The following is a 143453-nucleotide window of genomic DNA, read 5'->3' as shown; positions in this document are numbered from 1 at the left end:
CGATTCAAAAAGCACGTGGAGACCTAAAAGAAGCAAGCAGACGGACAACAAAAACCTGCCTCTTGGCGCAGCACGATGCCTCTGCAATTTATCGCTATTAAAAGCCAGCCTTGTTGCTTGTGCAGTACAGAGGGCGCTAAGAGCAAGTTAGAATATTAGTAGTAATAAAAGCTATTTTAGCTTTCTCGAGCGCGATAAACCTTATTTAAGACCACTAATAACAACATACAAAATTTAAAATACAATTCAGTATAATTTAAGTTAAAGTTATTTTATTTGTATATAGTTTGCCATAACGTCTCCTAGTCGCGCTTCAGACGCACCGTAACCACGTGACCCTCCTGGTTGATGTCGCTGGCAATTTGTTTTGTACCGTGTTTTGGCCCAAGTTTCGCTACCATCTGTACATATACCTTGTCAAACATGCTCTGGAGGCATGTCCGCAGACAGAGCGGTCGCCATGTCTACAGCGAAAACATCGTGACTTTCGTACGACACACGAGCAGTGCGACTTTAGACGACGCGACGTGCGCGAGTTACAGGGGGCGCTTCTCTAGCTATCATCATCATCATTTGTGACGTCATGGGTAGGACAGACTGGGACAGACTGCGAAGATCTTGGATCCCTCGGTTCGTCAGCTCGCTTCATACGCTGTTTTGGGTAACGCGCCGCAAAGCCTGTTTCACGCGTTGTGTTCATCTGGTGAAGTGACATTTGTAGTAGGGCATTTTTTTCACCAAAGCTTGAAACCGTGGCACGCGTAGTAGTGCTAGCAAACCCTTTTGACGCTGAGGTATCGAAGCGCTGGGATGGTAGTGTGCTCTTTTCTACCCCAGTAAAAAAAAGCTGGATGATGAAAATAGAATACCCAGCGCTTTACCGCAATACAACATCTACTACGGCGAATAGTTTCTTCTTTTTTTTTTTATCATTACTACGACTTGGATTAATTCAAGCTGAGAAGGGAATGACTGGTCTAATTAAAAATAAGAAAGCGAAATTCACCTCTCGCGTATGTATTAAATACTTCAGTGAAAGCGGCTCCGTCTGTCCTGTTGGTTCGAATGTGTTTTGTGAGCGCTGGTTCCTTACTAGTTTCATTAAGTTGATTCCTTTTCCTAAAAATAACAGGTAGGAAGAAGCGGTGGCTGGCTTATATAGGGAGTCGTTTGAATGAATTAAATCCCTGCTTATTCACCCGGTCGACTAGAAACATGCTAGACCTCCTCGCAATCAAAGTCTTGAATCTAGTAAGTCGGTAACACATCAGCGTCCCACAAAATGAGGTATACACTTGTGTGTTTAATTTTCCCGACCCAAATGCGCACAATGCGCGATGCACTTCTCAGCCGAGCGATTTTAAATCTGTAAACAATCCTTAGTAAAAACTAGATAGAACAAATTATCAGTCGCCTGAATTTGCCGGGCCATAACCGATAATTTAAGAATTTATGAAAAATTCTGCTTTTCTTTCGAGTAGAAGTCGCGATGTTACAAACCTCTTTGCCGCGTATTCGATGCGGCAGGGGCTAAGCGTCAGTTTCTGACGAGCCTTTGCACGTCAGCAATTGTGGAGTCACACTTGGATAAAAGCGTCCGTATCGGCCAGAACCATGTATACAGAAAGTTTGGTCAAAGGGAGGCACGGACAGAGCCAGGGCGTGCACCAGACGCTGAACGAGGGCTTAGTGTGCTCTCTTGGCCAACCAGAAGCCGGAAAGCATCCCCTACCGGTGGTAGCGAGAAACAGTTTTAATTATAGGTATATGAAACGAGGTTGGGTATATGTTATTAATAAGCGCGTAAGAGTTAAATGTAGAAACCCTTATTGGCTAAATATAGGGTGCACGTAATGTTTTGATTATGATCATGCAGAAGGATGTAAGAAACGAATGTGCCACTCGAACTCTGTTTGACTCGGACAGAGTGCGATCGCTCGGACGGCAGATTTTCGGCCCTCGCCGCCTGGCGTACGGATTATGTCGATCGTTCCGCTAGTCGCGCTCTTCCACCATGATTTTGAATGGCCGTGATTGACACATCACGTAACCATATTTTCAGTCACCAAGAGCTACTCCGACGCACTTATTAATTACGTTTCTAGCGACCACCGCCAGGGTATTATTTCCGGCTCCTGGTTGGCCACATTCGAATTTGTGAAGACATCTTGGAACACGCCCAGCCCGCTTTCGGCCAATGGCGGTTTCCCATTTCCGTCCTATACTTCCCAATGAATGGCCAAACTCTCTGTATATACCGCTCCGGTATCGGCAAGTTCAATGTATCTATAACAAGTATGCGGCGATTTGCAACACGACTATGCGCGCGTGCACAGCTAAGACAGCCCGTCATTTACTCTGGTGAATGCAAAAACTGTTTCTACAACAACATCCACAAATTCGAGAAGAAAAAAAAAACACAACTCGGAGAGGGTGTGGATAGTCCTGACACACGCCACGCAAGCTTTAATGGGAAGCTCCAGGCTTGTATTTAAACATTTAAAAGCTTTTGTTTTGTTTTTATATAAAAAATAAACATCGAGGGCGATGTTATTCGTTAGAAAGAACACTCACAAAAACGTCATACACGTTTCTTTAATATATGAACCTTTTTAACTGTCATAGATGTGGACTAACATCGCCACTCCATGCTTCGACATAGCGCACCGTCTGCTCCCATCCTACCAACTCCCTCACAGGAGGGCGCCTGCAAGGTGGCGCCACCGTCTGCTAGGAAATCGTGGGCGGAATCTGAAAAACTAGTTCTCGACGTATGCAGTGATAAACTAGGCATACATATTACCCCTGATACGATTGAAAGGGCCCATCGAATCGGCAGGTTTCGTCCCAATAAAAACCGACCTATTATCGTAAAATTTTCTTTTTTTTAAACACAAAGAAACTGTGCTGAGATCATGCTCCAAGCTAAAAGACACCAACGTGTCGGTTAGCGAAGATCACCCAAAGAATGTTCAATTCGCCAGGAAAATGCTTCTACAGTTCGCCCGAGCCCAGGGAGGCCTCTACAAACTTCGCGTTGACAGATTACATTTGGGGAATAAACTATTTATTTTCAATTACGAGACTAACCAAATCTGTGAGGGCAGCCCAAACGAATTGAACACTGCGTCAACAATTCTGCCACTTTGAAGTTAAAAAATGTCGCGATAAAGAAACCATTTCGTTCCCAATCTTTTTCAAAAAATATTTCCGTTTTGTTTACAAACATAAGAAGTATTGTCCGCAACCGCGATGACTTGTCCTCCGTCATTGACGCGGCGTCGGGTGACGTTGTTATTCTTACAGAAACTTGGCTTTCGAGTGTTATTCGCGATAACGAAATTTTTTATTGTGTTCAGAGTTATAGGTTTTATCGTTGTGACCGAACTGATAGGCGGGGGGGAAGGGGGGGGGGGGGGTCCTAATCGCAGTGATTATAAATCTTGAATGTTACCAAGTAAGCGTTAACACCCAGCTTGAACTGGTGTGCGTGCGTTTAATCTCTGCCCATAGAAATGTTATTTTGTGTGCCTGTTATCGTCCGCCTAATGCGTCCACAAATTTGTGTTCTTCCTTGCATGATGCGTTATGCACAATTACATCTAGGTTTCCTTTTGCACCTTTATTTTTACTTGGCGATTTCAATTTGCCCCTAATCGACTGGTCAGGAGCATTCCCAACTACCACTTGTAATTCTGCAATTTACTCTGAATTCCTCAATCTTGGCTTGGATTTTTCGTTAACACAACTTGTTGCTGAACCTACTCGAGTCACTGTGTCTTCGGCCACTGTACTAAATCTCATATTACCCTCTGACCCTAACCTTGCCTCTTCGATATCCTACTTACCGGGTATCAGCAATCACTCCATTTTACATTTCTCGTTACTTACACCAGTGTCTGATGCTAGTAAGTCAACAAAACATTTCTTTGACTATAGTAAAGCGAATTTTGGGGCTATAAATAACGAATTAGCTGGCTTCCTTGACGAATTCCTTCCTAATTTTTCTGAAAGCTCAGTTGAAAGCAATTGGTCAATATTTAAAAATAAATTAGTATCTCTAATTAACTTATTCATTCCATATAGGTCCATTAAAACAAATTCTTTGTCTCCATGTTTAATGTAACACTTAAGCGCCTTAACAACAAAAAGAAACGTTTGTTTCGTTCTGCAAAGCTTTCTTGTAGTGACGCACGTTGGGAAATCTATCATGCAGCTGAGGATGCTTATAAACTAGCCATCAAGGACGCTAAACTAACATTTTTTTTAATGTGACCTTACCCTCCATGTTACTGACCAGTCCTAAACAGTTTTGGCGTATTATGAATAGAAACAAAACGAACGATATATCGCTCACTAATAATGGTGTTGTTATTCCAAATGACCAGTGTGCCTCCATCTTAAATGACATCTTTGTAAAAGCGTTTTGTGTAGATGATGACTGCTCCCACCCTGTGTACCCTAATTATAACTTTTTGCCCATGGATCCTCTTGTGATTGACTATGGCGGAATTTTAAATTTGATTGATAACTTAAAAACATCTTCGTCTTTTGGAGTAGACAATGTCACCTCCACACTCCTTAAGAATACTAAAAATTATATCGGAATTTACCTTTTTAAGATTTTTGAGCAATCTCTTGCATCTGGTGTATTGCCTGAAGAGTGGAAAATAGGAAAGGTGATTCCCCTCCATAAACAGGGCGATAAACAGAGAGCTCTGAACTATCGCCCCATTTCCTTAATCAACACACCTTGTAAAATTTTAGAGCACATAATTTTCACTCATTTGGTTAACTACTTGGACTCTAATTCCTTCTTTTCTCCATGCCAACATGGTTTTCGTAAATCCCTTTCATGTGAGACCCAACTACTGACCTTCACTAATGATGTACTTTCCATACTTGACCGTGGATCCCAGATTGACTGTGTTTTTTAGATTTCTGCAAAGCTTTCGACAAAGTTCCTCGTTAACGTTTACTCTTTAAACTCAGTCAGCTCAATCTCGATCCTAACGTGCTGTCTTGGATTACATGTTTTTTAGCTAATCGTTCTCAGTTCGTTCATGCTAACAATGTAAATTCTTCTATCAAACCTGTTACTTCTGGTGTACCGCAAGGGTCTGTTTTGGGGCCCCTGTTGTTTTTAATTTACGTAAATGACTTACCACTGTGTGTATCATCATCGATTAGCCTCTCTGCTGATGATTGTGTAATTTATCGAGAAGTCACTAATACTACTGACATCGAACTTCTTCAAAATGACTTACAAGCTGTGGCTGATTGGTGTGATTTGTGGCAAATGTCCCTTAATACTAACAAATGTAAAGCGAGGACTATCTCCCTTCGAATTACTTTATCTCCTACTTACTCAATCGTTGAAATTCCTCTTGAAACTGTACCATGCTATAAGTACCTTGGGGTGCACATCACTTCTAACATGTCATGGAAAACTCATACTGACCACATTATCGCCAACGCTAACACCATGCTTGGTTACCTAAAGAAAAACTTTAGGTTAGCCCCAGTATCCCTAAAACTACTAATGTATAAAACCCTTGTCCGTTCCATACTAGACTATGCAGCAGCAATCTGGGATCCTGGTCTCTCAGCTCTCGTGACTGATCTTGAAGCCCTACAGAATCGCGGTGCCCGTTTTATATTTACTAACTATCATCGCACATCTAGTGTCTCAACTATGAAAACTAATTTATCACTTCCTGCTCTTTCATTACGCCGACAAATATCTCGTTTGTGTCTTTTTTATAAAATTTATCATTCCAATACTTCGCTAAAAAACAAACTAATGTTAAATCCTGTTTCCATCTCGCCGCGCGTAGATCATCAATTTAAAGTCGGAATTCCTCATTGCATTACCTCAGCCTATTATAACTCTTTTATTCCAAGGACATCTTCAGAGTGAAATCGCCTTCCCGCGCAATTACCAAACATACTATCCTTTCAAAAAAAGTCAAATTGGACGTTTAGTGTTTATACAGTGTAAGGTTGGTCTGCCAGGATGAGGCGACACTGGTTTACACTGTAGATGAGCAATTTTGCCAGTGCAGTACGACTGCTAACCTGGGGTCTTTAACGTGCTCACGCAGTAGTGATACACGACCGCACGCCGGTACGATGCTCATCCAGATCGAAACGGGCAGGGGTGGGGCTCGAACCCAGGATCCCTGGGTTCTGCAGCGCGAGCTTTCGCTCCACGCGCGTCGAGCTGGGTGTGCGCTTCAGCCCACTCGGCCACCGATCCCCCCTACTATCCTTTGACTTGTTTAAAAGTATGTTGACTACTTACCTATGTTAATATTTCTCTTTGTTTGTTTGCCTTGTTTTATACATTTCTTAATTTGTTTACACTTTTTTTTTACATTTTTCGTGCTTGGCTTTTAGTGTTTGTATATTGTTTGTGTTCCAAATTTGTCTTGTGCCACTCCCCTCTGTAATGCCCCAGGGCCTTGAAAGTACTTAAATAAATAAATAAATAAATCTCGTCGCCACTAGAGCAAGAAAGACCACATTACCATCTTACTTCCCTACAGGCTTAGCAATAGACGTCACTGCCGACCGCAAGGTGGCGTGCACTTTGCGTCACCTCAGGGCCCACCCACAGGTACCGGAAGTGGCGTGTGGAACATGTCGAGACTAATGTGTCATTCCAATAAACGCGTACGATCAAATAAGTTATAACTGATAAGAAGATTCTCATAACTTCTTATATAATCATGTATTGTTCTTCTAAGGTTCTTGCATGATCTTATGTTGTATCATTTTATCATGCGCGTTTATTGGACCAGAATGTTTCTTATACATAACGGCCCCGCCAGCAATGTAACCGCAAACAAACTCATCAAACATCTGGCGTCACGCCATTATGGTGGCGCTGCTGTCGGTATTGCGCATGCGCAGTGCCCACACCTGCTAATGCCGCACTCCGATTGGTCGCGGAGCGATAATGGAGACTCACCAAGCCATGGCGTTTCTCAAGTTGTCAATGATTATAGGCATTTCTAAAAAATCGTCTTCTGCGCGCTGCCATCTTTTTGTCAGCCGGGCCTTCTGAGCATGCGCTGTAGCCTTGCCCTCCGGCATACCAGACGCTTGCGCATGCGTCCACAGATCAGTGACTCAGCATTATTAACTCGGATTGTGAGCGATGGAAAGGTGTATAGTAAAACACAATTTTAGAGCGGCGTAACTAACCCCTCGTACGACTGTACTAGAGTCACTAAATGAGCTGCGCTTAGAGTATCGGCACTCCGTTCCCCGAACATTCTTGTGAGCGCCGCCATTTTGGTGCTTTTGGAGAGCAGACGCAACTGCTGATCGTCATGATTCCAAAGTGCGACTTCCTCGGCATTAGACTCGGTGTTAGGAAGCTGGGGTAATATTGCTTTGCTTTATCGCGAACTGTTTAAACATTTGTGGAGGACGGAAAAGCGTTTCCTATAATTTCAGATAAAGCTTCAGATAACTGGAAACCATGATTTTACGCCATAATAAGGCAAAGTGTCGTTATTCTGAAGCGTAGCTTATTTAGTGGCACTAGACTGCATTTGCCATTCTGTTCCAGTGCCACAAAAATCTTCTAATCAAGCCTCAGAATTATTTTTTTTTTCAAGCAAATTTCGAGTAATTATTACAAAACTTTATGAAATTACCACACGTCAGCTACACTGCAATATACACTTTCTTTCTATGACCAAACTAAAGTAGATACCTTCCTTTTAGGATGTTCCTTTCTTTCTTTTTTTTTTCAACTGATTATTAAAACAACTTGTTAGCGTTGTAAAGAGAGCGAACAAAATGAATAAAAAGTAAACAAATTTTGGATGGCATTAAACTGGTTAAAGCTACCGCGGATTTCTTTTCTTTTTGTTTATTATTATATTCTTCTATTGCTTTCTGAAGTCTGGATACAAAACTTTTCAATCCTCTCCTCAATTCGAAAGCAGACGAAGCAATAAATAAAAAATATGTCTCCGAGGTCTTAAACTAAACAGAAATGAATTCTTTATTCAAGATAGCACCGAGACGAAACAAACATATCATAGACGAATCGGGTAATACTGAACTAATATACAAAAAAAACGCAAAGGAAAAAAACAAGTAAATCTAGATATACGCAGAAGACAGCGGACCAAACCCAGTCCGCGGTTTCGAGTTAAGTCGATGGGGAAAAAAAATATTTTGGGTCCTTGCCTCTTTTTTTTTTCTCTCTTTTTTTCTCTATGGCTTCTTAGTCTCAAATCGGTTTTCCGCATGATCTGATACTAAGGCCTCTCAAAATACGTAACTTCGTTCATACTAAAGAACTACGATAAACTACTCAAGCTGTTATTTTTTTTGTGTGTATGTGTGTGTGTTTTTTATTTTAATGGCTGTACCGAATGTTGTTTCCCCTGCTGCGGTTCTTCTTTTTTTTTTTTTTTTTTGTCTGAGAAGAAAACGGGACATTCGTAGAATATTTCCCGAGTGAACTTCGTTCACTATATACAAAAAAAGTAAACAAGAACTGCGCGTTTATTTTTCAGCAGAACACGCGAGCAGCCAATCACTGCAAACGACAGAAGAAGAAAAAAACATCTTGACCAATGACGCTGGTGAAAGTACGATGAGACCTGAAAAATGCCATGCGAGCGGAAACAATGAACTTGCTTGCTTTCACTTGCTCACTTTCCCTGCTCGCATCGCATATTTCGGGTCCGGTATTCTGAGATATGTCGTTGGTCAGGATATCTAAGTTGTTCGCAGTGATTGGCTGTTTCCATGCTCTACGAAAAAACGCGTTTTTTTTTTTTTTTTTCTGCGTGTACATATTAGAGGATATGTCCGCGCGTATGTTTTTCTGCAAAGCAACCGAAGAGCCAATCATTGCAACCGACAGAGTCAGACTAAAGACAGACACCGGTGAAGAATGCACCTAGTAAAAACCGCCACGCGCCAAGTCACCGAATCGTGTCGCTCCGCGCGGGTCAAGCAGGTGAGGCACTAGCTCTGACGAGTTGCGTGGCATCAACGTGCGTCTCTATAGCGGACTATTTACGCATCGCGTAGGAACACTGGCCGGCGGTACTGAGGGTTAAAAAAAAACTTCTGGCCGCATAAAAGAAAAAAAGTTAACTTCTAATTTTTTTAATAAGTGCGCGCAGTAACAGCGCACATGATGGGACTGTGTGAAAAAGTTTGCTCAGTGTAATTTCGCAAATTTATCCGGCAAAAGAAATATGCCTCATCAATTACCGAGCTATCTGCGTACCTTGTGATGATGGACTCGCAGAGCGCTGTCAAAGTCGTTTACGTATTTTGTTTTACCTTACGTTCGGGCACAGTCAAAGTAAAGAATGATACATGATAAACCCTGAGTCACAGCATTCTCTCTGCGCCTGACAGGATAAGCGGCAGAAAACCGCGAAAGAAAGACGGTGAACGCATAACGTCGCGCTTTCAATTTATTTGTTCCTCGGCGCGTACTTCGGCTGCACTAAGACCTAAGGTAAAAAACGTTACGCAGTTGGAAAACTGGCGTAGGAGCCTGTTGTGAAAAAGTAGTTCCGATACCTACTCGAGAACCGAACTAGACGCGATCGCAACGCCGCCGTTTCTCCCGCAGCGGCCACTCCGGGAACTGCGCGGCTGCACGTACCGGTATAGTAGAGAGCGCAATTGGGTCGGTGGCGCTAGGGTTCCTGTATACATCTTGCGACTTGAGTGACCCCCATAAGCCAGAAATTTCTGCCACCCGCCTGAGCTGTGGTATTCCGGTTAGCGCGACTCCCCAACCGGTATTGTACATCGGCTAGCTTCTGCCTAGAAACAAAAGATAGGATGATCGTCGACAGCTGCAGCAGCGAGCGGCGATGCGTCGGCGTGACAGCTGGCTGTGAGTCGACAAAACCCGCTCGGTTCCTTATCTACCACACTCAGCATCTCGAGCACTCGAACTAGCATTTTCGTTAGTGAGCTAGGTCGAGACTGAGCAGGCAAGGTCATTATGACATCCTTATATTTTATACGTAAGAGTAGACTCGAATCTTCTAGAGGAACGGGGAAGCGTTCCTTCTGAATCCTGAATCATACACGCCTGGGGTCTTGCTTGAAACTGAAGAATCGGTAGGATTTTTTTTTTCAGTTTGATGATTACAAGGAAAGTACAAAACATACACTCGTATTGCGAGCCTACAAAACGAAGCTTGGGGTTTCCAACCGCTTATGTTAGAGTCAAAATAACATCTATTTCATTACAATGCACGTTAATTGCACAATCAGAAAGAGGGCCCGACGCTGCTTTGATGTCATGTTCTAAAATGATGCTTATCTCGCAGTACTTTGAGCAGATCTCTATGCGTGTGATGATTTTTGTCAGACAGTATCTCGTATCGCACGCAAACACAATTCGTTTTTTTTTTTTATAAACCTGATTAGTTTTCTAAGGCCTGCCATGTTCCAAAAAAACACACAAAATCGAAATCGTATTATTGTGCAAACAATTCAAACTGTTGCAGACGGCATACTTCACAGCCATTCCGTGCGCGTTCATCACGCCTTCGTCGTCTGCTACAGGCATCTTGAGACGTCTCGAGGACCGGAATTTGCCGTCGCAAATATTTCAGAAACAGACAATTCTCGGCAAACTCCTGTTGCGGTTAAGTATGAAATCTAGGCTTCCTTCATCTATTACTTTTAGACGTTTAAATTCCACGTCCGATTTTTGACCGATCATTCTTTCTGAGTCTAATTCAGTCCCGTGTATTCGTCCATAACAACGCCCCTAGCAACGGTTTGTTTGGAGCGGTCACGTCACACTAACGGTGTAAATGCGCAGTAATTTTTGAGCAAATACTAGAGATCAGACAAAAACCAGCGATGAGTAGAACCACAAGTGGCTTCGAACAAAACGACGAACTATTCGCAGGACCAATAATCATACAACATCACAACCTCTAAAGAAATTATAACAAATAACAAATAGACGTTAGCATCCCCAACAAAAAAAAATATTCTATTAATGATCCTCAGATTCGATAACGCGGAAATACTTGCGAAATCAACTAAAAGGAATCCCGTTCACAAAGAAAGAGCATTCCAAGAACTTCCAACAAAGGATCCCCTCGATACCTTCCGATAAAAAGAATTCGTTCCCATGAGACATTCAATGGAAAGTCGGCAACGAATACTGATAGATGGCGGGACAAAATAAAAAAGAAATGCCCTGAATACCTGGAAGATCTCGATTACCAGGCGCCAAACCAAACTACGCACTCTTGTGATACACAGACGTAGATGAAACAGCAAAATAGAAAGGGTCACCCATAAAGGACGGCAAGGAAAACGGCAAGAAAGACAACAACCAATACAGCAACGTAGTATAAATGGCTTCGCAGAAATCTTTCTTCACACACAGGGTCCCTCTATATCATTCTTAGCCAGCTATAGTTCGAACGACAGAGCAGCGGGCGGCGCAAAAGTCCACCAACCGATTCCTTCGAGAAGTCCCGCGAAAATTGGAAACGTTTTGAAAAGCTTTGGCAGATAGGAGTCCACATTCATTCTCGGTCAATATGTCGCGCCAGAGGATCGAGATAGACGGCTTAGGCTCTAGAAAGATGCCGAGGGCCAATATGAACGTCGAAGGTGAAAGCTTGAACGAAATGTTTTTGAAAAAAAAAACCGTTGTTGTCAACCTTATTCCAATATTTAAAAAAGAAATTCTAATTTGTTTTAGAGCCCCGCTTCCTCGGGCCACGGCGAATTTAATTTTATTTCAAAAGCACGACGGGAAAAGGCTTCCGCTATAGTGGTGGAAACACTTCTCAAAGTTATATGGATGGATTTTCAAAGCCTTCGATTATTCGCGTATTGAAAAGATCGCACCGGCGTGCCGTTCGCTTGAGCGTCGAAAATGCAATAGGGGGTATTGGGCGCCATATTTGAGGGCGCTGTTTGGAGCGCATGTTTAGAACGAGCTCAGATTAACAGGCTGCTAAGACCGCGGCAACCTTGATGGTGTGGTTAATGCACGTTGCTAGAGAACTGTGGGGGCTTGCCGTCAGCACGCCCTGAGGCCGCCAGTATACAGCGCAGGCCAACGTTTTTTCTACGTACATTACACCGTATATAAGCTGGTGCAGCATGCTTTGCTCTGGCATGCTGCAGGGTACGACCTACGGTAATCATCATGACCTGCCCACAGAAGAGCAGGCCAGCGCGCACCTTGTAGTACATGTCCGCGGCCGCAGCGTTTCGTCACGCTCTGACTTCGCGGCGCTGGACAAAGATTGTTGATGTGTGTGTATTTCCTAGGGTATCCGCATATTAATCAAAGGCGCAGAAGGCGCGGCGGTGTCAGAGCCATCTATACTGGGAGAGTTTGGCATTCTTTTGAAGATGCTGGCAGTCTAGCAACCACGGCCAGAGATCTGGCAACCAAATGTTTCCCCCGCAATTTTGTGTTACTAATTACTGACCCAGTCTGGATTAGCAACCCCGTGTTCGCAGTGACCCGTCATCGTTATGAAAGTGTTTCTCGTTACTGCAAGCGTCTTTGGCGCTACACGGGCAATCAGCAGCTCAAACTTACTTATCTGCTATCGGATCTCTTAAAATTATATGAACTCAAACTTGTTCTTTTTTGAAAAATGAATTTGGAATACTTTGAATATTATCTCTTAAAACGGACCACCGGTATTTATTATTATTATTAAATTTTGTTTGCTGTTTTAGCCCAGAAGTGTGCGAGAATGTTTGGACGAGACAGCCAACGCGCCAAAGCGCGGACGGCAGAGTTAAGCGGGAAAGAGAAAAATACACATCACGGGCGGGAGACGAAGAAAAGGCACCCTTTGTGGGATTTTTGAGTGACTTCGAGGGAAAGAATTCAACAAAAGCAACTGCTTCTTAAGCTTCCCTTTGTCCTTTTGTTGGGTTCCCGTCAACACGCGCGTTGCAGACTGGGAACCTGTGGGCCAGGGGTGGAGCGCGCGTGGAGTTTTCTTCCTACCGATTCCCACAATGCAATACCAGGCATTACACCGCGATGAGGAGCTTCGAGTTTTAGAATAACTGTATTCTCCAGTGTCCTTCCCCGTCGATGCACAGATGTTACAGAAACGTGACTGTATGCTCCAGAGTAAAAACATAAACGCCATCGGATGGATGCATGACGGATGCTAACGGCTATGCCCTTTATCACGGGCGGTGGCTTGCGCCACCTAGGCTAGATCTTGGTGTTTAAAATCAATGTTGCCAGTTACCCGAAGCTTTACCTGAAATCACAGGAAACGTTTTTTCGGCTTCAAAATATTTAGAGGTCGGCATTTTAGGTCGCCCTCACTCACCCTCACCCTCACAGCCACACTCACCTAAGCCCCTCACCCTCAGCCCCTCACTCACCCTCATCCTCAGTCACACTCTCCTTCAGGCCTTCGCTCACGCTCACTGAACCTCACGGTACTCACGCACTCACGATCCTCAAAGCCCTCACGGCCCTCACACCCCTCGCCGCCCTCACGGGTGGTTCTCATTTGAACCCGTTCGCATTTCTACCTTCTCGTTTTTACCTTCTCATTTCAACCCAGCGCAAAACAACTTTCGCGTTTCTCCCTTTCTCATTTAAACCGTTCTCAAAACAAACTTTCGGGTTTTGACCCTTCTCAAAACGACTTTTCTCATTTTAACCTTCCTCATTTCAAATTTTCTCAAAACATACTTTCTGGTTTTGACCATTGTCAGAAAGACTTTTCTCATTTTAACCTCCCTCATTTCGAACCCAAATTAATCCAATATCATGATCTCGCAATCCTTCTGCGGTATTTATGGCGAATTCGGGTAATTAATTGCCTTCGAGCCCTTGCCTGTGGCACCGGCGACCAAAAACGCGCCAGCGGCGCATCACGTGACCCTCTCCACCCGAATGCAAAGCACAATGAACAGGCGTTTTTATTTGACTGGGTCGCGAGTGAGCTCTGTTAACTACTTCTTCGATCATTCTATGGTACCATGAGCACGCTGCATACGCCAACAACATAAATTACGACTCTTTGAGATGTGTGTAAACAGAAGCGGCTTCACAAAACTTTTCAAAATATTGGCATTACCACAGTCCGTACAGCTGACAGAATATTAAAATATAAAATTAATGAAAGGGCAGATGTATAAATCAGTGCGGTGCAGCCCGCACGCGCGTCAAATTTCAATAAACTTCGTTTGGATTTTCGATTAACTGTTGCCACGGAGGCTTGCCAGCGTCGCTTTCCATATTCTGTTTACTGTTAGTACCTTTTTTGGAACCCTCAGTCTTCTCATTGCACCACCCTCCTTGAAATTGTAATGCGTGTTCAAGTTTCAAACTGCATCACTATGCATACTTTTTTTTCAGCGGTGTAATAACTTTTTATTACAGAGTTGTAAAATAAAGTGATGTATGATGCAGCCCGTGTCTCAGAGCAAACATACCTTGCTCATTCTGGATAAATTCTTCCAAAAATGTTGACTTTCTTTGAAACATAAATTATCTTTCTCTTCGTTGTTTTTGCTATCTTGTCTCAGAGCACAAAAGGGTGCCTGTCTCGATGGCTTCATTTGCCACTCGAACCCGCTATTTGCCGCCTCAGCGAGCATTGTTTCGTTTGGTTCCCTATCCCGATTCGGATGTGACGATACCGGATACAGTCTGGCAGGCAAGCTGCCCGACCTCTTGGAGCTCGGGAAAACTTCTGCTGGTAAATTGCCGGTACACGCCTGAGAAGCGCAACCCGAAAAGCTTGCACCCGCCAGCCTTTGACCACGCGAACGCCCTTGCCGAAGATATGGGAAAACTTTTTTTCAGGGAAAATGACCACCCGAATTGGCCATTACAAGCAATAACACACGACTAGCACAATGATCCATCCGCTCCACACGACGACATCTTAACGACATACAGCGACAGAAGAGAAATGAAGTACCGAATCTGCGCTAGCATTTTTGAAACACGTCACCATGTGACCACGTAGCTACGTCAACAGACGCGGGGTGGCACGCAGGCATAAGGAAAATTGTTTCATGTGCTATGCAACAGATGGTGCCGCTTCGCTTCTTCTTCAACCTTCATCCTTCAACTGTTTTTCCTTCTTTCTATACCTCACTACGGTGTTCAAATGATAACGGGTTCAAATGAGAAAGGGTCGAAACGCGAAAGGTTAAAACGCGAAGGGCGTTTTGCGAATGGGTTCAGACGAGAAGGGTTCAAATGAGAACGGGTTCAAATGAGGCGGGTATAAATAAGAAAGGGTCGAAACGCGAAAGGTTAGAACGAGAAGGGCGTTTTGCGAATGGGTTCAAACGAGAGGGGTTCAAATAAGAATGGGTTGTTTCGAGATACACCCGCCCTCATGCACTCAGGGTCCTCGCAACCCTCATGCCCCTCACCACCCTCACGGCCCTCACTCACTCATACCCCTCACGCACTCCACGGTCCTCACAGCCTTCACGTTCCCTACCGCCCTCACGCACTCATACCCCTCACGCACTCACGATCCTCAAAGCCCTCACGGCCCTCACACCCCTCACCGCCCTCACGGTCCTCGCAACCCTCACGCCCCTCACCGCCCTCACGGCCCTCACGCACTCATACCCCTCACGCACTCGCGATCCTCATAGCCCTCACGCCCCTCACGGTCCTTACAGCCCTTACAGCCCTCACGGCCCTCACACCCCTCACGACCTCACGGCCTTCACTCACCCTCACACTCATTAATTTTCCTAATTCAGAAATTCACTCATCCTCACCTCACTTATGAAGATGAGTGTGAGTAAGGGGGAGTGAGGGCCCTCACAGGAGAGTATGCAAATATTAGGACGGACCGCGACAGATGAAAACGATACCGCCCGAGCTTTGTCATATAGCATCTATAGCTCAGGAACTCGCATTTACTAATTGTAACGATCGCCGAAGGCGACCGCTCTGCAGTAAGCACCAAAACGGTGGCGCCTAAAAGAAAATCGGCGATGGGAGTGCCGATATTCTAGGCATATATGTTGTTCAAGGGCTCTAGAATGGGCCGACGAATCCGGGTGAAGCCGTTAAAATGACCGCATAAATCGGCTTGGTAGCGTCTCGCGCTACGATTTACCACAAAGGTGATCGAAGGTGGTGGAAGCATCGCATCAAGGTTCCAAAAAACACACGAATAAAAAAAAAAAAAAAAAAAAACATGACTATTTTTTTTTTTGTTTTTTTTTTTTATATATATATATAACTTACGGCGCTTGTTTCCTATCTACGCACCCTTTGACTGCCGGAACAACCGACAGATGGCGGCAACGGCCCCGGCGCAAGCTTACCGCCCGGCCCGGTCACGCCAAGAACAGACGATGTTTTTTTTAATCAAAAACGGCGCGCGTTCAATAAATCCCATTAAATGGAAACAAAAAAATATATATATATAACCGATGGTGCGCGTTGAGTAATTTCAGGTACATGTCGTCTGCTTTTGGCGCGACCGGTCAGTAAGCTATCACCGGGGCCGCTGCCGCCATCTGTTGGTTGTTGCGCCAGCCAAAGGGTGCGCGCAGACAGGCGCCGTAAGAAGAGAACATCAGTAATCTTTTCTTTTTTGTTTTATTTTTACTATTTACTAAAGTAAGTTTGTTCTTTTAATTTTTTATGCGATACTTCCACTACCTTCGGGCGCCTCTTTGGTGAATCGTGGCGCGATACATTACCAAGCCAATTTATCCGATCACTTTAAAGGCTTCACCCGAATTCGAGGGCACGCCGTAGTTCAGCCGACGGAGGCAGCTGAACAAGACGAGACAGCCGACTGAAGATCTTGGCCCATAGATGCCAAGAATGCCGCGCGGGGAAAGCGAACAAACATGCTTTTTTGTATACATACTGAATGCTTTGTCTACGAGGAAGGAATTACTCGGTGCTCACTCGAGAACCAGGATGCGTCTCCTTCGCATGCGTCTGTGAGAGCAGCGTCGCACAGCGATCACCACCGTCACGTTGATGATGAGAAAGCCCACAATGCCCGTCAGGGCGCCCAGCAGGACGTTGAAAGAAGGTACGGCCCGGCTGCTGTCTTCGTCGCGGAGGATGGTCTGCTTGTAGACCGAGTGGTACGAGCCCTTGTACGGGTCCTGCTGCTGCCACGAAGACTGGCCGCCACCGCCGCTGCTCTGCCCGGATGCACCGCTGCCGCCTCCAGGACTCCCGCTCCGAGTCGCTATGCAAAAGATGTTGAATCGGTGAAGGTTGGACGTCGGAGAGGTCTTTTGTAGCGGAGACAAGTACGCGGAAACATCTACGCTCAAATCTACTCTCTATAAAAATGACTCTGTTTGACATTTCTTCAAGGCGTTCTAGATGCGTAGCATTTAGAACTCTTCGCGCTTTTCCTCTTGCGGGCACAGTAAGGAGGGCGCTCAAGGGCACGGGGCGGGGGTTTAATTATTATATAACGCCGTCCCAGCGTCACCTTGCATTGTAATGTCACGGTGCGACATGACGTCAAAGTGATGTCAAAGCACGTGACGTCATGATGACACGTGACTCGTGGAATCACGTGACGCCAAAGCATCGGGTGGCGTCATAGTTTCACCTGATGTCACGATGTATCGATTACACTGTGACCTCATAGAGGCTGCACACCCACGGCCACGGAAACCCCGAGGCTAGCCCTATAAACGCTAGGCATTTAAAGAAAAAGCCTGTGAATCCACATTCCTGCGGAGATTACGGATCCTGAGCTCAATCCCGTCCCTGCCCGCTTCGATCTGGATGAGCATCGTATACCGGCGTGCGGTCGTTGTAGCACTGCCACGTGACGAACGGCTTATAGGGGGCGCACTGGTGCCTATCAAAATGGCTGTCATCTCCATGATCGTCGCAGAACAGCGGTACGAGGCTGGGTATGCGAAGCGTAAGTAATTCTACAGGGTGATTCAAGGAGACGCCAGGCTCTTTAAATCGACCGCAAAATTCGGTTTCTTAACCTATCACGCTACGACTTTGTGCAGCGTTGCCCACAGATGGTGCTTTTTTTTTTTTTTTTGTAAAATTTGCAAAGAGCAAACTAAAAGTAAAGTAAAGAAAGAAAAAGGCTTAGCTCCTATGGTAACGCAGCGAAGCCACCGGTCTTCAAACAACACGGCGCCGTTTCGCACGGGAGACAAGAGATGGCGCAAGCGGTCGCGACGCCAACTGCCGCCAACGGACGAGCATACGACGCCGAGAGCCGGCGTCTTTAGCAGACAAGGAACTGCACTTCCTTGTTGTTACCGCGCCTGTTTTTGTTTCTGCGACTGTCGCCGCCTGCGGAACGCGCGCCGCTTTTGAGTTGAAAAGATTGTCTGCTAAAAACGCCGGCTCTCGGCGCCGTATGCTCGTTCGTTGGTGGCGTTTGTTGGGCCATCTCTTGTCTCCCGTGCGAAACGGCGCCGTGTTGTTTGAAGACCGGTGGCGTCGCTGCATTTCCATAGAAGCTAAGCCTTTTTCTTTTTTTACTTTTTCCTCAAGTAAATTCGCTCTTTGCAAATTTTACAAAAAAAAAATACACCATCTGTGGGCAACGCTGCACAAAGTCGTAGCGTGATAGCTTAAGAAACCGAATTTTGCGGTCGATTTAAAGAGCCTGCAGCGTCTTCTTGAATCACCCTGGAGTTTTGCTATATACGAGGTATTAGAACCTCACGCTATTTTTTCTCGCCAGGAAGGTGTAGGCAAGGCAATTTATTATGAGGCCGATCATCCAGGAGCTAGGGAGCGCGATTCTCACACCGCGGTACCACCACCGCTGAAAGTTGCGAATAGCAGTTGTGCTGCACTGGCTAAATTTCTTATCTACAGCGTAAACTAGTGTCGACGTACCTCGAAGGCATACATTAGGGTGAGGAAGATAAATCAATTTAAGATATTATACCGCATCTCGAAGGCAGATTGACCTTACGCTGTATAAACACGAACGTCAAACTTGGTTTGCTTTGGGCTAATTTCTTTTATCATCTACACTGGAGACACCAGGCGCCCGCTGGGGCTGATTAACTTCCAGCTGTCTACACATAATACACGCAACACAATTAATTTTAATCCCGGCGAACGACGGGAGCATCTAAGCTAATGCCGAAGTTCAGACTACGATTAGACCTGAAACATGCGATGAGCTGCAGGTACAACCACCAAGTGAAGCCTACTCCTATAGTCTTCACGCACATCGCATCTTTTAGGTATAATTGTATTTCGAGCTTCGTTACTCGCAGAGATCCATCCGTTGTTTGCAGTGGTTTACTGTCTCCGAGCCCTACAAAAAAGTAAACTATTTTTTTTATATATAATAGAGTTGTAATGCCAGCTTATGTCTGGATGGATTGATGGATGGATGGATGCGGTTGAATTCTTTAAATCGGGCGGCAACTTGCTCCACCTAGCCAGTGTTCTTTTTTTCTTACATTTATTTAACATAGAGATATATCTAGAGATATATTCTTAAAAGCTATCGTACCACGAAGGCGCCTCTATGCAACCGGGTGACCACACCTTCCGCCCTACGGGTCGCCCGGAAGGGAATAAGAAAATATTCATCCATCCTTCGACCTATGCCACCACTTAGATAATCTCTTCGTTGTTATCTCCACCTTCCCCGTGTCTATTTTTCTCTCACTATCCCTAAATCCCAGTGCGTATGTTAAATTAGTCGCATCCTCAGCTACTACAGGGTGAAACCCCCTACAGTAAAATATCAAGTGCTCAAGTGCTCAACCGCCTCCTCCTCCTCCTCTCCACAAGCTCCACACACCGTATTTGCTTCCTGATATCTAGCTTTATATGTCTTAGTCCGCAACACCCCCGTCCTCGCCTCGAACATCAAGGAGCTCCCTCTAGAATCGTTCAAGATGGGTTCCTCAGTAATACCCTTCCTAAAAGATCTCTACATTTCCAAGACCGATTTTGTCTGCATGCCTGCTTCCCATATTTCCCTCTGTTTCTTTAACTATCTTCTGAACCTCTATTTTCTCATCCGCCTCTCTGCTATTGGCCATATATTTAGATCCAAGCTTTCTAGTCCGCTTTTTCCATTTTGTATCGAAGCTCCTCGTGTATAAGTAGCTAAGAACTCTTCGTGCCCATCGTTCTGCATCTATTTCTCTTAGCGTATCCTCAAATTCTATCTTACTGGTAGCTTCCTGCCCTCGAATGAGGTCCCTTCCCATATCACCCTGCATACCTTGGTTCGGTCTTTTACCATGTGCTCCCACGGCCCCCAACCTACCTACTCCTCGCTGCTTTATTTCTAGCCTTGTCTGGACGTCCAGTTTTTTTGCTCAAAAATGCATTTGCAAAAGTAGGGCTCGAAACCATAACTCCTTTCCAGGTTTCCCTAAAACACCTCATACCTGTTATAGTTCCACAGTGTTCTATTTTTCATTACAGCTGCATATCTCTGTTGCCCTTACCAGTTACATATTTTGCATGTTCATTGTGGTATTCTGTACCCCCCTTATTTTATACTCCTAAATACTAGTATTTATTGACTCGCTCAGCCTGTAATCCTTGAATCTTTAGCTCTGCAATTCCGTCATTACTGAACATCATGTCCGCTGATTTGTCACTACTGAATTCTAAGCTTAACGTGTGGCCCTCTGCGCCACATAGATTCATTAAGGGCTGAAGCTCTAAGTTGCTATGTCATCAGCATACATCAGACCTGGTAATGAGGGTTTGATCTTTTGACCTTGCCTGTCGTATGAAAGGTCCAACCCCCAAGATTGTTTTTTTCCAACTTTTCCTCGAATCCTTAGAGATACAAGATGAACTTATTTTTAAATACATCTGACCGCTTTTTCCGCCATTACAATAGCCTTTTATTTTAATTTCAACGGCGGGTTAATCATTGAAGTCCATACCTCTTCTAAAACATCTGCTTGATTCCTTTTAAATAACTACTTGGGTAAATTATTATTTAGATAAGAAAGAAAAACACGCACACGCTACTGGCCGCGCATTCTAGAATGAAAACAACCTCTCTTGTCTTATTGCCCGCACAAACTTGGCCACCGAACCGACCCGCCACCTTCCCCTGCTAGAATGGCGAGTGCACCGGCTCCTCGCGGATTGCATGATATATGTTGGGTATTCCGGCCATCGCCTCAAAAACGACGAAGGAAGGGGCACACGCGCAGATACAGTCGGTCGCCGACGCAGCGAGTAACAGCCGCCCAAGTCTCGCTCTCGCCAAACCCACCCCCACCACCGCATTAGAGTGTTCTCAAAGAACGGGAACATACACGACTCGGACAGGCTCTCACCCGTCGTGAACTTGAGTACGTTGGACGCCAGCTTCGTGCCCGCGGACTCGGGGGTGGTGCCGTTCCCGCCGACTCCGCCGTCGAGGCAGCAGTAGCACACCATGTGGAAGTGGTACGTGGCGTTGTGCCGAAGACCGCCCACCGTGAACGTGGGACCCCTCGGCATGAAGTTGGACATCACCTCGACCTGGCGGCCAGAGAGGCTCGTTACTGTCTTCCACTCCAAAGCCGCAGTTACACTGCTGATACTAATACATCGTACAGACAACGGTCTCTGCAGACACTAGGGAGTTTTAGGGAACTGTTTTTTGCACACGCAATACGGTACGATGGGCCCTCCGGTACGAACTCCGCATGCGCTACCGCAGAAGACTCGCAAATGTGCAGTGCGTACCGGACGGCTTATCGTACCGTATCGGGTGTGCAAACACGGTTCACTAAAACTCTCGAATAGAGAGTTTTAGGGAACCGTTTTGGCACACGCAATACGGTACGATGGGCCCTCCGGTACGAACTCCGCATGCGCTACCGCACAAGACTCGCAAATGTGCAGTGCGTACCGGACGGCTTATCGTACCGTATCGGGTGTGCAAACACGGTTCACTAAAACTCTCGAATAGAGAGTTTTAGGGAACCGTTTTGGCACACGCAATACGGTACGATGGGCCCTCCGGTACGAACTCCGCATGCGCTAGCGCACAAGACTCGCAAATGTGCAGTGCGTACCGGACGGCTTATCGTACCGTATCGGGTGTGCAAACACGGTTCACTAAAACTCTCGAATAGAGAGTTTTAGGGAACCGTTTTGGCACACGCAATACGGTACGATGGGCCCTCCGGTACGAACTCCGCATGCGCTACCGCAGAAGACTCGCAAATGTGCAGTGCGTACCGGACGGCTTATCGTACCGTATCGGGTGTGCAAACACGGTTCACTAAAACTCTCGAATAGAGAGTTTTAGGGAACCGTTTTTGCACACGCAATACGGTACGATGGGCCCTCCGGTACGAACTCCGCATGCGCTACCGCACAAGACTCGCAAATGTGCAGTGCGTACCGGACGGCTTATCGTACCGTATCGGGTGTGCAAACACGGTTCACTAAAACTCTCGAATAGAGAGTTTTAGGGAACCGTTTTGGCACACGCAATACGGTACGATGGGCCCTCCGGTACGAACTCCGCATGCGCTACCGCACAAGACTCGCAAATGTGCAGTGCGTACCGGACGGCTTATCGTACCGTATCGGGTGTGCAAACACGGTTCACTAAAACTCTCGAATAGAGAGTTTTAGGGAACCGTTTTGGCACACGCAATACGGTACGATGGGCCCTCCGGTACGAACTCCGCATGCGCTACCGCACAAGACTCGCAAATGTGCAGTGCGTACCGGACGGCTTATCGTACCGTATCGGGTGTGCAAACACGGTTCACTAAAACTCTCGAATAGAGAGTTTTAGGGAACCGTTTTGGCACACGCAATACGGTACGATGGGCCCTCCGGTACGAACTCCGCATGCGCTACCGCACAAGACTCGCAAATGTGCAGTGCGTACCGGACGGCTTATCGTACCGTATCGGGTGTGCAAACACGGTTCACTAAAACTCTCGAATAGAGAGTTTTAGGGAACCGTTTTGGCACACGCAATACGGTACGATGGGCCCTCCGGTACGAACTCCGCATGCGCTACCGCACAAGACTCGCAAATGTGCAGTGCGTACCGGACGGCTTATCGTACCGTATCGGGTGTGCAAACACGGTTCACTAAAACTCTCGAATAGAGAGTTTTAGGGAACCGTTTTTGCACACGCAATACGGTACGATGGGCCCTCCGGTACGAACTCCGCATGCGCTACCGCACAAGACTCGCAAATGTGCAGTGCGTACCGGACGGCTTATCGTACCGTATCGGGTGTGCAAACACGGTTCACTAAAACTCTCGAATAGAGAGTTTTAGGGAACCGTTTTGGCACACGCAATACGGTACGATGGGCCCTCCGGTACGAACTCCGCATGCGCTACCGCACAAGACTCGCAAATGTGCAGTGCGTACCGGACGGCTTATCGTACCGTATCGGGTGTGCAAACACGGTTCACTAAAACTCTCGAATAGAGAGTTTTAGGGAACCGTTTTGGCACACGCAATACGGTACGATGGGCCCTCCGGTACGAACTCCGCATGCGCTACCGCACAAGACTCGCAAATGTGCAGTGCGTACCGGACGGCTTATCGTACCGTATCGGGTGTGCAAACACGGTTCACTAAAACTCTCGAATAGAGAGTTTTAGGGAACCGTTTTGGCACACGCAATACGGTACGATGGGCCCTCCGGTACGAACTCCGCATGCGCTACCGCACAAGACTCGCAAATGTGCAGTGCGTACCGGACGGCTTATCGTACCGTATCGGGTGTGCAAACACGGTTCACTAAAACTCTCGAATAGAGAGTTTTAGGGAACCGTTTTGGCACACGCAATACGGTACGATGGGCCCTCCGGTACGAACTCCGCATGCGCTACCGCAGAAGACTCGCAAATGTGCAGTGCGTACCGGACGGCTTATCGTACCGTATCGGGTGTGCAAACACGGTTCACTAAAACTCTCGAATAGAGAGTTTTAGGGAACCGTTTTGGCACACGCAATACGGTACGATGGGCCCTCCGGTACGAACTCCGCATGCGCTACCGCACAAGACTCGCAAATGTGCAGTGCGTACCGGACGGCTTATCGTACCGTATCGGGTGTGCAAACACGGTTCACTAAAACTCTCGAATAGAGAGTTTTAGGGAACCGTTTTGGCACACGCAATACGGTACGATGGGCCCTCCGGTACGAACTCCGCATGCGCTACCGCACAAGACTCGCAAATGTGCAGTGCGTACCGGACGGCTTATCGTACCGTATCGGGTGTGCAAACACGGTTCACTAAAACTCTCGAATAGAGAGTTTTAGGGAACCGTTTTGGCACACGCAATACGGTACGATGGGCCCTCCGGTACGAACTCCGCATGCGCTACCGCACAAGACTCGCAAATGTGCAGTGCGTACCGGACGGCTTATCGTACCGTATCGGGTGTGCAAACACGGTTCACTAAAACTCTCGAATAGAGAGTTTTAGGGAACCGTTTTGGCACACGCAATACGGTACGATGGGCCCTCCGGTACGAACTCCGCATGCGCTACCGCACAAGACTCGCAAATGTGCAGTGCGTACCGGACGGCTTATCGTACCGTATCGGGTGTGCAAACACGGTTCACTAAAACTCTCGAATAGAGAGTTTTAGGGAACCGTTTTTGCACACGCAATACGGTACGATGGGCCCTCCGGTATGAACTCCGCATGCGCTACCGCACAAGACTCGCAAATGTGCAGTGCGTACCGGACGGCTTATCGTACCGTATCGGGTGTGCAAACACGGTTCACTAAAACTCTCGAATAGAGAGTTTTAGGGAACCGTTTTGGCACACGCAATACGGTACGATGGGCCCTCCGGTACGAACTCCGCATGCGCTGCCGCACAAGACTCGCAAATGTGCAGTGCGTACCGGACGGCTTATCGTACCGTATCGGGTGTGCAAACACGGTTCACTAAAACTCTCGAATAGAGAGTTTTAGGGAACCGTTTTGGCACACGCAATACGGTACGATGGGCCCTCCGGTACGAACTCCGCATGCGCTACCGCACAAGACTCGCAAATGTGCAGTGCGTACCGGACGGCTTATCGTACCGTATCGGGTGTGCAAACACGGTTCACTAAAACTCTCGAATAGAGAGTTTTAGGGAACCGTTTTGGCACACGCAATACGGTACGATGGGCCCTCCGGTACGAACTCCGCATGCGCTACCGCACAAGACTCGCAAATGTGCAGTGCGTACCGGACGGCTTATCGTACCGTATCGGGTGTGCAAACACGGTTCACTAAAACTCTCGAATAGAGAGTTTTAGGGAACCGTTTTGGCACACGCAATACGGTACGATGGGCCCTCCGGTACGAACTCCGCATGCGCTACCGCACAAGACTCGCAAATGTGCAGTGCGTACCGGACGGCTTATCGTACCGTATCGGGTGTGCAAACACGGTTCACTAAAACTCTCGAATAGAGAGTTTTAGGGAACCGTTTTGGCACACGCAATACGGTACGATGGGCCCTCCGGTACGAACTCCGCATGCGCTACCGCACAAGACTCGCAAATGTGCAGTGCGTACCGGACGGCTTATCGTACCGTATCGGGTGTGCAAACACGGTTCACTAAAACTCTCGAATAGAGAGTTTTAGGGAACCGTTTTGGCACACGCAATACGGTACGATGGGCCCTCCGGTACGAACTCCGCATGCGCTACCGCAGAAGACTCGCAAATGTGCAGTGCGTACCGGACGGCTTATCGTACCGTATCGGGTGTGCAAACACGGTTCACTAAAACTCTCGAATAGAGAGTTTTAGGGAACCGTTTTCGCACACGCAATACGGTACGATGGGCCCTCCGGTACGAACTCCGCATGCGCTACCGCACAAGACTCGCAAATGTGCAGTGCGTACCGGACGGCTTATCGTACCGTATCGGGTGTGCAAACACGGTTCACTAAAACTCTCGAATAGGGAGTTTTAGGGAACCGTTTTGGCACACGCAATACGGTACGATGGGCCCTCCGGTACGAACTCCGCATGCGCTACCGCACAAGACTCGCAAATGTGCAGTGCGTACCGGACGGCTTATCGTACCGTATCGGGTGTGCAAACACGGTTCACTAAAACTCTCGAATAGAGAGTTTTAGGGAACCGTTTTGGCACACGCAATACGGTACGATGGGCCCTCCGGTACGAACTCCGCATGCGCTACCGCACAAGACTCGCAAATGTGCAGTGCGTACCGGACGGCTTATCGTACCGTATCGGGTGTGCAAACACGGTTCACTAAAACTCTCGAATAGAGAGTTTTAGGGAACCGTTTTGGCACACGCAATACGGTACGATGGGCCCTCCGGTACGAACTCCGCATGCGCTACCGCACAAGACTCGCAAATGTGCAGTGCGTACCGGACGGCTTATCGTACCGTATCGGGTGTGCAAACACGGTTCACTAAAACTCTCGAATAGAGAGTTTTAGGGAACCGTTTTTGCACACGCAATACGGTACGATGGGCCCTCCGGTATGAACTCCGCATGCGCTACCGCACAAGACTCGCAAATGTGCAGTGCGTACCGGACGGCTTATCGTACCGTATCGGGTGTGCAAACACGGTTCACTAAAACTCTCGAATAGAGAGTTTTAGGGAACCGTTTTGGCACACGCAATACGGTACGATGGGCCCTCCGGTACGAACTCCGCATGCGCTGCCGCACAAGACTCGCAAATGTGCAGTGCGTACCGGACGGCTTATCGTACCGTATCGGGTGTGCAAACACGGTTCACTAAAACTCTCGAATAGAGAGTTTTAGGGAACCGTTTTGGCACACGCAATACGGTACGATGGGCCCTCCGGTACGAACTCCGCATGCGCTACCGCACAAGACTCGCAAATGTGCAGTGCGTACCGGACGGCTTATCGTACCGTATCGGGTGTGCAAACACGGTTCACTAAAACTCTCGAATAGAGAGTTTTAGGGAACCGTTTTGGCACACGCAATACGGTACGATGGGCCCTCCGGTACGAACTCCGCATGCGCTACCGCAGAAGACACGCAAATGTGCAGTGCGTACCGGACGGCTTATCGTACCGTATCGGGTGTGCAAACACGGTTCACTAAAACTCTCGAATGGAGAGTTTTAGGGAACCGTTTTTGCACACGCAATACGGTACGATGGGCCCTCCGGTACGAACTCCGCATGCGCTACCGCACAAGACTCGCAAATGTGCAGTGCGTACCGGACGGCTTATCGTACCGTATCGGGTGTGCAAACACGGTTCACTAAAACTCTCGAATAGAGAGTTTTAGGGAACCGTTTTGGCACACGCAATACGGTACGATGGGCCCTCCGGTACGAACTCCGCATGCGCTACCGCACAAGACTCGCAAATGTGCAGTGCGTACCGGACGGCTTATCGTACCGTATCGGGTGTGCAAACACGGTTCACTAAAACTCTCGAATAGAGAGTTTTAGGGAACCGTTTTGGCACACGCAATACGGTACGATGGGCCCTCCGGTACGAACTCCGCATGCGCTACCGCACAAGACTCGCAAATGTGCAGTGCGTACCGGACGGCTTATCGTACCGTATCGGGTGTGCAAACACGGTTCACTAAAACTCTCGAATAGAGAGTTTTAGGGAACCGTTTTGGCACACGCAATACGGTACGATGGGCCCTCCGGTACGAACTCCGCATGCGCTACCGCACAAGACTCGCAAATGTGCAGTGCGTACCGGACGGCTTATCGTACCGTATCGGGTGTGCAAACACGGTTCACTAAAACTTTCGAATAGAGAGTTTTAGGGAACCGTTTTTGCACACGCAATACGGTACGATGGGCCCTCCGGTACGAACTCCGCATGCGCTACCGCAGAAGACTCGCAAATGTGCAGTGCGTACCGGACGGCTTATCGTACCGTATCGGGTGTGCAAACACGGTTCACTAAAACTCTCGAATAGAGGGTTTTAGGGAACCGTTTTTACACACGCAATACGGTACGATGGGCCCTCCGGTACGAACTCCGCATGCGCTACCGCAGAAGACTCGCAAATGTGCAGTGCGTACCGGACGGCTTATCGTACCGTATCGGGCTTGCAAACACGGTTCACTAAAACTCTCGAATAGAGGGTTTTAGGGAACCGTTTTTGCACACGCAATACGGTACGATGGGCCCTCCGGTACGAACTCCGCATGCGCTACCGCAGAAGACTCGCAAATGTGCAGTGCGTACCGGACGGCTTATCGTACCGTATCGGGTGTGCAAACACGGTTCACTAAAACTCTCGAATAGAGAGTTTTAGGGAACCGTTTTTGCACACGCAATACGGTACGATGGGCCCTCCGGTACGAACTCCGCATGCGCTACCGCAGAAGACTCGCAAATGTGCAGTGCGTACCGGACGGCTTATCGTACCGTATCGGGTGTGCAAACACGGTTCACTAAAACTCTCGAATAGAGAGTTTTAGGGAACCGTTTTTGCACACGCAATACGGTACGATGGGCCCTCCGGTACGAACTCCGCATGCGCTACCGCACAAGACTCGCAAATGTGCAGTGCGTACCGGACGGCTTATCGTACCGTATCGGGCTTGCAAACACGGTTCACTAAAACTCTCGAATAGAGGGTTTTAGGGAACCGTTTTGGCACACGCAATACGGTACGATGGGCCCTCCGGTACGAACTCCGCATGCGCTACCGCACAAGACTCGCAAATGTGCAGTGCGTACCGGACGGCTTATCGTACCGTATCGGGTGTGCAAACACGGTTCACTAAAACTCTCGAATAGAGAGTTTTAGGGAACCGTTTTTGCACACGCAATACGGTACGATGGGCCCTCCGGTACGAACTCCGCATGCGCTACCGCACAAGACTCGCAAATGTGCAGTGCGTACCGGACGGCTTATCGTACCGTATCGGGTGTGCAAACACGGTTCACTAAAACTCTCGAATAGAGAGTTTTAGGGAACCGTTTTTGCACACGCAATACGGTACGATGGGCCCTCCGGTACGAACTCCGCATGCGCTACCGCACAAGACTCGCAAATGTGCAGTGCGTACCGGACGGCTTATCGTACCGTATCGGGTGTGCAAACACGGTTCACTAAAACTCTCGAATAGAGAGTTTTAGGGAACCGTTTTGGCACACGCAATACGGTACGATGGGCCCTCCGGTACGAACTCCGCATGCGCTACCGCAGAAGACTCGCAAATGTGCAGTGCGTACCGGACGGCTTATCGTACTGTATCGGGTGTGCAAACACGGTTCACTAAAACTCTCGAATAGAGAGTTTTAGGGAACCGTTTTGTGCACACGCAATACGGTACGATGGGCCCTCCGGTACGAACTCCGCATGCGCTACCGCAGAAGACTCGCAAATGTGCAGTGCGTACCGGACGGCTTATCGTACCGTATCGGGTGTGCAAACACGGTTCACTAAAACTCTCGAATAGAGAGTTTTAGGGAACCGTTTTTGCACACGCAATACGGTACGATGGGCCCTCCGGTACGAACTCCGCATGCGCTACCGCAGAAGACTCGCAAATGTGCAGTGCGTACCGGACGGCTTATCGTACCGTATCGGGTGTGCAAACACGGTTCACTAAAACTCTCGAATAGAGGGTTTTAGGGAACCGTTTTTACACACGCAATACGGTACGATGGGCCCTCCGGTACGAACTCCGCATGCGCTACCGCAGAAGACTCGCAAATGTGCAGTGCGTACCGGACGGCTTATCGTACCGTATCGGGCTTGCAAACACGGTTCACTAAAACTCTCGAATAGAGGGTTTTAGGGAACCGTTTTTGCACACGCAATACGGTACGATGGGCCCTCCGGTACGAACTCCGCATGCGCTACCGCAGAAGACTCGCAAATGTGCAGTGCGTACCGGACGGCTTATCGTACCGTATCGGGCTTGCAAACACGGTTCACTAAAACTCTCGAATAGAGAGTTTTAGGGAACCGTTTTTGCACACGCAATACGGTACGATGGGCCCTCCGGTACGAACTGCGCATGCGCTACCGCAGAAGACTCGCAAATGTGCAGTGCGTACCGGACGGCTTATCGTACCGTATCGGGTGTGCAAACACGGTTCACTAAACCTCTCGAATAGGGAGTTTTAGGGAACCGTTTTTGCACACGCAATACGGTACGATGGGCCCTCCGGTACGAACTGCGCATGCGCAACCGCAGAAGACTCGCACATGCGCAGTTCGTACCGGACGACCCATCGTACCGTATTGGACGTGCAGATAACGGTTCCCTAAAACTCTCTGCTGTCTGAGGCACATGTCTCTTTGTGCGACGGTCCTGAAAATATTGGTAACACAAAAAACTGCCGGCAGACATCTTCGGACGTGTCCGAAGAGAATTCTGGCATCATGTATGAAGCGATCACCATGTATATATATATATTTTTTTTTTGTATATGGTGTATAAGCAGTCCCAAAACTGTCTGCATTGTGAACCCGACGTAAGCACCTGACGCGTGACGTCACACTCAATGTCATAACGCAGAACTGTTTTCTTTTTTCTTAAGTCTCGATATATTTTTAGCCTCGTAACTCGCCAAACGCCCTCCGTAATAGTTTTCTTTTTCTTTTTTTTTTTTCTTTTTTTATGGCGTGGAACAGATTTTTCTCTAAATATAGATTGCATGAATCGATGAATGGACCGAATGACGCAACTTCAGAAACGAAACGTATATTTGAAACGTTGCAAAACCTTATTCGAATGATTGCAGACCTTGCATATGACTTTACTCTCAGACACTATCACCATAACGCTATATGCGGTACATTTATCGGGTAAAGATTTCACAAACGGGGGGTGGGGGAGCTATCTGCGACGAAAATGTTACTCCGCAGCAGTTTCGGTGATCCTGCTGACCGAATTCATCTCGGACAGTGCAGGAAAGCGATCACGACGACGCCCGTCAAAATATTGACTCGTTTCATTCGATAACGTTTGATTTCATTCGTCCTGCCGAATAAAAGTCTACTTGACGTCCATCAGACGTCTCGGCAACACGCGCAAGACGACCCATAGATAACACGCTGAACACAAAGACGTCGTCTATTTAGTGTCTATATGAGACATCCTGGCGAAATGCGCAAGTCGTTCACTGGACATTTATGTAGCACATCCCTACACTCCGTAGTCACTGACAGGTGAAAGGGCGTGACTTCTTACTACGTTCGTACTTCTCGCTCCATGATTGGTTCGTAGGCGTTCGTATCGGCTAATGCCGTAATCTGATTGGCCACGGAGCGATAATGAAATGTGTCGGACCCCCCATGCCCTGCGCTGGACCATAGCCAAAGACACGTCGGGGGGACCTCGTACCTGGTAAGGGTCTTCCAAGGGACCGTAGGCAAGGTCGCAGCCGGACAGCGTCGACGTGGGGTCGTCGGACGTCGAGGACTGCCACGAGGACGCCGGCTCGCGACGCCACGCGATCTCGGCATAGTTGTCGCTCACGCGGGAAACGCTGACCACCAGGGAACCGGACGACAGCGACGTGGCCGACGGCTGCTGCTGCACGAACTGCTGCTGCGGTTCGCTGCCGTTGGATTTCACTGCGCAGAAGCAGCGGATGCACGACGTGGGATGGGAACTGTGTCAGAGGTACCTGGTTACACTGGCGTCGTGTGCCAGGTAGCTCTGACACAGTTCCTATCTGCGTGTAACTGAACGGAAGGATTTGCAGTATTTGTGAGATGACATCTACGCGCTATCCATGATAAATGGTTGCTCATAACATTGCCCGAACTATTTCGAGCTCGCGTTAAAAAAATGACGCGCAACAACAACAACAAAAAGTTACGAAATGCGTACGCAGATCGGAGGTGCATGGCAACCCTGATACGTGGCACCAGAGTGTTAATTCTGACGTCATTTTGTTCACGGGATAACAAAATGCAGTCCGTCACACTTAAACGCAAATGTATGCACCAGCCCCGAGAGATTCGGGACAGGACACAATAGACTTCCGTGGATGTGGCAGTGACCCTGTCCGTGGAGGTACATCTCATCAATACCTTGTAAGTTCTTCCAAAAACCCGGATCATGCCTTGCTAACCCGCTCACTGTGCGACATTTAAAACAAACGAGGCAGCATACTTATACACGGTACGATGCTCATCGAGGTCCAAACGGGCAGGATTGAGGGCTAAACTCAGGATCCCTGGGTGGGTTAGGGTGGCTACCTAGGGTTCTGCAGCGCAAGCTTTCGATCCAGACGCCCCAAGCTGCGGTACGCTAAAACACACTCGGCCACCGAAAAATAAATTCGCAAGATTCAGACTTTCGTGATTTAAATCGATCTATTCTTAAATAACTCACATTAAAGGGGCCCTCCGGAGCTTTCTGCGATCGTCTGTTTATGTTGTTATATTGCGTAATAGGTGCAAGTTAATATGTATACAAAGTTTTAGATTACAAAACCGTTCATTAAGCAGATGCCAGAAGAAATATATCGGGACTATTTTCTCTTGGAAGACAATCCCCCATTCCCTGCCCATCGCTAAAACTTGACCAATGGAAATGCTGCATCTCGCGGTGAATGCGAACGTTATTACTGCAACACTTTTCAAGCTTGTTGTAAATTAGAGTTTGAGAAAAACGTAAACTGACTGTGGTGCGGGAAACATGGTCCGCAATTATCGCTCCAAAACCAGCGAACTATGTTTTCTCCCCGTAAGCTTGTTGCTAGGGGGTGATGCGTCGGCGCGTCGGCTCGTCTGCTTCCCGGGGCGTCTGCAGGCGTGCGTTTGCGGGACACGTGTTCCTTTTTCCCGTGGATCCCGACTCCGAAGCCAGCTTTGCGATCCTTCCACGTCAACGAGTCAAACTTTTCCTTGTCATCTGTGGAATGCGACTGCGTATTGCAGTAGCAGCGCGACGGTGCGGTGCGACGAACGACGACTGCCGAGCACAAAGTCCGGAAAGATTCCTCCGCGGGTCGGCGGTCGGCCGCGTTGGTGGCGCTCAGTGACGCCGGAATCTTTCGCTTGCTATTGGCTGACGCGTAAAGAGATGCACCTCCCGTTTTCCGGGGTCATCTCAGAAAGGGGGGCGTGCCGGGGACTTTGATAGCAACTTTAATAGGAAACTGCGCCGCGCATGACCGTAATTTTATGATTTTTAGGTTCAGTTGCATTAACACATCAACGGATCAATAAGCCACTAGAGACAAATATGGTAAAGGATACCGTGCAAACGTTCCAGCAAAGCAGTGCATTTTCATCATGAAACGATGCCAACCAAATATCATCCGAAAAGGGGCAGCACGCGAGAATGCAAGTTCAAAAAAGCAGCACGAGCTCCTACCCCAGGGCCCCCAACTCTCTCCACTTTAGTAGAACGGAAGTTGGAGAGGAGGCGAGTCTACAGCGTTCGCTCGCTAATGTAGAAAGAATGGGGGACTTTCGGAAGGAGCTTGTACTGTCGAGACCGGCTATAACGAAGTCGGCTGTAACGAAATAGCGGCCACAGCGAAGCGATCACGATTTTCCATCCCCTTTTGCACTTCGTTACAACCAAAGTCGGTTATAACGAAATAGCCGATATAGCGAAGCGATCACAATTTTCCATTCCCTTTTGCACTTCGTTAACCGAAGTCGGTTATAACGAAATAGTGGATATAGCGAAGTGATTTCCGATTCCCGCTGATTTCGTTAGAACCGGTTTGGACAGTGTTGCTCTTCGTTACCTGCAACAGAATACAGTGAAATAATGGCGTTGTGACGTGATTGGGTTGTCTGGAACACCTTTTAGAGCAGTCAAAGGTCAATTTCGAAGCAGCGAGAGACACTTTTGGAGCCCAAGCGTACTCCTGGTTCTCGTTCCATTCCGAATACTCTATTGAGATTCGTGTGTCGGCCTGTCCAACTAAGATACAGTGCTTCTTTGCCTTACCAGTTCTGAGCAACCACTTCTTCGCACCCATTACAAAGTCGATACTGTTCCTTTCGCTATGACAAAGGCCTTCCGCAAAGTTAATCGTGATTTACTATTGCTGAAGCTCTCACTGTATGGAGTATCGCCGACCCTTTTGAGCATGGTTTAAGACCCACTATATCTGATCGTGGTAGCAGTGTGAGAATTTCAAGCAGCTCTTCCGGTACTTTTATCCCGGCATCTAGAGTACTCAAGGATCTAACCTCGGGCTCTTCCTATTCCTTGTATTTGTCAACAAAATTGAACTGTGCAAAGGTTCGCACTCGCGTTTGTTTGTTGACGACCATCAAGATATACACGAATATAAGACCATCGGACAGTTGCTCTGCATTACAAGATGATACGTTACGCGCATCTGAGTGGTGTTCCGCTTAGTGCTTAACAATGACAAAACTAAGCTTTTATTAATGTCACATAAACGCGATAAATTATCTTACCCCTACCATCCCGCGAGCCACCGAGTTTCGCAATCTTGGGATCTATTTTGACTCAAGACTTATTCCGTCTCATCATGTTTCAGAAATTGTTGCCTCTGCCGTTCGAATGATGGGTCCACTATATCGCTTATCGTGCGACTTCACGAATTCTTTATGCGTTCTCCGACTGTTTTCATGTCTACCGCGAGCAAAACTTGAGATTTGGCAAGGTGATATGGAATTCGCTGACAGGCACTGATGCGTCACGGATTCAAAATGTGCAGAAACGTTTTATTCGTCCCGTCTACGACAACTATATACTTCGGTACAAGGTGTATATTATGACTACGGCGACAGGCCTTAACAGGCTATGGTTACAAGATTTATCGAAGCGAAGACACTCTAGTGATATATCATTTTGCACAAAGTAATAGACCGATCTCACCAGCCAGTTTGACTACGCCACCGCTGCCGTAATGCATCGAGGGAACTTTTAGTCTTTTTGCACGTGCCACAACCTCGCTGGAGCACTGCGCGGCTAAAGCACGAGAGGGTCCGAGCCCTCGCATGCACGGCCGTCTGCCTCCTGAGCACTAAAGTTATGGCGGCGTCACGCATGCGCCGAACGCTTAGTGAGATCGGTCTGTTAACGGTCACATCGACGCTGGCATTTTAGGCCCTGCGAGTTTTCGTGTGCCTCCTCAATCGTGTGGACTTCGCTCCTTGTTCTACCCTCACTTTCATGAAATAATGTCGCCGTAAACCGGCATGCACGTCTCTCTCAACGATCTAGACACGCCATTTTGGATGTCTTTAGTGAATTTACTCTTTTCAAGCGTAAACTTGCCTAAGCGCTGTATCATGTTTAGGACACGCATCTCAATAAGTTACTGCCTATTCTTTTTTTTCTTTTTTTTTTGTCAAATCTTGTATATTTGTGCCACCACACTCAAACCTAACTGTGTTTTGGGGGTACTGAAGAGACAAATTATTATTATTATTATTATTATTATTATTATTATTATTATTATTACTACTATAAAGAATATTAAAACTGCAAAGGAGATTTAATTATGCACATTAATGGTATTTCACACGTAAAGATTTGTGATGATACGAAGTCAGCGTGTGGACAACTATTATGCCTTACAAATCCAATTAAACGCATTAATGTTATTCCCAAGCTTTCATTATCGTTATAAAGTTTATATAACGCTAATTTAAGCTTCACTAACTGCGTTCACAAACAGCTGGGGGTCTAGTATGAAGAGGTGTTAAACTGTTAACTAAAGAAAAAATTAAAACCAAAGCGCAGCCCAGTTACATTTAATTCACGAGATTCATCGACACTTTCCCGATACCTATTGCTCGAAAAATTTATCCATAAATGTCAAATAAAAATATATATATAATCTGTCAGCGTTCTGTTTTGCAAATTTTGCAGCAAAGTAAATGTCGTCACATTAACATTCATAAATTAAACACTTTTTACTTACTTGTATTTTTATTTATTTTTTGCTGTTTTTTAGTTCTTTGTTACTGACGCGCTGTAGTGTACCATTCCACCCTGGAAGAGCGTTTTACCCCTAACACGGCGATGAGCTGCGGCAAAGCAACATGCGCAGAATCGCGATGTCTAGACTTCTCTGCAGTGTTTCAGGTCGCTGCGAGAAGCGCACTCAACGGGGCTGGTTGAGCCGCCCGAACGAACCACGAACAATGGGAAATATCACAAAATTTTCGAATACCGAGTCGAGTGCGATAGTAAGGTCGAATAAAATCACGCGCTATTCTAATGAGTGATAAACGTTATTCTACTGAGTGATAAGTTATAAAATTCGCGAGTGTATCTTTTTTTTTTTTTTTTTTTTTTACAATTTGGCAGTGCGGCGACGCATCAACTCTATGCGTTTTCGCGCATTCGTATGAAATGAACTTTTTAGTGCTTTGACGCAATTTACGCGCAAATTGCTCACATTTTTTGGTGAAATTCTGCGGAATGTAGCAGGGTGAGAACTTTGCTTACAGTGCTACGTTCCACTATGGTGGTCCTTTCTTTGGAAGTACTAGAAAACGGTACTCAGAAGATATACATGTGCCGAAAATCTCGAATATGTACTTGCTTGAAGTAAAAAAACTGCCCTCCTGAACGTGCTTGAAGCGAGCTCAGCCGCCCACTCTCTTCGAAGTACAGAACGTCTGTGTAAGTACGTATCGATACTTTTTTTTGCTTTTTCTCGCCAGAGAAATAAACTACACATCGTAGAACGCACATTGTCCGCCGGAATGTAGCACTAGAGGTTGAGATTTCAGTTGCCAGAGTTTCATAGCTCTGGGTTGTTATAGGCAATTTTAGGAAATTTTCTGTGAGACCGAGGGGAGACCCGTTCCCGAAAGCAGACGTTATTCATGTACGTGCATTTTCGGACCCCACTGCTGTTGTTTTCTAATCAATTTTTTTTTTATTTATATTATTAACATAACGGTAGGTGTTCAAATTTTGACAGCTCATTTCAACCGCTAGCGATACTTTTGGCAGCAGACCGAGGTTCGGCAATACGTAATGTATTCTTGAGTTAAAAAAAAAAACTCAACAAAAAAGTTTTTTTTTTTTTTTTTTTGAGCACCTTTAACTTAGGAAGTACGAATTATACTCCCGATCACTGGCTGGCTTTTTCAATTCAATAAACATTTCTTACCTTTACTTTCTTCTATCTTTTATGTCAAATAAAAAAAAACGGTGTTTTGGCATTGCGTCGTAATCCACCTTCTTATATCTGGTATCCTATTAGTTACGCCACAAAAAGAAATGTTTTGACCACTCAATCGTAGCAGCTGGCACTAGATCAATTATTAAGTCATTCTATATTCATGTAGGTGTTTTTTTTGTTTTTTTTTTTTTTGTCGACAACATCGTTTACTGGCACACGCAATCCCTCAGACTGAATTAAGAATAAAATAAAACAGCAGCAATAGAACAGTTAACGGGATAACTAGGTTAAGGACACTGGTTACGTCACGATCATTCGTTCGATGCCTCAACTTGCATAAAATCCACTACAAAAACAAAACAAAAACGTTAAACAGAAACAAAAACACAATGATCCGAGTGACCCGTCTGCAGGACAGAAATTGATCGAGTGTGGTATCTATCGGAAGAAGAAAAAAAGTCAATATTAGCTTTACTTGTTGACTGTCCGCTGGTTGCCATGGGAATTTCCGTCACAGTGATATGACCCCGCAAACATCATAGTCCAGTTCCGGTCAACTATCTGACCCCGTCTCCTCTTGCGCATGATTACATTCGCAGCTCGGCGATCAAAGACATGTGCACGGTCGGTAAACTCGTAGTAAATGCGTTTCCAAGTCGCGCGAACGATCAATCGCGTAAAAGTTCGACCATGAACAAGTCGGCCGGACCCCGCTAGCGCCTTAATGTATGCGGCCTTGATGATAAAAGTCGTGGCAGGGCGACCGCTGGTTGAATAATTAGAACGCCCGAACCGAAAGGTGTAGTTTAATGACGGTGTTAAAACGAGGCAAAAATTGTCTACGCGGCTTACCCTGAGTTCACGTAGCGCTTCGGGTCACAACTACGCAAGGACATGAGCCCACACATATCCGTGGGAAGATACCATTTCTCGTTGTGCAGCTGGAGATCGCGTTCTGTGGCAGTTTTGACGGGAAGTTTGTAGAATTCGGGTACAACTAGTCAAAATATGCGGAACAAATTACGTTGACGCCGCGTTTTAGATGACAGTTTTCCCCTCCGCCGCAACAAAGACGTTCTCAGCTGACGCCGCTATCGAAGTTGCGGCGAAGTCCAAAATAAAACAAAAATAAACACGACGCTCTTTTGTCCCGTCAATGGAGACGGAACAAGTTGTCAAAAACGCTCTAAACTTCGTGTTCCCCCCTCCAATGACCAAACAACCGCGTAATAAATGTTTAAAACGAACGAGGAACAGTTCCCGAAGTGTGCAAGTCAGCAGGAGACCGCACAGAAGACGCGACGACACAAACGAACTTCAAAACTTACCGAGCGCATTGACCCAAGCCGAGGTACACAGAAGCACTAATCCGAGTGGTGGAGAAGTACAGACGAAGCCTTGCAAGGATCCCATAGCGGTCTGAATGGCGGAACCAAACCTCTAACCTGTCTCATTTCGTTTCGTCCGACGATCCCACGCGAATTCTTTTGAGATACTTTGTTTTGTGTAACCCCTGCAGAACTCCGGGGAGGGGGACACGCACGCACGACTATCACCTCGTTGCCATGTTGGTATTCCGCGAGCGAATGGAGCGAGCGCTCGCGAGCGTTCAGTTTCGTATCCGCCAGGGTTGCCGGGTCAGTCGTGCCGTTTCTCTCCGCTCGTCGTTCCGCATCGGAGGGAAACGCATGCGCAGTCGATGGCACCTGCGCGTCGATTTTTGTTCGTTTCTCGCCCTTCCATCTGCTCTTCCTCGTTCTTCTTTCTTGGTTACTTTTTTCGCCAGGAAGAGAAGTCTGAAGTCGCCGGCAGCTTCCAGAAGCAAATATTTTTTTTTTCTTTTTTTCAAAACGAACCTGTTTTGTTCTGTTTTTTTTTTGCGCGAAACCAATGTGTGTGCTGGAACATTTTTAAAAAAAAAAGCTGGGAAGAAACTTACATTTTATTTTTTGGCAGCTTGTAGACGGCTAATAAACTTAGGACAAACGAAGTGCATAAAAATATATCTTTATTCCACAAAAATAAACAATCTGTGAAGCACCACTGTGACATATCAGCATAAAAAAAAATGTAGAAGTCTTCTATAAGGCTGGCAAAGGTGCTACAAAGTTAACTCAAAGTCCCGCGTGAAAATGCGCAAACAGCTCTGAAACATCAAAAATATTTTGCCCAGTAAATTATCCACAATAAGAATGTGTAAAGACAAAAATATGTTGGGAACATTGCAAATTCTGTGGCAGCCCTGCGCATTCCACGGTGTATAATGCACTAGAAGAAAAACATTCGTAAAAAAAGAAAACAATCCTGCAGTAAGCATTTTCCAACAAAACATCTACATGTGACGAAGCCTAAAGACTTCTCTGGATATGATAATTTGTGCTGCAGATGTAACACTACTCATAAGCACCGAGTCTAGTTCTTAGAACACTGAATAATGACTTGACAAGAAATCAAATAACTGACAAAGCTTGTCATCAACGTAAGCTTCAGAGGCTATGAAACTGCAAAAATAGCAGACCTCAGATGCAGAACATGGCTGCCAGATAACATATGTCTTTGCACTCTAGCCAGAATTAGCTGATATATACAGCTGCATAGTCTGGCTCGAGCTCACGTCTCTCCTCAAAATTGTTATGATCCCCAAAACCATTGTCACATGCGCCGAATCGCTTGCAGATTGACACAGAACAATCCAACTGTCACATACCACGAATACCAACGTCACTAGATATAAGGCGTTTTCACTGGCACATTTTCGTCCACCGTTTTGTTGTCGTCAGCTATGTGCCACATCCTGAAGGCAAGTATTTCAAGCATTCACACGGCGCCCTCAAATTGGTACTGCATGAAAACTTATGTTTCATCAACTCTTTTTTTTTTCTGATAAACAAAACATTTCATCATTGACTCATTCTAACACAATATGGTGGATTACTGTCATGTGAAAATACCCTATACACAGTTGCAGAAATTCCCATACATGCTGTACGGCAAAGTATGTTTTCGTCTGCTAACCGACTTTTTCAGAAACGGCGTAAATTACAGCCATGTTTTGTTACTATACGCACCACTATATAGACTCCCCATTATACAGAAAATCTTTTCGGAAACAAACTGGGTAAATACACGCATTTTTGTCTCGTTATTATGGACGATTTCGGGAGGGACCGGGGATGGAAAATACATGGGAGGCGAAACGTTCAATGAAATTGTTATTTTTGTTATGAAAAAAATTTGTTATGAGTTTTGTTATAAGAAAAAGAGCTATGCTGCATGTGCAACGAGGCTATTTTCACTATGAAAGCAGGTAAAAATCTGAAATGTCTTTTGTGCCACCAGTAAACGTATCAACGTAAACAATGGTTTCAGATATGTGGAAGACTTTGTCACGGCCGAAATCGCACCTGACACGGAGCGTACGCACCTTCACACGTGAACAGAGTACAGAGTTCCCCAAATGAGCCAACGTCTACCAATACGACAACTCTGGTCCGGATCAGCCAACATGTTCCGATGCACGGTGCAGCTCCAACTCCACTCCCTTCTGAAAGTACCTGCGGCAGTCGGCGCACGACGGGTGCATCCGCATGTGGTGGTTCAGGTGAAATTTGTGGCCGAAGCCTTTCCCGCACACCTCGCAGGCAAACGGGCGGACACCGAAGTGCGTCCGCTTGTGGCGCTTCATGTACCAGACGTCGTGGTACGTCTTCTTGCAGATGTCGCACTGGTAGCGCTCCCGCCGCTCCGAGATGTGCACCCGCATGTGCTTCTGCAGGTGGTGCTTGTACAGGCAGACTTTCTTGCAGATGTCGCAGACAAACTTGCGGGGCTCCACGGGATCCTTGACCGTGATGCGGACGAGGAAGGTCTTCTGGGCACCACCGTGGGAGGAGAAGAGCGTGAGTTGGTGGAAACGGATGTGGGCTTCAAGCGACTCGTCGTCTGGAAAGGTCTTGTTGCAGTTCTTGCAGCACAGCCTGAACTGCTCCTCTGGCAAAAGTGATCCGGAGGTGGGAAGCACGTCCGCTTCTTTGGAAGCTGCAATCGGATTCGTCGCGTGTTAGAAGCAACGTCGTGTCGAGTCTCGGAAGCTGCCCTCGGCTAAAGGCAAACTTCGGGGATTTCAGAAATTCCCTTTTGTCGGAAGGCAACCCGGCGACGCTGGCACATAAGAAGGGTACATGAATCTTTAGTCACAAGAAACTTTAAGGTGCCTATTCTGGCCTCTTTAAAGTGTTTCTGGTCTTGTGTCCTCAACTGGTGGATTTCTGAGGTTGCTAGACATTATGTTTTCAATGGTCAAAAAAGTTTGTATTTAGACTTAAAAAAGATCAGACTTCTTCCACACACCTGGCTTTCTGCAAGCCCAACCCTTGCAAACAGGAAAGGTCGCCTTGAATGGCTCCTCACAGCTCTACCCCAGATTATGTTCACGCATCAGAAAGACAATAAATGTGAATGAATGCTGCTCTATACTTTAAAAAAAATAAAGGTTTACGAGACGAAACAGAATCTATAAACAGAACCTGTACATAAGCACATTCCTGATCGGAACAGCTAGGTGCACTGCCTTAGGCACACTTCGGAATAAAAAGAAGCTTGAGTCTTTGGTACATCTTTCCACTCTGGGCATAGCAATTGCCTCTAATAGAGCTTCTGAATTTAGGTACGTACAGTCCCCTGCAATAGGAAAGACCCACTGGGAGCTCGTGGCCAAGGCTGTGGCCGGTGGGGGCGTTGCGAGCGCTTCAGGCAGTTCCATTCTGCTTTGAGGGGAGCACGCTCACTCTGGGCTCAGCTAAAGTGCAACGTGCTAATCAGTTTCTGCTTTCGGTTTTAAGCCTCCTCTTCTCGAAGCAGAATGGAATCGCCCAGGACGCTCGCAGCACCCCCGCCCGCGACCACTTCAGCCACGTGTTCCCAGTGGATCTTTCGTATTGCAGGGGACAGTAAATGGGCTCAGGTAGCGCTAAGGCTGTACGGTAACACTGAAGCACAGCTGGAGCATGCATGGACCACCTCACAGCCAAAGCCAAGATGTAAAAGGAGGAACACTGAAGAGAAGTATGCTAATGTGTTCAACCTCTATCAATGGTGACCTAGTGACTATCACTATACTTCGCTCACCTTTACCATGACAGTGCAGTGGAAGTTGCGCACTCGCCAGACCAATCACCTGCCTCCCTTCCATCACCACTTCATCATCATCAACAAAAGAATGACATATAACTGGTCAAGCGAGCACCCTACTGTCAGCTTAGGGGTGTAAGGAGTATATCATGAAAGCTTGCTGTTGCAATTTTTTTCTCTTAACTCGAATTTTAGCATTGAACCCGACATCAAATGAATTACATTCTTATTTAATATACCACAGAACAGGAATGTGCAGAAAGAAGTGCAACATACTGTTTGCAAACAACCACAAAATATTTGAAAAGCGGTTAACATTGTATATGCGCAAATCGAATAGTCGCACCTGGCGAAAGTGGTTCAGCTTTAGGTGGAGTGCTGTCAACGTCATCTACGGATTCCTCGTCTTCAGCATCGCCGCGATGTTGGCGGGTTCGTTTCTTGCGGCGTGGCATTCTACGGGGTGAAAAGAAAACGTCACATTGCAGTGGAAAATGTGTTAATCCCAGCCATTTTGGGAAGTGATCTGCATCGATAATAAAAATAATAATCTTTATTAGCGACAGTGGTTTCTGGGTGGCTCGCAAGGCCAGACAGATAGGCTGGGCCCCGTACGCATGAGCGTCTGCTAGCCAGCCAACCAGTTTACCCATACATCATCTGTACTTTATGGGAGGCACTCATTTGATCGAATGACGTTTGACCGAATGACACTTTAGCGAATAGTCGCCAGCCGCGAAGCGGCGTTAACGGACGGGCCAAGTGGGTTTACATTTTTGAGTCCATCCACCTCCCAGTAGAGAACTAGCATAACAAGTCATAGGTTTTCGCGATGTGTGACCCGAAGAAACAACTCTGGCCAGGCACTTGAACAGTAACAGTTGGTTACCCCTTAAAATAAGCTTTGATAGTTTCACAAGTGCATAAGGTTGCGGCAGTTCTTCCACTGGCGGCGCAAACGCATGTGTTCCAGGGACTAGCGTCCAGTGGCTCGAGCCACGACTAGCAAAGAAAGAAACATCAGTCTATGTACCAACGTTACTATGTACCTGTGAACTGTTGTAATCACGTCGTTATAAGCGCCAGGGCGTTGTACATTACGTTGGGAAACAAGAACTCGAAAACATTGCCGGGAAGTTAAAACACACCAATCCACTAGTCAACGCAAATAATAAAAACAAACTATTTATGCCCAGTGTGGCGAGGCGTCAAGCAAAACCCGCTAAAACTTAAGCTTTTTTTAATATGTAAAACAATTTAAACTGTAACGTAGGCTCTCTACTTTGTCTTTCAAAAAGCTTATATGAAAATTTATTATAACCAAACAGTTTCAAAGAAATATTTTAATTGATGAATAGTTCGGCCGTGAGTTCAGCGGCGCCTCGCGCCACGGCCGCCACGGCGCCAGCAGCGCCAGCTCCGAAAGCATTCAAAATGGCGGACTTTAAAAGTGTACAAGTGTTTTCGTACCCACGTGCGGGCGTCAAAACAACCGAGGATACCGTCTACTGGAAAAGACTGTCGCTCCCGGTCACCGTCAAGGATATCGCGGCGATCAACTATGTCGACATATCCCCGGAAGAGCCTTACTCGTTCGCTATTACGTGCTCCTCCCGCGTCCAAGTGTTCAACCCCGTGAGTCGCGAAATCACCTGCCGCCTCTCCAAATTCTCTAAAGCCGCTTGCGGCGGCATCTTCCGAGACGACGGCAGACTAATTGCAGCCGGCGGTGAAGACGGTGCCGTCAAGTTATTCGACATCAAGACAAAGTCGCTACTCCGACAGTTTACGGGCCACAAGGGCCCCGCGCAGCGGTGTGCGTTCACTCGAGGCGGTACCCAACTGCTGAGCTTCTCCGACGACACCACGGTCGCGCTTTGGGACATCCCTGGCCAGGCTAGAGTCTTGTCCATCGACGCCCACGACGACTACGTCCGATGCGGCGCCGTGTGCAAGGCCCACCCGGACGTGGTACTGTCCGGATCGTACGACCACCACGCTAAGCTGTTCGACCTCAGGTCATCTGACGCGGTTGTCACGGTGAATCACGAAGCGCCCGTCGAATCCGTGCTTATGTTCCCAACGGGCGGCATCTTTCTGACCGCCGGCGGTCCCTCGATCAGAGTCTGGGACGTCGTAGCGGGCCGTCTGCTCGCCCAAGTCACCCAACACCACAAGACCGTGACGTGCCTCAAGCTTGCAAGCGATGAACAACGTCTATTGTCCGGATCGCTGGACAGGCACGTTAAGATCTTCGATGTGGCTACATACCAAGTCGTTCACAGCCTAGACTACCCGTCTCCAGTCCTCTCTCTGGACATCTCGCCTCAGGATCAAGTCCTTGTGGTTGGGATGACGTCAGGACTCATCTCTGTCCAGCGCCGGAAATCTGACCAGCAGAAGGAGCCGTCCTTGAAGAGGAAGCGGACGACCAGTTACTTCCAGACGACACACGCCGACCCCGGGTTCGTCCCACGAGATGGCGACACCATAGTGTCCGAGAAGACGCTGAAACACACGTCCAAGTACAACAGCTATCTCCGGACGTTCCAAGTCTCCAAGGCTCTCACCAGCGCGCTGCGGCACGCCAACTTTAGGAAGGAACCTCAGGTCGCTGTTGCTGTGATGCAGGAACTGATACGGAGACGGGCCCTCAAGTCTGCACTGGCCGGGAGGACGGGGAAGGATCTTGTGGACTTGATGCAGTTTGTCACCAGGAACCTGACAGACCCACGCTTCTCTAGGATTCTCCTGGACGTAGCTATGCTCATGGTTGAGGTCTACCACCCCGAGGTGACGAGCTGTGACGAGACGCACCGGAGGTTCCAGATCTTGCAGAGGGTGATTGAACAGGAAGCCAAGCACATGTGTGAGATGATGGAACTTAAGGGGTCCATTGAGATCCTTCTGGCAAACTCCTGTGGAAGTGTTCACAATGGTGGGGCACCTAGTTCTGTTGCAAGGGTAGAAGTGCCGAAGCTATGATTGTCTACAATAAATTATCATCGCCGCTGATAGAAGAATGAAGTACATGAATAGACTTTGGTTTTATTTTGCTCTATGAAAGTCCAAACTATGCAACGAAGAACTTTGTAGGTTGAACAAAAGCATAACTCAGATGACACGACTTTGAACTGTCAACAAAACTGCTGATTTTACTGGCCTTTTAGTTGCAACCATTTACTGAAGATGAACCTCTTCTTCCAGACCCATTTGTTCCTAGATATGAAACTAATGGGCGTGGACGATCTTAAGTGATTGGTTGCTAGTTCAGCAGTGTGTTAGTCCTCTTTTGTCTCTCTCTCTCTCTCTCTTCGTCTATCTTCCCAAGTTCCCGCTGACATCTTTCAAAAACATAAATCACCAACTATAGTCGGTGACAGGCCAAGAACGAAGTGGAAGCTCCTCCCACCTCTTTCCGCTTCAGTAGTGCGAACGCTGGAGAGGAGGCGACCTCCTCTCCACCTTTCGCTTTGCAGAGGTGGAAAGGGGTGGGAGGAGCTTCCACTTCGTTCTTGGCCTGTCACCGACTATTTGCGACTCCAACTAACTATAGGTGGCGCCACTCATTTTCCAAGATGGCGGGTTTAGTGAGGGTCAGAGATGCGTGCCACTGTTGAGCCTGTCTAGTGTGCTGGCTTCACTGAGCGACACAAATTATTTCTGGCAATACGAGGAAGCTAGGGTTTCATGAGCGCAGGTAACCTTTTTACCCTGAAAAACAAGAACGGTGTTTCGTGTAATATTTCGCAAGGATGCGCATTTTAATTCCGAAGCTAAACCGAAACTAACCTCTATTTTTTATTTAATTTCTCGATATAGATCTTAATTTCGGATTCTTTGATGACTCAAGATGTGTCTCACATCGTACTTATTTACTTGAAAAAGTTGTTTGCGGAAACTTTATTTTTTGACATACTGTTCGATTCAGGCTGATATTTGTAGTTGTTCAAAAAATCGGTGCTGATATCTGTGCGTTCTTGCTGCCTTTTTCTCGCTCAGATAATTGCCATGGAAAATAATGACAATTATCCCAGCACAAGAACTAGAATAATTATAATTCTTACAATATGTCCACCAAACGAATAAACTAATAAACGCCGTTCTCACTAGAAAAAATTCTAAAACGGAATCCAAGTCAGACAGCTGAAGCGTGAGTGTGTTTTTATAGCACCGGGCGTGACGCGTAGGACTTCGTATTACATCCAGTGTTTGACTGTTTGTCTATCTTGATAACTATTCAGAGTTTTTCACATGCTAAAAAGAAAACAGAATTATACCTTTCTGGAAAGACTATTATGGTTAAATAGAGTATTCTCGTGATCTTGGCGTTAATTAGAAACATACATTGCCGCGATTTGTATTATTAATAATAATATTAAAATTCGCATATTTGAATAAGTGATTCTTCAAGCTCTAATATAATTTGTTGCTTATGATCTAATTTTAAACGCGCGAAGAAATATGACAATGAAAACTGTGCCAATTATCATCACTGGTTCTAATTGCTGCATTTTAATTACGAATAAAATAAATATTGTCTAAAATCTATTAAAACATTCTAGCTAATGTGAGAAATCTATGTAAAATTACATTAATTGTGGGTAAAGTATATTGTGCTATCAAAGTCGTGACTTTTGACAATCGGCGGAACGTCCAAACTCGCCGCCAATATACTTCCAAACCAAATGCCCAAAAGTAAAAAAAAAAAAAAATTTTTTAATTATTAGTTTTTTCATAACATTTATTTACTTTTGTATTTGCTCGCCGTCTTTTTGCCAATCTCAGGCTTTCCAGTTCGAAGGAACGCCTCCCTGCTTGCACGTCTGCTCACTGTAGCACGTTTCGTTGGCGTTGGAAGCCGGTGAAACAGTAGTGAGTTTTAATAATATTGCGTATACGAGCGAACTCAAGCCTTGTGTGTTTGCGTTGGCTTTGCGCGTTCCACACTGCGCGTGCGCGGAGTCCGAAATCGCGGTCTTGGATGGCGCATGGCGATGAGGCGCAGGCAAAACGTGGGGCACGCAACTCGAACGCAAACGCACACCGCTTGCGTTTGCTTCTATGCGCAATACTAAAACTCTCCAGTAAGGTACAATCCCATACCGGCTGCAGCACTATACGTTGGGACTGTGAAGAGTGTTGTTTGCATTCGGAAACGACATTTCGCGAGCCATGATCGCGAGCAGTTCCGCCGTGCCCGCTGAGCAGGAAAATCGGGGGACCCTCACTAGAGCGCTTCCCGTTTCCGCCGCGGGAGGGCGAGCGTCGAGCTGGAGACGCGAATAGGTCAGTATCCGCGATGCACAACGCTGGCTCTGAGAGTCGAGTGTCGAGTTTCACGGTTTCACGCGCGAAGAACCTTTCGTGACGTCATGTTTTCCCTTCTCCTTTTACTGTTCTCCCGCTACCACGGAGGGGCGTGGTTTCAGTACAACGTCAAAGGCGTCTTCCTTGGCGTTAAGAGCATAAAATAGTCTACTTTTTGTAATATTTATGATGCTTGGAGTCTGATTAAAACGGATCAAATTTGTTTAATCAAATTGAAAACCGCTTCAACTTCCCTTTAATTACGCGGCTTATACTCGAAACAGTATTCTGTAGCTGCCCGACTACTTCATTTATAACAAAATACAGCCTTAATATAAAATTTTTCCAGTATTTACTTGCACAAATAACTTATTCTTTTTATATATTCCAAGTTATTTTTACTTGCACATTCCGGTAGGTTGAGCCGAAGTTTCTTGGTTTCGCTAGTTCGTGACAGCGATAATCATGATTCGTGAGGGCGCTGCTGTAGGGTCACCGTTCGCCGAAGGAAGGTTATTAGAATCGGTCAGGTCGGCACGATCTCGTTTTTTTAAAAAAATGTCGCTTTTTCGGGCATCTGTCGCAGCGTGTCGGTTTGTGGTCCCAAAATCTAGATTACTAGCATCCCAGTCCGTGCAGGCAAGGACGTACGCCGACGGTGGAATGCCCTTAACCTTTGCTTCGCCGGCCGAGGTAAGTTCCCTGGCCACCGCATGGCGTTCCGCGGTGGAAGCTCTCAATTCATTTTCACAATAGTTTTACCTTCGTGAGCTGCTTGAAAACGTACCCCAAGTGTGTATATAAGTTTAGTTAATCTAACTTATGCGATTGAGTTTGTATAACTTCCCTTGCTTGCTCGCAAAGTCCGCCTTAGGAACCCCGTTCGACATTTGGACGAGTGTCGACTTCGCGAAGCGCCCCACCAACACCCTTTGAAAAGACGCCAACCTAATAGAATTCTATTCGAAGGAGGGCGAAATGTTTGTATGTATATCGAGTTTACTCGCACATCAGTTTACTCCTCAGTTCAAGGGTTTAAGGGGGTGAAGACCTGTGCCCCCGCACGCAAGTCTTATCACAACCAGACATTACCTTATGTGATTACTTTTTAATCGACCTAAATTAACCTGAGACAGCTTACGTTATTCAACAAAACATTATCCTGGTGTGTTCAATACAATAGCACGCTGCGGTAGGCGGTAGCGTGCCATGTAGAGCGAGTTCATACCAGGTGTGCAGGCGACAAGAAAAGGCGGGAGCCCATGCAATCTGTGTACTGTGTTTCACCTCACGATGGACAGCCGCGAACGCTACAAGCCATCCCAGCCAATCCGATGCTGTGACCGTGTCACGTGACTGCGCGCTTTGTCTCTTTTTAAGGTCATGTTTTCTCGCACGGCATTGGATGGCAGATTTGGCTGGTAGTGTCCTCCGTGGTCTAACGTGAAATAAGTGTAGCAATGTGCATACTCAGTTGAAATGCTTATATACCCCCAGTGCTCCTGTCGGTTATTGGATGGTCATTTCAGCCAATTGCTTTGCAGACATTCTTTGACAAGGTAGACGTGAAGCAAGTGGACGTGCCGTCGTACAGCGGCAACTTTGGTATCCTGCCACACCACGTCCCAGCACTGGCGGTCATCAAGCCTGGCGTCGTGACTGTCTTCACCAATGAAGGCGATGCCCAGAGGTTCTTCGGTACGCCGCTGCAGTCAAGCCAAAAACATGCATCGCATCGTCTTGATGGCAGTTCCATGATGTCAGGATCAGGTTTCGGAGCCACCACATTCACAGTACCTAGCTGTGAATCACTCTCACCTTTCACTGGTTGCTGCGAACTGCTGCCACAACTACGCTGTTTCAATATAACTTGGCTGAGTAAACGCTACAGCTCTGTTTGAGGCCTTCAAAGGGAACAAGCGGAACGCTTGTGAGCTTTCGACGGGAGGTGTGCATTCCAACACTACACTGTTGTGCGACTAGCTCCTACTCTCTGATTGGCAAGCTGGGGCTGTAGCTTTTACTGTTTTTCCAGTTGTGTTCAAACGAAGTAGAGCAAAGCTACACCCACAAGGTCTAGCATGACTCGAGGTTACGATGAGGGATGATAGAGGTTGCTACATATAGCTGCAGGTTCCAACCGCTACCATGCAGCAAGACTACCCCATGAACCGTCGTAGTCAGAAGTGCCATTAAGCAACCTTAGCAAAGCAGTTGAACTACGGCAAAATACTGCGGAAGTGCCCAGGTTGTCCAAGCAACCACTATTAATCCCGAACTTTGGAATTCTGCAAATTTTACGTTAAGCGCCTTATTTGACCGGACAAGCGCTCATGTCTAGATTAACCCTGTTTTCAGTGGAGCTAGAGTAGGCACTCCTCCGGTAGTGTTATAAAAACATATCAGTGAAAAAATGAGGTATCCTCGACAGGTGACATTTCCTTCCTGCAAGGGCACTGCTACAAGGCTGGATGGTTGGGCCAGTTGGTTCCTATCGATCTCTAGAAAAGGTGCCAAAAGAGACCAGGACGAGAAGTTAAACAGAACAAAGTGTGCGTTTTGCTCAGCTTGTCTTGTCACCTTTTCTACACGAGTTGAAAAGCTTCCACAAGACATTTTTCATAGATGGATGGATGCCCGTGCGGCCGAATGCTTTTAATCAGACAGCTAGCGCCACCTAGCAGGGTTTTTTTTCTTTTTTTTTCGGTTGTTTAGTTTTTTCTTAGTGGTATGTCATAATGGGGTGCTTATTTGTCCCTTGTTTCAGTGAGTAGTGGAACAATCACAATCAACGAGGACTCATCTGTTCAAGTCCTGGCTGAAGCCGCGGTTCCCGTGGATCGGCTCGACGCTCAGGTATGGGTGTCCCACTTTAAAGGCGCATGTGTCGTGATTTTTGAACACCCTTAATAAGGAAATAAGCTACGCACGGTTGTGGGATTCGGGTTTGTTGGGATGCTTAGGGCGTCTAGATTGAGTTGTCACCACAAAAGGACAATCTCAGAATCGACTTCAGTGCCCCTTTAAGACTGACCTACAAGTGAAGATCCCACACCCCCTTTCTTCCATGCCCTTTTTCACTTGCAAGGGGGAGCGAGCCTCTTCCCCCCCTCCACCCACTTCATAGTAGACATCCACGTGCGAGAATGTTAAAATAAATCATACCATCATGCTCGTTACGAATGTACATTGCGCTGAAAAGATGGGGAACAGCTCGGCCGCTGAAAGCGCGCGCCGAGGCAACTTCGTTGAAATGAAGACACAATCGTTGGGGATTATTGGAAGGATGCCTACCACTCAGGGGCGGAAGTGTCGCGACAATGCCACAATTTACAGTTTGACACGTTTGGGCGAAGTTTAGAAATGTAATGTTTCATCTTCCGACAGGCATGCAGAGAAGGCTTGGCCAAAGCACAACAGGCCGTCACTGCTGCTGCCACCGACGAGGCAAGGGCGGAAGCGCAGATCGAAGTGGAAGTGCACGAGGCACTCGTCAAGGCCGTTGACTGAACCCCTCAAAAAAGCAAGACCAATAGGCAACAAGTTGCATAGCATCACTGGAATACACTGTAAAATAAAGTTTGGAAGTCAATTGCAGCCCAAATCATGCTGGAACTGCACGTACGCAACACAACGCTGCTAACGCGAACACGGCGTCGGCGCTTTTTCAGAGTTTACTTCGAAGGGGTATCGACGGGCATCAATCTTTACTGCTTAGGTTAGTGCCTCAAATGAGCACTTCCCATCACACTAGTAGTTTTGGCGACAGCCTTGCAATTCTAAAAACGAGAAACTGACGATTGCTTACTCACGCCAACGACGTCGTACAGTGCACGCACCAGATGTGCCTGCAACTTGGCACAAAATTTTGGCGTCTGTCCTCGGGACAACTGTGAACTAGAGCTCGAAAGTAACAAAAGCGAGTTACTTACTACTATAAATACTTGCCAAGTGACAATGCAGTTTGAATAATTTGCGACTTCATTCCGCAGGACTTCCCAAAACACTAATGTACGGATCTCGTGCCTGCCCATTGTGCTCTTGCGACGGTGCGCCCTGGTAGCAGACGGCACAGCAAAGTAACTGTGTCAGCCTCTCGTTCTCTCCCATGCCACACGGTGAACATTGCGGGAGCGATGTTCGAAGGGAGCATGCAGGACATTTCCGCCGTTCGTCTGTCACGTGCCTCATCTGGCATTTCGGGATTTCTCCAAACGGTCCACTACAGTCGCAGATGAAGCAAGAACGGCACGGCAAGTTTTTGGAACATCCAGCACATGCTTCACGCTTTTTGCCATGTCACGAGTGCGCGCATGCGCTTGGGGTGCATGAGTTGTTGAAGCGTCGGAGGCTTGTACTCGAGGCGTTCCCACCTTGGCACCAACTATAGACCAACACTCGGCTCCGACGTCGTGCCTGTACCGTGGCGCTGGTGCCACCACGGCGCATGTGCAGAAGCTTCGCCTCGCGCTAATTTGGTTTCTGCGCTCGCGTAGTGCCCATACCTGGTGTGGGCAAACGCAGGCTTGTTTGGAAACAGTGTGGTGGTCTATAGACGATACAAATATGCGAGTAACTGCATTCTACCTATTGACATCAGTGTTGCGGAATGGGCACCCCCATTCCATTCCCATTCCATTCCGGGGAATTAGAGTTTTCGATAATTCGATTCCTTTCAACTCCTAGGAATGGAGACACTGGGCCCACTCCCACTCCTGGAATGGCTGAATCGTTCCATTCCATTCCTCTAATTCCAAAAAGTAAAAATTGGCTCTTGACAGCTACATTGTGTTGCCGGCATAAGCACCATAAAGCTGACATTATCAAACGCATAGACAATTGCAACAAAATGCAAAATGCCTGAAAAAAGCACTGATTTTACTAAGCGGAGCGCCAGTGGCATGAAGTGTTTGTTTACATTGTACTGCAAACATTGAGAAAGCCTCTTGATATCATGTCGATGCTTGTTTAAAACGTCGGCCTTTCGACCACGTGGCTCGCAACAAAAAGCAAAACGTAAATCCACTAATTTTCTTTGGCAAACGTTTTTTTGCATTTGTCTTCTAGGACATACGCGGCCAGCCTTTTTGTTTGATAAGACCATAAAAATATCCAGTTTGTGCATGGCGCAGAAATAAATGGGTCCATATCACATGAGCGAATGACATTTTAGCGAACAGCGACATTTGAGCGAATCGACGTTTTAGCGAATAACGGGGGCGCGCGTTAACCCATCCGCTGCGCTGCGCTTTACGCCGCTTCGCGGCCGACAGTCTGCGGCGGCTCATTACAAAAATGTGAACCCATTTGCCCACCCAAAAACGGTGCTTCGCGGAGTCTGACTATTCGCTAAAGTGTCATTCGGTGAAACGTGGGCGTTCGCTAAAACGTCATTCGATCAAGTGAGTGCCTCCCGAAATAAACTATATTAAGTACTGTATTCTTCAACTACCTGCACAGCAATACGGTTAGTACGCTGCTGGAAGCGACTCCATGCACGGTGGCAGGAACACATCCTCTGACAAAGTGCAACCTCTGCGGCGCAGCACGAGAGACCATGTCACGAAACAGTCTTTCTGCAAGTCTTGAAGGTCCATATCACATGAGCGAATGACATTTTAGCGAACAGCGACATTTGAGCGAATCGATGTTTTAGCGAATAACGGGGTCGTGCGTTAACCCATCGGCCGCGCTGCGCTTTACGCCGCTTCGCGGCGACAGTCTGCGGCGGCTCATTACAAAAACGTGAACCCATTTGGCCCACCCGAAAACGCCGCTTTGCGGCGTCCGACTATTTGCTAAAGATTCATTCGGTGAAACGTGGGCGTTCGCTAAAACGTCATTCTAGTCAGTTCGGTTACGCGACAAGAGCGGTGACGACAATCTACTTCACCTTACAATGGACCGCACCAGACAGCACGAGAGCCATCGAAACCTATCCAGTGCCTTCTGAGTGTCGCGTGACCCTGGGGCGCAGCAACGCGCCTTGCGCGTACTCCCGCTCACGGTGCTGGATTGCCTGGCGTGACTCATAGCGTCCGCAGCGGTCCATCACAAGGTGAAAAAAAGTACGCAGAATCTAAAGTCGAAGGAAATGAGCGGGAATCCGCTAGCTTGCTTGTAACCCTAACCGGCTTGAATGTAAAGCACATAGACGCTTTGCAGCAGCTGTGCATGGACGCCGCCATAATTGACCTTCGGTTTTTGTTTCCTCTTATTTCGTTGATTTCACTTGATCTTTACCATAGCAGGCTAGGTTATTGCCATATTAGATTCAACTGTGTCCTTTTCTAAACCGTCGGCCTTTGTAGAGGATCGTCAACTACCGTTTCAGTTGATCGGCATCTCGGTAAGACAAGAGAAGGTCAGCAATGGCGGCAGTAATTTGGCGCGTGTGTAAAGCGTCTATAACCCAAAAAACATGCATCGGAAGAAAGTTCAAGTAAAAGGCGGACTTACACGTAAAAATGCAGAATAATAAAACAAGTGTCGGAGCAAAGCACAAGAGGAGAAGAGAGAAGTGAATCTTGCTTTGTTTTATTGTCGAAGCAAACCCACAGTTCGCACTTCAAAGGAGTGCGCGCGAATGAACGTGAAGGGCAGCAGGTTTGGCCGCCTGCTAAACAACGCTCCTCGAACTATACAAAAACAATAGAGAGTTTTAGTAGATCGTGTTTTCAGGCCACACTAATCGTAGCGGGAGCTCGCGCTGCCACTTCGATGCATGCTCTAAAGCGCGCGCTCGTAGCGGTAGCGAGTCTTTAAAAACGATCTACTAAAACTCCCTAATAACTGATCATCTTTCGGCGGCGCGCGAGTCAACGAGTTATCGGAGCTCTGCGAGTTATGAGTCGTCCCCCGCTCTCAGATCTCAGTCTGTGCGCGCGTATATTCTGCATGCCTTCGTTTCTTTTGCTTGGTGCTTGGGTGCTTGGTTTCTTGTTTCGCTCGCTCTCGCGTAACGCCAGTAAAGCCCGTCGCCTGTGCGAAAGGCGCCACCGCCACCCCCTTTCTCCCTTTCCTATCTACTCTTTGCTTTGACGCTTCTTTTTTGCATTGCATTTTTTGCGTATAAGTCTGTTATAGACGCTTTACACACGCGCCAAATTACAGTCTCCATTGCTGACCTTCTCTTGTCTTACCGAGATGCCGAGCAAGTGAAACGATAGTTGACGATCCTCTACCAAGGCCGATGCTTTAGAAAATGACACAGTTGAATCTAATATGGCAATAACCTGGCCAGCTAGGGTAATGATGAAGTGAAATAAACGGAATAAGAGGAAACAAAAACTTACGGTCAGTTATAGCGGCGTCCATGCATAGCTGCTGCAAAGCGTCTATAGCTCCACGCGGGTTAGCAACTGGCTCGCCGACTGGCTCAAATTCGCTGACCGTAAACACTAAAGAAAAAAAGAATAGAAGAACCGGGCCCACTCCATTCCCATTCCATTCCGGGCAAAAGGCATCTAATTCCATTTCCATTCCATTCCCCTCAACGCTGCTGCCATTCCATTCCCATTCCATTCCGGGGTCGCGAAAATTCGGAATGATTCCGGAATCATTCCAACTCCGGAGTGGCAACTCCGCAACACTGATTGACATTTGCAAGTACGGCCTCTGAGCGCCGCCATCTCGCTACTGGCAAGGGTTGATCGTCCAATAGACGAGCAATGCCGAGGCCGTGGATAAACCTCGGCAATGTTTGACCATCAGACGATCTACCCACACTAGCAGCAAGATGGCAGTGCCCAGAGTCTGTACTTGTAAAAGTCTATAACCTCGACACCACACAATACCATTTTTGTGACTACATGTCCAGCATGGTATAGCTGTAGGCATGAAACTAATTTGTAACCTTGCTACGAGCCGGTACAAGTTAGTAACTAGTACATACAACTGCTATATTTGTAGTAGCTCCCTTCCAAATTGACTCTATCAAAGCTCGGTCAAGATGTCGAGGCAGCTCTGTTAAAGTAACCTTTCGCATACATCAAGAGCTGTAAGAAAACAGCTCCGTTGGAGCAGCGGTCTTCGTGTCGCAAACCTGAAGTTGCCGTGGCCTCTCGATTGCAATGGCCTCTATCATCTTAATATGGTTGCACTTTTAAAGATTGGCCCACCGATGCTTCTGATAAATGGGAAATTGAGGACTTGATGAACTACCCAATCTAAAATGGAAGAGAATGCGTTTGGTTTGTTTCCTGCTACAGTACTTACTGCTGTCCTCAAATGTTTCAAACTTTCTACTGCAACAATCTCTTGGGCAAAGGACAGTTTGCATAAAAAATATATAACCTTTGCATGCTTTTGTTTCTTAATGCACAAAATTTAGAACATCCAAAATTGGATGCCAAAACAAAGTCGGATGAAATAAATTCGATCGTTTAGACCAGGGGTCTCAAGCTCGTAAAGAGTGGGAGGGCCAGATGCCAGATAGCCCACCCCCGTAAGGTCAAGGGTCAATGTGGGATGGGAGGTGAAGAGTGGGAAAGTAAAGAAGTGTTGAGGCAGAAGAAATCGGCAGCAGCTATATTTCATGTTGCGAAGCAGCAGAGTGTCTCCGCGACACCTCGGAGGTTCCCTCGAGAAAGGTACCTCATTCTTTGCAGTCTTTGTTCAAACTTGCCGTTTTTCCATGACCATCCTTAGCTTTTATTTTTATATAACTACTCCGAGGCAATACCTGATGTGATAAGATTTTAAATGAAACTGCCCTGCCAACATGCTGGGATTTTGCAACAAAACATTTTTAGAAATAACTGGCATACCTGACCGAAATGTGGTTCGAGGATTCTGGGGATGAAATAATGCGCGGATTAGGGAGGAGATGGAAGGAGTGTCATAGAGCGAACTTGGTGGCGACGAGATAAGCTACAAAAGGTACAAGAGACTTTGAGGGAGCCCAGTCTAGGTCACTGCAGCTCAACAGAGTTAGCCGCGTGTTGCTTTTGTGGCTGAGGAATCTCCCACATTCGCTCGAGCAAGTTTTCACATATCTTCGTACCAGAATGTCCCAAACCGGCGATTTTTGAAATGGTCTGTTCACTCATATGTCTGAACAAACTTTATACAACAGTTCTTGCTTTCCTGACAATATTTATATCAGTATTATAAGAGAATACTCATATTTTAACGGGTCTTTCTAAAAGCTAGAAGTCAAAGGGGCACTCCGGCGTTTTCTTCATAGTCCCCGATTTGCTTGAAAATTTGCTAGACACAGACAAACATTGCTAAAATACCCCAAATATTTGGGCAAAATGTTTTTTCTTGGCAAAGTTATTGAATTTACTATTTCAGTCGTCAGCGTTTGTTAAACTGGAAGTCTACTGGCAACAAATGAAAAAGATACGCTAGTGGCAGGCAGGGGTTCACTCTTTGAACTCTAGGATTTGTCCCCAATTGATTACAAGCAGCTTCGTGTTGTCAAACGTATGTTTTGGAAGCTTGCTCCAGCATACGCGCAGCAGCACGAAACAAATACTTGGGATTGTCCGTTTTTTAGGCTGCCCGCTCGACTGGCAAGCATACCTGCCACTGTCACGGCACCGAAAAGCACGGGTATATTTGAATGTCGGTTTCAGCATCATTTTAGGGGCGAAGCTCCTTAGGGTCTATTAAAACGCACACAACAAAACTGAGGCTCTGTTAACACATTTATTATCCTGTACTGTTTATACCCCTTGTAATTGTATTGCAACAGTTAAGCTCAAATAATTTCCACTCCCAGTGATATATTTGTTTTACTGTTAAACACGTTATTAAATGTGCCGAAGTTGAAAACATAAAAATCAACCGTATCAGAACTCAATGCATCAAATAGAATTAAGAAACAGTAACTCATTTTTAGAGTTATCGTTTCCTGTCAACGCTTCCTTTTATCAACATGTTCATACACACATTTTTAACATTATGTTCTTTTTCGACCAAGTGTAACTGTCTTTACTACAAAAAAAAAAACAAAAAACTCCACAGCAACCCTTATGCATTGACATAGCGATTTAAAAATAATTACAATATATTATATTTAAACTTTTGGCGAGAAATTTTTCTTATGATATCTTGCCACCAGAGGCACAACGGCGCATGCGCGTCGGTTCTCCTGCAAGAACGACGGTCGCTTCCTTCAATGCTTGGATAGAAAATGGCGTACCATTGCGATTCACACGATTACCATGCGACCTCCGTGCTTCCCCATGCCCCGTTGTTCGGCAGCACCATGAGTTGCGGAATGAAATATACGACAGTGGCAGAATGCGGGACATTTTGATGATTTTGGAATTTCTCGTGGGACGCGGGACACCAGCCCTCAATGCGGGAGAGTCCCGCGAGTCGCGGGACGGGTGGTCACTCTAGGGGGCGCTGCGGTGAAATGCGTATATAATCGCGTTAAACTTTGCATGCATTGGCTCAACGTTTATAGACGAGAGGGCGCTGCGGTCAAATGCTCAAATGCGTATATAACCACGATCCATACCACACATTCTCTTTCTGACATGGATGAAACCAAACGAAAGGCTCGGCATGCTGCGGCTCACCGTCTACGCAGACAAGCACCACCAGAGCTCCGCCCCAATCAACATCATTCACCACGTGGAGATGCGGTCAAATTTTATTTGCCGATTTCACAGCAACTATTCCGAATTTTCCGAAATTAAAAAGCACACCTGAAGGGTAAGGGCCAGGAATTCAGAAAATAAACATAGTTGGGGTAGCTGATAAAATCGCCAGAGTACCCCTTTAAGAAAGGAGTTCACGATTTCGATTAGAAGTGGCATTGTTGTACAGGTGATTAACCTAACAAACAGCTGAGAAGCAAACTTAAGACGAAAAAATACTTACTACGTGCAGAACAGAATAGGGCAAAATATGTAAGCGTGTATGAGCAGAGCTATGTTTCAAATGGAAATTAATCATCAACATGAAGCCAATGTGGGATGGCGCATGTAGCACCCGAGGCATGGGGATGGGGCTCGCAAGTGCAAGAGGCTTGAGGGCTGCGCGTTTGAGATCCTTGGTTTAGACCAGGGGTGGCCAAACCGCGGCTCGCGAGCCGCATGCGGCTCTTTGGTGGTCCAAGTGCGGCTCGCGGATCCCTCATAAGTGGACCACCCCCCGCCCTCCCCCCGGCCCCTTTCCGCATTTCCCCAGGAAAAAAAGAAGGGATTTCAGGCAGAATCAAGTATGGCTCGCGGTTTGGCAGCCTTGTACCCTCATACGTACTGTCGTACAGCCTTGTGCACTCATACGTACAGTCAGACTCCAAACAAAATTTAAATTCGCCCTCCTCCTCCCCCCCCCCCCCCCCCCCCTCCCCCCGCGGCTCTTAGAAGTTTCGTGGTTTCGCTTGCGGCTCTTAGGCCGGGTCAGCCTGGCCACCCTTGATTTAGACAGTCGTTTCCCTTTAGCATATGGTAACACTAATTCGTGCTGTGAACGAGACATTCAGCCGGTGCAGCACGACCACCAACTTGGGGTCTTCCACATGCAGCAAGCAAAGCAATACACGACCACCTCCGGCTAAATTATAAAAAGATGGGGCAGTTTTGTCCCACGTCATCCGACCGCACCATTGCTAAAGAAAAGAACCACGTCAAGGTTTCAATTCGTCTACACTTTACTAAAACAAAATTATCTCCGGTATGTACAAGCGTGAGGTTCCATCCGCCCCGCAAGGAGGAAGACACAGTAATCGAGCGCAGACACCCCAGCTGGAAGTGATATGTTTCTCTTGCAAAAACGCGGGGGAAAAAAAAATTAACAACACAATGCGAACAAGGAAAACACTTTTCACTCTTACACAGCAGGCTGTAATTCGGCCTGCGGAAATAAGAAAATAGGGAATCCTTATTTACACGTCTGGTATTTTTGGAAGTTTGCTATGCGCTCGGCAGGGAAGGCACAATGGGGGGGAGGGGGGGAGGGAATGCAATGTCACGCACGCTAAAAAATACGGGTGGCGAGAAATCGTGCACGACGCTGCATAGGTCGGTTTCTGTACACACGCAATGTCTTGCAACTACTTTAGCCCTAAACACGCACGCAAACAAAAACAAAAACCTGATTGGGGCACAAGACGACACGTATCATACTTTGCACCATCCGTGGTTCACACTCACGATTAAACTAACGACTGGGCGTTGCCTCGGTTAGTCGAGAACAAAAGGACTTGCGGTTTACAGCTGCAATTTTTGCGACCCACGTAAGAGTATGTACAGAAATGTCAAAGCTCCACCAGCATTGGTCGAACGAAGTGCCAATCCATTTTCAGCCACCGTGATCTTGGGCCAAGCGCAATTTGCTGTGCATGATTTCAAACTAAAGGATGCAGCACCCTAAAAGGAGCGACGAGCATAGGTTCCGCACAAAAAGCGTGTCTGCACTGCCGCGCTCCAATTTTTCGACGAGATTTCAACTGGCCCGCTACGCTAAGCCGTTACGATGCGTAGCTTTCTGCCGCCATCAATAAAACCGAAATGACAAAAAGTAAAAAAAAAAAAAAAAAAAAAACTTTCTAGAAATAAACAGTCTGTCCCATTTTTCTTCGCCCCCCCCCCCAAAAAATTATATAAAACTAGATGCTGTTTGTTACAGCATCAACTGACGCATTATTGTGACACTGTCGACGAAAAAATTCGGGTAAGAAGGCAAATCGGGGTTCTCCGACGGCACCCAGAGTGGAAAAAAACGAACGAAAACGCTAGATACAACGGCAACATGTGCATGCACAATAAACGAGAAAAACAAGTCTGGCGGCACGTTGCACGCAAACAAGAACCAAACAAAAACGAAATAGCGTAACAAAAACATAGAGTTACGCCCGACGGCAAATTGAATCGAGGTAAACTATGAAGTAATCAACGCTCGCCATAAATACAAACGCATCAAATGTACTACACTCTTGCGATTCGTACGCACCGAATGTGTATGTTCACGGGCAATCCTATGTACACGTACACAAAAATCTGGCAGAGTTAATGTTACATACAATGTCGGGCACACCAGGCGGGCACACTCCTTTTCCCGCGAGTCTGACTTCACGCAGAGAGACTTCTCGAAGCCTCCTCTGGCAGTACAATAGCTTTCTGTCTTCGGTCGGGCTCAGCATGCCCTTTTCTTTACAGCTTTTCCTCTCTGTCAACATTGAAACGGAACAAAAAAACACACTCGTAATAATCAACAAAAGCAAAATAAAGCACGCCGAAAAACGAGCTTAGTTTTCGCCCCGATTTTCGCAGGCGAGCCAAAGAAACCCTGCGCACTTCTCCTCTATGACGCCGTAAAAGCCGGCGTCTTTTTGAATTCCGAACCACTCCAACAAAAACAAAAAAAATTGAATGCCTACCCTACGAAGCTTGTTCTAACACAATCATAGGAACAAACACAAAACTATTAATATTGTTGTTGTTCTGGCAGTACAAAAAATGTAACGTCCTTGACCTTCCACCTTAAGTAGAAACGACGGGGAAAAGCCGTGCACTTCGGCAGCGGTCCCCGCAAGCTCGTAACCGGACCCCACCGAAGACTATCACAATTTGTTCGCGAGACACGTCTCCGTCGCATTCCACACGCGCACGAAAAAAGAAAAAACGTGGGGTACCACACGACCCTCGAGTCTTGCATATGTGGCTAAACATTTCCGTACGGAAGTCACTAGAACGACCGCGACGATCGCAGTATGGAAAAGACGTAGTAGTTTTTCCACCGACGGTCAGGGTCCAGAGCGTCCCGAGGGTGTAGCGACGACGAAGACGACGACTAGAGGACTCGACCTTGCTTCTTTCCGTCGGGGCGGCGGTGCAGTTCAGGCCTCCGACTCTTCTGCGGGCGGCATGATGACGATGTGCGGTATCCTTAGGATGTCCTCGGCTTCTTCGAGGAATTGCTGTGGACAAACATTTCGGCGTGTCACTGATGCGTCGCGGTGCAGACTGGCTGCGTGCTTTCATAGCAACGCTCGAAAGTCTTAAATTGTGACGACAATGCAGCGTAGAGCAAAGGCATTGCTACTGTTCGGTCTCGCTGTAACTCGGTGCACTTGGGCGACTACATAGTTGGCAAGAGGGTAAGAGTTCGGGCGAAGCTCCTTCCACCTCTTTCTACTTTCGCATAGCAAACGCTGGAGCGGAGGTCGCCTCCGCTCCAGCGTTTGCTCTACTAAAGTGGAAAGACGTGGGAGGAGCTTCCCCTGAACTCTTAGCCTATCACCGACTACAGGTACAAATTAGAATGTCCAGTCTGCCTCTTATATGCGGAGCGAAAGTTTGTCTGCTTCTTTTGCAGGGGTTGTGGTGACGTCAGAACGCCAAGTTCTGATTGGCTCTGGTTGAAGGATACCTCAAAGCAAGCTGCCTTGAGGTCTACTCACTATTCCTTATTCAGAACCAGTCGGAGCTCAGCGTTCTGATGTCACCACAACCCCTGCAAAAAGGAAGCAGACAAACTTGCATTCCGCATACTTCCATTCTTACCTTTCGTTAATTTACACCAAGTATCCAACACGATAACAATGAGGCCTGGGTCACATTAAAAGCAACTATACCCCATACTAGCATGAATAACAAGCTAAAGCAAGAATGTCTTTTTCAATCGGCTCAAACAATGAAAAGTAAAAATATAGAGGAGCGGGTATAGCTTGTCTATTTTGCACAGCACGAAAGGACATCTACCGTCTATTAAGATTCAATACCAATTTCAGATGAATGCGAAAAAAAAATCGTCCACAAAGTATGAAGTTCCTACAGCACTGTTCGGCGAAGTGGCTGTTCAGCTATGAGCTAAACAGACATCCGAAGCAGTCAGAAGTCGAAACGCCGCATCATCGGTGAATCTGGCGCCCGATCGTCTGCTCCACCATCCCTTTTGCAGCCATATGCCGACCCGCGACGACCCAAACTGCTCTCAGCCCTTCGCTGACACACCTACGAAGAGCTACGGAACGCCGAATACAACAATCGCAAGAAGTACTCGAGGCACTCCGATCTGAAAGCCAACACCGACACAGCATGTATACGGCGCCTGGAACGCTTCTTCGCACGTGTCTGTTTAGCGTCCTTCCTATACCGCCCATGCATCAAAAGTGGCCCCGAAGCAGCAACAAATGAGGTCACAATAGCCCAAACGTCGCAATCCTGGCAGTCGGTCGCAGAAGTTCCGCCAAAAAATATGAGCGAATGCGTGTGTCGCCATATTTGGGAAGTTTGCAACTCCTGGCTGGAGAGGCTTCGGTAGAGGCCCTCAAACCTCGGTGGATTGTCAAACTTTTGTGGGCTGTTAAACTTACTTTGGTGGACTGTCAAACTTCAGCAAGCTGTCCAGCTTCAGTGGACTGTCAAGCTGCAGAGCAATCTGCAGCATAACAGGCGTTTGCAGCACCCACCTGCTGTTTTGCCACAGCCAGGACCACAACAGGCAACACCACACCTCTATGGCGTCATAGTGCGGAAATCGAGGGACCACACTACATGCATCGGTCGCAGACGCGCTCCAGGTGGCGTATGCGTGGGGAAAACTAGGATGAGCCTCACTTTTTCGAAGCCGATGTCCAGAAAGAGCTCCTGGAGGAAGGTGCGCGCAGACAACCTAAAGCGGTACCGGGCCATCAGTAGGCAGACTTCAGAGTAAAGGCACACGTCTTGGAAGGCCTTGGGGTACTTCTGCTTCAGGCTGCAAACGGGCGTTGACACATTTGTTTGGGGGGTAAAAACAAACCGGGCTTGCGAAAACGTTTTAGTCGGGTTTCACACCGCTTCGGCAAAAACCGTATCCCCCGCAGTTCTGGCAACCACGAACGGGTTCGCATGTTAGTGCTACAAGGGAAATGCTTTCGTAGTGAACACCTCTGCTACAAACACACTTGTTTCTAGGAAAAGCAAAATGAAAATTAACAAAAGACATGCACCGATGAATGCTCGGTTTTGAACGCATACGATTTGAAAGTGTGCAATCTCGTCTACTGGTGCCAGCATATTGATGCGAGTTTTTCTGTTGACAGAGACAACAATTTGGGCGAGGGTGATTCGGTGAAAAAATGAGGCGTAAAAGCATTACAACTACCCACTATACCTAGGACTTGGACGGTATGAGTCACGGTACATGAATGGTTGCACCGAAATTTACCAACCATTTTTGTCATGTACCACCAAAGCATACCCGTAAGTTTGCGATGTTTTATTTCACCCGCACGCATTTTCATACGCTCCTCATTTTTGTTTCATTTCGGCTTCATTTGCGTTGTTTCACTGCAGGAATGTACACTGCAATGTAGGATCGTGTTATATGAAAAGAGAGATCGGTCAAAGAAAGTATAGAGGGAAAGACTGGGTTTCTATGCCACTGAGCCAAAATTGAAGAGTGGAGTTGCTTTGTCAAGAATGAGAAAATTACACTGTCTAGACAAAATAAAAAAAATAATTTTCTTTCTTCACTTAGAGGGCAAGTCTAGTCAATTCCAAGAAATTGAAGTTAATGATTGATTAAATATTCAGAGGTACTAATAACAAACTGTACTACTAAATTTCTTTAAAAAAAGTGTTATTTCTTGTGCAATCTTCATTCAAAGCTCACCACAAATTGAAACCTTGCATGTGGTGGGCAGCATTGCTCCTGTGTCATCTCCTACATGCTCCAACAGCTCCATCCACACGGTACAAATGGCGACATCACTACCAGGCTGCCAGACGCAGCCCGGCGCAAGGACAAAAGAGTCGTCTGCCACGATCGGCAGTCCACTATACCCGACAACGCCTGCACTACCGCGCCGCAGCTTGTGGTTTAGCGCAGAAAAATGCAAGTTTTCCCAAGGGCTTGTTTTGACATTAGCAGAAAGAAAAGTTTGGTAAACCGCACGTAAATATTTCCCGACGGGTTTGTAGGAGTATGTCGTGCTCGACATCGCAAACTGGCTCTCTCGCACGCGACAATTGCCGCCGGAGACGACACATGCCCGCGTGGGAGCGCATGAGCCCCCGCATGTTCCACGAATCGCGTGGCCAACGATGAGCATGCTGCTAGCACCGCCTGTAGGCTTTAAATGAAAAACTACAAAACAAGCAAAAAAAAAAGTCTTCCTGAGCATGATGTAGGCGGAGCAGGTGGGCTGTGCCAACGCTGTGGCATTGACTGCGCCGTTGGCTACGCCGCACCTCGCCCGCTAGGATTAGCGAATTCGGTTATTTTGCACACCTCAAACTTTGTTTGACGGTTTCATCCACTCTTAGGCTGAGTTAGATAGAAATATTTGCCGTGCAGTCCTCTTGGGTGATGCTAAAGAGAGCTGCATTGTTTTCTTAATACTGAAAATGAACCCAAGTTTAAGCACCAGGTCCCACATACCTCAGAAGACCCTGCTCAGACCCCTTCAGGATGACAGAGCTGTTGAGGTTGGCGATGTACCTCAAAAGTTCCTTCCGCACGGCAACAACGTCATAGTCGTTTTCACTTGGCCTCCTGTTTTTTCCTGGTTGAGAGAGAAGAAGAGTCCTCGTTATGTCGTGTCGAAATGGCGAAAGGTCACAATAAGTAGGCAGGCCTTCCCAGCAGTAATGCGGAACATTTTTCGAGATAATAACATTCTGTCTTAGGGGGAAGTCAAGTTGGTGGTATGACAATGTTTAAAGAGCTGGCAGTTTTTCTGGGAATATGTTTACGGGCATCTTTACTATGAAGAGGCAACTTGGCTAGCTAATGTAGCTACTGCTGGCTAGCTACATCCCCCCTTAGATGGAGTGAAAGAAATGGTGTGGTCGGGTAGGTTTATTAATTACATATCCAGCGATACCAAGACTAAGCCGGTCACACAAAAACAACATGGCAGACTTGTCCATAAAGCACATCCCCCAGTCCCAAAACACCAAACTCCAAGACACAAACGGTGTTTCTCTTTACCACACCTTCACCTGGAAAAATATCTTTATAAAGGAGATACCTAGTATCTGTAAGTATACGCTATCAACACTGAGCTGACACTCTGCAGAGATGCTCAAAAGCCCTAAACACGACAACATAATATTTACGAAATTTTTGCTTTATTAATAATTTTATGTTAGTATTCTCAGACTCATGACCTCTCTTAGCCATAATCAGACACCCAAGCCACCTGTAACAGAAGCATGAACCAGGCTTCAACATCAGTGAAACAAATGCGCAATTCTAGTAAGGCTAGAATGATAGGCAAAAAGAACCCTTTTTAAAACATGGTGCTTAACTTTCGAAGTGACTCACATAGGAAACGAATTGCGAGCATGCACTCTAACAACGTAAACCTGGCAAGCCTCCGGCAGAAAATCAGCTCCAATATTTACTTTAACAAAAAAAAAAAAAATTAAAAGAATTAACAGAAATACAAGTTTAAACGGCCGAAGCATGCAACACTCACTAGATTGACTAGAGTAGGTGACATAGTTGGCATCTGTCTTCTGGTCGGCGGTGGACCCAAGGTACTGGAAGCCCTCCACCTTGGTAACACCTGCTGGATAAAGAAAAAAAAAGAAATGATGAACGAGATGATCCTATCAGATGAGGCAGTAACATAGAAAAATTTGCACACCCTTCAACCTGCTCGACCAAAGGGGACAGAGTAGCCCTTTACAAACTTCGCAACGTTACCATCTCTATAATGATTTTCATCTCAAAAGCATGGTTTGTGACACGTGTGTGATAAACCATTCTCCTTCACGGTCTGTAAAGTACTAACAAAAAATGATCCAAACTAAAAGTCCCTAACACAATGTACATCATCCAACCTACTTGACCAATGGTACAGTTTAGCCTTTTACTAAATTTGTAGGGTCAGCATCTGCGTAATGGCTTGCACCTCAAAACAGGTTTGCCATACATGTGTTGACAAACCATTGCAGTTCCAAATTTGTAAAGTACCCACAAAAAAAAAAAAAAAAAAATCAATGCTGGAAGTCTGTAGCCACTTCGGTCTCAAATACACTGGACTTCCTCTGCAGGATCCAGGAACATAATCAGGGGAGGGGGGAAGGGCTCAGCCCCCCAAAAACTAGTCGACCATATATGTGTGGTGCCATTCTCCACACCTGGCTGTACGTTTCCCCTTTGAACTAACACAGTAGTACAGTCGACTCTCGGTAATTCGAAGTCGCTTTATTCTAACTTTCAATTAGTTTGAAGCAAGGGCACAGAGAGTGCAATTACACATACAAGTTTATGGGGAAAAAATTAGCGGTAATTCGAAGAGTAACCTCTGGGACTGGTTGATTTTAAGAATATATTTACATGCTCGGGAAGTTTGGCAACTCTGAGAGCATAAGAAATCTTTGCGAATATGCTGACAAAGCTCAAATAGCACCCGAGCACACTTTGTCGCTTTTATCTACCATGTGAGTGGTGGGGAAGAAGAGGAAATGAATGCAAACAAGCCGTCAGGCAGCCAAGCCACGCCACACCAAGCCAAGCTAGCATGGCTGTGGGCGTGCGCATCATGGCACCGTTCCCACAGAAGTTACAAAAGTGAGCACAGCCGTGCGGCGCGTGCGGTTTGAGGTTCTAGGCGTTACCCAGTCCCACAAGATGTTTTGTCAACCAAACATATTGATGTCAACAAACATGCGGCATTCTGCAACAACTTTCGGAGAGTGACATTGTGCAAGTGGTTAGGCCAAGGAACGATCCCGTTGCTTTCCGTGACGAGTGGCTGAGCGCCACTACGTGGAAACTGCTTGTGGCACGAAAAAGTACAACTTTGCGTTTTCTTTGGCAAAGAAATTGCTGAAGATACGCTAAGAAAGGTTTGCAAATTACCAAAGCATAGTTAATACTGCACGCCTCTGTTAACGGAGGCAAGCAAAAACCAACTTCTCCCGGTAAATGCTAAAAAAACGGTTACCGTATTTACACGAATGTAGGTCGACCCATTTTTCCATTTTTGAAAATCTGAAGTAGGGGGGTTGATTAATAATTGAACCAAAGCATTCCCCTTCGACAAAAACTAAATAATCGCAATATCAAGAACACCTCCACTTGTTACGAGTTCAGCCAGCTGTGCCTGCAGCACTGCGCTATGCTGCGTGCTCAATTAAAATTTTTTTTTTAGATTTGTGTGAAAGAGTTTTATTGATAGCGATTCGCAAGTTAACCCGAATGTATGGCAGTGAACAGCGCACCACGCGCCCGACTTCCCGGGGTGGCGGCACTTGTTGTAAGAGCCACTCCAGAGGCTGTTGGAACAGCCTCATGGCTCACTCCCCTCGGCGTCTTTTCACGGTTTTTCGCGCGATTTAAGGTCGCACATCGTTCGATTGAGTGTCGAGATCATGCTGGAGTGCTAACTATGTTTTTTCTTGTATTGACATGCGTGATCCGGGCAGTTAAGGTTTTCAACGCTCGATTATGGCTATTCTTCACCCAGAAACAACCAACAACTGCGCTGTTAGATGCAAGTTCGACCCGTCGGAGCGGGTGATGCTCCAGTGGAGTCTGCTATGGCGCGGGATCTTAAAGTGTGACGGCAAACGAAGAGGCTTCTGCAGGCCAAAGGCTTGCAACGTACGCCGCAAGAGTGCGCAATCGGACCCTACTTGTGACGTGCAATGCGATCACCGAGCAAGCGTAGAAGATGCAGTCATTTGCGAAGTGGAAGATTTCGCTGGACGACGCCGACATGCTTCGAGAACGTAACAGTGATGATGACGGGACTGACATCACCAGTGTGGACAAGTCGTAGTCTCGTCACGGACGGAGTGAGAACAACAGGGAGCAGCTTCAGTTGTCCCGCTTCCAGTGTGAACTTCCTAGTTTCGATAATGCCTGGGCATCTCACCTTGTGTGCGCGCTCCAAAGCACGCCAGAAGGCATCGATCACGTGTTGGAGGCTGGGCTTTCGAAACAGAAACTTTGCCGTTCTCACATGTTCGCAGTAAAATGCGCATCTAAAAAAAATTTTTTTTTTTTTTTTTGCTGATGTGCATTGTGAGGGGGGGGGGGGGGGGGGGGGGTGGACTTACAATCGAATAAACTTACAATCGTGTAACTACGGCACTAGTTTTTTAAATTTTTTTTATTTGATGTTTAATTTTGTTTCAGTGAGCTTTGAATTATTGAGTCGATTGTAACTTCTGCTGCCATAAAGCCCCTTCCCCAAGTAGAAAAATTTTTTTGGCAGCACTGGGAATGCATTTTTTCGCTTGCTGCACAGTCTTCCAATGGGCGCAGCAAGCAGACAACGCGCTCTGTCATCTGCTCGCCGCACCTGTCTGAAGGTGGCACCACAGGTTGCACTCAGTACTAACTCGATCACCTACAAACCCGTCCGCCGCTGACTTTGGCAAGTTTGCTGGTCTCGTTTCTTACAGGAAGGGAACTACACCTTGAAATTTCCCAAGGTGTAGGCTCGCTTTACGGCGCAAGATCCACCGTAGCCGCCCTATACGATCGATGCTGATTGTGAACTGAAACTTCGGAGCCCTGTCAACGGCTGCCGACGCATTTCTGCAGCGCGACCGCCGTCGAGACGCACCTGGGTGGCCGTCGCCGTTTGTGCGGGAGAGCCGCAGCTCCGCGACGCGTGCGACGCTGTGACACTGAAGGCAGTTCTCGACGGTGTGCAACTCGAATCCGTCGTTCCGGTCCTCCGCGACCTCCGGTATCGTCGGAGGCCTCTCGCATTCCTCGCACAAACCCTCTTCTTCTCTCACCTGAAAAACGGCAATGCCGAAACATACAGCAATGATGCAATACCAAAATCAACCGCCAGTTTACTTTTTCTTGTTTCTATGCGGAGCACAAGTTTGTCTGCTTCTTTTGTGCGGATTGCGGTGATGTACGTCAGAACGCCGAGCTCTGATTGGCTTTGATTGAAGGATAGTGGGTAGACCTGAAAGCAAGCTTCCTTGAGGTCTACCCACTATCCTTCAAACAGAGCCAATCGAAGCTTGGTGTTCTGACGTCAGCACAACCGCTGCAAAAGAAGCAGACGAACTTGTGCTACGCACACTGTAGCTGTTGAAGGGCTGATACTCAGGAAAAGCCTAATGTAATTACCTCCAACCTTTCCAGGTGCCTCATTAACAATTAGGTGGGCGATTCCACTACAGATCATGCAGGACGGTTAAGACAAAGTCTTCGATTTTCTTGAAAAAAATATATGATATACGCACCGTAGGTTATTGTGCACAGTGGCAATGCCTCATTCAGAGAAAAGTGTACAGACACCCGCAGCTTAAGCGTCAACGTGAGAGGAATCAACGATCGTTGCGCCATAGATCAATGCTATCATGAATGAAGAGGAGGGTAAGCACATGCGGGACGGCTTCCGCGCTGCTGCGAAACGAATGCTGTCCAAAAACGTTTCACGTCAGCTGACTTGCAGTTAGATTTTGATGGCGATTTCTCGGCATAGGTTACCACATATAGTACCTTAGCATACTAGAGAGACAAACAGGGAATACACAAAAAAAGTTTGACCAAAATCAAACCAGGTTTTTTGTTTTTTTTTACAAATTCAAGGTTGTTTTTGAGAGTTTTCGGACTAGCGGTTGCACCCGTGCTGCAATATCATCAGAAATAAACAAGTAAATTCAATAAGAAATATACCCACTAAAAGAAGATAAAGTGAAAAACAAGACAATATATGTTATTTCCCTCAACAGAGTTAAAATTGTCCTCGACAGCAGGAGGCAAAACTAATGAATCCTCGCGTTCTGAGTCAACTTTGGGAATTTGTCTTTTAATTAATTTTCCCTTAAAACAAATATGCTTCTACTCACATACTCTCCCCATATTGGCCTCGAGATCGACCTAGAGGTGGCGCAACTGTCGCGCTATCATCATCATCATCAATGCGGGGCTAGGTGCATGGCCACCCCATAAGCTCTTCATGTTCCCGTGCAAGGCAGCGTAGATTCTTGCGTTTATTTTGTCGCATAGTATCGGTGGACAAACGATTCTAACAGAAAATGGTGTGGTACTGTTCCTTGCTTCAGTGAAGGTCGAACCGCACTACCAGCCTGTAAGCCTAAATTTAAATAATCGCTTTTTTGAATACGTTGTCTGCTCTGAGCAGTCGTTGGGAAGCATAGTTTACAACGACAAATGCCTGTTTCCGAGTGAAATGCACCATTTATTTTAAATATTTGTTCATTTAAAAAGGGACATATCGGTTCAACAGTGAGAAAATTGAACAAAACAAAGGCATTCCAACCCAGATACTTACATAATGCTGGTACTGTGGGTTGTAGAGTTGCAGGTTCTATGAATTTGTTTTGCTACTTTTAGCTTTCGCAGTAATATAAATATTTCACACTAAGATTGAAAATTACCGTGATATTGCTAGCTTCTATAAGTAAAAAAGCTCCGCTGCAGCCAATGTCTCCCTCCACTGTGCCGTGGTGTGGGTACGTTTTTCGGAGTCGGAGCAATTCTAATACTTTGCAATAAGGAGAGAGTGCTTATTCTGTTTACGATCCGCAAACTGTTCGTTGGCAGGACAACTGAAAAGTGTGAAACAAACTGCTCTAATATATCGGCCACGAGTGGAGCAAACGAGTGTAAACAAGCAGCGTAGCAGCGTGCATTAGATGCTCCTCTCAGTAGTGTGGGTTCACTTGCTTCAATTTTCTCAAAGAAGGCCGCGGATGTCAGGAGGATATTATAATAAATTTCTGGCTAAATATTATTCTTTTCAAACGTAGTAGACTCTGCAACTCCAACAAACTACCCACACCACGACACAAACAGTATCGGCTGCAGCGACACACTTTTACTGATGAGGACTAGCAACTCTCCCGAGAGTTTTCGATAACCCTTCGCCCTAACCTAACGCATATCGGGATTGGGCAGTTCATCGATTCACCTTCAGAATATTCAAATAATGGTTAATTGCGATATGCATTTTTTTTTTTTGCTGTTTAATTGAAATTTTGAGCGGGAGAAAGTCATAAAAAGGAAAAGGAAATAAATGCTTGCTTTGACATTTTTTATGTCTTTATTTTTTTGGTACACAGGCTTGCACAGTAAATGACTTCAAAATGCTTGTAATTGTCATTGAGGGTGATTATACAATTTAAATAATAACTTAAAAATTACTTCACTTTAAAGGGATTCCAGTTTTCATAATTCTGAAGGCGTCACAATGTTAAGTTTAAAATTGGACTGCAATATGCCAATTATAAAATAGTAAAAAAAATGTATTGTCTTTCATGCAATATGACTGGAGACCAATCAACTAAAGGATTTACAATTGATTAGTTTATTAAAGGGTGGCAATCAGTCAGGTTAATTTTTTAATCAACCCAGTCAACATTCATTGTTTTAATAAATCTATGGATTGTGCGAGATAACAAAAATATGTGGGACCAGCGGTTCCACAAACCACAACAGTAAAATTATGCTAGCATACGATTTTATATTAATCGCTTTGCTGAATTTTTACGCCTGTGAAATGACACAACACAACTTTTAGTATGCCAAAACGACAACACAAACAACAAGCATTTCGTAAGGAGGGCCCAGCTCAGGGCCGGAAACACGCTTGCGTCATCGAGATTCATGCTTCTGAACGTGCGCCCGTAGCAGACGACGCACGGCGGTATTCCCGCTTTCGCATGTTTCTAATTTTGGCCGCACGGTGGCGACACCGTTCGATCTCGAGGCGAATAGGTAGTTTAATGGAAGGAAAATTTTTTGTTCGTGTGAAAAATAGAGTTACAAAAATAGAGGCGTTCAAAATGAGTTTCAAAAATTCAGGTGATTTTTCACTTTTCAAGTCTATTTTATATCTATTCAAAAACAAAACAAATAAAGCTGTGATTTATAGCTTGTTTTTCTTTACGCATAAATGCATGTATCATATATTTTTTCAAAGAAATCGAAGACCTCGCCTTGACCGTCCTGCATGATTTGACGTGGAAGCACTCGGGCAGGGAAATCTTAAGCAATCTTTTGCACCAATTAAGAAATGAGAAAGAAAATGAGGTGCTAGAGGCAAACAATATCTAGAACGGAGAACTGGCAACCAGCAAGTGTCACAACTAGAATGACTATCAAATGGTGGAGGCATGGTATCTCTTCCCCTTTTTTTCTACACTCTAAGCTTCTTTCTGATGTAAAAGCAGACTCGCGCACAAAAGCCTTCGAGAGTACAACGGGGAAGCGGCCATGCAGGTCACATAGATCTGGACATAACGTGTCCATTTTTGCTTAGTATTAGTGAAATTAAAACTTCGAACTCAAGCCTCATGAATCAAAAGCCTTTTCAGCTTTTAATTGTTACGCGAGTCCCGGCTGGGATTACGATTATAACGCGAGCAAAAATTTAAAAGTTTTAGCGAGCAATCAATCACAACGTGGTACACTTTTGAACTGCCGACAGAGGCACAATGGCACGTACCCTATACTTAGGAGGAGATTGAACCACATCGAACCGTCAACAACATGAATAATATAAAAATTTAAGAAGAAATTACACGTACTAATACAGAACACGGACAGCACAGCGTTCTGTCATTCCATGTACAATGGTTTCATACTTTTTAGTTCATACCAATGCGGTCACCTCAAAACAGTACACCCAAATTGCACCCCCCTTGCCTCTCTCCTTCTCCTCCTCCCTTTCCCCTTAACCCCCCCCTGCAGCGGGCTGCACGACAGGACAGTGCAAAGCGCCTTCATCTCACTTCATACTGACATTGCGATTGATATGGTGGGGATATATGAGAAGCAACGCAAGCAAAATTGCCTACGATTGTGCTTGTGTTGCTTCTCAGTCGGCATATCTGGAGGGGGCGTGGAAGGGTTCTGCGGTAATTTTTTTAGGCTTCCTGGGGTTTCGCGGGACCAAAACGTCTGAGAACCCTTGATGTTAGGAATCCCATCCACAGACCTTGCGTTAAATAAACACTAAACTCTGTTAAAAAAAAAAAAAAAAATCAAGCTGAACAACGTGCCCCCCAGAGTCTGATCTCCTTGCCATTCGGTGGCACCAGCCAAAGTTGCCACGTCCCGTGCCAGAATGGCGGTGACTCTTTAGAATCACAGTTTTTTTTTTTTTTTTTTTTTTTTCCTTTTTTTTTTTGTAGATACTAAGACAAGAATTTAGCAGACTCAAAATCATCACCACAAGAAGATTACACCCGCAACCGCAACACGAGTAGTGAGAGGTATATGAACACACGGTGAAGGCTTTAACGGAGGCACATACCGCGAAAATAAGGCTCGTATCAACGGGTAGACAGAGGCCCATGAACTTCTCCTCCGCATCCCTCATCTCTGGCCTTGCCGTCAAGTGGGAGATGTCGCTCGCCACGGACGCCGTCCGAGAGCCCGCCCGATTCTCCGGAGATGGCTCCTCGCCGCTGTTCACAAACACAATAAACCAGCACCCAATCAACCAATACCTTTGGAACATCCTACATACATCACACTTCCAACAAGACATTGCTTCGCTTAGCCATTTTGTAAAATGCAATGACGGCGTGACGGCACTTGGGGTTTCCAACGAGCAGCCCTTCCTGGTTCTTTGTCACGTCCTCTAATGAACTGCGGCAACGGCGGAGGTACTACACGCACCGTCGCACACTTACACTGTGATGTAACACTACGATGGCACTCGACAATAAGTGCACACTAAATTTAGCAAAGGAATTTTCGAGCTAGCACGAAAAAAATGTGTCCGAAAATTAGTGTCACGGCGCATCACGCTTTTTAAATTTTGCTTCCCTACCGCGCAGCCCCGTTCCTACTTGGCAGAGAGGAGTGTCATCACACCGCTTAAATCCTTTCCGCCCTACGCAACTAACAAAGCGCGCTGTGACGTCAAACCAGTGGCTGTACCCTGTTGCCCACATTCTCTCTCGTGGCATCGCCACGGTACGACCAACATTGACGCAGGCGAACAAGGTCCACACAGAATTCCCAAATAAAGCTCTCACGTTTAAAATAGAGCAGAAAAAACGGTAGGAGTCAATCGAGCCTACAGCCAGTTATAGGTTAAGGAGTTTTTGAAGGAAAAGAAGGCTGGAAAGAAGGAAGCAGACTGAGCACTGAAAAGAAAAAAAAAGTTTTCTCCTCTCCAGCATTCCACGTGCTTCCTCCTCCCCAGGCTTCCTTTCCCTCAAAAACTTTTCTAAAGGGGGGACACTGGCTAGAGATTTAACTTTTGAACTACACCAGTGATCAGAATGAAATTTGCAGGGGGGTTTAACATCAGATGTAGGTGTACCGTGCAAACTTTCAGCTCTCTAGATAAATTTTTCATACCTCCATAAGAAGATCTGTCACACTTCGTTAAAAATCTATGATATGCAAATGAAGCTATTAACCACTATTTTGACTGCTTGAATAAAACGTGGGGGATGTGGAACGTCGGGCTATCTAGTTTTATAACTCAAATGTAAATATTTAAGAAAGAGTTATTACCTCAAAGTATATGGTGCATATCTGTCCTATGTCGATTTTTGAAAACATAGTTCTTTCTCAATGAGGACTTATACTTAAAACAAAGTAAAGTAGATAGCACGATTCCCCAGTAAATGTCAGTTCAGAAACATCTTCATTGTGGAATCAAAATACTTTTACCTTCAAACAAAAGATTCCTCCGTATGAAATTTGCAGCAAAAAGTGGAACTGAGAAAAATCCATTCCAAAATTGAACTCCTTCACTTTGTGACTGCTTCAAAATTCACAATGAGTTGAAAATATGTTATATCAAACGTAACAATTTGGCGTATGCTTATCAAATTTAGTGTGAGGGCGTATAATTAATTTCTAAAAGTGAAAAACTCAAAATTAAAAAAGTTATTTAAAAAAAAAATTTTTATCCCCTTAACCTGCAACTATCGTAATATCCCCAGAGATGCCCCACTCCCGAAAGATAGACCACCCCTATTTTTGGTGCGATTTGCTATTTTTTACAGGAACACCAAAAGATAGCCCACTTCCAGTAATTGCAGGACACTGGCCAATGGTGACCTCGGCAAAACCGGTGTAACTTAACAGCGGTGGGAGATATCCGAACGTTGCTGACTGGGAAGGACAGTCGTTTTTGGTTCATCGCCCCTTCCTGTGATCACAAGTTTCAAAGGCCACGAAATCTAAAACTATACTTTTTTTTTCAACTTTTTTTTATGGCACACCGAAAGTTAGCTTACCCTTTATTTTCATCCGATTTGCTATTGATTTTAGGTGGGCTATCTCCTGGGATGTTAAGGCACACCGTGCCCGTCCCACGATTCTAGAAAGTGATGCAGCCGAAGTGACATGATGTCTGCGCGTCAAGGCAGACGCTGAGCGCAACGAGCACTGCAGGTGTCCCGCGGCCGCCCGTGCAAAGAGACACCGGAGAGAAACTCACATGTAAAACCCGCTCCGCTCCAGACTCCGTCCCGCCAGCGTCGCCAGCAGCGCGTCCTCTTCCGCGCCGTCGCAGCCCAGCGAGCAGACTCGCCGCCTCCGCCGCAGCGACGAGGCCTCCCGCAGCGCCCGCAGCGTCGCGTACCCCGCCGCGTCCCGCGCGCTCGTGTACATCGTGACAGGTAGGTCGGGCGACGTGGGACTCGCCGACATGCTGCCCCTCGACAACGACCCGCTCCCCCCCGGAAACCCCCGGGGCCTGCGGGGAGCCGACTCGCTCCGGTGCCCGCCTAGCGTGCTCAGCGAGGTCGAACTCGCGATGGGACTCAGTGTCTGCACCGCCCGTGGCCCCACCTCGTCACACGAACTGACGCCGCTCGTCGTCGAGTCGGTGCAACTGTCTGACCGGCTCTTGCCGGTCCCCGTCGTCTGCGAGCTCTCATTGCTGTCGCTGCGCTCGCCCTTCGGACCGGTCGTCGCGCTCGCGGCGCCTTTTGCGTCGCTCAGTACGGCGGCGGAACAGACTTCAAGCGCGCTCGCGCTCTTCTCGCCGAGCGATGTAGACTCCGTGCCCGAGTCGCGGCTCCCGCCGAACGAACCGGACCTGTCCTTTGCGGTGCACGGAATGGCAAGCAGACGCGAGCGCTCTGTTGGGGCGGGCGCCGCGGAGTCGTGCGTCGTTGGCTCGCCGGGCCGACAGTCAGAGGACGAGCGCGGCCTCCGCGAAGAGGCCACCACCGCATCCACGCGCGGTGATAGGGTCGCGTTTCGCGGAAGCGTCTGTGCCTGGCGGATGTTCGGCCCGGCCCCTACCGCCCTGCTCTGCTGCGTCACGAAATTGAGGGTCCGACGGGACGGCGTGTCCGCAAGCGGAGACTCGACGCCCTCGAACGAGGAGGCTGTCGACGTTCCGCGGAAACGGCGGTGCAGGGCACTCGCGGAGAGGAGCTCGCTCCACTGGCTGCCCGTGCTGCTCACGGACCACGCGTGGGGACGACCCCTCGGAGAGTTGGTCGGCGACGGAACCGCCAGACCGGCGAGTGCATCCGCCGCGATCGGCCACGCCTCGTGGTGGCGGTGTTGGACCGACTCCCAGCCGAGCGACGCGAGCGCCTCGACCGCTTCCGCCGTCGTCGCCAGCAGGCACAGCACGTAGAAGCAGGTCCCGCGGATTGAGTAGACGGGAGCGTCCTGCGCCATTTTGACAATGGCGGGAAGGACGTCCGCTTCCGAGACGAGGGCAAAGCCCTCAGGTGACGTTCCGACGTGTCCAACGGTCCACAGGGAGGCCTTCAGGCGGAGCAGCGACTCGAGGCTGGTCATGTCCCCGAGGAGGACAGTCTCCCAATGCTGCCGGAGCGATCCGTGCTGCTGCAGGTAGGACAGGCCTTGCAGGTGTTGCACGAGCTGTCCGTACAGGTGCACCGGCGCAAACACATCCTGGACTTTTAGCCTGCACGAGAAGATGCGTGAAATAAATGTGTGACCGACGCAGTGTACGAACCGCTAGAGAAGTATGGAACACTAGTGCAAACTGTCTTTGTGGAGCGAAACCTCCTGCCACCTGCTGACATGATCTTTGGCAGGAAAATAGGCTAGCTGGTGACAGAAGAAGAGAATAAAGACTTCTTGTTCTACATGTCATCCGGATTTACTGTAGTGTTTTGTTCTTCCTCTGCCAACCAAAACCGTCTTCACCGCAATGTCTTCATGGAGTCTCTTGATATGTGTACTTGCAACATTTATTCCTGCCTCCTCTCCAGTGAAAACTGGTAGTGTTGCACCAATATTCGAAATTTCAAATAGTAGTTTCGAATGCTCGGCAGGAAGTGTACTCAACAAGGCTAACCCGTTACGGTCAATACTTTTAAAAATATAAATATTGCAGTTCATTTTGAAGTGAATATCGAATGCTATATAATTCGAAACTACCGTTCGAAATTTCTAATAGTACACCATGTGATATTTGCTTCAAAATGAACTGCGATATTTATATTTTTCAAAGTATTCACCGCAGCAGGTTAGCCCCGTTGAGTGCACTTCTTACCGAGCACAGGTGCACTGAGGAGAAGCAAACACCCGCGGAAGCGAGCTCTGCGGTCGTTGTTCCTTGGCAACGCAACCATGCTCGGTATGAAGTGTGCAGAACGGGGTAACCCGCTGCAATCAACCCTTGGAAAAGTATGAACATTGCAAATTTATGTTTTGGGAGAAAAGCACACTTTCAAAGCGGGATGGTGCACGCGTGCACCTGACGTATTTAAAAAGAAATGGAAAAAATGAAATGAATGAGAAAGAAAAAAGAAGAAATGCTTGATTGGCCCTGCGCGCAGCAATATTGGGCAAAGATGTCCTCACAACCTGTGTTCATCATTTGCGATTCATTTTTTAATTTTTTTTATTCGAGATTGAAAAAAGAATAAAGAATCCGTCGTCTACTTGCCATCCCAAGGTATCAAATTTTCTGAGGTCACCGTCGACAAATATAGTTAAATTAAAATTAGCTAAACAAATTGACAGTGAAGCTTGGGAACAACCTTCACAAGTTTAGCCGGGTTTTTGTTTAAGCATGGTGCAACAGTAACACAAGGCTTTGAAAAACTATTGGATATGAGATTCTAAAATATTTGGCCAAAACCGGTACCGTATTTACTCGCAGAATGAACGCACTTTTTTTTCCGAAAAATCGATGCAAAGTTAAAGGGGGCGTTCATTACACGAAGTAAAATTTTTGCGTCCGTATTTACTCGGCCTAATGAACCTAATGAACCGATCTTTTATCCTGAAAAATCGAAGTAACTTTTTATCTCTTTCCGCGCGGCGCCGACCTCGTAACCAAACTAAGCTGTGCAAAAAAAAAGACAACTCCTCTTTGTTTTCCTTTTCTCTTAGTTCCTTGGTTGTTTTTTTTTTTTTTTGCCGGCTTTGGCAAGCTTTGTTTGCTTAGGCGTTGCTTAGGCGAGGGCTCTCCGCTTAACTTTCTTATCTCCTTGCGCGGGGCTCGCGACGCACGACCCTCCGTAACCAACTGCGCTGTGCAAAAAAAAAAAAGGACAGAAAAAAAAAAGCTTCTCTTTTGCTTTTGTTTTTTTTTCTCAGTTCGGTTCTTTTTCTCTTTTCCGCCTTTCGCAAGCTGTTTTGTTTGCTTAGTGGGATTCTCCACTCCTCTTTCTTACCACCTTGCGCGCGGCGCGCGACCCCCCCCCCCCCCCCCCCCCCGTAACCAAACTGCGCTGTGAAAAAAAAAAAGCAAGCTTTTTGTTTTTGTTTTTCTTAGTTCGGTGGGTCTTTTTTTTTTTTCTTTTTGCCGCCTTTCGCAAGCTGTTTCGTTTGCTTAGGGCGTTTCTCCGCTTCTCTTTCTTACCTCCTTACGCGCGAACCCTAAAGTGCAGAGTGCAATGTGCAAAAAAAGAAAAGAAAGAAATAAAGCTCTTCATGTTTTTTTTTTTTGCTTCCGTTGGCTCTTTGCGAATTTTTTAACGCCTTTTGCAAGGCGTTTTGTTCGCCCACTCTGCGCATGCATTCGCGACCTCGCTGCACCAGGACAGAAAAGTGCGTTCATTTCGTGCGCGTGGGGGAGGGGGTCATAATTTTGAGGTCGGAGTTGGGGGTGCGTTTATTACGCGAGTGAAAAAAAAAGTCAAAATTTTGAGAGCCGACTTGGGGGGTGCGTTCATTACGCGAGTGCGTTCATTGTGCGAGTAAATACGGTATTCACTTTGAATTTGCTTCGAACTCAAAATCCACTATTCACACATGGCTAAAAACTGGTAAAAACAACCGGCCGATCTGGGAAATCGTTGTAACACTCGCAGGTCCACATGTCGCAATGTTGGATCCTTCACTCCGACAGTCCGATCAAAGCCGACCTCTGGACTTGCCTGGTGTTGCTGCTCCGCCGTCCGTATGTCCCGTCCTCCCCGCGCTGATGCCACGTGACCGCCTGATTGATGACGTCCTCCACTATCTTCACGTACCTCAAGTGGTTCACCTGCATGACAGCAGAATGCCAATAAGGCATCAGTAAAGCATTGCTCATTGTACACAACACAACCTTCATAAACCTTCTGGTGGTCCAATTGTCAGCCTTGCAACCTGCTTCGCACCAGCAACATCGACGAAAAACGTATGGGGTGGATCTCGAGTGCGTTGCCCCTTTGAAGGGACCGCAGAAATAGGTTTCTAAATGGGTTACAGGATAATTCTGCACGAAGGTGTAATGAGATGGTACACATTTTAAAATAATATCAAAGGACAAGTTCACCTTAGTAAAGGAACGAAAAATGACCTATTTACTATGGCCTAAATTACGTCAAACCACCTATTGACAGGGTGGGCCACTGTGGTGCTTATTTCGGCAACATGAAGTATAAGTTTTTAGAGTGCAGCTCTTAGGGCCCCGTTTCCGGCTTGAGCGGCGTCTGTGTAACCGCGCGGTGCATTATCGGTAAATTTCCCCGCTAAATCTAGCGCAAAAATTCTTTTGGGGGGTCACGTGACCCCCCAAGGTCAGATGACCCCCCCCCCCCCCCCCGCCCCGAGAACAGATAACCCTCAGTACCCTTCCCTCCTCCTCCTCCTCAAGAGCTGTGCTCCAATTCGGTGTTACAGGGAGTTGTAAACGGCTTTTTGACATAATAATGGAACACTTTAGAATAATTCGCGCTAAGTTTTGTGCCCCGCAAGGACCCGACTTTTTTTTAAAAACTGCCTGAGCGGCATCATGCAGCAGACGACACGGCGACGTCACACCATTCACGTGACCCGCTCCGGCCAACCCGAAAAGCCCATCTCCGCTGCGAGCAAAAATCGTCTGCTTCAAACGCCATTGCCTTGGAAATTGCCTTCTCAAAATTTGCACACGCATCCAATATTATTAAAACTTTGATAAAGTGTTTATTTTTCCTCTTCCTTCTACCCGTTTCTTTCTTTTTTGTTATAAACTTCATAATGACTAACAATGCTGTTCGGTGATTTAGAAAAAGGCTCGGCTGGAAGTACATTCACAATAAAAAAAACATTCCTTTTTTTTTTACTTGAACAAATTTATTTTTGTACTTTCACCCTTTAGGCACCTTTTGTAGCAAATCGTAGGATGATATGCAAACAAACCGATTTATGCGGTCCGTTAAAGAAGCCACCACACCACCCAGCCCACCCTATAGAAAAATTACACAAGCTCTGTCACGCCGACAAAAAAACTGTGTGCGGAGAATGAGTTGCAAAGGAGATGGGCACGTGCTGCATGTGTCTGACATCACACAACTTCAGGTCACGTTACTCTGACATCCCAATATCATGCAACATGAGGATGGTACGTGACACCGCAACATGATGTCCCCATGGGCACCATGGGCTTATTGTAAAATCCCGTAAGGTCGGCCACTCAAAATGAAGAGATAAATGGTAAAAAACATTAGGTAGGCAGACTATTTCAAGGGGCACCCGCTACAAACCACTTAACACAGGAACTGATAACGCAGACCACAGACACTGCAAATTAGAGTTTTAGAATGCGATAAACACGTGGGAATCCGCTACGAACTTTACGGGAAAGGATACCGCAGACTGCGGATGCAGCAGATTCGTGTTTCACAGTGCAATAAACACGCAGAAACCGGCCAAACTTGCGTGCAATAAGAATCAATATTGCGCGAGCTAATCACGGACAAAAAACGCGGAAATTCGCTAAGAACTCGCAAGTCATGGGAACCGATATTACGCGCACAGATTGCAAACAAACACGTGAAAACCCGCTGTAAGTCTGCTTATCAAACATACCGATACACACAGATCACGAGGTTGGTGTATAATTCCTGTCGGACATTACGTGATGCCCGAATAGGGGAGTGGCGATGTTTAGGAAGTTTTATTTTAGGGATATTTAACGAGAAAACAGGATGGAAAATCTCTCGAGGGAGGGTGCCCTTAGGGACTTTTACGGTATATACTTTATATACGACTTTGCGTAAAATGTAATGCTGGAATCTGATGCTGGAACGTAACACAGAAATACATTTTTTTCTCGTGAATTCGGCCGACGACAAAACATAGTCTGCGTTAAAGGATCTGAAGAGAGTGAGTGAGGCACCTCGTCCCACTTGCTGAGCTCGCTCTCCAGGACGTTGGCTTCGAGGAGGTATTTGAAGCCGCTGGGCAGCGAGAGGAAGCGGATCTGCAGGAGCAGGCCTCTGTCGCCCAAGCACAGCAAGGCCGGCCGAAGTGCTATCAGGGCCTCCAAGTTTTCCTGGTCACAAAGAACAACCGAAACACCCAAGCTCAGCGTCTACAGTGTTGGTGGTTCTCCGCCGACTATGAATAATTATGCTTCTATATGCTTAATTTCACTAATTATGATTTAATTATGAGCAATTCTTCTATAAGCCTTGGATTGCTTGTGTATTGAAAGTTATGGACTGTCTCTGCTTTATGTTGCCTTGGGTTGGTGTAACTCTTTCTTGTTACATTCGAACGTGACACTTTTCGCATGAAATCCAGCCTATAGATACATTGTGCGTTGAAATGCTTTACTTAGGGGCATGGACGATTGAAAGAATTTCACAACACGTAGAACCCATGGAAGTCCTTTGGGAAACCAAGTCTGAAAGCATTCTCCTAAAAGAGAACGCATCATTTGGTTTCGAAAAGCATTCTTTTTTTTTTGTACGCTAAATTCTAGTTTACAGAAAAAGCCCGCGTCGCTTCCAGGTGTGCACAGACAAATCGGGCCGTCCCTCCACAGCATTTAACAGCACGGTTGTAGCGTGGTTTCAACTACAGTCACTGTATGTTACCGGAGTATCGCATTCGAGAGCGGCCGCTGTTACTGTTCAATTTTGGCTTTGATCGGCCATTTCGGTGCCGAAATGTATACATTGGAATGGGTTTCAGGGCTGCAAACCTCTGTCTCCCAAGCGGACGTGCCACAATTGACCACCGAAGTTGGGACGTGCCCAGGTCAGGACGCGCTACTTAAGATCACTGGTGATACTCGGTTGTACGAAAACAACATCAATTGTGCCACAAAACCTTCAAAGCTAAATTTTTTGCAAAACATGACGCTGTCGTCACACCGTACCAATCTCCAATAAAAGTTCCCACAAAACAAAAAGAGCTTTCCCGTCTGTTCTTACGCAAAGCACACTAGACGCCCTCGACTTCCGACATACCCTCAGGTCGCAGGCTTCGTCGAGGATGTCCGAGGCCGCGAGCGAGACAGCCCTGCTCTTGTCGTAGAGCTGCGTCACCAGCAGCTCCATGGCCCACTTGCGGAAGTCCAGTAGCTCCAGCCTCAGGAGGACGCGCAGGTAGTTGGTCGCGTACAGACGGGCCGTCTGCAACCGAGCGAGGGAGCGCAGTTTACCCACGCTGCATGGGAACCCGGCATCTGGCACCCTACGTCAAGTGTGCGTCCCAGTGTAGCAACAAAATCTATTGGAGGAGTTACAAACAAGCGAGCATGGTTTCAGAATGCTGCAGAAACCAAAATACAAAGGAATCTCGTTAATTCAAACTCGCGGATAATTCAAAACTAACATGCAGGTCCCGTTTTATTGTTTCTAGGAAGGAGACTGCCGGTAGTTCAAACTTCGCATTATTCAAACAAAGTTTCGGTCCCCCTCGGGTTCAAACTAACAAGATTCCACTGCAAAAAGAAAAGAAATCATAATTCTTTTTAGCAAGTCAAATTTTAACTTTTAAGGGGTTCATAATAAAAAAAAAATTCTGTATTTTTTTTACATTTAAATAAATTTAATTTATTTCATTTGAATGCAGTTATGTCATTGCCGGTCAGAAATCGAAGGGACGAGGGCGCACCAGGGAGGGGACGCGTCACCAAAGTTCTACCGAGCGCTTGAGATATAAAGCAGGTCTCGGCCTACGCTACCTTAGAATAATTAACTAATTAATTCTCCAATTCAGATTAAAAAAGTCTGAGCAGCTAGGGCAAAAGATTACAAAATTGACTTCCAACTGGGCCCTAGCATCTGGCTACAGCACTTAGCAGAAAAAAAGAAAAAGAAACAAGAAAAAAATGAAAGCTGTTTACAACTCCTTGTAACGCCGAATTAGAGCACAGCTCTTGAGGAGGAGGAGGGAAGGGTACTGAGGGGAGGGGGTCATATGACCTCAGGGGGGGGGGGGGTCACGTGACCTGGGGATCATTTCCCTGCTAGATTTAGAGGGGAAATTTTTCCGCTAGATTTAGCGGGGAAATTTTTCCACTATATTTAGCGTGGAATTTTTTTGCTAAATTTAGCGGGGAAATTTACCCACAATACACCGCGCGGTTACACCAACGGTGACGGCGACGTCGCTCAAGCCGGAAACGGGCACCTAAGAGCTGCGCTCTAAAACATATCACATATCACTCACAAACATAAACAGGACATACATTTTGAATAATGCGCATAGACCAACAAGTTGAGCTACCAACTGCAGATCATGATACATTGGTAATATATTGCTGAAGGTTCTTCTTTTTTTTTTTTAAATGTCTCAAATGAGGTGGTAGTTTGAGCTGATTCAGCTGTGATGGTGTGTCTGTTCAGTAGATCCAGAATGAGATATGAAAGTTGCAGCAAACCATATATTGTACAAACTTTACTTTTATGCAATGACTGCACCCTAGATTGTAGATTCCTAGTGTTTTAGGATAGATGTTGAAAAGAAAAGGGATTGATTCTGCCCATGCTTTAAAAACAATGACTGATAACTTAAGGCAGGGGACATTTGGGCAAGCTGGTAGGAGCTCATAGTGGAAAACAGCGTGACTGGGACAAGGACAAGGACGAGAAATAGACTGGACAAGCACTGGCTACAGTCCGTCGCAACTCAAGAAAATAGTGCGAGGGAAAGGAAGGCCAGGGAGGAGGAAGCAGACGAAATGCTGGAGAAGAGAGGGGGAAACCACCTCCTCTCTTTAGCATTCCATCTCTTTCCTCCCAGGCCTTACTTTCCCTTGCCCTACCCTTTTGAGTTGTAACAGACTATAGCAACTGAAATCTTATTAGAACACAAACAAGAAATTGATGCTGATGCTCATGCAGGCACTGGCACGGCATGATCTTCAAACACTTCTTTCTTTGAATCTTGTTAGAAAAGAAACACAAAATTGACGTTGATGCTCGCGAGCACCGGCATCAATTTCGTGTTTCTTTTCTACGGTAATACCAATATTTCAGCTGCTATTTCATTTCATTTCACTACTATAAGGATTAAGATTTGTTCAATAGTTAATATTCAGTACTAAGAGTGGCACTGAATGCTGATAGTACCTTTGAAGGTTTCCAGTAAACCTAACGAACTTCTTTTGCAAGATAAATATAACTTGTTTGTATTAGTTTGTATTGTCGTCTCTCATATCATTATGCAATACCGTAGGCGTGACTGGGTAAATGCACAGCATGGTTGAATGTCGTAACCTGTTTAGGATACCTATTGCTCTAGACATGAAGCGTCTCAGGTTCTCAATATGTGCAGTCCAGCTAAGGGTTTCTTCGGAGAAACACACCAAGAAACCTATCAGTTTTAACATGCTCGATTTTTTATCCTTAAATATAGATACTATTTAAATCATTCAAGGTAGGTTCATTTTTTGGTTTAAACAGTACAAATTTTGTTTTTCTTACATTTGATTACAGGCTTTGATTATTCTAGGTGATGTCACCTCAGCTCATTTTGCCATGGCAACTAATTAATAATGATGTCCACGGCCCTTCCCAGCCTATGCACGGGCCTCAGCGAGGAGAGCGATGCAACCTCACTGCAGACGCGTGCATCTTGTTCCTCGGCCGTTTGAACGCCGCAAGAGACGGACGGGAACCGTACCTCGGAGGTGGCGGTGAGCACCTTGGTGAGCAGGGTCCTGGCAAAGCCCGGCTTGGTGTAGTCCAGGCAGGAGACCACCAGCTTCATGTAGATGTCCTGCGAGCTCATGCTGACCAGGCTCACCAGGTGCTGGTAGACACCCAGCTTCTCCAGGCAGCGGGTGCCCTTGCTCGAGCTCGACAGCCGCCCGAGGAACAGGAAGTAGCCGTGGGCCACCGTCGAGGCCACCCGGGTCGGGCTCAGCACCGCCGCCAGGACCACCACTTCCCCTTCGACCTGGAGGGAGCGCAGAGTTCTCTTTCTCACACCGTCCCACATAAATGAAGGTTTATTATGCGGAACCCAGTCACATAGAGGTTTCTACGAAGTACTAGAAAATGGTTTCACGTGAACCGACGTGGTATTGGGAAATGGTCCCACATAGACCTATGTAGAACTAGAAAATGGTCCCACATAAACCTATGCGGGACCATTCTCCAGTTTCCCATACCATAAAATCCCAAGCAAGTGCTCACAGAAAATTTTGAGATAATCGTGTAAAAGTGGGGCATGGGAACTCCTTAGGTAAGCATTGTGTAAAGATATGTCCTTTGTGCGTTTTCCGAATGTTACAGAAGTGAGGGGTGGGTGATTATTGAGGAATGGACGGATGCTCGGTATTTTACGGTGGGTTTATGTGAGGCTGTTCTTCAGTCCTACATATGCTTATGTAGAACTATCCTCCAGTTCCACACAGGTTTATGTGGAAAGCAGTCACTCAAAGGTTTACTGAGACAGTTCTGCAGACCCAAATAAATTTATGTGGCACAGTTCTCGTCCCACATCGGTTTATGTCCGACCATCAACCAATTCTCCAGTCCCACAGTGGTTTAAATGGGATTGTACTCTCGTTTCAGATAGGTTTATGCAAGACCTTTTTCCAGTCCTAGATAAACCTATGTGGGACATTTTTTTTAGTCCCAAACCGGTTTATACGGGGCTGTTCTTTACTCCTAAGCAAGTTTATGTGGGAGAATTATCCAGTCCCGCATGCATTTATGTGCAACCCGGCTACAACTTCTCCCTTAACCCAAAACACAGGTAGACACTGCTATGCGTGGCATCTACAACACCATCTATGTTCAGACTAGACTACAAGTCTATGAGGAACAATGCACGGACCCGCAGAGCACAGGGCCGCACAGGTATGTACAGGTTCATGCATGACCATAAGGGCATATTCCAGATTGAAGCAATGCCAGATGCAAACTGAATGGTAGGAGGGGAACAGGTCAACCTGGCTTTTCCTAACACCTTACATTTGTGAAGTAACTTTACATGTTACAGTTCTGGTCGGCCTCTCTGAGATTTGTTTTCTAGATCTACTGACGCACGAAAAACAATGCACTGTCCCTTCCATTGCTCTGTCTTCCCAAAAGAAACAGGTGCTGCATTCACACATAAATCAACACATCTGTACCTTGTTTATCGAGTCATGTCTCATACTGCCAGATACCGTTTGGTGATCAAAACCGTAGCAAGATTGCATGAAAGAGTAAGAAAAATCGACCCACTGACTGCCTTCGCCGAGCAATTGCTAACAATAGCAGCATCAAATGCCTTCAGCATTGTGAATCTTGCCCAAATCCAACGATCTGCCCTCACTAACCTCGTGGAGGCAGTTGCAGAGGTCGATCAGAAAGTCCTCAATGTAGTCGTTGGCCTTGCTCTGTCACAAAAAAACGAAAGAGGAATGTGTGGTCGCTCCCATCCAAGTTTGTCTTGTGGTTTCAGTCGTCTCATTGAAACGAAGCACCTTACCTCATCTGCTTCGAGGAGGAACTCAAAGAACTGGCAGCCAACGATGACGATCTGGCGAGAGCCCTCGCGCTTGGCCTCGATGAGCGAGAACTGCTTGCTGCTCGGCTTGAAGAAGAGCAGCAGCCGCTTGACGAAGTTTCGCAGTGTCGCGTCGCCTAGGCTCTTCAGAGACTCCCCGGGCCACTGGACACAGGGCATGCCACGTCAACTGTAAGTTGCACTTTGATGCCCAGAGTTTTGCAGTCCACCACGACCGCCATGGCAAAAGCTTTCCGCAACTACTCCCCATCGAATGTTTCAGGCCATGGCGGTCAACGGAGGCGTGAATGTTACGAAAGTTTGAACTTAAACGCAGGCTTCAAAGTCGAAAAGCTACCAGATGTTGTCAACAGAAGTGCCCCTTTGACGGCTCACCTTCAGGACGGAGCTAATGAGGTCCCAGTCCCAGGAGGTGTACTCCTTTGACAAGACCAGCGTGTCCTTGATAGTGTGCAGCACCGCCTCATCCGAATCCTGCGAGAAAAGCTCCACGGTCTCGAGACGTCCACAGGGCAGCCGGCAAGGGCAAGGATGCGTCGACCGAGTTTCGTACCGTCATCGGCTCGGGATTGTGAAAGGGGCGAACAGACGGCTACTGGCGTTCTCTGCTCACAAACAGCCGTCTGCCCTCAAATAGTCAAAATTTATGATGGGCCGAACTTTTGCCCAATTGAAAATTCGGCGCCGAATCTTGGGATCTGGCAAAGCCAAGGTTTTGCCGAACTTTTCAAAGATTCGGCAAAGATACATTGTTGCCAAACTTAAAAGTTGATATTTTGTTTTTTCAACAAAAAATGTATTTTTTTTTTTTAATGCATATTGACACAGTTATTCTAAATAGGTGATATTCTACAAGATAATTGTATCAAGTGTCATTTTTGTGTGTTTACTGGCAATATCTTTTTGCAGAGGTGGTATGACAATGAGGTTGGGTAATAGCAGGCGCAGTCACAATATGCGAGTTTCTGTTTAGAGCATACGGTTTTGAGGCCTCATCAGCACAAGTCGGCAAGTGTGTACATTGTGAAAACAAAGACAGTAACACCCCAGACAGCACACGACGTCGGGCCAACATTGGTATTCAATTGGCAAACAGTGGTCCAATATTGGGCCAATGTGGCCATCGTAGAACCAATATTGGTGGTACAGTGGAATATACTGACCAACGTTGGCCTGACTTGACCAACGGCTCACCAACGTTGGTAATCGATTGGCTTAGGCCGGCCAACATTGGCCTACCTCAGCCAATGGCTTACCAACGTTGGCAATCGATTGGTTTAGACTGGCCAACATTGGCCAACCTCAGCCAACGCCTTAACAACGTTGGCTATTGGTTGGCTTAGGTTGGCCAACATTGACCTGTCTTAGCCAATTGGTTACGAACATTGGTAATCGATTGGCTTAGGATGGCCAATATTGGTCTATTTTAGCCAATGAGTTGCCATCATTGGTAATCGATTGGCTAAGACAGGCCAATGTTGGCCAGCTTAAGCCAATCAATTACCGACATTGGTAATCGATTGACTTAGGCTGGGCAACATTGGCCTGTCTTAGCCAGTGGCTTACCAATGTTATATATAATTGGCTTAGTTCTTTTAATGTGCTGATCGCGCACGCTGAGAACAATCTCTAGCTATGCCTCCGGGGGGAACGATTCTTCTGTTCTCACACGCAGAGCAAGTTAGCAACTGAATTAGAACGCTGTATGCATTGCGAGCTGTAGCAAGTTTGAACGTCCACGCAGAAAAAAACCGTGTTCGGTGACAGGTTAAAAATAAACGATTGGTTTAAGCTGGCCACCAATTGCCTGTCTTAGCCAGTGGCCTACCAACGTTGGTAATTAGCGGCGAGATGTTTTGGTGGCGCCCTCATATGGTTCCCCCTTGTCACGTCATTACCTTGCGAACAACAAGTTCGATGGTGTTTGTAAATAGCATGGTGGAAGCCTGAAATCATTGCGTTCTCAAAGGAACACTGCCAACACCGTCGAAATTAAAGTTGCTTCATTCTTCTTATTTCCGTCGATGGTATACCCTTTCCGACGTCATAGTCAGCTTTTGGGCCAATCGTGAAAGGCCGACCACAGCGACGCTTTCGGTCGCGCACGTCGCCAATTGATTGGCTTAAGGCCGGTTCAGACACTTGCGTTTGAGTGCGTTTGACTGAGTTGCGTCGAGTACCGAAAGCGAGTCACCGGCACATCTGTGCTTCGTATGAAGCGTGGAATCCAATTCAAGGAATCATCTTGGCACGCGATATAAGCAGCAGGGATGTCCTGGTTTCTCGCTGCCGCAACGCAGTAAAACGCAATCAAACGCAACTGTCTGAACCAGGCTTTAGTCTGGTGTGATGAGCGATCCCGCGACCAGCCGAAGAGGACGAGAAAGAAGAAGACGAGGTGGGGGCATGCGAGGAGCGCGAGAGGGGATTCGGGCGGTTGACAAAGGACGGTGCAGACGCGACCAGGCCGGACCTCCGTCGGCGTGACCAGACGTCAAGAGGCCCGACCCACAACCCACTTCTCACGCAGTCCGGGCGCCAACCTTCCGGAGGTAGACAAGACTGCATGCGTGGCGCAGTTGAACTCCCGCTGCCACTCCGTGCCACAGACGTTCTGAGCCTGACTCAAGCCTTCGGCCAACGCCCAACTGCCTCGTCGCTACGTCCTTCGGCCCAGACCTTGGCGGACACCTGGTCATAGGCTGCCACCGGCGTACGGGGCCTGATTCAAGCCTTCGGCCATCGGTCAACTGCCTCGTCACTACGTCCGGACCTCGGCCCTGACATCGTAGACCCCTGATCATCGGCTACCACGGGTGCTACGCCGCAAGGACTGAAAAGTCGTGAGCGAGGGACTTTTTAGGGGACACTCAAACCTTAACATTTGTTGAAGTGCTGCTTGGGAGTGTGCTTTACTAAGACCAATGTGGGTTTTAAAGCGTTGATCTTTGACCTTTGGATCTTTTCGTAGATGCCATCAGTGCGAAGCTAACAATTGAAGAATCGTCAGCTTAAAAATGGTGCTGAAGTGGCTGCCAGGGTCTTGCGACAGGGGAGGCTGCAGGAAGAGGCGTTTGGAAGCCGTAATGGCTCCCCAGCCCCAGGACTCGCCCCAGGACCTTCCCCAGGACCAGGCATAGGCTCCCCGCTGAGCTTCCTCCCTAGCCACTTTCAATAAAAGTTCCGAAAAAAGTATTAATTGACCTTGAAATAGTCATTTGCTCGCCAGATAAAATAGTGCACAGACAAAGCATAGGACGACCTTGCCATTTGTGCCCAGAATGTTTTTCTTGCAGTGGGCTGCTAATAAGAAACAGGCCAGGGGTTCTTAAAACCCAATGTTGGAATAACCAGGATTTAAACGCATTGCCATCATTGCATGGCCAGCATTAAAGATATGGCATTAACACTGGGACATGCCATTGAATTAGTGTGAAAGCCAAAATTGGCATAGCCAAAGATCATTGGCTATGCCAATTTTGGCTTTCACACTAATTCAATGGCTATGCCATCATTGGTATACAAGTTCAATCATTAAATAGGCCGTTATCTGCAGTCAAGCTGATTCATTGGCATGTCCCAGTGTTAATGCCATATCTTTAATGCTGGCCATGCAATGATGGCAATGTGTTTAAATCCTGGTTATTCCAACATTGAGTTTTAAGAACCCCTGGCCTGTTTCTTATCCATCATTAGCCATCATTGGCACCTTTTTTAGGCCATCGTTAAACCAATATTTCAGCCATCGTTGGCATCCACACTATGTCGACATAGTGTGGATGCCAACGATGGCTGAAATATTGGTTTAACGATGGCCTAAAAAAGGTGCCAATGATGGCTGGATCATTGGTTGAACGATGGCCCAACGTTGGCGCCAATGACGGCTGGAAGGTTGGTTGAACGATGGCCCAACGTTGGTGCCAATGATGGCTGGAACATTGGTTGAACGATGGCCCAACGTTGGTGCCAATGGCTGGGCCAACATTGGAAGAAGTTGCGCTCGGCCAGAATACCAATGTTGGACCAACCTCCGGAGCCAGCGTTTGCCATTGTTGGCCCAATGTAGGTCCAACATTGGTGTGCTGCCTGGGACCACGTTCATACTATCTCAACGAGTCATCAATTCATGAGCGAAAATGAATGCAACGGGTGCAGAGCCCTCACCAGAAGAGATAACAATTATATATGTAAATATGTAGCTTTTTCAATTTGAGTCACTCGACACCAGTTTTGAATGAAAGTGCACGTTCCATATTCGCAATGTCTCCTTTTTAACTTCGAGCATGATAGTTCTGTGTTTATTTTATGCTGATAGATGAGAACCGTGAAGTAACGCCAATTAAAAAGCAATATTTTGTTTTGGCACAAACCATTTGCGAGTCGAAAACAGGATTGCCATAATTGCAAGGAATGCTTTAATTGTACTTGTCGGTCAACGTTGTAACTACCTTGTTGCATTACTGGAAAGATGAAATGAAAATAATGTTATCCAGAATGTACCGCATCATTTGTCACTTGCCGTAATTGCTGGTAGTACTACGGTACTACACTGTACGATGGTAACCGCACAGCATTCATTTGAAATCCTTGGCCGTCGCGTTCTCGCACATGCGCAGACGTTTGCTTAATTTTTGTTGAATCTTTCCCAAACATTTCTGCAATATTTTGGCATGTGCCGAACTTTCCCGAATTTGAAAATTGGCAGCTTCGGTAGATCATTAGTCAAAATCAACTGGTGGGATAGCTGGTTACACATATTCCCATTTTGCCCGTCTACTGCCGTAATATTATGAGTCATCGCCCATCCCCGAGTCATCGCCCACCCAATTTTTGGATGAATATCACTTTCCAAAAAAACATCAAGTGATCCCCTACCCCTACAAATTACCCCTTTGCGATTCGCGGAAACTCGTCCTACCCAGATGACGCAACCGCAGACCTTGCGGTTGGAGGACGTCTGTGACAAAGTAAAACAAAGGAGGGAAAGACACTTTGGTTCGTTTAAGGATTTCCTCCCCGATTTCCGCGAAAGAAAAACGACGGAGAAAACAGGCCAAACCTTTGTTTTACCTAAAAAAAAAAATTTTATAGAGACAAAAAAAAATAGTGAAGATAACACAAGCAGTAACTCATTCAGAGAGCACGAGGCTAGCGAACGCCCTATATCCCGGAATGTAACCGCAGAGTGTAAGGTCAAAGTCCGTCTCCACCAGAATAAGTTCACCGCAAACTTATCCTCCTCCTCTTGGAACGTAGAGACTACAGTTGGTAAGGTTGTGCAATGTTTCAGACAAAGCCAACAAGTAAACAAAGATTTTCTGGAACACTGCACACGGACGTTCATAAAGCGTCCCGTTTTGAGTTCCGCGTCTGTGGTGATGTCCCCGCCAAGTAGCAACGCTACATCTGCCCGAATTGATAGCACGTCGCGCACGGACGCACGCATGTATGCACCAAACAAGAAAGTTGCACAAGAGCCTCTTCCTTGTGATTGGCAAGGCGCCCGACTAGGCTCGACGCCAAAGTATTTGCACATGCCATCACTGGCTATCTTGCTTCCCCAGCATCGCTCTTCGTCGCTTTTTTCGCCCACTTGCTCGCTCGCTCGCTAGTTGCGCCTGGTTGGTTTTTCTATTTTCTTGTAGACTCCTTGTTTTTACTCCATTAATTTTTTTTTAAATTTACAGATCAGCAAAGGCTAGGGAGCCCAACAAAGGAAACATAGCAGTATTATAAATCTGCTTTCATGAAACAAACGTTTGCGCTATATGCGAATCGGCAGTGTCCATCGTGCGTATGCAAGTAAAGGACTTTGCGATAAGAGAACATTCTTTCATATGCATTTCTTGTATTAAACCGTGAAACTAATTTGAGTTCTTAGTTTATTACATCTCCTATGCAGCCGCGCTAGAGAGGTACAAAAAAACGGGGCAGGAAGATGGGCGATAGCTAAAGATATTACAGTGGTCCTTGTCCTTTTGCGCTGCACTGATTTCACCAATAATTGTCTGCTGGGGAGAAGACCATTGGTGTTGTTTGCTCGCAAGCAGACGATAGTTACCAGACTGACAAGTCCTACCTTGTGAAGGCAGCTGATGAGCTTGCTGCGTCCAGCCACATCACAGAACAGTTCGCCGGAGCGCTTGGTGTGGCTGCAGAACTGAAGCAGCTGGTCCAGAAACAGACTGCAGGGCACCATGCCCCTCCTCTTGAGAGCATGAATCCTCGACAGTCGTGCTACCGCAGTACTGGCCCGTCTGCAAAGTCAAACATACATGGGAGTAGTTTATTCATTCAAATGTATGGTTGATTGTGTGGACCATGCAAAATGAATTCCCAACTCTGAACAGAGTACCATCTATGTAATGGGATGATGTGTCAACTACTTCAGCAGGAATTGAACTCAAAGGCAATGTCCCATCCAGCTAAAACGTCCAGGTTAAGAAAAAAAACGACAGTAGAGGACCGATTTCTCCCTCGGGTTTCGGGCAAAAAGTCTCCCGTCTACCGTAAAATCCCGAGAGATGCCCCATCCCTGAAGAATAGCCCACCCCTATTTTTGGCTTGGTTTGCTATATTTTTCTAAAAACACTGTAAGACAGCCCACTCCTAGTAATAGTAGTGCTGGGATCAGTGATGGCCTCGGCGTAAATGCAGCTAGTTAGCTATGGCAGGATGTAAACAAACATTACTGACTGGGAAGTACAGACATCTTAGCTATTTTGCTATTTTAGCAGCAATGTTTTAAACTTTTCTTGATTGTACATTGAAAGTTAGCCCACTCCATATTTTCGCCCCATCTGCTCTAGATGTTAGGTCGGCGATCTCTCGGGATTTCACGGTAGTTTTTTCTTAGCTCAAGTATGCACTCACACGGCACTTGCAAGCTTAACAAAAGTGTAGGGTTACCAACTCTTCAATAAAGGCAGTGCAGGAGAGAAGGGAGACACAAAGGGGTTTATACAAGCGATGATGTTGGTAACAGGCCCTGCCTGGCACCAGTGTTGCCTCGATTTCTGGCTTGCCATGGCTTGCATGCTAAAGCAGCTAAAGCCTCTCACAGCCAACGCTAGCCATCGTAGCATTGCTTCGTGCGATTCATGCCTTGCACCATGACGTGCATTGTTGGTCGTGCACTGGATCACATATCAAATTTTTAACTGGACAATCTGCATTTAATCTGTGTCGACAAGGACGATGGGGGACTTGGGACACTTAATGAAAAGTTGGGACAGTCCAGCGAAATTCGGGACGGTTGGTAACCCTACAAGAGTTTGAAGTTCTTTAGGCGATCTTACATGCGTTTCTTTTGACAGGAATCAAACGAAGCCGCCTGTGACATCAGTGTGGGCAGGCAGTGGCAGTGCCGGCTGGCTTCTGATGGCAGGAACATGCTTGCCTGCGCATAACACCATTTTTGTTAATCCAAAACTCTCATCGTAAACACTGATGACAAAAATTGGAAAAGAAACCCCAGGGACCTTTTTCTGCAGCGACCACAACAAATTGAGGTTAAAACGATGCTGCCACTGGGATGTGACTTTATCCAATGTCGCAATATGTGTGGAACAGGGGGCTCTCACCATGTAGAGAAGCTCTGCCAGCAGGATAGTGGCCTGAATCGCCATGGCATCTTCGCTAGTTACAATCACTTCAACTAGTGCCTGCAACATTTAACGAGGCCCAATTTACAAGGAGATCACTCAGTAATGCAGTACAAAGAAAAGACCAACTAGTACACATGGCAAGGACCGTTTTCTTGTCACATAAGAACAGTACGCAAACGTGGTCAACGAGATTTGTTTTTCGGTAGTGCGGTAGATCACAAAAAAAGCAGGACTGTGTTCATTAAACTTACGTGACCACGTTTTTTGCACACTGAAAACAAAAAGGTTCCGTCACAAGCCAACTTGTCAGCCTTTTCACAATGAGAAAAAAAAAACGCTTCCGACATTTATCGTTTTGTAACCGCACTTCCACAAAACTAACCAGTCTTCCCGCAGTAAAAAAAAGTTCCAGAAAACGCCGTGTCACAGCCCATAACAAGACAGAAGCAAGAGCTCGACGACAGAACTAAATAGAGCAAGCTGGGAGGAATGTGGCACTTACCTCTAAGATTCCTGCTTGTACAAATGCTAATAAAAGTAGAGCTAAGTAGTTCGCTACTAGATTAGACCTGGAACAGAAAGCAGTGTGAGAAAGGCTGGCAACAGAGAGCTAAGGCGTCGGCATAAGAGGGGCTCAACTTGCCTATGTTTAGTGACGGGGGGTAAAAGGTCGCGGCCCTCAGCGGCGACAAATCCCTCGTAAAGCTTCCACGACTCCTGCATGGCTGCACGGTCTGAGCAAAGACAAGAACAGTTTTTTTTTATTTATTTCAATCCCCCCCCGGCCCAAGGGCATTACAGGGGGGTGGACAAAACAATACTGGTTCAGTAAAAAAATTCAAACAAACAAGGCAACTTGGTTATAAAAGTTAGTCAGGCATGATTGTAGCAAAAGTAAGTAGTTTGTGCTTTTCTAAATAAAACAATTGATGGAATAGTTACTAATGATGTGGGAAGGTGGTTCCATTGAGTGATCTTCTGGGGATGAAAGAGTCAATGTAAGCTGAAGTTTCACAGTGAGGTTTGTGAAGCTTAAGACTGTGATCAGTGCGGGGAGAAATGAAAGAGGGGCTAATGAATGGTTTGTCTTTCAAAGAAGCTTTGAAATAATAAATTTCATGAAAAAGGCATACAGACGCCGACTGACTTCTCGGAAGCCGATAATTCGGACTTGTTGAACATTTCGAACCTAAAGAAGGAACCGCGACCTACCCGACAGAAATTGTACAAATTCACGACCGATATTTCAAACAACTTGAAGTCCGAAAATTCAATTTTTCGGACAAAACTGTCGCAAGTAGTCAGCGGAAAACACCACCGAGAAGCGGCTATTTTGGATTCTATGTTAGCTGCACAAGGATTGGCTTGGTTTGGCACCGCTACTTGGGTACTGCTAAGTCTTACCGCTAGGTGACGTCATTATCATCATCATTGTTGTTACCGTTTTGCTTTGTTCATTTACCAGTGCAGTCATGAGCTTGCCCCTCTCATCTCGATCTCATCTAGGTGAATTGTGGTTTTGGACTACGCTGGCTTGGATGTCATTGCGCCGCGGGAGTGTTTACTGCAAGTCGCGTCGATTTGCGAGGTTGAAAAAAGTGGCCGGCCCAAGTCCGAAATTCCCAAGGAATTCGACACTCCGGCATTGACTGTTCGACACTGTCGACTGTCTCGCAGGACAACCAAGACGTACCGGACAAGTTCGTGAAGAGTCTCTATACTAAATCTAAGCTCGAAATTTGAAAATCAAAAATTGCCGACTGCTTAGCGCACAGCGAGTTTTCTTGTGCGCATGTGCTTGCCGAGCTAGCGCATAGTTTTCCAGACCTGCAATGATCCCTGTGGCAGTGTGCGCAAACACTTTGGTGAATTCGTCGAGGATCGATTTGTTTGTGATTGTTGATGCGGACATTCCTGTCATTGCTGCTCCTTGTACGGATGTTTGATCGTAGACCTTGTGTGCAGCCAGGGTAAAGACAAAGAGTTGTTGGAGAGGCACCTCGAGAAATACCGACGACTGCAGAGACGCGAAACGACCTACGGCTGCTTTGGAACAAAGTGGAATGCAGTGGCGGTGACGGTACTCTTACGATGCCCGAAGCAACTCGACGAGAACTGATTCCCAGAAAAAAGTTATCTGCAGGTTTCAATTACTTTATATATATATTTTTTTTTTTTTTAACTCGGTAAAGGTGCCACAAGTTGTTCGTGACCGAAGTTTGTTTGATTAAATATAAGCTTTGAGTCTTCCGCAGTGTTCCCGTTCACCTTCAAAGCCGCTGTCGCCGTTTTCTTTGGCTCTCTTGCTTTTCTTGAATTACCGCTTGTATTGGATTATTTTGCTGTCCTGTTGACTTTTTATAATGAGGGACTACTGCAAAAGAATTTTTGCAAACAGTACAGGACACGGGATAATTTTAACACGAAATCCGTGTTATGTAGCGAAAAATGAAACAGCAAAAAAGCAAACACTTACCAGACGATGCAAGTGCAGCCTCAAAGTCACTTGTCCAGGCAGGCAAGGCAAGACAAAAGATGTCGTAGAAGAGAGCCAGGATGTTTTTCTGAAAGACCACACCCCCGTGACCCAACACACCGAATTCAAGACATTTCTTCCCGCAAACTGGGAAAGAGTGAGCCATTAAATGGCAATGCGGCACGTGCGCAAACCAAACAATGTGATTGTGCACTGTTCTTCACCGGCGACATTGAGTGACAAATCAAAAGCAGATGCCTCGAGAGCCAGGAAGGCCTCCCAATCGGATGGGAGCAGTTATAGTTGCCAGCTATCGACTTAAGCACAATTGAAAACACTCTCAATTTGCGAATTTTAAGCGGCCGGGCAAGCAAAAAGGTGGGTGAACAAAAGGACCAATGCCCCACAGTTTTCGCTTTCACTCCACCGTCGCTGCATACGACGCAGCAAAATTATTACGCTTACCCTTGCATCAGGAAGAGGCAGGCATAGGACTTCCACCAAAGACTGTGACCCTGATGGCGGCGGCTTGCAAAAGTACACCATTCCTGCACCAATCACGTTGCAGCACGTCTTATGCCGCAGTCTAGCCACGCTAAAGAACAGGCTCGAATGTTTGCTCCAAGTCAACGATCAAGTTTCGACTTGCCATGTGCATGAAGGCTCCGGTTCGGATACAAGAGAGGCAGAGAATGTCCCAAACTCTTTAATAGCTAAACAAAGTATTAAACGTATCTTGTGCTCCCTGTCTCGTAGAACAAAGAGAATATTGGTGGACAGCACGATCTGGGCAACACTGGCACAATGTCACTGTCTCAATAAAAAAAGAGTAGGGTTAAACTATATTTTTAGCTATGCAGCAGCATTAGCCATCTTGAAAAACTTATCTACCCTCTTTTCAGTCCTGAAACCCTAGTAGAAATGCAGATATGTTGTGTTTAGGAACAGCAGGTGGATCTTCATGACTTGGAACATGGGTTCCCAAACTGGATTCCCATGAGTCCCTGGGTTCCTAAGCAAAGCGTTTTTCGAGTTCATAATCTGAACAGAGCAAATGGCTACCCTACATTACACAAACTGGAAGGAAAGGTTCCAACTTGAAGCAACATACGTATACACGTTTGCAAGTCCGGCTTCAGGGCGCTGCCATCTTGCCTGTCTGGGGTGCGCTTGGACCAGTCATAATCCCATTACGAAGCCTTGCTAAGGCGTCGTAATCGGATTATGGCCGTTCCCGAGAGCGCACCCCACTGAGGAAGATGGCGGCACCCTGAGACCGGACTTGCAAACGTGTATATGTGCCTCAGACTGCACCCAAAGTTAAGTGCTTGGCATAATAATGGACTGGTCAAGCAAATCTGGGCACTAAGGAACTCCTGGGAAGGCTCAAAGAGCCTCTAGTTTTAAAAAAGTTTTAGAACGTTTACGAGACCACAACAAGGACAGTATCTTGTAATTCGAACGCGTAAGTGAACAACACTCGTGCCCTGTTAAGGGGGGACACTACCTGAGCATGTCTACTTTTTTTAACTGTTCACTCAATTGGCATGACATCTGCAGGTGGTGTTTATAGCCATATAAAAGGAGGGCATGCAAAGTTTCAGCCCTGTGAACCAATTTTAGGAGTTTTTATAACCCCCAAACGAAGTAAAGCATAGCTTTGCATGGAATCTGCTCAATGAATCTATTGTTGAGAAACAATGTTGAGCACCACATATTTTTCTGGTGAAATGGATTCTGGAATACTTGTTGCTGGTTACTATGAAAATAAATTTTTAAAAAATATGTGATTTTCAAATAAAAAAAATTGTGTTTTTTTTTTTGTTTTTTTACATTTGCAAAGTTTTGCAAATAACAATTTTTCATGACAAAGGAACGTGAAAATGCAAAATCTAAGTTCATAGTAACCGGATCGATAAAATTTAAGCATATAATCTTCAAATATTAAGACTCTCGGTAGTTTCGCACTGAAACAATAGTTTTATTAAGGTGGGATTTGCTGCCAAAAAGTGAAGCTGAAATAAATGCACTTGAAGTTTCAAGATGACTTTTTAAATTTTTCTTTTTGCATCTTAAATGTCAAATTCTTTCCAGCAGTGTAGGTGATGTCTTCCTCAAATTCTTCTTATATACTGACATTGCTTTCAGCTATTTTCATTTGTGGACGACGACTGCTACGCAGTGCAGCACACTTCACCAACATATAAAGAATAATTATTTTTGACATTGTTTGTCAGTGCACATTGACAAGGCTTTGTGAGAGTGTTCTTTGTTAGCTATACATGCCAAAACTCTGCAGTTCTGAATGTGAATTTTTTGCAAAAAAAGGTACAATTCAAGGTAGTGTCACCCCTTAAACTAACAACAGATAAGCTTCTGCTTAATCTGAACAACTCGGTTGGAAGCAAGAATGTTTAAGGCTCGTCTGATCAGCCTTGACAAACTAATGCATTATCTGAACATTTTCGGCAGGGATTGTGAGCATTTGTTTGACACATGGTACAACTCAGCGGTTTTGATTCACATAAACAAACAAGCGGTCTGTTCCACAACAAAACATAAGGTGGCAATTGACAAGGAAAAAAAAACTGCGCAGACGATCGTGCGACGTGATGTGAATAGACAGCGCCAGCTGGTGCAACATTTCGATGATATCGTGATTGACTGAAAACTCTGGTGATGTTGCGTCATGCGGCGTCTCGAGTAAACTGTAACCGATCACACACAGAATACCTGGCACCAAACGCTTTCGCGGATGCACTGCACAAATCGTTTGGTAGCACCGGCGTGTCGATTCTTTGCTCGGCAACGTTCTCATCGATGTGCCGCTTCACATTCACGCACAACGTGATCGTGACGTGGATTGCATCCTAACCCCCAGGGTGGGACCGGCAGTGCCTACATATCGACAACGTCCTCCCTCACGGGCGCGTTTACGCCGTCTAGCAGCCGCTGCTTGCTCCAACGTATGCTTCGACCTCCCCCTTCTTGCACGCAAAGGCTTAGAGCGTCGGGGGAACGGGTGACCAAAGGCAAGAAAGAGCGGGTGGCTAGAAGAGTGATCACACGGCTCCCAGTGCAATCAAGACTGGCCGAACGCACTGCGCCTCAACGGCAACTATTATCGGCGAAAGAGCAAGTGTGTCACTGCTGTACTCGCCTTCTCCCGGCGCCAAAGCCACCTACGATGAGCGCCCACATGCTTCGCTCGTTTTTCGGCAACACGACACTCATTCGGTGCAACAAACCCGGTACAGCCGAAGCCGCAAAACAAAGTGAGACGTGCAGTCACTCACCGGGCCACGACCTCAACACTGACGTCATTGCGATGCGACTTGTCTGAAACCTCAGTTCTCTGTCGTCGCTGCAAGAAAGCAAACGAAAGACACTGAAATGAGGCTGGAGCGATCCACCCCTGCTTGGTTCATTTTAGCGATCTCGGTGCAAAGTAAGTACAACTAGGGAAAAGAAAATGTACCTCAAAGAGTTTTCAGGCAGGTCATCTGCATAACGAAAGTGACTGTCTGTGAAAGGTGCCACCAAGTACTGCAAGAGAAAAGACAAGTGCATCGGCAACCTCGAATGCTGCCCGTGCCATCAAGGTGTCGCCGGTGCCCAGTCTGGAACCGTGTACAATTTCCGAGCAAGCACGCATCTGAATGGCCACAAAACTTATCCTTCAATTTCAAAACCCCTGACAAGGGAACCACCAGTTCTAAAACATTCCTATTTCTTTTACCTGTTACTACCTGTCATGCAATACCATATTTACTTGCGTAATGAACGCACACCCCACAACGGGTACCGATACTTGGAGTTTTTTTTTTCCCCTCGTGTAATGAACGCACCTTTCATTTTCGGTTCTGCGACTCTCAAATTGCATTACACTTAGCTAGCCACCAAGCCCACCAAGCCAATTTTCTTTTGCTGCCAAGCAGTCAGGTTAAGTCAAGCCAAGCCAAACCGCTCTCGTAATGGCTGCAGGTGCGTAGTTGCGGAAGTGATCAACCGTGAAACTGAGCGGTGCGCACACTTGACGAAACTTGGGTCGAGGAATTGCCCAGCCCCAGGCATTCTTCACCTATCGGATGTATTGATGTCAACAGACACGCCGTCATCTGTGGTCCGCTTTCAGACAGTGAAATCATGAAAGTAGTTAGGCCTAAGAATGTTTGCGTTGCTCTTTGTGCCGAGTGAACTTCATAAGGCGCTTTTCCTTCGGCAAAAAGCACGCCAAAAGCGCCCTAAAAAGGTTTGCAATTTATAAAGCATGGTTACTGTGGCAAAACCCCCCAGCAGCCGTGGGTGCGCCGCCATCAGAGGAGACATGTCACAGTACCTTGCCATGTCATATTGGCACCTAATATGACATTTGCAGGAAGTGAGTAAATGCAAAAATTTTACCCCACGTATTTGAACGCACACCCCAAATGTGTGTCAATTTTTCAGGAAAAAAAGTGTTCATTGTGCGAGTAAATACGGTACCATCTCAGCTTGTCAGGGGCTCTGTTTATGCATTTACGACTCGCAAGTCCCGCCTTGTAGACTGGTGGGGGCTTAGCTTTAATTCTTTCCTGACAGCGCCCATAGGCCATCGATCATTGGTGATCGATAGTTTCCAAGCAACGTCAAGATATTAAAGTTAGTCTGGAGAATTATGTTCCATAATCTTGTGGATAGCCGAAGAACTGCAGTTTCAATTTCAACGTAGGTTTGAGCTTTATCACAAGCTGGTCGGCTGTCAAAAATAGTCCTGGGAACGGTAGTTGCACTTGTCTAACACGGCTAAATGCTTGCATAAGTCTTTGCAACTAAGATGCCATTATTTACATAATTCAACTATATTGTGGCAGATTCTCAAGAGATCTGGGATCACTTTACATGTTAGAGGTGTCGCTTAACAGATGGTTGTCAGTAAGCATGACTATAATTTCCAACGCTGTCCTGAGCCGGCGTGCACGTTTTATGTACCCATCAAGGCGGACAAAAATGCTAAATATGAAGGAACTGCAGTCGACACTATGACAAGGTAGAACACAAAGAAAGCATTTTGCTGGGCATGCGAAGTGTACTATCTGTGTTTCATCAATATAAGCATTCTTTCGTTGAAAAGCACACGTGTTATGGAGGCTAACTCTCCCACAAACCAAAACGAGACGTCTGTTCGAGTGTACGAAGTTTTAGAAGTGATAGTCGTGGGCATGAAAAACATTTCATATATTTAGAATTTTTCTTTTACTCGTCGTTCGATCTGACATAACTGCAGAAGTTTCGGCGTTTATACGTTTTAGGAATGTGAATTGCATTTTCAAAAAAAATAATTAAAGAAATTTTTTTTTTTTTACATTTTAATAACTTGTTTTTTTTTTTTAAAGACTGACTGACTGGCCACATTTTGATGTTTCATATTGCTTTATACACAAATTAGTTAGGAAAATAAAAGTGTTTGCATGGATCCTTCAAAATTTCCTACTTTTTCTATGGTCAGGAATAAGCGGAGAAGAGACATAAGCTGGTATGTGTTATAGATGAACAGAACTCGACACTGAAAAAAGTCGCGTCTGGGGGAACTAATCTCGATGCTGGCTTAATGCTCATATGCGGCCACCCGCGCCGCAGTAAAAGTCAGCCACTCTGGCACAACCCCTCCCCCCTCCGACCTACCTCCAGGTCGATGTCTAGTCTGAGCAGGTGCCTTGTGGCTGGGTCGTTGATAGAGTGGAACAGGACCCCCAACATGGCTTCCGCGATGTGCGGCTGCGGGCAGTCCAGCACGCTGTGGAGCAGGGTGCGGAAGCCGCCAGTCTCCACGCACAGTTTGGGATTCAGCAGCGCTGCGTTTGCGGAGACACGGAGCGAGTCAGCGACTGGCACAACAACTGCGTTCGGAAGCGATCATGAACCCGACATCTATACCCTGTTTCACTTTAAGTGTGAGTGTAGCAGAAGCTACGAGAGCAAGCCCCAGGCTTTCAGCCTCCCCGCCAAGAATGCACGCTAGTGCAGTGCAAGCGGCGTTCAGGGCCACATGCTCGCTCTTGTAGCATTGGCTGCATCTGGGCTTAAGCTGAAACAGAATATGGAATGTGTTCTTCTACTGAGAGACAGATAGGTATCCCATTGTTTTTTTGCCAGGCGGCTTAATATGGTGTTGAAAGACTACCCAATCAATATCTATCTACAGAGTTGCACATATTTTTAATAAAGTAAAAAAACACAGCTGCTCAAAACAGAAACACTGCATGAAGTTAATGGCCGCGACACATGGTCTGGGAAGGAGGGAGAAACGTGGAGGAGGAGAGAGTTGCTGGAAGTCACGTGGCTACACCCGACTGCATTTTTTTGTTGTTTTACGAAGCAAATGAAAGACTCACATTGACATCTGAGCATTTTTTATGACCTCACCAATTTGTGTTCATAAGGCGAGCGACGTCTTCGGCCAGGAGAAAGGGCTACGACTCGGCGACGTCCTTGTGCGAATCAGCTTGGTGATCGGGCATGTCGTACGGAAGAAATCCAGTTGTTCTGATCCATAAATGATTTCTCTTTCAAAGCTAGACAGATTTGCCGGTACCACAAACGACGGTTCTAAAACAGAGGTCCCATGCCAGTTGTTCGGCGCCATCACATTAACCACTTGCTTCAACCGTCCAGCCTGCGACTCCCGCGATACGACGCAATGTTGAGAATTATGCAACAGATGTATGTTTGGTACTCTGTGCAGCTCTTTTATCAATGAATGTATTGGCAGCTTCTTAGAAGCCACAAAAAATGGGTTTCATTTTCTTTTTTTCTTCTATTCTTAATATTTAGTGTGAGCTTTCAATGACCCATGACATTGATTATAATTGGTGTGCGCGTCTGAACGGCAAGCGACCACGGAGAAAACAGTGAGTGCGACTCAAACCGACCAGTCAACGGTTTTCGGAAGAAAAAAAAATAATTTTCAGTCGCAAATTCTGTTCTGGTTAAAAACAAATACCTCCGACTTGCATAACAATACCAACATTTATCAGACGTTTCGTCTCCTATACGGGAGACATCATCAGTGCGGCCTGGGAACACCCGACTAGCTACCAGAAATCCAACGCTTCTTCTTCCTTCTCTTCATCCGTAGCGCTGGTTCTGCCGACTTCTTCGTCGATGGCATGCGGGAGACATTATCATCGTCTGCACTCGCTTCAACTTCTTTTTACGTCCGTCCTGGATGGGAAGTTAAATGAAAGGTTATTTCAGGACGTCGGTGTACACGTCGGGGAGGGGGCCGCGGTTAGAATTGCAGGCAGATGGGTCACTGCGAATACACCATGATTCCAGAAATCTTCTGGGGCCCCACCGTTGTTCGCGTGCCAGGGTCACAGCATTCGCAAGGTCAAAAGTGTGACCAGTCGTCCAACAATGGTCCACCAGTTCAGTTTTTGATCTTGTGGCATGTGTTGCCTTCTCCACGTCTCTTTTGTGCTTTTTGAGGCGGGTACTCCGTTTGCGGCCAGTTTCTCCGATGTAACACTTGTCACGGTCCTGACAGTTCACTTTGTATACAATACCACTTTGAGATTCAGGAGGGGTTGGATCTTTTGGCTTCGAAATGAGGTCACGCAATTTTATATGGGGTTTGAAAGTTGTTCGTATACCTAGTGGCAGGAGGGACCGGCGAATAGATTCTGAGACTCCTTTTACATAAGGGATAGTCACCACGCCTGCTTTGTAATTATTAGTCGCTTTTGTTCTTCCCTGCTGCATCTGTTTACGTGTGTTTTCAATAAAACCTTGTGAATACCCGCGCTTCAAAAGGGATCCGATAACAGTCTGAACTTCCGATGCTCGCAAATCTGAATTTAAAGGGAAATGTTCTGATCGGCTAATTAAAGTTTTTACAACAGCTCGCTTATGTTCCACAGGGTGGTGAGTATTGAAACTCAAAAAATTTCCGGTATCACAAGGTTTATGATACACGGTGGTTTCAATCTGACCGGTGTCACTTCGACAAACAGTTACGTCCAGAAAAGGTAACGTGCTATTTTGTTCAACTTCTCGCGTGAACTGTATGGAAGGTTCAATGCTGCCTAGCTCTTCGTTGCCGGCCTCGTGTTGACACCCACTACGGCAGAAAACTGGCGCAAGAATTCAGCCAAAACTGCCTAAAGGCCCGGATCTTGGACAACAAGCAGAGGATCAACGACTGTCGGCACCGTCTCGCTGCAGCTGAGAAATTCCTGCAGCGGATTCTTCAACCCGAAGACATGCACCATATTTTTGGCGCGCGTAAGCAAGCTGAAGACTTGGAGAAAATCAAGCTCACGAACATCCACGACAAGAAATTATCACAACTTATACCCAAGCCTTCCACCAGACCAACTTCGGCTTCCGTCTTTAATCTGTCGTCTAAACATCTCTCGGGCGGTCATGTAAGCCTTCTGTCAAAAGGACTAGATTTCGCTTTGGCCCCGTGCGTTGTCCCCGAACGAGACATTATCGTGGAAATAGAAGAGAAGCTGCGTCATCTTCATGATAGCTCGGGGATTAACCAAGCACGCAGCTGTATAATGACTACTTTAAATAATGCAAAAACCACCCCGTCGAATCTAAATAAGCACAAACAAGCGGCACTACGGGACCTTAAATCCGACCAATCAATCCTTGTCCTTTCTGCAGATAAAGGAAAGGGCACTGTTGTCATTGACAAAGAGGCTTATTTTCAAAAAATGAAATGCCATCCTCCACGACACTGTGCATTTTGTAAAGTTAGCACAGGATCTGACTAAAAAATCTTAAAGGGCTCTGGTTGACCATCTACATGATCTCAAAAAGAAGAACCTCTTAAATTACACAATTTACCGCCGCCTTTTTTCTTCCGATGGTTGTACTCCAAAACTTTACGGCCTCCCCAAAATTCACAAACCCGATTGTCCTCTGCGACCAATTGTGTCGTTTGTTGGTTCCCCCACGTACAACCTATCAAAGTATCTAGTAGAGCTGTTTTCTCTTATAACAGGGAATAACAACTTTACAGTTATAAAATCTCAAGAATTCGTTGACCTAATTCGAGGTCATGTTCTGGACAAGGGAGATGTAATGGTCTCGTTTGATGTCATATCTTTGTTCACAAATGTTCCGACCACTCTTGCAGTGGAAGTTGCCGAAACACGCCTGCGTAAGGATTCCACACTTTCGTCACGGACATCTCTTACAGTTGAGGATATTATTATTCTTTTGCGTTTTTGTCTAAATCAGTCGCATTTCACCTTCCGTGGACAATTCTATCGTCAGATTGAGGGTTGCCCAATAAGTAGTCCGGTATCTGTGACCTTGGCTAATCTGGTAATGGCACATATAGAGCAAACCGCGTTAGAAGTAAAAGCATGCCCTGTCAAATTCTACCGACGTTACGTAGATGACACTTTCATTATTTTAAATGAGGATCACATCGATAACTTCCATGCAACCCTAAGCAACATTGAACCTTCCATACAGTTCACGCGAGAAGTTGAACAAAATAGCACGTTACCTTTTCTGGACGTAACTGTTTGCCGAAGTGACACCGGTCAGATTGAAACCACCGTGTATCGTAAACCTTGTGATACCGGAAATTTTTTGAGTTTTAATTCTCACCACCCTGTGGAACATAAGCGAGCTGTTGTAAAAACTTTAATCAGCCGATCAGCACATTTCCCTTCAAATTCAGATTTGCGAGCATTCGAAGTTCAGACTGTTATCGGATCCCTTTTGAAGCGCGGGTATTCACAAGGTTTTATTGAAAACACACGTAAACAGATGCAGCAGGGAAGAACAAAAGCGACTAATAATTACAAAGCAGGCGTGGTGACTATCCCTTATGTAAAAGAAGTCTCAGAATCTATTCGCCAATCCCTCCTGCCACTAGGTATACGAACAACTTTCAAACCCCATATAAAATTACATGACCTCATTTCGAAGCCAAAAGATCCAACCCCTCCTGAATCTCAAAGTCGTATTGTATACAAAGTGAACTGTCAGGACCGTGACAAGTGTTACACCGGAGAAACTGGCCGCAAACGGAGTACCCGCCTCAAAGAGCACAAAAGAGACGTGGAGAAGGCAACACATGCCACAAGATCAAAAACTGAACTGGTGGACCATTGTTGGACGACTGGTCACACTTTTGACCTTGCAAATGCTGTGACCCTGGCACGCGAACAACGGTGGAGCCCCAGAAGATTTCTGGAATCATGGTGTATTCGCAGTGACCCATCTGCCTGCAATTCTAACCGCGGCCCCCTCCCCGACGTGTACACTGACATCCTGAAATAACCTTTCATTTAACTTCCCATCCAGGACGGACGTAAAAAGAAGTTGAAGCGAGTGCAGACGATGGTAATGTCTCCCGTATGCCATCGCCGAAGAAGTCGGCAGAACCAGCGCTACGGATGAAGAGAAGGAAGAAGAAGCGTTGGATTTCTGGTAGCTAGTCGGGTGTTCCCAGGCCGCACTGATGATGTCTCCCGTATAGGAGACGAAACGTCTGATAAATGTTGGTATTGTTATGCAAGTCGGAGGTATTTGTTTTTAATCATGAATCCCGGCTTTTGGAACATTTTTGCATTTATTCTGTTCTGGGTAGCTGGGCTCTCGTAAGTCACATACAAATAACAAACCTTGACGAGCATAAACACCCTGTCAGTGTACTTTCAAGAACCCATACTCTAATTCTCTAACTACAGTATTTTCGGGGCTATTGGCCTTTAAACTATAGATGTTCGAAAGTTTAAATCTTTTGCAATGTGGACTATACAAGGATTTGTTTTTTTTTCAAAATTGTTCCCTGTGGCGAGACAGGACGGATTTTGTGAATGACAGATTATGTTTATAACGATTTTTGCACAATACAAAACTTGTTTGTGCACTAATGAGGCAGGCAACTACTTTCTTAAACTTTGTGTTAGAAAAGCCTACCAGTTGTTATGGTAAGTGTTCTATAATGCAAAACGCGTTACACTATTGTAGTTTTTATATTTCTAGGTCGCATAACTATTCCAACATCAGTCCCACATGTCTTCCTCTATAGAAATTAATACACAAAGTAATTAATTATTTATTTTTCAAGGCGTGCTGTTACGAGAAGTTTGTTACGTGCAAACTATGCATAGTGTGCAGACTATCTCAAGAAAACCTTTCTTTTTTTTCCGGTCAAAATACGACTATGCGGACTATACACCGGGTGTAGACAATACTACAAAAAACATGGCGTACAAACCCTACGGAGTTACGCACCAAGCTCGCAGAGCGTTCCGAGGCAGGCCCGAACCAAGTCATCTCGCTCCTTGGCGCCATCTGCAGCCACCGCCACCAGGCAGCGTGCCAGCTGTGGCGGCAGGTCGTCCGGTGCCAGCGTCACTAGCCGTCGCACGAGCCGAAGGGCCTGGAGGCGCTCCGTGCGGGATTCCAGGGCAGCGTCCAGCGCCCTCGCCACCAGGACGGGCACGTGAGACCGGACCAGTGCCCGCGCTGCGGAGGCGTCCCGCACCAGATGGCGCAGTGCCCGCAGGCAGCCAGCACGTACCTCGCTCGCATCGTGCACGAGCAGCACACGCAAACTGCAAACGTCGAGAGACGCAGAGACAGATGAGTTTCGTTGGAACGAACTGGAAACTGTGCGGAGCGCACGTTCGTCTGCTTCTTGCACGGGGGTTGCATTCACGTCAGAACGTCGCGGTCTTATTGGCTGATTTAAACCAATAGGGGGTAGACCTCAAGGCATCTAGCATTGAGGTCTTCCCACTACCCTTCCATCAAAGCGAATCGGAGCTCGGCGCCATTCTGACGTCATGGCAACCCCTGCGCAAGGAAGCAGACGAACCTGCACTCTGCAAAGAGTGTTGTGAATCAAGGGGACAAATGCTAGAACATGTGCATTAAGAGACGGTTCATGCTTTCTTCCAGGTGATGCTAGCTTCCAAGCAACTTTATGTGAAATTTTAGGTAAGGCAAATGCCGGAAGATATGCAATCAGACGGTTCATGTTTGCTTCCAAATGCTTACTTCCAAGCAACTGTAAATGAATTTAGAAGAGTGTGTTTTGAGAGGTTGGCTCTGACCACAAAATTAGGAGTTTTGACTTTTGAAAGGAGTCTATTGAAGGGTTCAATGCTGTCAGGGTTTAAAAAGAATGCAGCATGTAATGATCACAATGCCTAGCATCAAACTGCACAGTCAGCCAGGGAAGCAATTAAAATCTCTTAAAAACACATGTTTTTTAATATAGCTTGTCAACCCCAGATATAAATGAAGTCAAGAGTCGTCACTGATGATCACTCAAGATTTTAAGGATTCTGGAAGTCTCTCAAAATTTTAAGGATTTTGGAAGTCTCAAGAAGCATCCTTTTTGATTCGAGGGTGTCCAAGGTTCCCCAAGACTTCAAATTGCCGGCACCGACGAAATATGGCGAGGCACAGTGCGAGGGAAATTTTTTTGTTCCGCTACCACTTGTTCATAATTAGTCACCCAAGCAAGAATGTTGTGGAACAGGAGAAAGGACAAGCGAGGGAATACTCACCAGCAGAAGACTTCTTCAAGCGAGAACCCAAGCTCGGTCTCATCTGTGATCTTTGGGCTCAGCTTCACCAGCGAGTTGAGATACGCGAGCTTCCGGTTCTTGCTCACACCTTCTTGACGCACCAAGTAGACCAGGATTTCCCGCAGGTTGTCACCCACGCCTGGATTAATGACATCAGAACCTATCTCACAAGGTGAATTTAGAGTAGTCACTAGACACAGAAAGTGACAAATCAGTACCTCAATACCTTTCCAACTCTAGCACTCACGGTATTGCCCTTCCAGTGTCCAACTTCACGAGCTGTCCGAACTAGAGCAGTGTCCACTTAGGACATGCCCTACATCGGTTATCGCGAAACAGCCGTCCTCAGGCAAGCAATACGCAAAGCTAATTATCAAAGCGGTGGAATGACATCAATGGAATGAGCATGATTAGACGAAGAAGTGTACGGTCTTCTACTCGAAACTACATTCTCCGCTGGTGGAGTACTGCACTTTCTGTTGCTTAACATTGCATGAATGGACGAAACCATCAAAACAATACCGCGTATCCGGTGACTCACGCCAGTGTTTGCCTCGATGTCTAGCAGACGAAAAGTTCGGTTCTCATAAACGCCGGGCACCGATTTGAACGAGAAAAGTTATGGAAAGTTCGCGGGAGGCAGCGAGCTAGACCGGCATGGCATCGCACACGGACACACAGATAGGTTAACGGCAAAACATGGGATTTCGTACTACAAGCTTTGGATGCAACACACATTCACATCATCTCAATGTTTCGGACCATTATTCCGGTCCTCGAATTGGCCCTAGACAACGCCGAGTAGCTTGCCACCGCACGGCTGAAACAACGTAGTCGATCGAGTTTGGGTCAGCAAAAAAACAGGGCCGATATCGAACGTCGAAGGTCTCTGGTCGTAAAATGTTTAGTCGACTCGTAGGAAGCTGATAAGCCTAACCTTTGGTTAAATCAAGGTGAACGGTCTCCTCCTCGCTGTCATGGCGCTCTGCAACAAACACAAAGTGTTAGCGGAAGTCGGATTTGAACTGTTTCAATAAATCGCAGGTAAATCGAGTAAGGAATCAACTAACTTCTTAACGAACGGCCACCCCTGGAGCTCCGCTGCCGAAACATGACATGCGCCATGTTTTGGGGAGGCGTTGCGGCGAGCACGGCGCTCGAGGCGGCGACCTTATCAACTAGCTGTTAGCGAATATTATCGACCGGTAACATATCTGAAGACGTGCTCTAGATAAGGTATTGATAACTGATCCCCCATTCTTGCTTTACGAATCGTATTTGCCAAGGCCTGGAACGGGCAAGGCCGATATGTTAAAATGTTTACCCACTGATGACCTAATAATCTTCTTTTTTTTTTTATGAATTCCGGGAACTTATTTTTGGGGACATATATTCCATAAAATGCGCACTCTATGATTACTAGCACAAAAAGAAATATTATTATGATGTTTAACGACTTACATTACGTAAACGTTCAACAAAGTGATTAACCAATAAGGTGCGGGTTAGTAATTTGGCGGGCATTTCAAAGCTGTTACAAAGGCTGGAAGCTTCTGTAAAGCTACTACGTTCATACCGAATTGCCCCCTAGTCCCGAGGGAAAACAAAAAGGCATAGAGGAAATAGGTCGAGTCGAGAGGGAATAAGAAAGAACACAGTGAGTGCGAATTCCCACCGAAGACGCGAGTCACGCGAGTGCATTCTCCTCTTCAGTACGCCCGGGGCATTCGCACACTTTTCAGCCAGCGGCACTTTTCATGCCGCTGGCTGAAAACGTGCCACTCACAAGAGAGACTTTGTCTAGATTTGACCAGTGTTGGGGTGGCTCTCTTGGTATGTACTAGTATACACTTTACTTTAAGTATTTTTCAGGTGCTTTCCGAGCAAAATACAGCTCCCGTTTTCAAAGTACATTCCCCAAAATCTGTGGATCCTTTTTGCCACAGTAGCGAGGTATAAATTATAACGCAGCTTCCTATAGGAACAGTGGTAAACAAAGGGCACAAGAAACTGCCCTTTGGACAAGCCGAGATTACTCTGCTGTTTTCGGCATCCAGTCCCCAATCTTAGGCATATTGGGGTGCAGATTTACGCCTTGTCCCCAACTATACTCCGCGACAACTTTTCTTGGCAATGCAGTGGAAGGTACGTCCCGCGTCCCCTCTCCCATTTTGAGCGTACGCAGGCTCTCCTCCTCTCCCCAGAAATGGGGGAGGAGGGGAGCCTCCGTACACTCAAAATGGGAGAGGGGACGCGGGACGTACCTTCCACTGCATTGCCAAGAAAAGTTGTCGCGGAGTATAGCTAGACGATCTCCAAGCCGCTGAATGCCCGCAAGAGCGAGCTTCCACAAAAGTCGGGTTTTTGGTAGTTCTCAAAAGGAAATAACTATACCCCATATTACAGCGGAGCTGTTATGGGCTAGTTTCCCCAGTATCGTGTCCGTCAGCAAACAAATGATGACACAAAACTGCACAAAAGCCACAAAAAAATGGCTATCGTGTTTCTTTCTATTTTTAATATTGTGTGTGTGCCTTCGATGACCTACGACTTTGATTCAATTTGGTGGTCGTGTCTAAACCTTAGAGAACTGCCCGTGACCACGGAGAAAAGAGTGAGCTCGACCCAAACCGGCCAGTTCTCGATTGGCGGTTTTCGGGCAGAAAGAGACCGAATTTCGAGCCGCAAATTTTGTTCTGGGTAGGGATGCCGCGAACTTTTTTCGAACCGAAGGTTCGATGATCGAATCAAGCGGTTCGAGAGGGTCGAAAGATTTCGAATTTTCGAACTTTCCATATCGAGCAATTCGATGGAAATCGAATTTTCGAATTTGTTAGACTAAGAAGTTTGAGGCTTTCGAAATTTCGAACTTCACATGTTCGGAAATGCAATGTTTTTCGAACCGTCGACCTTATTAACCTAACAAGTTCGATCCTTTTCGAAACGTCGAACTTATTACGCTAAAAAGTTCGATCCTTTTCGAAATTTCGATTTTAATACACTTCAAGATTCGATTCTTGTCGAACTTTCGACCTTGATAGACTAAAAATTTCGATGATTTTCGAACGTTCAAATTTCTTGCACTAAAAAGTTCGAACCTTCGAACTTTCAACCCTAAGAAATTCGATAACTTTCGAACTTATTTATCTAAAGAATTCGAAAATTTTCGAGCGTTCGAATACTGAGAAGTAAAAAGTTCGACGAACTTCGAACTTTTAGGGTAAAAGTCCGCTTCGAACTTTTAGGGTAAAAGTCCGAAGTTCGTCGAACTTCGAAAGACCGGCGGGTGGTTTCATTTGGATTCAAGCAGTAAGGTACATTCATATTTTTTTTTATTTTTTTTTTACATGCGGTGCCGCATTCCTTGCAAAAGACAAGGCCGTTTATTTCAATGTTCTGGCATGATAAGTTTTCAATAAATAAATTCCCGAAGAAGCGAGGAAGGACGACAGGCTTTTGACAGTTGTCGTTTGTGCCATATTTGAAGCGCGCTATAGTCGAAGCTGTTTATGGTAGGGATGTTAAACTTTTTAAGAATGACCTATGTATAGACTAGGTAATTGTTGTCCTAAGATATGATTATTATTATTCAAGATGAGTTTCGAAGAAATCGACGGGCCATCATGCCCTAAACTTGGCAATTTTTTTCTTCTCAATTGTTTGAGGTATCGCATTTAAATTAACACCACATACAGTACATATCATTACCATATGCAGAATGCAAAATAATGTATTTATTGTTTTTTTTTTCACGTTGAGGAATAAATTAACTCATGGGGAAAGATTTCTAATATTGTTCAAATTCAACACGTCATTAAAAAAAAAAAACTTTTTTTTTTTTTTACTTTACGTTTTTGGGACGTGTTTTCTTCAGCGTGTACACGGTTTTGATAAGAAAAACTTGTTTCAAAGTTCTGGGCCTCTGAATATGCAAGAATACAACACTTCCAACGGGTTCTTGGTAGTTTTTTTTTTTTTTTTTTTTTCCTCCAGCGTTTTATTTCCGCATTTATGATTATGTTTATTTAATATTTTTCGATTTTTTTTTCTTTGCCAATGGCACAGTTATTTAGGTTGACAAGACATAGCTTTGAACTTCCGAATCATCAAGCATGTGACGAGCAGTGCCTTCTGACAACGAGTTTCTAACAATGACCATCTACGCAATCTTTTATGCAGTGAAGAGCGACAGTAGGCTTACACATGCATAAATAGTTTCAGATTAAAATAAGCTCGACCACGCCCTCTTTCCCCGCATTGTTTTCTTTAACAGTCCGAAATATCTGGGTGTGTATGTGTGTGTGTGTGTGGGGGGGGGGGGGGGGGTAACTGGAGCCCCCCCCCCCCCCCCCCCCCCCCCCCCCCCCCTTTTCCCCGTTTTTTCTCTTCTGATGCCACTGGTATGGTAGAACGCTCCTCGACCTCGAGTTGTGTCGGCTTCTGTGCTGTTTGCTTGGCGTTTCTTCCGTCCTGGAAAATAAACCTCCAAAGCAATTACAAACTGAAAAATTGTCAAGGTACAGGTGTATGTTGATCATGGTTCAAAATCCTGAGACTGGGAATGAAATTTGAAAGAAAAAGTGCAAGCAGACAGAAAAACGGGGACAGGACAACGTCTCGAACTCAGCTCGGTTGAGCTTGAGACGTTGTACTGAGCTGAGTTTTCAGCTGAGTTGAGTTTGAGGCGTTGTCCTGTCCCCTTTTTTCTGTCTTCTTACACTTTTTCTTTCAAATTTCATTCCCAGTCTCAGGATTTTGCATCATGTACAAACTAAACTTACTGTACGCCAGCGTCACTCGGGCGGCATTCGAGCGAATTACTACCAGCGAGCAAGGGGCTAGGGAGGCAGTTTGCCAGATAGCTTCAAGGTTCTTCCGAGCCTCAACCACCTGCCTGCCCCTGGCCATTTCGAACTGGATCAGTATCGTTGAACAGTGCGTTCGTGTGATCACTACGGTGTGATGCACGTTAAAGACCCCCTGGGCTGGCGGTCACAATTACTGATCTATGGTCACACGTCACTCTGCACTGGCAAATATTCCAGCACATCCGGGACACTCGTCGTCTCATTTAATTGCCTAACCAACTTCGCGCACACTAAATATCACACCCGGACCTTTCTAAACCCGATTTCGTAAAAAGCAGTGAGGCGTGAAAACTTTATTTGAAACTGAAACTGCGAAGGAACATGAAAACCGGACTTTGAACTTTGCGCACTTGGACTTGAAAGAAATTCGAAACATTCGAATTTTTTTTTTTCAAAGTTAGCCACAAAAGAGAATCGAATTCGCTTCGAACTTTTCAAACTTTATGTAGAAAGAAAATCGAAATCTTCGATTTCATCAAACTTAATTCATGTCTACAAAAATTCGAAACGTTCGAATTTTTCAAATGTCAGATCCAAGGAAATGCGAAATCTTCGAATCTTTCAAACTTCAGGTTAAAAAAAAATTAAATCTTAAATTTTTCGAACTTTTGATCCCCAGAAATTCAAAACTTTCGAATCTCTAAATATAAAACAAAAATATTAGAAGTAATCAAACCCGAACTTTTAGAAACCGCGAAAGCTTCGAACTTTTCGAATTCAAAACCCCACGGTGTTTTAAAGTTGCGAAATTTTTGAATTCGAACCTCGGTACGGTCGAAAATATCGAAATATTTCGAACTCGAACCTCAGTTCGGTTCGTAAATATCGAAACCTTTCGTATTCGAACCTAGGGTGGTTCGCGGCATACCTATTTCCGGGTAGTGGAGCTCTCATATGTCTCATATACCAGAGTGTTTAAAAAAACATACGCGCGTCAAAAAAATACCACATTTTACGCGAGAAAAAAAAAATGTTTAGAGCAATATTGACGGCGAGAGATTTATTTGAAATTCTGCGCGCAAAGTCCATGACGTCACGGAATGGTCATTCGCCCTTTTCACCTCAACGCGAAGGCGAAGCCGATCCACCTCTCCTCCACGCGCCCGAAATCCCTATACTCCGTTTCACCTTATGTTGTACCGCAGCGAAGGCTAGAGCGCGAGCACATAGCATTTGCAGCTGCCCTTAATGCGCGAGAGCTTGTGCCGACGAGATGTGCCCTGAGCTAGGAGCTCGCGCTTGTAGCCTTTCCTGCGGTACATCATAGGGTGAAATAGAGTATAGAAAGAAAAAAAGTGGAAAGAAGGTTACCATCGACTAAATCGCGTCCCGCGCCGTCACTATTGCTCTCATTCTTTTTCGCGTAAAATTAATTTGACACGCGTTTTTGTGTCTTTAAACAGACAACCAGAACGGTTAATTAAGTGTCTTTAAACCACCACCGTGCTTTAAACAGACAACCAGACTGTTTAAAGACACTTTTTCTTTCTTTTTTTCTTTTCAGGGTTTCCCATAACGGCAACGCGCGGTTGGTTGCGCCGACGGCGACGCCGCTCAAGCCGGAAACGGGCGCCGAAGAGCTGCGCTCTAAAAGTTGCAATAAAATGTAATACATGTAATCAGTTACCTGTACCTCCGTTACCTACATACAAATCTCATATCGAGGAACCTTCGCACAGTTTTTACACGAACACGAAATTCTCGTTTTAGTGCATGCACCGAGGCGTTGATGTCCAAGAAAGCTTTGGATGCCTCGTAAAATTTCAAGGCGTAGCTCTGTTCTTGTATGGCCGACAAAAACAAAACCCGGCCAAATGATCAGACCTTGTGTATAGAAAGCCAGACGGAAGGGTGACAAACCCCGCACTATACACATATACAACCACCAATCGGCTTTAGAGGTCACAATGTGTTTGCGTTCATTGGCCTCGCTAAATGAGGGCATTGTTGATAGAAGGTTGTACAGTCAGCTCCTTTTGATAACGTCTGTGAGGAAACGCTCGTTCCGTCAGTGACCATTACTCAGATAAGCACAAGGCGCGTGACAACCGTATAAGTTTTATTACCGTGCGACCTGCCATAGACAACCCCAAAGGCTTATTTATTCGAGGAAGGGGTGAACAAACAATCTTTGGGGCTTTTGAAGTAGCTCACGGCTTCATCTTTGGCTTGTGTAAGCAGCTTGAAGCAGCAGCGAATCACCACGGAGGTATGGATATCCAAATTGCAACTGTTCACTTGTAATCTTAAACGCATCAGGCGACAGAGTGGCTGACATAATCATGGATTATTCATACTAAATGGAGACCCGATATGTCTACATATGTTTATAATCCGGGACAACTTTCTGCGGATATAACAATCAAAGGTATAAGTACATGTTTGAGCACCGATTCAAGCGCAGTGCAAGTTCCACTCCTCTTCAGAAATGGCGCAGAAAGTTGTTCCGGAGTGTAATGATCGCTGCTCCAACATGCTCGCGCACTTCGAAGGGGTATAAGGGCCAAATACTTGACTTTAAAAAAATAGAGACAGAATTTAATGGTTCTTCCGTCGTTTACAACTGTTTATATCCATAGTGGAAGCTAAAATTACGTGTTAATCGCGTTGAAAAGAACTGGTTAGCTGAATGAGATTACACTCAACATCCATACAATTTTTTAATCACTAAATTTACTGAAAAAACATGCTATTACCATGAATGCGTGAACCTTCTATTGCTGCTACTGGAACAACAACAAATTAGACGCTTCATGGTAGGCAAAGCCATGGGCATTGGTTTGCTTGAAACACTAAAAAATCACTGCTCGAATAACGAATTATTTGGTTGACCGGGTTAACATACTCCATACGTCTAGAAGATTCGCATTTGTTCTTAGTCCAAGCGTCCGTCGCTCGAATGATCTAGCCCAAATGTTCGAGATACCCAGTATAGTTGACAAGAAGCCCAATGTGGTCCTGCCGACTCACTCTCCCAACGGCGACTTACTCTTGCGCGGGTCAGCTGTCACGCCGACACGCCGTCGCTCGCCGCTGATGCCTTCGACGCCCCCTGCTGCTTTCTCGATGCTCGTTCTTTCTTTTGTTTCTGGCACAAATTCGTTGATTAAGCCTTTATTTTCAGTTTTATACTTGTGGAGCCTTTTCCATCCGCGACAGTATGGCTTGCGCAGATGTCGCATAAGCTGACATTCTGGTGGCCTTGCTGCTAAGCGCATACCTTCTGAAACATAAATTTCGCACCAGCGAATTTTTTTTTCTCTGCAAGAACAACTTAAAATGGCTACCAGCCTGGTGCGATGATGTCACATGTAAGCAGAGTATAGCAGGAACCAATGCTCAGAAAGGGTTGGAGACTAAGCTTGCACACTCGATTTGCTGTAGCTCGCGCCTCTCCTAAAGCGAGAGACGCTTAAGAATGATCCTTCAGGAAGTCAACGGTAGCAGATACGTTTAGTTAAGCTTCTTCGAACAATTTCAAAAGGTTCCTTTCAAGTTTTTACTGCCAGCTTCAACCGTCCTGCGATCGCTATGAAGAGTACGGCGTAAGAGGCATTTGTTAAATGGACAAAGAGCTCGTGATATGAAACATTGTTTTTTCACGAGGTTTCCCAAAGGCACGAAACACAAACGGGATGTATGCGTGTTTCGTGCAGATGCGCCGTAACCCACTAAATTTAGCGGGAACTTTCTACGCTAAATTGGGCGGAAGAATCACACTACAACGACATTGTGACGTCATAGTTCCATGTTACGTGATGTCGCATAACGTCACAATTTTCCAGCCAAATTTAGCGGGAATTCAGTCTTGCGACGTCATGGTTTTATGTGACGTCACATTTTCACGTAATGTCATGGCGTCACGTAACGTTACAGCTTCACGTGAACGCTGACCGCTACATTTAGCGGGACGTATACATAAAGTCCGCTACATTTAAAAACGGCAGTGTATGACTGTGCAGGAGTGTTAACAACGTCTCGGCAGTCGCCACAGTTCACTCGCAGAACATTGCAAGGGACCCGGAATTCTTTCATGCTTGCGCAGGCGACCCCTATCTCATCATGAGCTCATCGCGTCGCCCATCTCCTCGCTGTCAGCTGGTGGACGGGATCCCACGCTCCCCGTACCTGGACCCTACATTGGTCCGCCAAGCGCTGAAGCACAGACCCGAAGACGGGGACGTCATCCTCATGTCCTTCCCCAAATCCGGCACCCACTGGACCCAACAGATCCTCCAGCTAATCCTGAACCGCGGCGAGAGCGCCACCAACTTCACCGATTTTGTGCGAAGGACGCCCATCCTCGAAAACCACGGCGCCAAGGCGCTCGAGAACCTGCCCAAGCCGAGGATTACCAGGACACACTTCCAACTGCTCCGTGCCAACGTCAACGAGAAGGCCAAGTATGTCTACGTAGCCCGCAATCCATGGGATGCCTGCGTGTCCGCGTACCACATGCTGAAGAGCGTGCCCAAGTTCGGCTTCCAGGACGCCACGTTCGACGACTTCTTCGAGGCCTTCATGAGGGGCGACTACGGCTATGGCGAGTACTTCGACCATGTCATGTGCGGATACTCTCACAGGAACGATCCCAACGTGTTCTTCTTCACCTACGAACAACTCAAGGAAGACAGTCGCGGTGTGATTCTGAGGTTGGCTTACTTTCTGGGTGAAAAGTACGGCAGGATGCTCGAAGAAGATGAGGAACTCTTCGAGCGCGTTCTGAAGAAGAGTAGCTTTGAGTACATGAAGCGCGTGTTTGGGATGGATGCGGATGAGTTCTCGGCTGCTCTGACTAGTCTTGAGGTGAGACCAGGGAATGGCGATGTCGTGGCACGGCGAAACGACGAGGACAAGACCTCGGAGCTGAATTTCTTTCGAAAGGGTAAAGTGAACGACTGGAAAGAACTTTTTTCGGAGGACCAGGTGAGACGGATGAAAGCGAGGATTGAAGAGATGACGAAAGGTTCAGATCTGATGAGCCTCTGGGAGAAGGTGTAAAGCACGTCTCTAAAGCATCCTGCAAAAGATGAAAATAAAAAGAAAGAAGAATAATTAATAGAACCTTCAGAAAATCACATTCGGAATGTTACTCAACTTGACTGTCAATTAAGTTATATTAAGTGCGTCCATCGACCCCATGATAGGCATGAAACAACATAGTAATAAACAGCATAATAAAACCTGAGACGAGGACACAAACAGGAAGCACACAACGCCGTCTAAGTGTATTGTGTGTGTGTGCTGCGTGTGTCCCTGTGTCCGTGCTGAGACGGTGTTGTATGTGTCCTTGTGTCCGTGTCTCCGGTTTGGCTATGTTGCTTAATATTCACCCGCCTCGCCTGTGCCCTAACTCTTCTTTCAGCTAAATAATAAGTTTAAGATAAAGTACTCGAATAGCTTTCTATACTATGTGCAATCATTTGTATTTATTTATAACAGGAGCTTCAACATAGTTTGGCAGTTCTTGATGTTAGCATCCCAAGCTGAAGGTGGAGGCGTGAGTTGAATGTTGTTGAAGGCCGAACTCTGATACCTTGGCGGCAAAACCATTGAAGGCTCCGAGGTTTCTAAAGATAATGCCATGTTTATTTCACGTAAAAAAGAACTAGAAAGCGAAATAAAATTAAGTATGGGTTTTGGTACGGGTTTCCCGCAACCAACTTTTTTCCCTTATATTTAGTGTGACAAAAGAAATAATGAAAAAAAAAAGACGTATACGTAACGGTTGAAAACGTCTATTAATTCTGTGTTTTATATATATGCATCGACTAATTCTGTATCAAGTGTTGAAAACGCAATTCTCGATGTTGCCATAACTAATTTTCTCGCCTGCCTTTCTTTTTCTTCTTCTCTCGAAAAAAAAATGAAACTGCTACACACACACACAGAGAGACACACACACGCACACACGCACGCACACGCACACACACACGCACACGCGCGCACACACACGTGGTAATCGTACGAAAGCCGTAACTATAAGCGACGTTATTTACGCGGGCTAGCTGCGAGCCGCACGAGGTTCGCGATACATACTTCCGACTCCCACGCAGTGAATACCCTCGTAATCCGAAACAAGCATTAAGCAATTTTTTTTCTATATATTTTTCAGTCGTACGAACACCGGACGGGTCTTACCTGACTCGCGAAAAAATGCTGCGAATAAAGCCAATAACAAAAGCGTTCCCAAGGTCACAAGCGACTGTATTGGATGCAAGTTATACATATCTGACTCGAGCTAAGCGATTTCTTAAGAACAGAGAAGGCACTTTGCCTACATTTCTTCGTTTCTTGCACGAGATAGAGTTCCCAGCACAGAATGAGCATTGAGTCTAATAGGTATCAATTAAGCTCTCTAAAAGTGGACCGAGCTATCTACTAGGTCCGAGAGATGAACTTGAGAATGCCTCGCGTCAGTTGTCAGGCCGACAGCCCAGAATGAGATCCTGGCACCGTGCCCGCGTTGATAATCCTGCAGGGGCCGCTGTAGACTTTTCCTCGTTTTGTGCAACGGCCAGCAGACCTGTCTCATAACAGTTTTGACCTTTGCCGAATGGGAGCGGACGCCGACCTTCCGAGAACGCAAGCGAGTGCACTTCCTTTTCTTTTTTTCGTTGTTGTTGTCGTTTACTCTATATCGCATACCGCCATTTTGTTTTGGTTAGTTACCGACCGCATAGTTGCGTACGATAACAAAAAAATACTTTGGTCTCTCGCGTGTGAAGGGTAAAAATAATGGTTCCGCCATTGATTGTTATGAGTGAGTGAGTGAGTGAGTGATTTATTTGCACTTAAATTGGTGCGCACACGGCGGCGTGCCAGGCAAAGCAGATAGGCAAAAACCCTTACGCGTGTGCGTCTGCCAGCCTGCCGCCGTGTGCGTGGTTAATTCTTCTTGTTAATCGCATGCACTGTACGCGCGGAGCACCTGCGAGCTCCTCGCAGGTGCAGAAAGCCTAGAGCCGTAGTCACGCAGCTCGTATGTCATACAAAGGACACGGTGTTCAGTGCGTACGTGATGACAGAATTTTCTGCGGGTACGCCTCACGCGTGTTCGAAACATGTTTTCTTCCTACATGCGTATCTTCCGAAAATATCTGCTGTCAGTTATTTTTTTTTTTTATGGCGACGGAAACATCAGACGAGGAAGAAGCATGCCTCAGACAGCGCCTGCAAACTGTCTTTTGTATGACGCAGTTGCAGTGTGACCAGGGCTTTAAGTTCCTTCCACGCACCACGGGGCAGAGGCGGTCCTGGAAATTGCGAAACATGTCGTACAAAGTAACGAGCCGGCAGATCAAGAAAAAGAAAGTTCTGCACAGTGTTTGTACGCTGCACGAAGTAGTTCTACAAAATGTGCTTGAAAAATAAAACAATATTTTTTTTTTCGTTTGCAACGTGTACGTGTTGTTCATAGTGAAAAATACACAACGCAAAAGGATATAAAGGGAAGAGACACACCGGATAGAACAGAGCGCTGACTTGTAACTAGATATTTTAATAGAAGAAAAGGAGAAAGAAAAATTGTTTGGTCACCATGAAATCACAAGTGTAACCTGTGCCATGATATGCGGTCGTTATGGCACGCGCTGTGCCTTTATAGTCAGCTTCATGAACTCTTTGTTGGACAACGAGACAGATGGTGTGCTGATACAGCTGGCTCCTCCACTGTGGATGTAAAAGCGCTCTGTTCTATCCGGTGCGTCTCTTCCCTTTATGTTTTTTTGCGCTGTGTATTTTTCATTATGTACAACCAAAACCAACTAGTCATACTTTCTACTTTATTACGTGTTGTTCAGATAACGTAAACCTAATCTAAGATGCACCTAAACACATCTCAATTCAGCATATAAATGTGAAAATTACTAACGTTACGCGACGAGCGGGACCTTTTTTTACTACGGTTCTTGCGGTGAGTATACGGATATAGAGTAATATATCTGTTCAATTTTCCTGTCCTGAAAGTCGTCTATTCGAGGTTTGGCTTGCGTGCGTCGTGCTTGTTCGTGCGTCAGATGTTTCCGTCCGAGCATGAACCGGTCCTTCAAGCGGGGGTCTCATACATCATATACAAAAGACAGCCTGCAAACCGCAACGTACCTGGTCCGAACGCCGCGTCCCAAGTTTTCCCCTTGAACTCATTGCCATGCGGCATTCAAAGAACGGATCTCGTGGTGACTCGCGTTGGAATCTGTATTCGGACTGTATTTTCTATGATGTGCTCCCGGTGAGAAGCTCGCCCGAGGGACGCTTCTGCTTTCCTCCCTCTATGGGAAGTGCACGCGCTATACACGCGGTTGTATTTTAATTTCCATAGTGCTGAGAAGCTTGGCAATGCACGTGCTTGCACCAGCAGAGGAAGTTGAAGTATCCTCACACTGGGATGTGAAATAATTCCGCCAGGCGGTGATACCCAAACTTCTCGCCGCGAATAAGCAGTGTGCCCCGGCTTTACGGAAATGCATCTTAAAGACCAACGACCAGTTCGCGCTTTCCACTTTTCCTCGCTTCCTCCTCTCCCCCTTCTACTCTGTCCGCCTTTGCCTGTTTCCTCCTCCCCCAGGGTGAGGAGGATCTTCTGCCTTGCAGAATCTCGTGTTTGGTCGTCGGCCTTTAAGCCCCATAGACATTGGTTTCCTGGAAATCTGTCTCCGGGATTTCCTTGACGATCGCAGCTACGTGACTTGGATTCGATCAAAAAATGCGATCCATGAACTCGAAGCCGATTCTATTAGCGACGTGCGCCACCGCGTCGCCGTGGTCGAAGTTCGCGATTGGCCAAAGTGTAGCTTCCTGGACACTGATAATGCCTGCCCAATCGCCGGTTCATAGCGAGGAAGATCCTGCCAATCACGGCGAGGCGAATCCTGGTCGTCTGACGTCACGAAACGAAACCGTCAGGAGGCGCCACCGAAACCTCTCGTCGCTAATATACAGAACATCTCTTTAGGGCCACACCTTAGCGTTTTCGAGTCCGTGGGATGTAGCCTCGATGGCGACGTCACGCTGATGACGCCACGACGTTCATGTGACGTCATCACGACGCTTTTGAAATGTTCGCCGTGATGACGTCAGTTTCACAGCCGACGTCACGTGACATCGGTGATTAAGCAGAAAATGTGCGCTACTGCGCGGATCCGGCCAGCTCTGGACCGCATTCGAGGAACGGAGGCTAAGTCGGGAAATTAAATCCAAGAAATGCTCAAAGGGTTGAGGGGTTAAAAAGTGCTCTACTCTAAATAATACATTCTGTATTAGATTACAAATCATGTTCTGGATTAAATTTACGCCTGCTGCAATGTACGAGAGTTCTGAAAGGTTCCGTGATATACATTCCGTTCTAGATAATAAATCTAGTTCTAGATTATCAGTTCAATTCTAGATTTCAAATTATGTTCTGGATGAAAGTTCTACTTTTGGTTAATGTTACACATTATGCAGTACGGGCATACCGCAACACTTTGCTTTATAGACAGTAACGTTGCACTAGGTTGAAGCACAAACGCAAATGTCAAATTGCCTCTCACTGTGCATTCACTGAACTCATACCTGTGCAAAATAAAAGTCGAGGACGAACGGGCCAAGCCACCTGGAAATGTGCAGAGCAGATGTCAGCAAGCGCGTACGTCTGCTATACGTTGCACATTCACTGCTCTGTGGGGAGGAGAGCAGAGCCACGTCGTCGTCACAGTAAGAGTGCTTTAAATGAAAAAAAAAGATCCTAATCGGGTGGTCCGCTTCAAAGACGAGACTGTGATTGTGCGTGAGTATGAGCCTTTCTGAGCGTACAATCTCTGCAGCCCAACGTGCAAGTGTCCTGTGTAAACAGCGGAAGAAACAAACAAACAAAAAAACAAGCGTCGTACGCTCGAGCATTCAAGTAAGCGGTAGAAAGGGTACATATTGAAACCCGGAACACTACGCCCACTTCTTGAAGTCAAGCGGAGTACGCAAGCTAGTTGGTCAAGTACATTCTAACCCTGGGGAGTGTGGAGGGACAGTTACAGTTTGACCGTTCACCATGATTGGTGGTTTTTCCTTCTCACTCGCCTCCTTTCCGGCGTTCTCTAAAGTGGAAAGAGTGGTGGGCTTCGCGGGAGGAGCTTTAGCTGCTGTTCCTAGCCTGCAACAGACTAGACAAACGCAAACACAAAACTCCGCGTGTTTTTGTTTATCCCGGCCCTACCTACGCTTGAGGGTTACATTGATCACGATCACGCCTTGAATGGGAAGGGCTAATATCCACAACAGAAATGAACAGCGAAAGTGGCGAAGACAATGACAAAGAGAAACGGGGCAAACATAGCAGTGGGTCCTCAGCTCGTGCTGATGGATGGCGAGCGTTCAACAAGACACTTAGACGCTCCGTTTGCACTCTTAGTCCAACGTTGGCTGGCATTCTACGTCCTTATGGACGTTGCTTAGAATGTTCTTTCTACCGGCTTCGAGTATATCCGGGTTTTGAATACGGCTTATTTGAAATGTAATGAAAATCTTGTCTGCCCATAGGTGTCTCCTATTGGTGTGAGGATTTCCAAGCATGGAGCACAAGCGTCGAGCTCCTCTCATACAACTCATTAATGGCATCAAACGATCCCCCTTCCTGAAGCCTTCAGTCGTCCGCGAGGCTCTCAAGTACAGACCACGCGACGGGGACATAGTCCTTGTGACGTATGCCAAGGGCGGGTCCCACTGGACGCAACGCATCATCCAACTTCTCTTAGATCGCGAAGACGTTCCGTCAACCTACTCGGATTTCGTTCGACGAACTCCAGTTCTGGAATACCACGGTGCTGCGGCCGTCAATGATATGCCTCCACCGAGGTTCTTCAGGACACATCTCCAGCTGCTCCGGAACAACTTCAACGACAAGGCGAAGTACGTGTATGTCGCCCGGAACCCATGGGACACGTGCGTGTCGCTCTACCATTATACGCGACACTTACCCAAGCACCAGTTTGAAGACGGCACGTTCGACGACTTCTTTGAGGCCTTTGTCACTGGGGAGTTGGGCTTTGGAGAGTACTTCGATCACGTGCTCCATGGATACGCTCGGAAGGACGACCCGAACGTCTTCTTCATGACCTACGAGGAGCTGAAGGCAGATGCTCCCGGAATGGTTCTGAAACTTGCCTACTTCCTCGGCGAAGAGTACGGGAACATGCTTGAGGGCAGCGAAGAGATATTTCAAGGGGTCTTGATGAAAAGCAGCTTCGAGTTCATGAGCCGTGTGCTCCAACCCAGAGAGGAGGAGTTTTCGGCAGCCTTTGAAAATTCGTTTTCTCTTGTGGACAAGCTTTCTAGCTCTGGACCAGAAGGAAGTAAAGATAATGACTTTAGGCTTTTTCGTAAAGGAAAAGTGAACGACTATCATGAACTATTTTCACCAGATCAAATCCAACGCATGCAAGCCAGGATTGATAAGATGACGGAAGGAACGGACATCATGAGCCTGTGGAACGTAAAATAAATCGTCATCTTACGTTTAGTTTCTTTTCCTAGCAGCCTTTTTGATAATGTTTGTGTATACACTATGTTGAGCATTGAAAAGCTCGCTTTTAGGTGATCCCTCTTAGCACTAATAGTCGCACTACGCGAATATCAGTTTTTTTCACTGCTCGTCGTCCAGTTGAGTAAAACCACATATAATTGAAATGTTCTCTGGGTTCATAATTTAGCTTCCAAAATACGTATGCTTATATTCCAGATTTTTTCACATTTCTCACCATAAAAGAATGTGATAGTAATGGTCGGTAAGATTTTAAGATTTTTTTGCTTCACAGGTTCATCAAGAAATAACTGCACGGCATATGTTTATCAGGGTTATGTGAATATCTAATACCGGCTATAACAATGCAAGTTATAACTGCTACTCATGAACAAACACGAGAATATTGTCGTAAACGATGTTTGTAGTGCACAAGTGGACGTGCTTATTAGGAACTCAAGAAACCTGGAGCTCGTTCTTGTAGCTCCTGTAAAGGCTGATTCAAATAGCCGCGTTTTCTTACGTTACGTTGTGTTACAAAACGTTACGACGAGATCGGTGGCTAGTTTCCATAGCAACCGAGCGACGCAAGTCTCTCCGTCACGTAAGGGGTTGAGTTCGGTTCAGCCTTTCCTTACTAGCTCCTACGAAAGCTTACGTTGGGCCAATGAGACGCAAGGATGCACAGCGACCGCGCATGCGTGAAGGGTTCCATGACTAGCAGCGCGTTGCCAGGTTGGGCTATAAATAGCCAAATTAGGGTATTTATTTTTGGTATTTGGCGGGAAAACTTGGCGGTTCGCTATCTGGCAGTTTGGCTATCTTTGGGGCATTTCATATTCCAAATTCAGGTAATTTCAAAGCTTTTCGTTTTAAAGTCTTAAACATATATGATATTTTTGAGCCAGGTATACCTGGCTCGCATGAGATACCACAGTTCAAATTTTCCATACAAGTTTGGGGAACATTTCCGCATTGCAGGTAATTTTATGTTGCAAAGACTTGCATCAAGTTGCATCTGCAAACGGTCAGGACATCTTTGTTTTGCATGTCACATATCAACTTTTCAAGGAGAAGCTTGGCATGTGACATACAAAGCCCGGATGTACTCGTGAATAGCGGTAGTAACATAAAATGGGGCGAGTACTATCACAAACAAGACTGAACGTTTTCCGTAAGTACAAGAAATGTAACCTGTGTCATTTTGGACGCATTGGAACATGTGATGTACTTCGTAAAAATGGTACATGTTCTAGCATGGCTTGCAACCGAACATGTGCTGCTGTGTGCCACGATGGTACATTTCTTGTAGCATACACTACTTGTTCTGTGATGATGGCGTATGGAACTTATTGTGGCTGCCCATACAACAACAACATGTCCCGTACTAAAGAAGTATGGAACATGTTCTGTAGTCCGGTAATACAGTACATGTTGTGGCAACAAGTTTAGCATGTATCCCTGTTGGAAAATCTCGATGATGGAAAGATGTCGGAAAAGGCTCATACAAGCGTAACCGTAATATAGCCAGGATATCCTATACAAGCGAAACGACGGCTCCAGTATAGTGGAATAAGGCGGAACAATACAGGTAGGCGGAACCATACAAGCGTGTCATATTATGGGACATCCTATACCAGCATAGGGGATTATGGCGGAACCATGGAGGCGGATGGAACCATACATGCATAACGTAATATGGGACATCCTATACCTGCGAAAAGGTGATACCAGCATGGTGGAGCCATATGGCTCCAGCGTGTTGGTTTCGCCTTTTCACTGTTGTACAGGGCGATTTAATTTTAAGCTTTACATATATGTTTAGAAAGGTCGTGAAAGCTAAATTAATGCGGTTTGTGCAGGCGAGTTATACGGCCAGGCGTACATAGTATAGGGACCTAGTCGTAACGATCAATCAGATAATTAAATACAATTTGTTAATTAACTTTTTAATTAGTGAAAATGAAAATATGGTTTCAATTAGAAACTTGCTGAGTCATTGAAAACCACAAAATCAACTTTTTTTAGAAGGATATAATGCAGGGGTAGCATTTTATGTGTTCTGTAAAAAGCTTTATTTGGACGAGTTTCTAGGTTTCAGTTTCTTATCAGAGCTCATCTCTGCGCCCACGGTCCTGTTCCCCAGGGGCTTATGGTGAATTCCACTCGTAGATCTGGAGCGCTTTCCAAAATCCGCGAGGGAGGCAAAATTCCGCTCCGTGGGACCCGCTCCGTATCGACGAGGGGAAGATAAACTTGCATTTTTGGAGCGACCTCCCCCACACCCCTCCCCACCCCTTCTCCTTCCGCCGTTCAAAATGGCCGCTGCTCGAACTTGACCAGCCCACCAACGCCTCAGCCGGCTGATCTTTCCGACGACCAGTGACGACTGTCACTGCTTAGCTGCAGAAGTAACACGCGACACAGGCCGGGCGGAATTATACGTACCACGGCGCCCATGTCACAAATAGCGAAGACGTCCGCGTTCGGCACCGTCACATACCTTTCGGCCGCCTCGAAGCGGCGGGGCACGGACAGCGATTGCCAGCGGTGGAGTTCAGATTGCTAGTACGACTTTAATAAACACAGAGGTAACAAACCATCACTTGCGCGGTCGCTGCCTAACCACATCTTGCTTTATTTCACGGGAAAACGCCGATGGAATGCAGTGTAAAAAGGTAAACAATCACTGGCTGCAGAATGAATAGGCTTAACCTTGCGTCTGCCTCCGGCTTTTCTGTCGTTCTTTTTTTCGTTCTTCCTCGGTGATCACAGATGTCAGCGCTTACGATTTGCCACGCTCCACATTCCCGGCTTTTTATCCCTGATCTACGCGAGGTAGAAGCGTTCGAGCCGTCACAGTCCAGAGTAAACAACCGACGCACCCGAACAGATCCAACTCCACCGACCGGCCCGCCGACGCCGATCTCTCCAACCTCGCCGCGCATGCGCACCGCCGATTTAGACGGAAATCACGTGGGCCGCTCTGTCAATTTCCCGAGAGATCTGTGAAATCCCGCAGAGCAAGTTCGGCGGAGTTTGGGGCGCTCCGTGGAGCGGGCGCTGCCAGAGATCTACGAGCGGAAGATGACCAACTTGAGCCAGATCTGCGAGCGGAATATGCGCGCTCCAAATGGAGCGCTTTTGGAGCGCTCGAGATCTGCGAGCGGAATTCACCATTAGACACGCAACGCACGTGCGCCTTGCTTCCCGTCATCCTACGAGGGAGGCGAGGGGGCGGCTTCGCACTGCGGCCACCGGGCAGCTGGACCGCAGGTGCAAAGATGCGCTCTGGTAAGAAACCGAAGTCTGGAAACGCGTCCAAATTGACAATTTTTTTAGAACGCCATAAAATGCTGCTCTTGTCTTATATCTTTACAAAGAAAATTGATTTAGTGTGTTTTGATGATGCTTAGCGAGTTTCTAATTGGAACCATGGGTCTATTTTCACTGATTAAAAATTTCACGAACATACTATATTTAGAGAGAGAGGCTGAGCAGTTTTGTATTTGAGAAAACACTTTTAAATCTTCTTCATTTGACCTCCAGAATCTCCAATATCAAAATTATTTGGTAATTGGGTGAATTGAGGCTGCATAGTCATTTTTAAAGCGCTGTGAAGGCACTTCCCTGGAGAGCGACGCCACAAAAGCAGCTTTCGAAATCTTTGCTCACGCATCTTCAGCGCCTATCAAAGCTATGCACGCACATGCTATTTTTTAAAAGGGCGGAAAAATGTGTCACGACTGGTGCCAATGCCGGAGAATATACCTAGAGAACTTGCGATTGGACGCGCGGCCCTTAATAGCCGCGTCCCACTAGAGCGACAGACAGCAACAAACGACAGCGACACACGACAACGAGCGACAGACGACACCGACAGACAGCCTGTTTGTCGGAGTCCGCCGTCCCACCTGGCGGACACGACGCAGAACACGGGGGCAAGAAAACTTGTTTCCTAGTGGGACTGGAGTTGTCAACAAAACACTTCAAAATACAAAGACAAACAGAGTCTGGCGACGCGGTTATCGTGTTTTGCTCTTTGGGCATAAAACGCGCCGACAAACACGGGGAAAGTGGAGACGATTACTTTATTTCTTGATTAAAGCGTCCGCTTCTCTTCATTTGCCGTTGGCGACTTTCCGTAAACAGTCGTGACAATCGACACCAAACTTTTTCCGAACTAGAAATACCCGAATCGTTCTTTTTTTCTTTTTGGCCGTTCGAGGCATTCTAGGTGAGCGCCACGGAGTTTTACGGTGGTTTTGAGGATCTTTATAACTTCATATTCGAATTATCGAGGGCAGGCGGACAATACGGCATCCCGATTATCACAAAACGTGATGAAAAGTCTCTCGTCTGCCGGACTGGCTTGCCGCGGAACGTCGTGTCCTACTTCGTGGTGAGCGGTCTTACTTTGGTCAGTCCTCGCACATGGGTGTATCCATCCTGATGCAGGGGCGTAAACTTCGGCGTCTTGAAGCACCACCTCGCGCACCAAGTTTTCGCGAGCAAAACCAGCCACTGCAAATTTCCTTTCGCAACACGACTGCCCGGCGCCAGCCAGCAAGCCGCGCCCGCGGCGTGCAATCGAGGGACCGGAACTGCGGGGCCGGGAACGAGGAGTGGCCGCCAAGGGCTTCTCGTTCCGGGAGGAAGGGTAGAAGGGTGGGAAGGGAGGCAACAGAAGGCATAAACGGGCGAGGAGGATAAGTTTGTCTCCGAGAGATGTTCCTCAATAATAATAACTGGGTTGTGTGTGTGTTTATACAGCCTACACTCTAAAACCGGTCCCTCATAAAAAACGCTGTCCCTCTGATTTTAGAGGGGACAACAATGCTTTCAGGGGGACAGCCCTTTTTAAGAGGGAAATTGAAAAATAAAATAGCAACATCTAGAGGGACACCAACATATTAAGAGAGACCAAGGAAACCGTTTCGTTAGTCCCTCTGAACAGGAAAGACAGACAAAAAGATTCACGCGTGTCCCTTCATATTAAGAGGGGACCGGTCCCTCTTAACTGGACCAATGTAGTTCGGTCAGGAGGAGGGGGGCAGGCGCACTAATCCACGGCAAAGAGTTCAGACGGTGCTAAGGCTTCGCGCCAATTCACGGAGAGCTGGAAACGGTCGTTGCCGGAGAGTCGCAAGCGTCATGCTGCTCGTTTGACTTCCTTCGGGTGAGTAATCCTGTCATATTGGCGCTTTTGTTTTGGGTGCATTGCGGGTGGGAATAACGAGCCATCAATATTTTCACGCTGGCTGTGAGATGCACGAGCTTTGCATGTAGAGTGAGAGTGTTCAGCTGTAGTCCGCGGACGCGGTCGCTTCCTGGATCTGCTCGTTCAGCTAGGACAAAGCGTCGCTAATCGTTTGCCCTGCCGTGAGCCGCTGGGCTGTCTTTCGCACAAAACACTTTTAGCGGGTTAGGGTGTCCCAATCTGTACGCGTCTGTCTTAAGCTGGTGATATCAGACCATTTTCTGTCCGACGCTTTTGTCTACTTTTCAATTTCGAACGCGCGATCGTTCTTCTCCCAGCTCGAGCTGCTAACTTTGGCAGTGCTACGCCGGCATTTTATTACCGGCAATTTCCTGGTATTTTATCCGTGAGCGTACACTGTCGGCATCGAGTACTACAAAGGATGGCATCACTCTCCCTAAGGCAAAGCCAACATAAAGGCACCCTAGCTGGGGCAGTCAGTGTTTGTAAGCTTGGCTCGCCGATTTCTTTCTCGGTGTGCACTCTAAATGCTTGAGGTTGACCGCCCGAGAGCGTTGATTGACAGAAACAATGTTGGCGATTTTGCGTTTGTTTGCCTTCACAATTCATTACAGCAATTTACACTGCAACGTTATGTTGTAGACATCGTTAGCGTTGCAGTGATTATGAACATTTTTTTCTCAAGTGGGCGGCGAGTAAAAACCCATAATGTGTGTGTATGTTTGTGAAAAGGGCAGGGGGATTCGACGAGCACAAACAAAAAGAAGAAATAAGGGTTTTTTTTTCTTCGCGTGTTCGCGTTGCGTCGGCGTCGCGGCGTCTGGGGGAAGGGTGTAGCGGCGGCCAGGGAGTACATTTTTTTTTTTCTTTTGTATTTCTTTGGCGTACTGTTTTGTTCGTTATATTTTGACGGTCGTGCCAACACAGCTACCGGCTTTTTTTTTTTTTTTTTTTTGGCGCCGACCATGTTTTTGTTTTTGGAGATTTTATTTATGATGTTTATTATGCTCTTTGTTTTCTGTAGCTGGCTGAATATTTTTTTTTCTGTGTCGTGCATCCGCGAAAAATATATAAACAGAAGTTTGCTTTTTTTTTTTTTTTCTTTCTTATGCGCTTTAGGGCTAGTGCGTTGACTGTGGGCGTTAAATGACTGACCGTTATTAACAATCTTGTTTTCAGAGTGAGGCAATGGCAACGAACGTTGACATGAAGGGAATCAGGCGGGGGTTCCGCTCGGATTGCTCGTGTAAAGAGCTCTACCGGGACCCTCTGCACGGTGGAACGCACCACCCTGAGTGGTGAGCCTACTGCGGCCACCCGCACACGGTTCACAACGAACTCGGTAATTATTAACTTTTTGTATTTCGGTATGTAGGTGGGCACTATTTACGTTCTGTTGGCATATGCACTGCTTCTGAAAAAAAAAAAAAAAAAAAATATTGAATGGCTTGCGGCGAAATATTTACAGAAATGTAATTTTTTATTTGATTATGTTGCTTTCTAAAAACATGCGCTAGATCACTTCTGCAGCTTCGAGCCGCAAATGCAATCCATGCTTTCCAAAGCACATGGGGCTTCTAAAGTTCATCTACTACTAAATGCGTTTTCGTTTTGTCTTGGTAATACAGAAACAATTGATTCTCGTAAATTAATTAAAACTGCAGTCTATTCTCGTACCAAAAATTAATAGTAGCAGAAGTTGCGTCATAAGCTAAAGTCACTCGCTATTTCATCGCATACAGATTGGGTTCCGAATCTTTGAACTGTTTGCACTTTATTTTCGCATTTGTTTCCTATCGCCTGCTTGATAACAGGTGAAAGCGCTTCATTACCTTTATTCTAATTCCCACCCTCTGTATCTACAGGAAAACAATATGGTCTTTCATTCAGCTAAAGGTGGATGCACAACTTCGGTTCCATAACACGATTGTCACCATGCTGGGAAACCTGGAGGAGGTAAAAGGGGCCTTCTGCGGAGACAACCCAACAACATTCTTGAACATTAAGACCATCCTCCGGTCTCGATTGGCCAGAAGTTCTTTCATCACCTATGGTATGTGAAAAAGCGAATGCAAAAATAGAAATCTAAATTTGACGCTGACGCAATTTTTTTTTTTTTTAAGAATTGCTGCTTGCAGGACGATTTTACCCCTGACGAAAAAGTTCCAAGACCCAAGACTTTCTTCGTCGGAGAAAGGGATCGTTTCTGGGAACTGGTCAGTGAAACTCACCGCTAGCACGACTATGGAGGGGGCACTAGTCATGTGCTTATGGGTGTATTACATAACGGGACTCTCCTACCTCGTGGCATGTGGACAAACCCTTGGACTCCTCTAGGGTCTGCTCGTTGAAAATAAAGTGTTTCGATTCAGTTTATGTCGGAGAAGCTCATAAAATCGCTTATGGCCGTTCAAAAACAACAGAAATTCTGAGGTTCTGCTGATGGCAAGAGACGCCGAATAATTAGTTTTTAATGCTATGAAGTAGGTAACTACGCTCTAAAAAAAAGCACAGGAATCTACTTTCCCGAGCCAGCACTTGGAAAGTCAATCACCGTAACTCACGGAAGCAGCTCAGCGAATCACGATGCCGAAACATAAGATTAGACCAAAAAAGCCAGTCCGAGCTGTGACATTAACCAATGCAAAACATCACGCTTGTTGTACTTAATGTCGCAAATCATTTTTTTTGGTATAATCATATGTTTCGGCATCTACATTCGCTGAGCTGCCTCCGAGAGTTATGGTGATTGACTTTCCAAGTGTTGTGCGGGAAAGTAGACGCACGGGCTTTTTTTTAGAATGTACTTTTCTTTTTGTATTATCCGCTAAAAAAAAGTTTTTTTGCTTTTTTTTCCAGCACGATTGTATTGTTGTTGTTTATGATAGGCAAAATGAGTCACTCTGCAGCACGAAATTTTTTGTCTGAGAGCTTCCAAGAAACGCCGATTTCTGGCGTCGTTCTAAGTCTTTTTTTATTCGCAAAAGCTACCAGAACATCGTTATAGAATTAGTATTTTGATGAAGACATATCAAAATATTTTCTTGTGTCATGGCAAATAAAACAGTGTTTACTCTTAAAGATTGTTACTGTTTTTTTTAACACATTGATTCCGTTTATCAAGCAAGATATACAGATCAAATTTCAACGCAGCACAAAATAACTTTGGTTAAACCATATCAGCAAAAGTGCGAGAAGTGCAGTGCAGCATGTCACCTGACACTCAAAACACGAAGGAGCAGAAATTGTACGATACAATAACAGAGGTAACTTAAAGCCGGGGTCACGCTGCTTATACATCATACAAAATACATTCTGCAGACATGTTCCAATGCGAGTCACCGCGACATCCGTGCTTTGTATGCCACGTGACAAAGTAACCTCTTGATTGGTTACCTCGTGGCGTAAGGAAGCGCGGATGTCGAGGCGACTCGTTTCGGAACATGTCTGCAGAATGTATTTTGTATGAAGTATAAGCAGCGTGACCCCGACTTAAGGGGGACTATGCCCCTGCATTTTAAGCGGGCTACCGTCCCTCCGAATTTAAGAAAGAAAATATCTAAAAACTGTCCCTCTTAATTAAGGGACTCTGACCTCAAATTTAAGGGAGACGCCGCCTCGCTTACTTTAAGAGGGGTGGTGTCTCACTTAATTAAGAGGGAGCATCTCCATGTAATATTAAGAGGTCTGTCGCCCCCCTTAAAGTTAAGTGGGAAAAAATCGAAGAAATGTCCCTCTTACTAAGTGGGACCGGGCTTAGAGTGTAGAACTTGGTCTGCCTCACAGGGGCGACGAGTCTCCCAGCTGTAGATGAGAAATTTAGCCAGTGCGGTACAGCCGCTAGCCTGGGGTCTTTAACGTGCATCACGCAGTAGTGATACACGACCGCACGCCGGTACGATGCTCATCCAGATCGAAACGGGCAGGGGTGGGGCTCGAACCCAGGATCCCTGGGTTCTGCAGCGCGAGCTTTCGCTCCACGTGCTCCGAGCTGGTGTGCGCTAGACCACTCGGCCACCGATCCCCCAGATGTTCCTCAGTGGGACTGCTTGCTGCGTTTCAAGTCCAACGACAGACAATAACTCGTCCGTCGTCGATCTTTTGTCGGCGCTTGTCGGCGATTGTCGCGGGTGTCGGTCGTTGCAGTGGGACAGCATCGGCGACACGGAACTTTGTGGTGTCGTCGGACAAAACTCGGTGTTTGTCGCTCTAGTGGGACGAGGCTATAAGCGACACGCGCTTGGCGGCTAAAAGGTCTTCTTACGATGTCACTGTTGGTAGGATGTTTTTTTGTGTTTTCTCACGTTTAGTTATATCTTTGTGGAAAACAAACGGAATATTCAGATTCGCGGGATAAAACTACGCTAGAATGAACCTCCATCTTGTTTTCTGAAAGAAGTCTGGCACATCTCTGCAATAAGCCGACTGATCATTACAAATTAGCCTTTTATACTATGCCGCCTTGGCCATATAACTCACGTGCACAGACCGCGTAAATGTAGCTTTTACGGCTTTTTTTTAAAAAAAATCTGTAAAACATACAAAAAAACACTCTGTAGAATGTCCCCCAATACGATATGATTGTATGGTTCCTTTCCCGCTTGCATTGTTCAAGAAAGACTTGTGGACATCCAGCGTTTCATTGGAATGCTGGATGTCAGCGAGTCTCTACATCAGTGAGTGGTTTCAAACAAGCATGATGTTTGCACACCAGTAAGCTCTTATCTGAGGCTCCCCAGGAGCACTAAGAGCAGAGGAAAAATGTCGCGACCTGGTAAATTTGGTTGCAGGTATTTATTTTTAGAAGAACTGCATGCAGCAAAGCATTAACTTTGCTCAAAAGAAGATTATTAAAAATTCAATACAGTTTTTTTTTTCCATTTGTATCAGTTTGGATGGTATTAAGAAACGATCGCTCTGAACAAGGCGCTTAGTTGAGTAAAACTCTCGATGAAATGCACGGCAGGTTGTTGTCATGATTTATCTGAGGCGTGCCAGAGCCAAGCATTCCAAGGATTTACTTGGCACCATCAAATGAGTGGCACATAGAAGCTTGCAAAGGTCACACTGAACAACAATTGGAGCGAACTAACGTCTATACTCTTAAAAAAATGAAAAAAGAAGAAGTTTACCAAAAGGGTGGAAGAAGCAACTTTTACACCCTCAATCTGATAAGGAAGGAAGCGCCTTGCTTATTACGTCCTTGAGGGAGACAGACTGGCGCCCCATTCACTCTTAAAAAAAGAAAAAAAAAAGTTGTTAAAAGGTTACCGAAAGGGTCGAACAAGCAAATTTTACACCCTCACCAGCCTAAAACACGAAGCAAACAAAAAGGCTAAAAAAGAAGCCAAAAAGGAGGAATTAGGTTCAAAGCGCCGAACCAAGTGGCGCCTCGGAATAGTTCATGGCGCCATCACAACAATACATGGTCGTGTCGCGTTGGTCGCGTAGCAGATGTGTCGGGCGTACGGTGGACATTTAGGAACACATAAAAAGCGTGGGAGAATTCTTCCCGGTGGTAAATAAATAAAGATTTAAAAGCACGTATGCTCTGTCGAGGCAAGCCCGGTTCGCCTCGCAAGTACGGTAGTACATTGGCTATGATATCACTTTACAGGTGAGCGATGTCTGTTTACATTTTGCGCTGAAATAACGTCGGGCCTTGTATTCTTAAAATAAATATTACAAATTACAATAAACCATTGTTTCCGTGCATCCTTTTAGACGACGTCGGAATTACGGTCAGATTGTCTTTGGTCGCTGAATCCCCGGAAGAGGTGGTGCTGCGAGGAGCTACGTTTTCGTGCTCGAGGTTGCCAGTGGGATAGCATTTCGAGCTCGAATTCATTCACTCCTAAGAACTATTTTTGCGTCCGGTATACTGGTGACACAAGCTGATAATTTTGAGGAGAGAGAAGAACCGCGCCTACAGGTGGGACTGGTACCTGGACCTTGCCAGGTTGGAGCACGACATGGGCTAGTCGGGGGTCGGTGCGAGCATTGTGCCGAGGAGTTGTTATTGTTGTTAGTATTGCGAAAAACACCTCGCGCAGCAGCCTGCTTCAACATTAGGGCAAACAAACTAAAAAACAGTACACGACCTGAACAAAGACCCCGCGGATTAGTGTCAAGTAAATTTGTCCTTACTCATCCAGACTCTGCTCGCAGTTACTGCGAACTGCTTCTGCTGATTAACAAAACTTTTTTTTCTTTATTTCTGGGATTTCGAAGAATAATGTCCATTGCGAGTTTCTTAGAAAGACGGCCACAAAATTGGAAAATGAAAAGAAAATAGCTTGGCTAATCTCTTGCATAAATTACTCCCGTGCAAATGATTGTGCTTCATTTGACTAGACTTTCATGTCAATATTCTGATCAATGGACATCTAAGAAACCTTCATTTTTTGTTTCAGGTTATAGAGATGTCTAATTCGCATGCAAGAAATCCAAGCATTGTTTGGGGGCGTGCTCTTTATTGACTTGTATTGGGCACGTTAGTAGGAAAAAGGTCATTTAACGAAGGAAACACCAGTGACACATGTTATGTTGCCTTTAAAAAAAAATCCTTTTATTTCCCGGAAATATATTCCATGCTGTTCGATTTCTGCTTTACTTAATTCTTGTTTTCCAATGCTTGGACTCTGTCACATAAAAGAAATATAAAGTGTTGCTTGCAGCTTTTCAAGCGTTTACAAGATCGGGAATGTTTTATTGGCGGTAACATACATGTTTATTGTCAGTTTGATCACAACCACGACTAGGTTTAACTCCTAGTCGTATGTATGTTTAGACAGTCAGAAGTTCGTCAGCCTCAAAGGGCATCCTCAGCTGTAGATGAGACATTTAGCCAGTGCAGTGCAACCCCTCACCTAGGGTCTTTACCGTGCATCACGCAGTAGTGATATACGACCGGACGCCGGTATACGATGCTCATTCAGATAGAAACGGGCAGGTGTGGGGATCGAACCCAGAATCCCTCCAGCGTGAGGTTTCTGCTTTAGACGAAATTTTGTCGCAAGCGCGGGAAAAGCCAGGCAGAAATCCACGAGCACATGCTGGAGGCGAAGCACTTACCGGGTTCTTAAAAACTGTGACCTACTATAAAACAGCTACGCAACTATAAAAAAGAAAAGATCGCCTACGCCCTTAGAGTTAAAAAAAAACAAAAAAAAAACATTTACACTCATGTCAAGCGACGTGTGGGTGGGTATCTACAGCAGGAAACGTGCCAGCTGTTAAACCAGTTCAGCATTTCCAACACAGATCGGTCGAGCTCGATGAACCGCTGGCAACTTAAGTATTTCTATACACTGCGTATAGTTCTCGAGCAATATTATCTAAAATTCGAAGCTTCAACGATAAATATTTTTTTTTTTACGGTTATACGAACGCAAAAACTCCATTCTTCAAGTCCGACCGTAGTCAACACCGCCAAGAAGACAACGACGTAGTACTGACATTTTTGCGTCACCAGCAAGGGCCAATGCTGGACACAGATTGGAAACGAGTGCTGCGTCAGCGCTCGACTTCGAGTCAAGTTCGAGCCGAACGTTGACGAAATCGCCGTGTCCAATCCTGTGACACCAGCGTTGGCCTTCGCTGATGACGTCATCTGTATCAGCACTACGGCCTTGTTATCTAGGAGGTACTCCCGTAGACGATTACGGCGCCGAAAGTCCATCGTCATCGATGGAGCTCATTGCCCCCCCCCCCCCTCCCCCTTCCAGACACACACCAGGACCAGGTATGTAGGTGCTACCGCATGAAAGTAGCGAAATACGTGACTCGTTACTTGTAAATAAAAAGAACGCGTTAGGGACCTACGTTACCTCAAAATAAAAGGGAACCGTTTTGGAAATGTAACGAGTGCGTTACTACGTTACCGATAAGAGAAACGTGTTACCGGTAACACTGATCAGGAATAATGGCACAGAAGTATGGTTGGTTGCCAAATCAAAGAGGAATGCGCATGCGGGCAGGTGTGAGAACCTGAACATAGCTATGGTTTTTATACTTTCCAGTGCCCGTTACGGCCAGAAGGTGTGCACAGTTGTGTTTGAACGGCAACAAAGCGGCACACAAACGGCCTGAGCGGCCGATGAAGAAACGTCACGGCGGTTAACCAGGCGGCCAACCAGGGTTCAAGTCACCTTCATCTGCAGCTCCGTAACAACCTCAACGCAAAGGCCAAGTATATCCGCGTGGCCCGTAAACCTATGGGCTGTCCCGTGTCCTACTTCCAGATGTGTTGCGGCGTAAAGTGTTTCAAGACCCAACACGGACGATTCGATTACTGGAGGGTGACCTGAGCAATAGTGACTACTTCGAGCCCGTCCAAAACGGTTGCACTTGCAGGAATGAGCTCAACGCTTTTTGAGGTACTCACGAGGACCTGAAAGCCGACAGCCCCGCCTGATCCTGAAGCGGATCTATTTTTTGGGAGGGGAACACGGGAAGTTACTCGAACAGAAGCAAGACCTTTTCTTTCCGCACCGTTCTGCAAAAAAACGCAGCTCGGAGTTCATGAAGCCCCAGCGCGATGTGGCACACTCTGTGACCATTATGTCAGTGCCAGGCTTTTCGCGAAAATGTTCCAAAAGCCGGGTGAATTCATGATTGAAAAGGTTTACTCCGACTTAACATAACAAATTAATAACAAAAGGTACAGACGTTTCGCCACCTATGCAGGTGGCATCTTCAGTATACACTGACACAAATGAGGTGAGGTCGACCAGTCTACTTATCACACACGTCCCCGTAAACGTCCGGCAGGGGGCCACGGTTGGTGTTGCACACCGATGAGTCACGGCGAATGCACCAGGTTATAAAACATTTGTCAATGCTTTAGTCACGATCTCTAAAGGCTCAGACTGGGAAAGAAACTTGAGGGTAGAGTTGAAGGGACAGAAGAAAGTAGTCAGACAGCGTTTCAAACTAAGACTCTGTCTGAGTTTGAAACGGTGTCTGTCTTGAGATGAAAAGACTATATTTTTCCTCAGGGACACGCTGCACCCTTGAGGGGGCCACAGGCTGTTCAGCGTTTGCCGTCAACAGCTCGGGTGAGGACGGAATGAGGTTACAGAGTCGCCACGTTGCGAGTCCCAGAGACCGCCTTTGACTCAGGTGCATCAGCCTGTATGTAATAATCTGCACTTGTGTATACTCAAAAGATGGAGGCCTCAACGGCTTCTCCGGGCTATGTAACTATGCGAAACCAGATGCCAAAGTTTCAGAACTAACTGCTATCTAATTAAAGGCCTATAACTGATTTTCTAAACTATTTTAATGAAAAAATGGCGGCGGACGGACCGCTTATAATACACGCAGCTGAATGACGCCAGTTACAGAAAACGGGCGAAAAAGGGGCCCCCTTTTTCCTTTGAAATTTGCAGAAGACCCCTACAACTTTTGACTGAGATAACCATTAGTTCTGAAACTTTAGCATTTGGTTCTAACCGCTCGTGCTACATTTGGGCGGAGAATTAGCGTTGTTCGGCGATGCGTAGTTTGCTTTTGCAATGAAAACTACAGTGTACATTTTTTACAGGTTGTACATTGCGTAACAAACGACATCAGGTACATGGATTTAATTTTTGAAATCGCAAAGTTACTAATGTAAAACGAGAAGTTTTTCAGATGCGCTCTAATTCAGCATAATGTACAAAAAAACGTTTTAAGCATTTATATTTTTATCGATCTTTAATGTCTGATATCTGGTTTTCTCTAGTCACATAATAAATTAGTTCAAACTTTATTTTAAGAGTCCGCGCCTCTAGATACGTCCCAAAACAGAGAATTAATTTTAACGAAAACGGCCAACGGAAATATTTTCGCGTTTTCTGCTACATCATTCGTTCTCCGTAGTTCTTATCGGCGAATGCAGCAACCTGATTGGCTGCGTAGCGATAATAAGATGCTCGCGACAGACCACGCCCCTGTGTTGCTGTCAGTGTCCAGTGTGATCTCAAGTGTGATATTCGAGCACGTTACTCATGATCTTCGCGCATGTGAACAAGGCGGTCGTAGTACGTCGTCCGGTTAATACCACCGATGAAATACGAAATTGGAGGTCATTAGGCGCGAACAACTCGCGGTTTATTTTGGTTCCCAAATTTTTGACAAATTTTTGCAAGTCTGTTCCAGTCGAAGTCTCATTCTCTGCATCTGCTCGTGCGTGTAGTAATCCCTCCAACCCCTGGCCCTTCCCTTACGGACGGAGAACAGAGGTCCCGTTGACTCTCTGACGTCTTCGGCGGCGGAGTTTTGAGGAAAATCGCAGTAACTCGTCAGAACATTCGCGTACCTGCTGGCATCCATGCCGAAGACGCGCCTCATGTACTCGAAGCTACACTTTTCCAAGATACGTTCGAACACGTCGTCGTTTTCCTCGACTGTCTTGCCGTAATCCTCGCCAATGAAATAGGCGAGTCTTAGTACCACGTTGGACGTATCTGTCTTGAGTTCCTCGTACGCCAAAAAGAACACATTCGAACGATCCCTGTGCTCGTAGCCGCACGAGACGTGTTCGAAATAGTTATCGTAACCAAAGTCTTCTGTCAGAAAGGCGTCGACGAAGTTTTCGAATGTCCCGTCTTGAAAGCGGTACTTCGGTAGGCTTTTCACGGTGTGATAGAAGGAAATGCAGCAGTCCCAGGGGCTCCGCGCCAGGTAGATGTACTTGGCTTCTTCGCTGAAGTTGTCCCGTAGCTTCTGGAGATGGGTCCTTATGGTTCGTGGAGGAGGCACGTCATCGAGCCACCTTGTGCCCTGGTTCTCAAGAAGCGGAGTTCGCTTTGCCATCTCAGACGAGATCGGGAGTTGGATCTCGCCGTGGTTTAGGATGAGCTGGATGATTTGTTGAACCCAATGGCTTCCAGACTTGGGGTAAGTCACCAGGACGATGTCCCCCTGGCGGGGCTTGTAGGCAAGTGCTTGACGGACTAAAGCTGGGTCCAGGAAGGGAGACCGCGGGATGCCATCGACGAGCTGATGAAATGGCACGGATCGTGATGCGGATGACATCCTTAGGACGGTTGTGAAGTACTTCCGTTCATTCCGGTGGAAATAATCCAAAGTTGTTATTCGAAACTTTGTTCGGCCATTGGCTGGATGTGGTGCTCTCTACCTGGAAAACGCCGCCATTCGTAAAGCGCAAACGTTGAATCGCCGCAGGAAAGTTCGCACTGTGTCGCAAACAGTGCAATGTGCTTCTTCGATCTCGAACTTCAAGGGCTCGCTATGGTTCCGTCTGTACACTGCAGTGGTTGGCTCTCTCCGTGTTCTGTGAGGAAGTAGAGACGATAGGACATTTTATACAGAACGGTTCATCAGGCGTATAACAAATTATATTGCTAATTTTATCTGCATGATTAACTTAACCTATAACTGTAAAATTAAAAAAAAAAAAAAGATGCGCGCACGATCACCCGACGTGATGCGAATAAACAGAATCAGCTGGTGAGACATTGACTGGGTTGACTGGAAATGCAGGTCATGTTGCGTCACGCGGTTTTTTGCGTAAACTACAACCAATCACACACGGAACAGCCAGCACCGAACACGTTCTCGCTGAAGCGTTGCACAAATTGCTTGGTTGCACCAGCGTTCCCCTTCTTCGCTCGGTAACGTTCCATTCTACGTGCCGCTTCACGTTCACGCGCAGCATGATCTTAACGTTGATTGTATTCCATCCTAAAGCGGGTTTCACATGCAACGATTTTTGCCCTAAAGCGGCGCGATTTCTGCCGTCGCGGCGCTCGTGCCGCAGAATTGCTGGTGCTGGCCAGAGCGCCGC

The 143453-nt window shown here is 46.3% G+C and overlaps 8 protein-coding genes across 10 annotated transcripts in view; 4 read left to right on the top strand and 4 right to left on the bottom strand.

Moving 5' to 3' along the window:
• Positions 1 to 38651, bottom strand: part of LOC8029187 — a 47787-nt gene extending 9136 nt beyond the window's left edge. Inside the window, exons 1-4 of the mRNA XM_002403627.4 lie at positions 38353 to 38651; positions 31282 to 31514; positions 21295 to 21481; positions 16925 to 17216 (exon numbers count right to left, since the gene is read on the bottom strand). Coding sequence (XP_002403671.2) covers positions 16925 to 17216; positions 21295 to 21481; positions 31282 to 31514; positions 38353 to 38437 — 797 coding nt within the window. The 5' untranslated portion in view covers positions 38438 to 38651. The remainder of the gene's footprint in view (positions 1 to 16924; positions 17217 to 21294; positions 21482 to 31281; positions 31515 to 38352) is intronic.
• Positions 38652 to 39015: 364 nt separating this feature from the next.
• On the bottom strand, positions 39016 to 43348 carry LOC8029188 (zinc finger protein 527). Its single transcript, XM_002403628.4, has 3 exons — positions 43204 to 43348; positions 42501 to 42610; positions 39016 to 41062 (listed from the first exon to the last, which is right to left on the bottom strand). Exons 2-3 carry the CDS (start codon positions 42607 to 42609, stop codon positions 40521 to 40523), a joined length of 651 nt encoding a protein of 216 aa, XP_002403672.3. The 5' UTR covers position 42610; positions 43204 to 43348; the 3' UTR covers positions 39016 to 40520.
• A 191-nt stretch (positions 43349 to 43539) lies between these two features.
• Positions 43540 to 45181, top strand: LOC8029189 (U3 small nucleolar RNA-associated protein 15 homolog). Its single transcript, XM_002403629.4, has one exon. The coding sequence runs from the start codon at positions 43589 to 43591 to the stop codon at positions 45137 to 45139; it is 1551 nt and encodes a 516-aa protein (XP_002403673.3). The 5' UTR covers positions 43540 to 43588; the 3' UTR covers positions 45140 to 45181.
• A 2739-nt stretch (positions 45182 to 47920) lies between these two features.
• On the top strand, positions 47921 to 51056 carry LOC8029191 (ATP synthase subunit delta, mitochondrial). The gene is made up of 4 exons (XM_029983565.3): positions 47921 to 48157; positions 49009 to 49162; positions 50232 to 50320; positions 50852 to 51056. The coding sequence occupies exons 1-4, from the start codon at positions 47930 to 47932 to the stop codon at positions 50972 to 50974; spliced, it is 594 nt and encodes a 197-aa protein (XP_029839425.2). The 5' UTR covers positions 47921 to 47929; the 3' UTR covers positions 50975 to 51056.
• Positions 51057 to 59054: 7998 nt separating this feature from the next.
• LOC8029193 (rapamycin-insensitive companion of mTOR) lies at positions 59055 to 111324 on the bottom strand. Of its 2 annotated transcripts, none has more exons than XM_029983566.4 (28): positions 111150 to 111324; positions 111017 to 111064; positions 110059 to 110218; positions 108776 to 109098; positions 103190 to 103359; positions 101004 to 101071; positions 100822 to 100889; positions 97991 to 98073; positions 97526 to 97613; positions 95693 to 95783; positions 95552 to 95618; positions 95026 to 95106; positions 94741 to 94841; positions 93522 to 93699; positions 87818 to 87916; positions 87404 to 87586; positions 87252 to 87311; positions 85604 to 85879; positions 82942 to 83106; positions 81864 to 82019; positions 79654 to 79763; positions 75774 to 77225; positions 73623 to 73776; positions 68943 to 69120; positions 65838 to 65930; positions 64796 to 64919; positions 62989 to 63127; positions 59055 to 61346 (listed from the first exon to the last, which is right to left on the bottom strand). In XM_029983566.4, exons 1-28 carry the CDS (start codon positions 111202 to 111204, stop codon positions 61266 to 61268), a joined length of 4851 nt encoding a protein of 1616 aa, XP_029839426.2. In that variant the 5' UTR covers positions 111205 to 111324; the 3' UTR covers positions 59055 to 61265. The 2 variants fall into 2 exon arrangements, with proteins under 2 accessions (XP_029839426.2, XP_029839427.2); XM_029983567.4 differs by having other exon boundaries at positions 65838 to 65927.
• Positions 111325 to 116854: 5530 nt separating this feature from the next.
• Positions 116855 to 120160, top strand: LOC8036672 (amine sulfotransferase). The gene is made up of 3 exons (XM_029983635.4): positions 116855 to 116904; positions 116960 to 117156; positions 118993 to 120160. The coding sequence occupies exons 1-3, from the start codon at positions 116855 to 116857 to the stop codon at positions 119946 to 119948; spliced, it is 1203 nt and encodes a 400-aa protein (XP_029839495.3). The 3' UTR covers positions 119949 to 120160.
• A 729-nt stretch (positions 120161 to 120889) lies between these two features.
• LOC115323237 (amine sulfotransferase-like) lies at positions 120890 to 126443 on the top strand. 2 transcript variants are annotated; one of them, XM_040213206.3, is made up of 2 exons: positions 120890 to 121536; positions 125460 to 126443. In XM_040213206.3, exon 2 carries the CDS (start codon positions 125491 to 125493, stop codon positions 126418 to 126420), a length of 930 nt encoding a protein of 309 aa, XP_040069140.2. In that variant the 5' UTR covers positions 120890 to 121536; positions 125460 to 125490; the 3' UTR covers positions 126421 to 126443. The 2 variants fall into 2 exon arrangements, with proteins under 2 accessions (XP_040069140.2, XP_029839481.3); XM_029983621.4 differs by having other exon boundaries at positions 120890 to 121540.
• A 15311-nt stretch (positions 126444 to 141754) lies between these two features.
• Positions 141755 to 142681, bottom strand: LOC8036674 (sulfotransferase ssu-1). The gene has a single exon (XM_029983636.2). It carries the CDS (start codon positions 142679 to 142681, stop codon positions 141755 to 141757), a length of 927 nt encoding a protein of 308 aa, XP_029839496.2.
• Positions 142682 to 143453: the final 772 nt, after the last annotated feature.

Source organism: Ixodes scapularis, unplaced genomic scaffold (assembly GCF_016920785.2).
Source record: "Ixodes scapularis isolate PalLabHiFi unplaced genomic scaffold, ASM1692078v2 PGA_scaffold12__126_contigs__length_90152505, whole genome shotgun sequence".
Lineage (NCBI taxonomy): Eukaryota > Metazoa > Arthropoda > Arachnida > Ixodida > Ixodidae > Ixodes > Ixodes scapularis.
Note: the sequence above shows the minus strand (reverse complement) of the source record. Positions and strands in the feature narration are given on the sequence as shown.

Coding starts and splice junctions, on each gene's coding strand:
- LOC8029191 (XM_029983565.3), top strand. CDS start 47,930: ATGATTCGTGAGGGCGCTGCTGTAGGGTCACCGTTCGCCGAAGGAAGG. Junction 48,158..49,008: donor CCTTTGCTTCGCCGGCCGAG/GTAAGTTCCCTG, acceptor ATTGCTTTGCAG/ACATTCTTTGACAAGGTAGA. Junction 49,163..50,231: donor CGATGCCCAGAGGTTCTTCG/GTACGCCGCTGC, acceptor CCCTTGTTTCAG/TGAGTAGTGGAACAATCACA.
- LOC8029189 (XM_002403629.4), top strand. CDS start 43,589: ATGGCGGACTTTAAAAGTGTACAAGTGTTTTCGTACCCACGTGCGGGC.
- LOC8029188 (XM_002403628.4), bottom strand. CDS start 42,609: ATGCCACGCCGCAAGAAACGAACCCGCCAACATCGCGGCGATGCTGAA. Junction 41,063..42,500: donor AGCTGAACCACTTTCGCCAG/GTGCGACTATTC, acceptor ATCCGATTGCAG/CTTCCAAAGAAGCGGACGTG.
- LOC8036672 (XM_029983635.4), top strand. CDS start 116,855: ATGTGTTTGCGTTCATTGGCCTCGCTAAATGAGGGCATTGTTGATAGA. Junction 116,905..116,959: donor GAGGGCATTGTTGATAGAAG/GTTGTACAGTCA, acceptor TCGTTCCGTCAG/TGACCATTACTCAGATAAGC. Junction 117,157..118,992: donor AGCAGCGAATCACCACGGAG/GTATGGATATCC, acceptor ATGCTTGCGCAG/GCGACCCCTATCTCATCATG.
- LOC8036674 (XM_029983636.2), bottom strand. CDS start 142,681: ATGTCATCCGCATCACGATCCGTGCCATTTCATCAGCTCGTCGATGGC.
- LOC8029193 (XM_029983566.4), bottom strand. CDS start 111,204: ATGGCGCATGTCATGTTTCGGCAGCGGAGCTCCAGGGGTGGCCGTTCG. Junction 95,107..95,551: donor TACAAGCAGGAATCTTAGAG/GTAAGTGCCACA, acceptor TAAATGTTGCAG/GCACTAGTTGAAGTGATTGT. Junction 85,880..87,251: donor TCTGCAACTGCCTCCACGAG/GTTAGTGAGGGC, acceptor CGCTCCCTCCAG/GTCGAAGGGGAAGTGGTGGT.
- LOC115323237 (XM_040213206.3), top strand. CDS start 125,491: ATGGAGCACAAGCGTCGAGCTCCTCTCATACAACTCATTAATGGCATC.